Source organism: Mesocricetus auratus, unplaced genomic scaffold (genome assembly GCF_017639785.1).
Source record: "Mesocricetus auratus isolate SY011 unplaced genomic scaffold, BCM_Maur_2.0 Super-Scaffold_100013, whole genome shotgun sequence".
Lineage (NCBI taxonomy): Eukaryota > Metazoa > Chordata > Mammalia > Rodentia > Cricetidae > Mesocricetus > Mesocricetus auratus.
This window is the reverse complement of record NW_024429196.1, coordinates 32,162,403-32,306,581: the sequence shown is the minus strand read 5'-3', so window position 1 is coordinate 32,306,581 and position 144,179 is coordinate 32,162,403. Positions and strand designations below refer to the sequence as shown.

At 43.7% G+C, this 144,179-nt stretch overlaps 2 protein-coding genes across 4 annotated transcripts; one reads left to right on the top strand and one right to left on the bottom strand.

The window, feature by feature from the left end:
* Positions 1 to 32,930: 32,930 nt before the first annotated feature.
* LOC101840180 (phosphofructokinase, platelet) lies at positions 32,931 to 96,985 on the top strand. Of its 2 annotated transcripts, none has more exons than XM_040755570.1 (22): positions 32,931 to 33,130; positions 46,050 to 46,123; positions 58,127 to 58,204; positions 60,470 to 60,659; positions 62,231 to 62,396; positions 63,698 to 63,742; positions 63,977 to 64,085; positions 68,825 to 68,920; positions 70,491 to 70,583; positions 71,045 to 71,170; positions 72,828 to 72,892; positions 73,179 to 73,248; positions 73,458 to 73,604; positions 74,858 to 74,928; positions 77,414 to 77,501; positions 82,811 to 82,963; positions 87,434 to 87,598; positions 88,998 to 89,059; positions 89,548 to 89,659; positions 92,324 to 92,423; positions 95,606 to 95,708; positions 96,545 to 96,985. In XM_040755570.1, exons 1-22 carry the CDS (start codon positions 33,019 to 33,021, stop codon positions 96,699 to 96,701), a joined length of 2,382 nt encoding a protein of 793 aa, XP_040611504.1. In that variant the 5' UTR covers positions 32,931 to 33,018; the 3' UTR covers positions 96,702 to 96,985. The 2 variants fall into 2 exon arrangements, with proteins under 2 accessions (XP_040611504.1, XP_040611503.1); XM_040755569.1 differs by lacking the exon at positions 82,811 to 82,963 and adding an exon at positions 78,379 to 78,531 and having other exon boundaries at positions 32,932 to 33,130.
* Positions 96,986 to 98,514: 1,529 nt separating this feature from the next.
* Positions 98,515 to 130,481, bottom strand: Pitrm1 (pitrilysin metallopeptidase 1). 2 transcript variants are annotated; one of them, XM_005071761.4, is made up of 27 exons: positions 130,380 to 130,481; positions 128,816 to 128,918; positions 125,527 to 125,633; positions 124,906 to 125,057; positions 123,801 to 123,915; positions 123,617 to 123,713; positions 122,510 to 122,670; positions 121,268 to 121,394; positions 120,933 to 121,021; positions 119,485 to 119,613; positions 118,756 to 118,869; positions 118,386 to 118,482; positions 116,993 to 117,127; positions 115,624 to 115,762; positions 114,098 to 114,214; positions 110,849 to 110,981; positions 109,142 to 109,262; positions 108,952 to 109,028; positions 108,559 to 108,724; positions 107,190 to 107,290; positions 104,942 to 105,062; positions 103,923 to 103,994; positions 103,176 to 103,288; positions 100,946 to 101,071; positions 99,923 to 100,068; positions 99,015 to 99,117; positions 98,515 to 98,888 (listed from the first exon to the last, which is right to left on the bottom strand). In XM_005071761.4, exons 1-27 carry the CDS (start codon positions 130,433 to 130,435, stop codon positions 98,795 to 98,797), a joined length of 3,111 nt encoding a protein of 1,036 aa, XP_005071818.1. In that variant the 5' UTR covers positions 130,436 to 130,481; the 3' UTR covers positions 98,515 to 98,794. The 2 variants fall into 2 exon arrangements, with proteins under 2 accessions (XP_005071818.1, XP_012970095.1); XM_013114641.3 differs by having other exon boundaries at positions 128,816 to 128,915.
* Positions 130,482 to 144,179: the final 13,698 nt, after the last annotated feature.

Genomic DNA, 144,179 nt, shown 5'->3' with positions numbered 1-144,179 from the left:
GCATGAATCAAATGCTAGACTGGAAATTGAACCCAATATCAAGAAGCTGTTAGAAGCTAACGTCCTTACCCCATGCCAGTCAGCTTGGAATCTGACTTTCCTGCCTGTACATAAACCAGGGACCTCAAATTATCAGCCAATCCAGGATCTGCAGAAGGCGTGTAAATGGACTCAAATCATCCATCCTACTGATCCAAATCGGTGTACTTTGCTCAGTTTCCTCACACCAGACCACCAGGTCTATACAGTCCTGGACCTGGAGGATGCTTTCTTCTCTATTTCCCTGGTCCCAGTGAGCCAGCCCGTACTTGACTTTTAATGGACTGATCCCATATCTAATGAGGCTATCTGGCTAACCTGGACATGGTTACCCCAAGGATTCAAAATTTCTCATACACTCTTTGGGAAAGCATTACAAAAAGATTTAACAGGACTCAATGTGTCATTCAACTCTGCTCCAGTAGATGACCTTCTGCTGGCAGCAGCCAACACCACCTCCTGTTTGAGAGACACAAAAGACTTACTCCAACTGCTCTAGACATTGGGATATTGTATATCCATGAAAAATACTCAGTTCTGACAAACAGAGGTCTCCTCTCTGGGATACAAACTTGCTCAAGGTAGAGAACTTTCAGTGCTGCCAGGAGAAAGTCATCCCCAGTATCTACACTCCACAAACCATGAAGCAGGCAGGAGTACTCCTGGGGGCAGCAGGATATTGCAGGCTCTGGATTCCTGGGTTTGGAGAAATAGGCCAGTCCTTTTATTCTGCCACCGTGTGATACTAGTCTTTGAAGTGGACTGAAACAGGCTTTCTGAGAACTAAATCAGACTGTAACCCAAGCTGCAGTTTCAGCTACCAGATGTCACTAAACCATTCCACTTTTTCATCCATGAGGCCAGGGCATTGCAAAGAATATTTTGACTCAGACCCTGGAAACCTAACAAAACTCTGTAGCATGTCTGTCCAAGTGGCTGATCCTGGTAGCCTCCCATTGGCTATGCTGAATTCATGCCATAGCTATAACTGCTATATTGGCAAATAAAGCTGACAAGCTCTCCTTGGGCCAGAACCTGATTTTAACAGCTCCATGTGGAAATCGTAAGAGGGGCAAATGGCTGGTAGATGCCTTCATCACTCAGGATCAGAGTTGGTTGCTTGATCAGTTCTGTCTCTCTTTTGCTGCTGTTCAGTGTCTCAACCCTGTGACACTGATGCCTGATGACAACCCTGAAGTACTTCTCCACGATTGTGAGGCCTCACTGGACATTTCTCAGACAAGTCATCCAACCTCCAGGACACTCCCCTGTCTGAGGCAAAGGCCTCAGTGATGGAAATAGCCTGATCATCAATAGAGTCAAGAGAGCCAAAGCAGCAGTAACTACCCAATGAGCCAACATACAGACACAAGCCTTGGCACAGGGCACATTGGCTCAAAGGGCAGAGCTGATTGCTCTCATTCAATCCCTACATGGGGAAAGAACAAATGAGTTAACATTTATACAGAGCAAGTATGGTTTTGCTACCCTTCATGTCCATGCCATGATTTATAAAGAGGGATTCCTATTAACAGCTGGAGAAAAAAACTACTAAAACAAAGAGAAAAGTCTTGTTCTTGATGTGGTCTGTCTCACCAAGGAGATGGCTGTTATTCATTGCAAGGGGTATTAAACAGCCAACAGACCCGAGCCTGAGGAAATCAGACGGCATGTAAGACAACCTGACAAGCAACGGTGGTGCCTGTGAAGCCCCTTTCTGTCTTGCCCATTGCTTTTCCTGATTCACAACTTCCTCTCCAAGCCACCTGCTCCCAGGAAAAAGAGAACGAGGCAAGTTCCAAGGATGTAAAATAGAATCCAGCTGGACGGTGGATCTCGACAGACTCAAGAATTATCCTCCCTGTGGCCCTTACAAGGCTTTTGGTGCATCAGCTGCACCCAACTACCCACTTCAGTGCTACCAGGCTGACTGAGTTATCTTCCGGATCTCAGATTTTGCATCTCTAAGAGATGGCAACCCAGGAAGCCTCTCAGTGTCTCTCCTGCACACAGGTCAACCCAAGGCAAGGGGCAAAAGGAGTTCCCACTGGTTGTCTGAGGGGGGCTATCCTCTGGTGAGAAATAGGAAGTCAACTTCACAAAAATTAAGTGTCCTTACACTGGGTATATATATTAATGTTTGTGGACACCTGGACTGGCTGGGTTTGTGTCAACTTTACACAAGTTAGAGTCATCAGAAAGGAAGGAGCCTCAGTTGAAGAAATGCCTCATTGAGATCCAGCTGTAAGGCATTTTCTCAATTAGTGATCATTGAGGGAGTACCCAGCCCATGGTGTGTGGTGCCATCCCTGAGCTGATGGTCCTGGGTTCCATAAGAAAGCAGGCTGAACAAGCTAGTAAGTAGCACCCCTCCATGGTCTCCCATCAGCTTCTGCCTCTAAGATCCTGCCGTTTGAATTTCTGTCCTGACTTTCTTCAGTGATAAACAGAAATGTAGAAGTATAAGCCAAATAAATCCTTTTCTCCCTAACTTCCTTTTTGGTTGTGGTGTTTCACCACAGCAATAGAAACCCTAAGACACCTCCGCAGGATGAGTAGAAGCCTTTGCTACCTGGAGGGAGACTTCTCTGCTCTGCTCTGACAGTGGTCAAGACTCTTCTACAAGGAACTGTCCCAAGGTTTGGGCTGCCCCTGTCAGTTGGTCAGATATTAGACCTGCCTTTACATTGTTCATATCTCAAATAGCCAGTCAGGTCTTTATTGAATGTAACTTAGAAGTTCTGCTGCACCTACTGACCTCAGAGCTCTGAGAGATCAAGCTTTTAAATCCACTCTATAAATTAATTTTGGAAACTGTTGAAAATTGGTCCAGTCTTTTACTCCTGGCCCTTCTTAAGGAAAGATGTACCCCTTACAAAGCAGGATTCACCACTATGAGGATATGTTTAAATGGCCATCCCCCTTGTTGTCCCCTTTGAGAGACCCTATTGTTGAGGTTAGTAATCAGTATCTCAAAGCATCCCCAGTGCAGTGGTTTGAATGTAATTGGCCCCATAAACTCATAGGGAGTGGCATTATTAGGAGGTGTGGCTTTGTTGGAGTAAGTATGGCCTTGTTGGAGGAAGTGTGTCATGTGGAGACATGCTTTAGTGTCTCATATATGCTCAAGCCATGCCCAGTGTCTCAGACCATTTCCTGTTGCCTCCGGGTCAAAATGTAGGACTCCTAGCTTCTTCTCTAGCACCATGTCTGCCTGCATGCCACCATGTCACACCATGATGATAATGGACTAGATCTCTGAAACTGTAAGTCACCCCAACCAAATGTTTTTCCTTTACTAGAGTTGCTGTGATCATGGTGTCTATTTACAGCAATAGAAACTCTAAGACACCTCAGCCTCTCCAATAGATTCAAACTGCAGTCTATTATACAGTTAAAGAAGCCCATCAAGTTCTCTCCTCGGCATGTCTTCATTCAGTCTGACCTGGGAACCAAGGAACATCAAGACATTTCAGAAAGGCTGACACCTGCCTGGAAAGTACCTAATTGTCCCGCGCTACCGTCTCGCCAGCAAGAACGACGCAGAACACTCGGATCCTTCTGCAGTAAAGCTTTAATGCATCTTGAGAGATAGATGATCAGCTTCTTAGAGGGAGACCCCAAGCTAAGAAACCCAGCCCCTTATATAAGCCTAGGAGCTCCGAGTGAGATGTGTAGAGCCGGGATTGGTGGTTTGCACATCACCCCAGATGACGTCACGGGAGAGGCACAGTTTAAACGGTTAACTCCAACTGACAGCGACAGTTAACTCTAACTGACAGCGACAGTTAACTCCAACTGACAGCGACAGTTAACTCCAACTGACAGCGACAGTTAACTCCAACTGACAGCGACAGTTAACTCCAACTGACAGCGACAGTTAACTCCAACTGACAGTGGATGTCAGCGCCATCTTCTAACGGCAATAGCGATAGCGAGGGCGGCTCCTCACATCTCCCCCTATTCATTTATTTTTGAAGCAATAGGACACCCACAACTTTGGAGTGGAGATAGAGGTCAAATCCCCATGTGCAAATTCGGAACATGTACAAAGCTCCTCTCCAGGGTCTTATCCCCAGAGGAAGTCCTGACCAGTCCGATGTCTTTTTTCTGGGGGAAGGAGATCATGACATAGAACCTTCATGCAAGATGACTTATCTCCCAGGAGAAAGTCGTTATACCGCAGACCTCTCCTGTGCAGTGCTTAGCCTTGCAACTCCTTGGGCTGCTGAAGCCTACCCACTCTATCCCGTGCAATGAGACTAGCCTCGTGGGGTGCAAGAGCTGGGAGGCCAGCGACCTATTGCTTTAACATGGTTAACCAAATGTCAGGGGATGCTCCGTGTTCTAAGGCAGCAAGTGCTTGTGCCACCACCACTTTCTCCTTTTGTTTGGGCTCTGAGCGTACACACCATCCAAAGCATCAACACTATTCCACAGCAGAGAACTAGGCTAAATGATCCTACCCCCACCCATTCCTTAAAATAAGAAAATGCAGATGAAATCCAGGGGAGAGGTCTTCCATCAGAGAAAGATCCAGATGCGTCGAATTCACTTGCAGGATCGCCATTCTCAACTCACGGAGTGTCTGCTCAAACTCAAAAGTCCAATTCTGTAATAAATGTTGAGACAGAGCTTTTGACAGGTTAGCTGCTCTTGTAAAATTCTCATATTGTACTAAGTGACACAAAGGCCAGGCAACTTTGTTCACATCCCAATTTGGCCATCTGCCACAATATATCCAATTGTTCCTGAACCAAATTAATCTGTTGGTTTACCAACATCAGGCCTCCTTGTATCTGAGAATTGGCAGTGGCCTGTTTATCTAGGACCATGGTCACAGTGGCCTATAGTTCATTAATGGTTTGAGTTGTCTGCACAGTGGCAGAAAGTGCAAGGGCCGAGGCGGTAACCGAAGCAGTAACCGCGGCGGTGGCTATCAGGCCCACAATAATAGCAGAGATCCCAAAAATCTCGCTTTTCCCTAAACAAACTCAAATTACTTGGCGCCTCAACAGGAGCTGGAATAAATCGAGGCATGCGCATTACCAAAGCAAAAGGGTGCTTAATAGCATCCCAGCATAATGCATAAAAACAATTCTAAGCAGAACAATTTATTTCTTTCTGATTCTTACCTAAGGTATCATTACTCACAACCCAAATAAAGGGCAGCTGAATAATTAGTTCTCTTAAAAGGGGTATACTTAACATTGGAGGAGGACCAATCAGATGATCCAGAGCTCTGTCCCTCACTCAGACTGTTGCCTAATGCCCCTTTCCAATCAAAAGTAATCTGTCCCTTCTCACTATCATAGGAGAAAGATCAGTACAGCTTCCATTAATTCAAAAGGATTAGCATTAGATCTTTCTGGATCCATATGAATAAAATTATCCTTTAATGAAGAAATCACAGTAAAGCACAAGCTTCCTACTAATGACAAGGTTCTCTCATCCTGAAAACTCTGTATCTGAGGATCTAAAGGCAAAAAGGCAAGCCCCAACTCTCTATTATTTGTGAAAAATCTAGGGAACACCTGGGCATTCTGCATCACTGGCATCGGTAGGGGGAAGGTAGACATGATGGCCCACCGTAACTCTCCCATCATACTAGGAACCATCATCCCGAGTAGGAGAGTCTTCATCACCCACTTGGCCTCCATCCTTCTTATTCTGGAGTTGTGAAGGAGCTCTTCGAGTGAGTCTTTCAGGGATCCACAGGGGGTTTTCTTCCTCCTGTGGAAAAACACACACAGCTCCCCTGGATCTTATAAGAATAGGATCCGGGCCTTTCCAGAGATCAGTCAAGACATCTTTCCATTTTACCATTTCTTTTGGCCTATCAGGCTCTAAACTGTGGCGATCAGCCGCAGTGTGGCCTTGGGCATCACAGTTCAAGAAATTAAGGGTAAAAAGTGCCATGGATACAGCAACTCTTGGTACCGAGGGTAGAACATCCTCAATACTCCCCTTTTGTTTAATCAGATATGATTTGAGTGTACGATGGGCACGTTCCACAATGCCCTGTCCTTGAGGGTTATAAGGTAGGCCAGTTAGATGGGTAACATCCATTTGCCGACAAAACTGTCGGAATTTTTGAGAGGTATATGCTGGTCCATTGTCTGTTTTTAAAATTCTGGGTTTTCCCCAAGCACTCCAGGCCTCAAGGCAATGTTGAATCACATATGAGGCCTTTTCCCCTGTTAGGGGTGTGGCAAACATTACGCCAGAACAGGTGTCAACAGAAACATGAACATATTGAAGCCTTCCAAAAGAGGGAATATGAGTAACATCCATCTGCCACATCTGCAATGGTCTAATGCCACGTGGGTTTATTCCCATGTGGGGAGTAGGTAAGAATTCGCAGCAATTCTGGCATTGAGTAACAATTTCCCTAGCCTCTTTCCTGGATAGAGCAAAACGACGGCGCAAGGTCTCAGCCGTCACATGAAAGCGCTTATGGAATTCTTTTGCTGCTTGTGCATGGGTAGACAAGGCAGCGGCCACCAGCTTTGTAGCCTTGTCCGCTAAGTCATTCCCTAAGGACATGGGACCTGGGAGTCCAGAATGTGCTCGGACATGGGTAATGAAAACAGGAAATCTCCTATTTAACAAGGCAGCTTGTATCTTTTGAAAGATGTTAGCAACTCTGCTGGAGGATCTTATTATTCCAGCTATCTCAAGGAGATTAACTGCATTAACCACATAAGAGGAATCTGATACAATATTGAGGGGTCCTGGAAAAGCCTCAAGAACCTCCAGTACTATCAGACATTCTACAACTTGAGGTGAAGTTTCATTATATTGTTTAGATATAACCCTATCCTTGACCACATAAGCTCCCATACCAGTTTTTGATCCATCAGTGTACACCACAGTCCCATCTGGGAGTGGGTCTTTAGCTGTCACTTGTGGAAACACTATAGCCTGGTTTAGGGCAAACTGTAAAATTGGATGCTTTGGAAAATGATTATCAATTTGTCCTGAAAAGGAAGTAACTAAAACTGCCCAATCACTAGATGTGGCTGCCAAGGTCTGAACTTGTGCAGCAGTATAAGGCACAATCAAGGAATCAGGATCCCTGCCAAAATGTGTAACAGCTGCTTTTATTCCGCGAAGCGCGAGCTGTGCAACAGCATCAGGGTACCAGTCAATAATCTTAGCAGGGGAAGCATTTGGATGAATCCAAAGTAATGGTCCATGTTGCCACAGGACTGCAGTTGGCAATTGAGCTGTCTTAAAAACACACAGATTAAAAGGTCAGCAGATGGAATTTTTAAAAAGGGCCTCAACCAATTTATATCTCCCAGAAGTTTCTGAAAATCATTTAATGTTTGTAAGTGGTCTTTGCGAATTTCTATTTTCTGAGGAACTATATTTTTGGGAGTAATCTTTGAGCCCAAAAAGAGGCCTGTATCTGCAATTTGAACCTTTTCTGAGGCAATCTCTAATCCCCACTGTTTTAATTCAGCCACCAGCATGGGAAAAGCCTTTTGTAAAACATCTAACTCTTTGTGACAAATAAGAATATCGTCCATATAATGGATAACGATTAAAGATGTAAATTGCTTCCTAATTGGCTCCAAAGCCTCCTGCACATATAGCTGACATATTATTGGGCTATTGGCCATGCCTTGCGGCAGTACCTTCCACTGAAATCTCTTGTCTGGTTCCATATGATTAAGAGAAGGGATAGTGAAGGCAAACCTTGGTCTATCCCGTGGGTAAAGTGGAATAGAGAAGAAACAATCCTTAATATCTATAATAATAAGCTTCCAATCTTGAGGAAGTGCAGAAAGCAAAGGAAGGCCTCTTTGAACAGGGCCAAAAAGATGCATCTGATTGTTAATGGCCCGCAGGTCATGGAGTAATCTCCACTTCCCAGATTTCTTCTTAATAACAAAAATTGGTGTATTCCATGGGGAGGTAGAAGGCTCTAGATGCCCCAGCCGTTCCTGTTCTTGCACTAATCTTGTGACAGCCTCTAATTTTTCAGAGGATAGAGGCCATTGAGAGACCCATAACGGCTCCTCTGTTTTCCATGGTATGGGTCGTGAAGCCTCAACGGCCCCTAAATAAAACCCAGTCCTTTTCTACCCCGATTTCCGTGTTGTGTAATGGGTTTTATTCTGCCTTGTTCTTGCCTACCCAAGCCTCTACCATTTGTATACCCCATCTTTGCCATAATGGCTGATGCCTGGGGGAGTATTCATTAGTTAGGGTCATGCCCATGGCTTGTAACACATCTCGTCCCCATAAATTTACAGGGAGTGGCAACACATAGGGGGTAAAACATCCCTGTTTGCCTTCAGCATCCCGCCAGGTTAAGGCTGAGGCACTGATGGCAGGAGAGGACTGGTATCCAAGACCTTGTAGAGAATGAGATGAAACAACAGTGGGCCAAGACTTCGGCCACCAATGGAGTGAAATAATGCTTTTGTCTGCTCCCGAATCCATTATCCCTTCAAATTCTTTTCCATTAATTAACAATTTTATTGTAGGTCTCTCATTTAGGGGTATAGCCAGATAGGCTGAATCACTTCCAGAAGATCCCATAGCCCTTTTTTGTAAAGTGTAGGTTTCTCCATCCCCGAGGGAGGGCAGCAACACCAGTTGTGCAATTCTATCTCCCTGCTTTATAGAAAATACACCCCGAGGGCTAGAACAGAGAACTTGAATCTCCTCTTTATGATATGGGTCAACAATCCCAGGATATATAATGAGTCCCTGTAAAGTTAAGGAGCCACGGCCCAGAATAAGCCCAATGGTGGCAGGGGGCAAAGGTCCAGGGGAATGGACTGGGACCGGTTGAACATTCATTTGGGGCATGAGTAAGAAGTCGGAGGCGGCACGCAAGTCCATTCCGGAGGTTCCTCGGAAACCTCTACTTCCTCTTGATTGCTTTTCTGAAATTGGTTCCCATATTTCTGAGGGCCCTGGGACCATGGGCCCCGTGACCCGTTTTTTGATTGGGGTACCTTGGATTCTTCAATAGGGGGCAGAAGCCTCCCTTTTACATCCCGGACTGACCTGCATTCGCTAGCCCTATGATAACCTTTACCACAACGATAGCAAAGCTTCGATTCTCTTGTTCTTTCAGGGGCTTGACAATCTTTCTTAAGGTGCCCCATTCTCCCACAATTAAAACAAGCTTTTCGATTAGATAAATCTCTATACCTGTGCGTTTGTAAAATGGCGGCAGCTAGTCCTGCATTGGTTAGGGTCCCCCAGCTCCCTGCACACTCTGAGCCAATCTTGTAAACCTTTGCTTTTGCGAGGGGCGATAGCCGCCGACATTCCTGGGTTGCTTGTTCATAGACAAGTTGCTCAATCAGGGGCATAGCTTGTTCTGAATCACCAAAGATGCGACTGGCGGCCTCTGTCATTCTGGCCACAAAGTCTGAAAATGGCTCTTGGGGTCCTTGGACAATCTTTGTAAGGTGTCCACTGGACTCTCCCCTTTTGTGAGGGCCTTCCATGCTTTAATAGCGGCGGCCGACACCTGACCATAGACGCCCCAGATGTAGTTGGTTTGATTAAGGGCATGTTGACCCTGACCTGTCAGCATTTCAAATGTCCACTGCCTCTGATTCTCATCTTCAGCCGTGGCATTAACTCTAGCTTGTGCCTGGGCTGCATCATACCAGAGAGCCTTCCATTCCATGTATTGTCCCATGTTGGGAAGCACTGCTTTCACTGTCGTTTGCCAGTCAGTGGGAGTCATGGCAAAATTAGCAAGCCTTTCCACCTGTAATGTGGTAAAGTTAGCATTGACCCCATAATTACGAACGGATTCGGCCAATTCTTTAATTTGATTGTAATCTACGGGGGTATGTACTCTTCCGCCTTCCACATTCTCGAATACTGGAAAAGCCATTTGTATTTTTCTCCGTTCCTCTAAAGGTAAAAAGGAGTCAGTACCAGTATTCAGCCGAAGCTCATATGGCGGAGGCGCTGAGGGGCGTGAGCCCGCCGGATTTATAGGCGGTGGCCTCACATTCATTTTTGTTTTCAGTGGCCGGTGTCTATCAGGGTGATATCTTTTTTCCTCATACCGTGCCACCTCCTCCTCTAGACCACCTTCTTCGCTAGAATCCAGAGTGTCAGAATCAGAATTATCTAGCTCCAAGGCTTCTAGCTCTACTGCAGGGTATAGACTAGATTCTGGCTTTTTCTTTTTCTTAGATTTGTTAAGGGGTGAATGATAACTCCCTTCTTTCTCTCCCCTTTCTTAACTTCCTGGGAGGGCCTTTTTTCTTAGACATGTCTTTTCTTTTGCGAGCTCCCATTCTCTCACTCCGTTCAGTTTCTGACATGCTATCCTGAACTTCCTCTAAGGTTCCCTGACTTTCTATTATAGCAGGGTGACAGGCCTCATCCTCCAAGCAGTTTTTAACTAGCTTCCAAATGGCTTTGGTACCTAAGCAGAGATCTCCTTCTGCATGCTTCCTGTCTAGTTCTTTACCTAGCTTGTTCCATGAGGCCACAGTGAGGGACCCGGAACAAGCATACCATGGTGCCACTCTATCTACCTCCTTCACAAAATTTTGAAGTGTTCGTGGTGCAATTTTAAGATCTCTTTGTTTTAGCACAGTCTGTAAGGCTGTAACCACTGACTGTGACGACCCCATCGCGCTGACAGCTTATCTAAAAACGCGCTCAACTCCGTTACCAGACTGACAGCACCAGACTGACAGCACCAGACTGACAGCACCAGACTGACAGCGCCAGACTGACAGCACCAGACTGACAGCGCCAGATGGACAGCGCCAGACGGACAGCGCCAGACGGACAGCGCCGTTCTGTCAGCACCAGCCACGATGAAGGAGAAGGACAAACAGGACTAGCACCAAAGCCTCCACTGACCCGTCCCACGGTGATGACAAACTAAGGCCAAAGTCGAGAAAAGGGTTGTTCAGGATAAAGCATACCTCTCTGAACCTACGTCCCTGCAGTTCTGAATCCGCCCCGTCTTCCGAGGGGTCTCCCGCGGCGCCGGCGATGTTGAAGAGTTCCCGGGTTTCGGCACCAGATGTCCCGCGCTACCGTCTCGCCAGCAAGAACGACGCAGAACACTCGGATCCTTCTGCAGTAAAGCTTTAATGCATCTTGAGAGATAGATGATCAGCTTCTTAGAGGGAGACCCCAAGCTAAGAAACCCAGCCCCTTATATAAGCCTAGGAGCTCCGAGTGAGATGTGTAGAGCCGGGATTGGTGGTTTGCACATCACCCCAGATGACGTCACGGGAGAGGCACAGTTTAAACGGTTAACTCCAACTGACAGCGACAGTTAACTCCAACTGACAGTGGATGTCAGCGCCATCTTCTAACGGCAATAGCGATAGCGAGGGCGGCTCCTCACACCTAATGCTATCATGCTAACAATGCAGACTGCAGTCAAGACTGCCAGGATCCCCACTTGAATCCATCATTCCTGTGTCAAGCCTGTTCCAGACCAGGATGGGAAATGGGCCATCTCACCTGGGCCAGATCTACTCAAGCTAGGACTCTGTCACAAATATGGCTCTTGTCTAGTTATATATCCTCACTTAAAATGGCTAGATTCCTTCTGAGCTGTTAAAAAAAAAAATCCTGGCAGAGACTAACTGAACTAAAGGACAAAATAAACCCATATTTAAAATTGATCTCATGAAACTTAAAGCTTCCAACTTCCCACTATCACCAACGGAAGTTAATTTCTGGCAGGAGTGCGGGGATGCTTTCTAGCATCCTATAGGACTATGGAAGCATTAAACGGATAGGCTTTTATATATGTTCCATTAACCAGAAAGATGATTTTTTTAAAAAGTCCCCAGATAAAAGGTTACAATGTAACAAAGAGGAGAAATAATGCTTCTGTACCAAATGGATATGTGTAGACATTGCCACCTATTCAGGGAGCCCAAATGACACCACCCTTCAGTCTGTATGGAGGGAAAGTATGAGGGATTGCTCCAACCCTGCTCCTGTATCTAGTAATCCTGTGTGCCTACAAGTAAACAATTCCCTATGCTTTGCTTGGGTTGTTGGATCCACCTGGGGAATAAAATTGTATTTAACTGGATGTTGTCTGTGTGCATGCGTGTGGTAGTGGTAGTTGTGGTTGTGGTGGTGAGAGGTGTGTTTAACTTCCAAAGCAGATTGCCTTAACCACCCCCCCACACCCTATAAGCCAGATAGCCCAGTTGGATAAACCTCTGATTGCCTGAAGCTCCAGAGGCTATCAGCAGGTATTTATCATGGGGGGGGGGCGGTATGTTAATTGACTCCACTCCTAAGGAATCCCTGTCTCCCCCGACCTTTTTATTGTGCTTCTGGGAATACACCTCCTAAATTACACCTAGCCTAAGCTAGGACAAGACTGCTGGACCTGTTTTAAAGTCAGGCTTTCAAAACCACTATTACCTTGGGAGACAGTGACTAGAAATGCCTCCTGTCCTATCACTGAAAATTGCTCCCTTGCTAAGCCCCTTTACTGCCTCTTGTAACACTCGTCTCATGGTTACTCTCAACTCAGAAGCTAATTTCACTCCTACAGAAACTTGGTTTGCCTATATCACCAGTCTCATCTGCTATATGACTCCAGAACATCTGTATAATAATCTGGTGTTGTGTATAGTAGTACATACACTTCCCCAAGTGTATTTTTATTCAGAATCAAAAGGGACCCACCTCTTACTCCCCTTAGGGCTGGCTGCCCCATTGGTGATAAAGGAGAGCTGTGCCTCTCCTCCTTCCAATGATGGTTGGAAGGGGGAGGCAGGGACTACTGCCTTGAGTACTATAGTCCTAATCAGAAGAGAATGGGCCCACAGCAGATAAGTCATCAGACAGATGCAGATATTAGACACTTCCATTCTCAAGTAGACCCCCTAAGAACAGCCAGTCTTAGACTCAATTTTCACATCCCAGGGAAGACATGTGACGCTGGGAGAGGCCTGTTTTGTTTTGTTCATTGCAAAGACAGGAGGAGAAAGACCACCCACCCAAATCATCATGGTCAAATTAATTAAAGCAAGCAATTAATTAATGCAAACTTTTTTTGTTCGTGTACACAGGCTGCCTCCACTTAAGGCAGAGTTTGAGAGGTCAACATTAGAGGTGAGGAAGACAGGGATTTTATAGAGTTCAGGGGTAGGGGATTACCAAATGAGGGAAAATAGAGATACAGGAGCAGAACATAATAGGAAGTCAAACCAAGATGATCACAACAGGTATTCATAACAAGGTATTTAGTCATGGGTGGTCATATAACCTTTTGAAACAAGGGTAATATTGCAAAGACGGTTCTAAACAACTTTTTGAAGCAAAGACAGGATTGGTATTCCTGGAACATGCAGTACACAATAACTTGTAGTGAAGCTTACAGATGAGCCTAGCCAACTTCTTGAGAAACAGAAATTTAATCACAAACAGGAATGGACCTAGTTTGTCTTTACTATAAGGTGACTTGTATCTGGGTGGTGATGGTGCAAACCTTTAATCCCAACACTCAGGAGGCAGAGGCAGGCAGATTTCTGTGAGTTCCAGGCCAGCCTTGTCTACAGAGCAATTTCCAAAACAGAGAAACCCTGTCTCAAAACACCAAAACCAAACCAAAACAAAAAAACAATGAACAACTTAACAAAGAGACCCGAAAGTCAGAGGAGTGAAGCGATTTTTTTCTCTTGTGGGGGAGGCTACCAAGGTGGAGGGCAGACATGAAAGGACTGGGAAATTAGTGGCATTGGAGTGCATGAGGTGAAATTCCCAAACAATCAATAAAAAAATATTTTTTTTTTCTTTAAAAGATGGCTTTTAAGCCTAAAATGGGGGTAGGCTGCTTCTAGGGTTTTAACCAGCATGGTTGTCGGTAACTGTCTTGTACAGGAGGATTCCATTTATAGAGGTGTTTCATTGAAAACCTCTCTGCTATGAAAACTCTAAGACTGACCAGTTAGCAAAAATCTTCCATCTGATGGAACCGCCTCTGGATGATGCCTGACATGGAGGGACATCTCTGCCTCAGAGGGACTCTACAGCACCGGAGTCAGAGGAGCCTGGGACACAGACAGCTGCAGCTGCAAAGGCTGACTTTTAACCCACAAAAGGGAATCTGCTTTCCACGCCCTGAAGAGTCCATCTGCGTGAGGAAGTTGAGATGGAGTGAGCCCCTGAGAGGCTACGATCCACCATCCACCTTCCTGTCACTTGAGAAGAAAGGACACCAATGAAAAGGTGGCTGTGCCTTCTTCCAAAGCTTTGGACACTCCTCCAGATTTTTACATAGAACGTTTTACACACTAAATAACATCTCACCCCTCCTTCTGAGGCTCAGCCTCTTGCCCCTCCTGTTTCTCCATGTTAGGGTGTGTGTAGTTGAGCATGGTGGCACACATCTTTAATCCCATCACTTGGGAGGCAGAAGCAAGTGGATATCTAAGTTCGAGGTCAGCATGCTCTGCAAAGAAAGTTCCAGGACAGCCAAGGCTACAAAGAGAAACCCTGTCTCCTAAAACAGGGGGGAGGGAGTGTCTTGTCTTCTTGTCTTCTTCCCTCCCTACTTTCTTGTACAGGAAAACAAAATGTGACACAGAAAAAAGGAAAAACCCAGGTGCTTGTACTCTCGGTGCTGGACAGGCAGGGGCAGGTGAAACCTTGAGGCTGATTGGCTAGGAGCCTCACTGAATTAGAAAGTTGTAAGCCAGTGAGAGACACTATCTCAAAGAGAAAGGTGAACAGCTCCTGAAGAACAAACCCTGAGGTTGTCCTCTGGCCTCTATGTGCACAAATCCCCACACATATATGTATACCTACGTATATATGAACACATACACATGAATCACTAATGTGTGTGAGGCCCTGAGTTCAATCCCCAGAACTTCAACAATGATAATAATAAAAGATAATAATAGTCACACATAGAAATGAATTTGATTTCATGCACACATAAGTAAGTTTCACTTGGCAGTAACTGTGCTATATTCAGATATGTGGTATTCTGCTTCATTTTTGTTTTGCTTTGTTTTTTTACTTAGGCAGAAAACATTGCTCATTACTGTGAAACAGTGTGCACAGCCCACTAACAAGGGTATGCTTCCAGCCAGCACTAACTCCTCCAAGGCCCCATGGAGCTTCTAGCTTTAGCTCATTTTTGCAAGAAAGGGAAAACAGCCTGGGCTATTTTGGGAGCCCTTCTCCCTTCCTCCCCAGCCTGTCTGCTCTTTGGAATCTGCCCAAAACAACCCAGACAGATACTGCAGGAGGCCCAGGGTCAGGCCATCCAGCACCACCAGCTCTTCTTGTCTGACCATACAAGGAAGTCTAGGCAGCACCAGGGTGACTAAGCTACTGACTGCTCCAGGCAAAGGGAGGTCCCATGGCAGAAACTGGCCTATTCCTGCCAGCCATCATACCAAGATGGCTCTGATAGTGTTCTGTTAAGAACCAAGATCTCCACTAATGTCTAAGCTCCCTGAAAAAAGGGAAGCTAACTTTTGAGGTTGGAAGAGCAAAAGTAGACATGTATGATGACAGCATCTACAGACAGCATTTAATTGAAGAATTAGAGTAGGAGGTCTGCCCTAACCTTCACGGGGCCACAGCAGGCAGATTCTGATTTGACCTTGCAAGTTACTACTGACTTAGATAAGCCCAGGCTCCCCCAGGACCAGAGCATTGCCATCTTTGATTTCAAACTTGAGTCTGTGTTGTCCTAACTAGAAATTCGCAGGTGCTTTCTGATGGGGAACCTGTCAGACAGTCTGCTTTCTCTCTGCCTGCTCCCTCTACCTGTTCTCTCTCCACCTCTTCCCTCTACCTGCTAAATACCAGTTCTCTCTCTCCCCCCCCTCTCTGTCTCCTCTCCCCCTCTCCTCCCTGTTTCTCTCTCCTTGTTCCTCCATACCTATCCAGGATGATTCCTGGTACAACATAACTGGACCTTCTTTCCCCCACATATTCTGCTTTCTTAAAGCTTCCAAAAATAAGATTCTCATTTTGAACTCTTTCTGTTTGTTGGGTTGGTTTTTTTTTTTTTTCGTTATTTTAATTTGTTTTTCAAGACAGGGTTTCACTGTGTAGCTCTGACTGTCCTGGAACTGACTCTGTAGATCAGGCTTGCCTGCAACTCACAGAGTTCCACCTGTCCCTGCCTCCTGAGTATTGGGATTAAAGATGTTCTCCATCACTGTCTGGCTCATCTCTCAGGAAACCGGCTTAGTCCCCAGGGGCCCAGTTGAACAGTCTACTACATGTCCATATAACCTGGTCACCTCTGCTATCTGTCACTGCTCCTTCATGCTAGGAACATTTAAGCTTGAATTGACTCTAAAGACACTGCATATAAACATGCTGTATCGAAGATACAATAGGTTCTTCCAAGAGAGAAGGTCAAAACTCTGACAACAGTTTGGAATCTTAAAATCATCCCTGTTTTCTAGAAAATATAGGCTAGTGCATGGCTGGGAGGCGGAAGTCACCAATAGGAAATGCAAGCTAATAATGTCAAATAGCTCACACTCCATGTTGATGACCTGTTCCTGAAAGCAAGAGATACAAGTAAGTTTACTTAAGCTCCTAATGTGGTGTGTGCACACAGACACACATACTTATTTCAGGTATTCATAACACCCAAGTGACATTTAAAAGGCAGTACAGGTTCCAGACACAGGTAAATTTCAAGACCTACGAAGAATAGCTAGAAATCAGCAAGTAAACCTAGTGAAGACTAATTACTTTTGATTGAGAATCTCAAAAATTCCTAAACACTCTCTGGAGCTAGGCTCCTCAGGAAGAATTCCAGAAGCAGGTTTTATAGAAGGAGATTTGAGGGCCCAGCACTCAGAAAATTGAAATCATTCCCAGAATGACACCGGGATTTGGCTTTGAATGCAGGAAAAACAAGCTGTCCTGTAAACTTTACTTTTCAAAGTGGAGAGTAAGGAATAGACCAGGCAGGGGAACATCTGATTCTACAAAGCAAGCAGCCTTAGATGAGCAGTGGTGGCACACTGCCTTTAATCCCAGCCCTTAGGGGGCAGAGGTAGGAGGATCTATATGAGTTCAAGGCCAGCCTGGTCTCCAGAACAAGTTCCAGGACAGCCACGGCTACATAGAGAAACCCTGTCTCGACAAACAAACAAAACCCAGAAAAGAAAACAAAAAATAGTGGGGCCTTGGTGACTCACGCCTTTAGTCCCAGCAGATGCAGGCGGATCTCTATGAATTTGAGACCAGCCTGGTCTGCAGAGTGAAGTTCCAGGATAGGTTCCAAAGCTACACAGAGAAACCTGTCTTGAAACCAGAAAAACAAAATAAAACAAACAAACAAACAAAACAAAACCCACAAAGAGCCAGTGCTCCAGGAACTTCTAAGGAATGGTTTCTGCCCTCCAGACAATTGTCTCCAGTCCCTCTGAATTCTTCCTCCTAATCCCTCGGCCCCTCGGCCTCCCATCCTCCTCTCTTCTGCCTGGCCTGTCCTTTCTCTCCTTTCTTCTGCTTTTCCCTCTCTGTCTGCTACGACGCCCATACACTTTGGCAGGAAAAATCTCCTATCCTCACCCAGTGTCCTTGCACTGAGTCCACACATTCCAGCCCGCCTTGGCATGGGCGCACATTTGGTTGTAATATTTATATGTCAAGCCCCATTGCTATGAAGAGACACTATTTTATTCTTTCTGTAAATTCAATCCTCAAAAGAAAATAAAACTATAAAATCCTTCAACCAAAAGTGTAATGTTAAGTTTTATTATCCCATCCCCCACCCTTTCCTTCCTCTCTCCCTCCCTCCCATCTTTTCCTTTAGGACTGGGCTTCTGGAAGCTCAAACATAAACGGGATGCCTACAGATACTTCTGTGTGAGCAAATGTGCATATTCTGTTCTGTCCTCTAACCTTTCCACTTGCCTCTGATTATATATATATATATATATATATATATATATATATATATATATAATTTTTGTGGGAGAGTTGTCTAATTCAAAAAAAACTTTTAAGTTTAAAAGAATGTTCTCCCAATTGAGGCAAAATGTTGAAGCCAAAGCAGAAGCAGCCTTAGAGAGGAGGAGTGATGAGCAAAGGGGTCAAGACTGGGCTGGTAAAACCCACAGAAACAGCTGACCTGAACAAGGGGGAACTCTTGGACCCCAGACTGATGGCTGAGAGGTCAGCATGGGACTGATCCAGACCCCCTGAATGTTGGTGTCAGTGAGGAGAACTAGGCAATCTATTGGGCCTTGGGTAGTAGATGAGTATTTATCTCTGGCATATAAATGGACTTTGTGTGTTCATGCCACAAAGAGGGATGCTCTCTCAGCCTGGACTCTTGTGGAAGGGCCTAGGCCCTGCCTCTGATGATGTGACAGAATCTGGAGATTCCCCAGGGAGGGTGAGCCAGAGTTGGGATTGGGTGGGGGGGCTGGAAAGGGGTGCAGGGGAGGAGGGGAGGGAGAGGGAGCTAGGATTAACATATGAAGCAAGCTTGTTTCTAATTTAAATAATTTTAAAAAACCCACTTCCACAACAAGGCAACACCCACTCCAATAAGGCCACACCTTCCAATAGTGTGACTCCCTTTGGGGGTCACTTTCCTTCAAACCACCAAATTTCCTCACAAGTGTGCCCATAGGCTTGTTTCATAGGTGACTGAAGGTCCTATGAAGATGATTATTATTACCCCAATGGTTTAAGTTTCTTTAACATTTATAGCCGCTTTGTTAGAACCCTGCCTTGTTCACCCTGTCAGCAAATTTAACCTTGTTCATATACCTTACCTTGCAAAACTACACAGCTTCTCTATCTTTTTGCCTTGAATTCTCACTATAAATCTTATTAAGCACAATGAGCAATAACCATGTTACAGGCTAACCAAATGTTCTGTCATAAATACTGTACAGTTTTAGGTTGTATGTATAGGGTCCATTTTGAGTTAAGTTCTGCATGTACTGTCAGTTATACACTGAAATTCATTTTTTATGTGGCTTTTATTGTATTTTGATATAGTTACCTTTTTATGAATATGAGAGTTTGCTCACATTCATGCAAGGGTACCACTTGCATATCTGGTTCCAATGGAGGCTGGAAGAGGATATCAGATCCCCTGGAAATGGAATTATAGGTGGCTTTATGAGCTGCCACATGGATGCTAGGAACTGAACCTGGGTCTTAATCACTGGCCATTTCTCCAACTCCTATTATGTGGATTTAGAATAATTTCAGCATCATTTGTTGGCAACTCTGTGTCTTCTACTGGACTTCCTTTGTATCTTTGTTAAAGCTGAGTGTTGTGGTTTGAAGGAGGATGGACCCATAATCTCTTTTATTTGAACACTTAGTCATCAGGGAGGGGCACTATTTGAGAAGGATTGTGAGGTGGGGCTTTGTTGGAGTGGGTGTGGCCTTGTTGGAGGAGGTGTGTCTCTGGGGTGGGCTTTGAGGTTGCCGAAGCCCAGTCATTATCTGTCTCAGCTTGTGGGTCAGGATGCAGCTCTCAGCTACTGCTCCAGTGTCACATGTGCTGCCATGCTCCCTGTCATGACGATAATGGCCTTAATCTCTAAAACTGTAAGCCAGCCCCTTAGTAAATACTTTCTTTTATCAGAATTGCCTTTATTGTGGTGTGTCCTCACAGCAATAGAACAATAATTAAGACAGTGAAAAAAAAGAAAGAAAGCAGAAGCAGCCTCAGTCAGGATGCCAAGCCTTGGCAGCCCTCAGCCAAAGACAGCAGGCTAATCGAACAAGGCCTTCTCAGAGCAGCACCTCAGCCCTTGAAGAATGAATGTGGTGTCTGAGCCAGATTCAGAGGCCATGTGAGAAAATAACACAAAAGGAGAGGCTGCTCTTGCCTGGCTCAGGAAGTAGTGTGAGGCCCTAGGAAAGGAGTGAGGACTAGATGTCAGAGATTCTTATCATAGGAGGATGTGACAGCCAGGTGACAGTCAATGGACATCCATGCCAGAGCTATCCAAGGACATCTCTGCCAAGACCAGTACCACTGTGAATGGAACTCCCTTGCCTATTCTGTCTGGCTGTTGCTGGCATATAAAAGTTATTGATTGCTTTGAATATTGGCATTTACTGGATTTCATTAAGCCAAATAGTGGTCCAGATTACCTTAGTGTTCCCAAGAAACTAATCAAATTGTTTCGAGAATTGTTATGTTATCCAGGTTAATTGTTACACTTCTTCCTTCTGTTTCCTGCCCATCTTATTGGGTGTGAGTGGATCTCTGTGAATGCTAGAGGTGAGAAAAGATGCCAGTGGAGATGCACACACTCTCACACATTATCTCAAGCACACACATTCACACAAACCCCACCATATGCACACATGTGTGTATGCACTGACTAATGCACACATGTGCATATGGAAACACAAGCTTACACACATACCTGCAAACTAGCACACACACACAAATGAAGGCATGTTTGTGTACATGTGTGCACACATACACACAAAGGCAAAGGAATATACATGCAAACACATACAAATATCTATAATACATACACATGGTCTGTGTACACACATATGCAGACACATGGGAATGTTAAAATTTACACACACAAAGGTATACACATTTGCACAAACTCAACTAGATGAGCACATACATATACAGAAACATATTCACACACACATACACACTAAACTACAGGGAGGGAGACTGTTTACAGAAACCACTCCTACCCCAGCCTTAGGCTGTCCTTGAGCTCAGCTTTCTCCAAGTCCCTTTTTCAGCTGGAACCCTGCTGGAACCTTCCAAACCTTTCCAGTGACATCAGGCTGCAGTAGCACGTGCGGTTTCATACTGTGTCTCATACTACTTGTTTCTCCTTATGCATGGATCTACTGGAAAAACTGTAAATCATACAGCACACACATTTAATCTTTGCTGTGTAGTCATTTGTGTGTTTCCCTCCCCTTAAGTTCATGCCAAAGCCCAAACCCTGGTGTTATTGTTTAGGGGCTGAGACTGTAAGGAGGTAATTAAGTTTGTATCCTGAACTGACTTGTGTCTTATTAAGATCTCTCTCTCTCTCTCTGTCTCTCTCTCTGTCTCTCTGTCTCTGTCTCTGTCTCTGTCTCTCTATCTCTGTCTCTCTCTCTCTCTCTCTCACACACACACACACACAGAGAGAGAGAGAGAGAGAGGAGACAATCATATACAATCTAGGAAGAAAGTGAGATCCTGAGTTCACAGGCCATCCCTGAGGCCATGATAAATCACTGTCTGCTATATAACACCTGCGCACAATGCAGACCCTGTGGAGCCTGACCTCTATGGATACATCTATACCACAGCTCCTTCATCTTCAGGGCAGGGGACATCAAGAAAGTAGGGGGAGCAGGGTGTATTTTAAGAGCCAGAATACCAGGAACTCCACTGTGGAAAAATCTCTTCTAGAAATAGGTGCATAGCCGGACGTTGGTGGCACACACCTTTAATCCCAGCACTCAGGAGGCAGAGGCAGGGGGATCTCTGTGAGACCAGCCTGGTCTACAAGAGCTAGTTCCAAGACAGCCTCCAAAGCCACAGAGAAACCCTGCCTCGAAAAACCAAAATAAAAGAAAAAAAAGAAAGAAGAAAAGGAAATAGGTGCATAAATGAGGCTGGAACAATGACAACATCAGTGGACATGTATCCTAGTTACCGTTTCTATTGCCGTAATGAAACACCAGCACCAAATGCATTGAAGGAAATCAAGCTAGGAACACAAACAGACAGGATCCTGGAAGCAGGAGCTGATGCAGAGGCCATGGAAGGGTGCTGCTTACTGGCTTGCTCCTCATGCCTTGCTCAGTCTGCTTTCTTATAGAGCCCACGACTGCCACCCGAGGTGGCGTCATTCACAGTCACTAAGTAAGAAAAACAGATTTGCCTACAGCCCAGTCTCATGGAGACTTTTCCCAATCAAGGTTTAGCTTGTGTCAAGTTGACATTACTAGCCAGCACAATAAATATGTCAATGTGGAAGAAGGACTATTTCACAGCCCCACACCCTAGACAAAGACCTGCAGGCAGCTAATGACTATGGGCAATGAATTAGCCTCTCCCAAGATGAGCTCCCTTATTGGTGGTCAAATGCAGTTGTGCAATGCAGAGTGGTCAACTTTGGAATCACATGCACACCACCAACAAAAACGGGCTCAGTAGGTTGTATAGGGTGTGTGTGTGTGTGTGTGTGTGTGTGCATCAGGAGAACATCAGAGGGGTTTGAGAGAGGATAGCTAGAAAGGGGCTGGATGGGGGGATGGGAACAGGGGCAGTGACATAATTCTATTTCAATGAAAACTACACTTTAAATTGTTTAAAAAAAAACAACTATCTGCTCTTTAAGACACTGGCCTGTGTTATTTTGTTATAGCTGTCTGAGCTGACTAACATCATCCTGCTTTCCCAAGGTCTGGAGAACAGGCTTTAACCTCCCATATAAGGAAGGAATAAGTTGACCTTTGTGTCTTGATCCAGGCAGCCCTCAGACAATGAGGCTGAAACCTCACCTAATACCAAAGCCCTAGGCCTTTTCTATTCACTCATATTTTTTATAACATAAAAAAAGACTTCTAACTAGGTGGGGGGTGGGGGTAGGGTGGAGGGTGGTAATATACCTGCAATCGCAGCACCTGGACAGGAGGGAGGTAAACTCTAGGGTAGCCCCTGGCTGCATAAAATTACCCTGTCTCAAAACAAAACAAAACCAGAAACAAAATAGGCAGGCACTGGCATTGCATACTTGGAATTCCTTCGCAGAGGAGGCAAAGAGGATCCCTGGGGCTTGCTGACCATCCTGTTCAGCTGAAGTGAGAGAAGTTCAGTGAGAGACCCTGCCTCAAAGAATAGGGTGGAGAGTGGTAGAAAAAGACAATGCTAACCTCTGGTCTTCACACTTGTGTGTGTACACACATGCAAACGAGTGTGTATACATACATGGACCCACAAAAATAATAAAGAAGGAAGGAAATATACAAGAGCAGTATGGGAAGGAGGAAAGCCTTGTGTACAGGCAAAAGAGAATATTGAAACAATGTCAGGATTCTGCCCACTCCACACCTAGCAGTGTCATCTTCATGCCTCCACCCACCCCTTACAGGAAGCCAGGCCAACAGGCAGATGCAGACCCCACCTCTGCAGAGGTGGCTTCCACTTCATAGTGTGTTTGCCAAGAAGATATGCAAATTCTGAGTCACAGAGAAGAGCAGCTGGCAGTAGCTCATCGTGGCTCAGATACTGGGCAGGGGAGAGTATTGCATAAGGATACTATCCAGAAAGCCCCCTTGCCACAGAAAGGCATCCAGGAACAACAGCTCTGTGTGGACAAAAGACATATTCCACAGCAGTGAAGAGAAAAACATTAGAATGACAGGGTCCTAGGACATTGGAAGAGGATTTGTTCAAAACCATTTCTGAGTAAAGAGAAGGGAGAACCCACCAGTAGACTCCAGGTGGTGGTGATTTTGGTGATGGTGAAGAATTAAAGTAAAAATTATTAAAAACCCAAATTTTGTAGAAGAAAAAGCTCTGATATATCTTTTTTGTTGTTGCTAAAAGCAGATACTGGTCCTATCAAGCTGAAGTTACTGACAAAATCTGGCACAAGATAATATTAGTAGCACAGGGAACTCTGGTGTTCTTGCATGCTTAAGGCAGGATAGGGAGACAGTATAAGGACTCAAGGAATCTTCCAATTCTGTTGCTCAGCAGCTGAAGAACCATCCATCAATTAGTCCTTCATGTGGTCTACGTGAAGTAGGATGAGTTTACCGCAGTCTAGGACACTGGGCCTTAAGAAGCAGCTTCAGCAGGGCTGAATCTGTGATGACAACTGTGTTAGTGATGAACAGGAAGCAGGTGCCAGGGATTTGCAGGAGGGAGATACTACATCTCAGAAGCCTTTGGTTGGAGGGGGACAAAAGTCTCATTTGAGAATAGCTCAAGGTGGTTTCTGTTCAGATTCCTTTCTCCAGACGTCAGTAGTAGCACCTAGAAGCAGACAGTGGTGGGATTCTGTGATCAATTCCAAGTGACCACAGGGATCTTGTGTGAAAAGTGTGAAATAAAAAAAAGAACAAGTGTTGAGGATCTACAGGACCAGGAGAAAATAAGCTACAACATTGAAGCACTCTGTTTTGTTGTGTTTTGTTTTGAGATGGGATCTCATGCAGCTCAGGCTAGCTTTGAACTTATGTAGCTAAGAATGACCTGAGCTTTTGGCCTTACTGCCTTCATCTTCTATACCTTCCGTGTGTCAGTTTACAGGTGAGCACATTACTCGCAGTTTTTTGTCAGTGCTGATGATCAAACCCAGAGCTTCCTGCATGCAAGCCAAGCTCACTACTCCAGGGCTCTCATTCTATGATCTTAAAACTGACCTCTTACCCACTGTGAGGCTGACTGGCTGCAATACTTCAGTGAGGGTCCATATTCTGAAAGCCTTCCCAGGATACTGCACTGGGTCTCCAGTGGGCAGGTTATGGGAAAGACCCTATGTAGGATGCCTACTAAATCCTGAAATTCAGGAGGCTGCTGCTACTGGTTCTGTGTGTTTCCCAAATGGGTTTCTCTCCAGAAAGCTCTACAAGGGTGGGAAGTGGGAATTAGTAATAAAAATAGAACACATCAAGCAATTTGGTTTCATTTATCAAGGGGCAGGGAGAGGGAGAGGAAGTGAGTTCTAAGAGGAGAGTATTGAGAAAGCATCATACAATACTGAAAACCTGAGGAAGCAGTAGAAGCAGATAGATTTTTTACATTTTTAGTTGTTTAGAAAATCTACTTAAAGCCTGTCAGGGAAACATTTCAGAGAAGTTGAGTTTAGAAGGTGGATTTCCAGATGTTTGAGTGAGACTATATGGAAGGAAGAAGAATTAATGACTTCAAAATATTTCTATTATTAGAAACACAAAAATAGAATGGGAAGTTGAGGGGGAAGCAAATTCTAGGAATGCTGTGTATTTGCTTACTCTGTCTTTCTTCCTATATTCCTGCTCCCCTTTCTTCTCCTTCCCTCTCTCTCCCCGTCTTTTCTTTGGCTACACTATGCAAATTTTCTCTGATAGTCAAATAAATGAAGGAACTGTCTTTCCCACCAGCTCTTAAGTGTGACTGGCAATAAGCCAATACACAATGTTGTATGCAGTGCCCATCCATGGCCAAAACAAGGGATGACTCACTTCCCAAATTGGCCAGGTTGGCCAGATCCTCTCATTGTGACCTTAGGCTATGGGAGAAAAGTCGTTTCCAGAAAGGTCATGTGTTCTATGGCACGTAGACAGATGGAAGACAAATCAGAGGGACCCCAAAATACATTAAGTGACAAAAGTGATCTGCATTTAATCCATAGTAGCAGTAGCTCAGCATTGCTGGTGTTATAGCCCTGAAGGAATGGCTCATTGTTGTAGAAAGCTTAAGAGATAGAGACAGACAGGGGGAGGGGGAGGGAGGTGTGTCTCTGTGTAGGGATCAAGATGCTAATCTGAAGCCAAGCAGTAGTGGCACATGCTTTTAATCCGGGAGTTCAGGAGGCAGAGACAGATAGATCTCCGTGAGTTCAAGACCAATGTGGTCTACTGATCCAGTTCTAGGACAGTCAGGGCTATTACACAGAGAAACCCTGTCTCAAAACAAAACAAAACAAAAAAGACAATAATCTGCTCCCAAGGGGAGTTCAAGTGACAACTGCTGAAGCCATAGAAACAGCTAGAGCTGTGATGTAACCACTTGTTAAATAATGCAACTCAAGGAAAGACAAAGGGATGAAATCAGAGTGAGCCTCCAGGTTTGGCCCCCACATTCAGAACCAAAAACCCCTGTTTGTTAACCTGTTGGACAGCCTGCTTTGTCTCTGGACCCACAACTCACCATGACTTGGCTCATAGTCCACCAGCTCTGAGACTACCAGGGCATCCTGGCCACGGACAGAGAACTGGGATGTCCTCCCCTGACCTCATTCTGCCCTCACCCATGGCTGGGCTTTTGCTCTGTCCATTCTTCTCCTTTCTCATTTGCCAGCCTCTCTAACAGCAGTGGACAAGTGAATAGGGCTTTGGGGCAGAGGAAGAGGTCTGTGGCTTCTCAAAGAATCTCTGAAAGCTTAGACTCAAACATGTTAAAAACGCCAGCTGGACCCAGGTTTACTGGCATGTACCACCAGCAGGAACATGGCTCCAGGTATATACATGCCTACAGATTGAAAAGGTCTTTTATTATAGCTTTAGTTTCCCTTAATTTTCCATGAACAATGCTAGTTTTATTAATAAGATAGTTTTAAACTATTTTTGAAAATGCTTTGCATAACAAAAGTTTCATTAGAAATTTTGCTGGTAGATACGTACATAAAATGTATTTGATATTAAAAGTGAAAATTTTAATGTAAGGATTCACAGCTTCTGTTTTGAATGCGAATTCTCATATTATATGAGTTCATAAATTGTATAGACTGAGTCTGGTTAATTTTGCTGTATAATGTTTTTATGTACTAGTAAGTTTTTAGTAATGAATATTATAAATAAAATAGCTAGTTTAAAAAAAGAATTTCAAATGGGACAGAATCAACCAAAACAAACTATGTATGAAAATGTCATAAGGAAACAAGATACTTTGTAAGCTTAAAACATAGGTTTACTTTAACTGACAAATCAAGGTGTGTTTTGTGATGTGCTGTACAAGGTTTGCTGTGTAGACATTATAAAACAATTGAACCGAGTGATATGCATACCCATTGTCTCCCTTGAGTCCTGCTCTATGGTGAGAACTGTTAAGACCTCTCCCAATGATCCCCAGGCATATGACACATTAATGGATTAGTCACCTTTCTGTTGCTGTGACAAAGTATTAGTCAGTTGCAGTGTAAGGAAGGAAGGGTTTGTTTTGGTTCAGTCCATCATGGCAGGGAGGCTCTGCCTGTCAGAGCAGCTTCATGGTGGCAGATTTATAGGGTGCAACAGGATGCAGAGAACTCAACCAAAACAGAACCATTCATTATCTTTAAGGGCCTGCCCCTAGGGATCTGCTTCTGCCAGCCAGACTCCATCTCCTAAGAGTTCTACAACCTTCAAACTGAACCCACAAGTTGGGGACTGAATGCTCAAACACAAGCCTGTGGGGACACTCCAGATTCAGCCTTATCAGTAACCACTGTATTGTACAGGAAGTAGGTGTGTCTCTGAATCTTAATCCTGCTGCTTCAATGAATCTTTTAAACCTTTGACCTGCATCTCTCCAGTCCCTCCCAGCCTCCAGCACCATCATTCTATTCTCTGCTCCCATTAGTTTGGAGTGTGGGTGATTTGTTGTTTGTTTTTTGTTTGTATAAATGAGATTACCTAATGTTTGGTCTTGTCCTTATTTCACTTAGCAGTTTCACTAAGTTGCCATAATTGACAGAATTTTCTCCTATTTTTAGTGCTGACTAGCAGTCCACTGTATGTATGTATTTGTGTATAAGTGTGTGTCTGTCTGTTTTTCTGACATTTTCTCTATCCACTCATCTATTGAAGAAGACCTAGGCTGCCCTGTTTTGTCTGCTGTGACAATTGTTGCAATGAACAAGAGGTGAAGATGTCTCTTTAACATATTGATCTCATTTCCTTTTGAAGTGAACTCAGTAATGAGATTGCTGGATCGCATGGGAGTTTTATTTTATTATTCAGGGAACCTCCAGACTGTTTTCCATAATGACTGTACTAATTTCCATTCCCATTCAACACTGTACAACTGTTCTCCCTTTAAGGGAGTTGAAAGAGCTAGTAGTTAGAAGCTCACACTTGTAACAACAAATACCACAGGTTTGTGTTTACACATACAAAGATGCACACATTTGCAGCATTTCATAACTGAGGAGGGGACAGATTTACTCTGACTGCAACACTGTCAAAATTGCATCTTTCTTTTCTCTTTTTAATGTGTTTATTGTACAAAATGATGGGTGTCATTGTGACTTTCTCATGCATACACGTAATGTACTTTGATTTTATGAATGTATTTTCTTAAATGTGTGTGTGTGTGTGTGAGTGTGTGTGCACACATGTTCTCACACATACCAAAGTCAGATCACAACTGTCAGGAGTCTGTCCTCTCATCCCACCTTGTTAAAACATGGTATCTTTTTCCTGCTGCTATGTTGTGTACTCCAGGCTAGCTGACCCTCAAGTGTTAGGTGGTTTTTCTCAACTCTGTCTCCCTTCTTACTGTATGTGTTCTAGGATTACAGATGCATGTCACATTATCAGCTTTTTATGTGAACCCTGAGTCCAACCTTAGCTTGTCAAGCTTGTGCAGCTAGGACTTTACCCACCAATCCACCTCCCCAGCTCATCACTCTCACCCACCTCTAGACAGGTCTTATGAAGGCCAAACTGACCTCAAACTTACTATGTAGACGGGGATCTCCTGACTTCCCCTCCTGCAACATCATTCCCTTTTTTTCAGGTAGGGGGATGGAACTCAGGTCTTGAGGCATGCTAGGCATGCACTCTGTTGTCCAAACTGCATACCTACCCTCATGCAATACTCACCTTCTCCTCATGCAATACTCACCTTCTCCTCATGCAATACTCACTTTATCCTCATGCAATACTCACCAACTCCTGCCCCACCCCACCCACCTGCTACTGGCTCCTCTTCCTGTTCCCAAATAGTCTCCCCTGTGTTTTCAAATTCTAAGTTAAAGTCCCAAAGGAGCTCTTTTGCTACCAGGGAAATAAATGTAGCTTATTTTCCAATAAATTATCACTCTACACTTTCTAAGTGCCACTAGTTATTAGCAAAACACCCTGAAGGGGCAAGTCCATTCTTTCCACTTTGACACCATGCTTGCTGCTGCTTACTTGTTTCACTGGGTGCTGGAAGAAAAGGTGGTCTTTGTTGATTGACCTAAGTACTAAGGAAAAGAAAAAAACATTCTTCAGAAGAGCCTTTAGTACAGAGAAATTAAAATTAATAATGATTGGGAGCTTTACAAAATAATGTGACATCTTAATTTCCTTTCATCCCAGTTTCTAGATACTGTTTCAGTACATCATAGATCTGCTTCAAACTCTCAAAAAGCATCCAAACACACAACTTAGTTTGGCAACTAAATAAGGTCCAGGGGTCTGAAAGGGAGTGGGCAGGGAAGGCATGGGTTGAAGGAAAAAATTTGTAGGCTAGCACATGGTTTCCTTTCTTCCTAAACTTTCCCAAATCTGAAGGAAAAGGACAAGGACATGAGGAGGAGGGAAAGGCATGATGCCTGGGAGGGTGCCTGTATGACTTTGCCTACAGAGGAGTCTAAAGTCCACCAGATGGTTGGAAGAAGAGGAACCAGGCCAGCAGGGTGGAGGCGCAATTTGGTTCCTAGGAAGTCTGGCCCACTGGTGGGAGGGCAGAGCTGGGAGCCAAGGGGGCTCTCCTTAGCAACCGCAGCTTTGGTAATGCTTGTGTTGATGTAACTGAGCCTAGGCACACAGGGTAACTCAAGTGAGGAGGAGGAGGATGGTGGGGAAGAGGAGGAGGCTTTGGAGTTCTACTCCATCCTGCTCTTGTCTTCATTCCATCCCACGTCGATTCTTTTAACTCGAGATGATTCCTAAGTAATAGAATATGGTTCTGTAAGAACACAAGTGGAAGATCCCAGGACTGGGAAATGATGTAAAAAGAAAGCCAGAAGTATCCCTAAATGTGTGAAATATCTTTAATAGTCCATGAAGAGCCGCTGCCTATGAAATGTGGTTGTCAGAGGCACAAAGAAAGCCACATGTTGAGAGAATACATCTGTTTCTGCCAAGTATATGCCAATCTCTTTCCTCAGCCATGGCAATTGTGACATTTATAGGTGGAGCACCATTTCTCCTTCTATCTGTAAGAGATAAATGTGCCCATCTGTTCATCCATTTCATTCATTTCACTCATTCATTCAGTCAACATGTGCTCCTGGATTATCTGGACCCTGTTGGAGGATCCAGGGCAGCAGTTATAAATGACAAAGTCCACTGTGCTCATAGCACCTGAAGCCCAGTGGAAAAAAAACCTGCCAAAAATCCAAAGTAAGCAGGTGAAGTGAACACGAGGTATATGTGACTGGCTAACTGGTCCTTTGGAGGGAAACAGAGAGGGATCTGTGTTGAAGTCACAGTTTCCAAAAGGTGACCATGATTAAGGCCCCAAGGCTAGGAGGCAGGGTGTGGATAAGGAGAGCTTCTGTGACAGAAAAGAGCAGGCACAGAGGCTGGGAGGCTGGATGGGCCTCAAGGACTGGGGGTCTTGGAAGAGTAACCAGGCCAGCCAAAGGGGACAGACTACAGGGAAGCTGGATGCTTTCCCAATGGGAGCGAAAGCTTTGGCTCTGAGTGAACAGGTATCACTGGTGCAGGGACAAGGCCCTGCATTTATATCAGCAAACAAAACAAAGCAAACTTTCGCATGTGTATGTGTGTGCATTTTCATATTATGTGCAGGCTCCTGTGTGTGAAGGTTACCTCTGTTGTGTCATTCCCTAGGATGTTCTCCACTTTGTTTTGAGACAGCCTCTCTGGCTTAAAGCTCACCTATTTGGCTAGGCTGACTGGCCAGAACCCCTCCAGGGATGTGTCTATTTCAGTCTCCCAGAGCTGGTATTATAAGCTTGTGCCACTATGCCCACCCATTTTACACTTTGCTGGGGATAGAACTCATGTCCTCATGTTTGCATAGCATTTAACCCCTAAATTACATTTCAATGGATGCATGCTGACATCTGTGTTGAAGATACACAGCAGGAAGGTAGAGGAAAGGCAGAATATAGGGACCAGAAAGGGAACTGTTACTGAGACTGGGACACTAACACTTGTACAGTTCAAGTGGTAGCAAGGTGATGAGCAAACCAGAACATTCTAGGATGTCCTCCTGGTCTTAGATGTCAGGACTTTACAATTACCCCCAAGACTTTAGTCTGTACACCTGGGATAATAGAGATACCAGGAGGGAGACAAGGAAGCCCAAAGAAAGGTGTATGCACTGGGTCTGAAGAAATATGAGCTTAGGCATGGTTGTCACAGGTGTGAGCAGCCATTACCCAAAACAGGCAGAGAGGACTGTAGCGAGAGATACAGCCAGCAGCCATGGGCACCCTTTGAGAGTCAAATGTCTCTTTCACAGGGGTCACATATCAGAGATACTGCAAATGAGACATTTACATCATGATTCATAACCGTAGCAGAGTTACAGTTGTGAAGTAGCAACGAAAGTAATTTTATGGATGGGAGTTACCACATGAGGAACTGTTTTAAATGGTTTCACCATTAGGAAAGCTGGGAGCTACTGACTTAGAGTTTTGTCTGCTCCTGAAAGGCATATTTTGAAGATTCATGGAGCTTTCCCTTGGGCCTTGAGCTGCAGAGACCTCTGTGGGCAGAGGTGCTTGGACTCTGACACCCCCTCAAAAAAAAAAAAAAACCAAACCAACCAAACAAACAACCCAAAACCAAACGATACACACTGCCTTTGGAAGGTCAAGGACATCCCACTCCACTTTCAAGGCACCCACTAGTATTCTCCTCTTCTCTTTTAAAATGATACTCAGGAACAATCCATTATCAAGCCATTAGATTCATTGCTGGTTGAATTTAGCAGTCACCAGAATAATCTAGAGAACTTGTTAAAATATGTATTTCCTGGCTGCTTTCCCAGAAGTTGGAAGGTGGGGGGAGGGACCTAATGATGGTCAACTTCTGTTGATGAGTTAGGAATTGTTCAGTGGGTTCTGGAAGGCTTCATCCATCCTCGTGTACAGTCACTTGTTTTTCCTCTAAATGTTTGATGCTTAGAGAGTGAGTTGGAAGATACAAATGTGTGCCTCCATCTTTTTTTCTAGTGTGGTTCTAAAAGAGACTGATTTCTGTTACTTGTATTGCCTTTGCTTAGTTTTGTTAGTTTGTTTCCCATTTTTCTATGTATCCAACATGTATCATTTGCACAGAAAGGAGGCTTCGGTGCTGCCTCCCCTTCTGAGGGCTATCCAGTTTGGCTGCTTCTGAGTTCTTGTTCTTGGGGTGACTGCTGAAGGGACCTGCATGCCTTTGGAGATGAAACTCCACGACAGCATAGGATTTAGCAGGAACTGGACCGCCAAAACAACTAATAGTCAACTACAAGTTGGTATACCCATATTTTAACATTTGTAGTTTCTAGTAGAACCTTCAGGCAAAGCAAGCGCAGGCCTTCCATTGGATGGGAAATGTCTGTGTTATCACACCGGCCAAACCTTTCTTGTTGCACCTTTTTTTGGGTTTATTTGGGATTATCCAGAACCCAGGCCTGCTTGCTGAGGGTGTGCCTAAAAATGGCCTTCCAACATTCTTCCAGACCCAATCCCTTCTCTACAGTCAGTGACACGATTTGATCTATTCACACATCTTTCCTTCCTGATTTCGGAATGGAGGTGAAACCTGGGCGATCCTGTGGATTCCGGAGCCTGAACAAAAAAGGCTGAAGCGCCCTGATCTTCCAATTGTCAGGCCAGGGAAAAATCCGGCTGAAAGCACGGCGCGTGCCTCTGCTGCTGCACAAACTTCTTCAACTGCCACCTTAACAGCTAGCGCAGGTTGGGTAATGGGCTAGCCACGAGCCTAGGCGCCCACGTGGTGTGCCAGCCGGCTCCGTGCCCACCTGGCGAAAGAATCCCCACAGCTGCGTTGCCGTCCACCGGCCTCTACACCGGTCAATGATCCCTGCACCCCCTGTTTAGAGATGGCACCACACATCCGATTCCACCTCTCAGGGCCAGCGGTGCCACATCCCTATCACTACGCGGTTCCATCCAACCCTCCCTGCCCTTAGTGCAGCTTGCCTGAGTCCTAGACCCGACAGGCCCCGCCCATGCGAGAGTCCCGCCCTCCTCCACCGCCCATTGGCGCTCGGGCGGAGCGTGGGCGGCTCCTTCGGGTGCAGGCGGGGCAGCGGTTCCAAGGCTGGTGCGCGTGGGCCAGGTTTTCACTGCTTACTGAGCACCGTAGCGGGAGCTGTCGGCATCTCTAGACCTCGCCATGGGCGACGAGGACTCCTCGGGCTCCAGTGCCTCCTTACCGAAGTACCTGGAGCACCTCTCTGGGGATGGCAAGGCCATCGGTGTCCTGACCAGCGGCGGGGATGCTCAAGGTGTGCTCCTACTGGCTCTCTAGATTGCCTCCTGTGCCGGGTGGGAGGGGAGGGTAATTGGAGAAGGCTGCAGAAGAGGTTAATCGGGATGGGAAGAGAGGGAGAGCTGGGGAGTAAAGTTGGGTGATGTGGATTTGGGAGGAAAGAAGAGGAAAGGGTTAAAATGACGGATGAGAACTGAGGCGAACCGGTGACCCAGAGCAGGAAGAGCCAGCCCTAAACTAGGAACAGCTAGGGTGCCTGAGGAGCGATCACAGATGATGGAGCCTCATTGCCGGGTGAAGTGCAGAGGATGTGGTCTATGGTTGTAGGATCCTTCTTTCGCAACATGAATAATTTTTCCATCCACAGGTTCTTTTTTTTTTCAATTGAGCTAGCCAATGGGGTCGTCCAGTGTCTGAGTCGTATGATAGAGCCAGGCCTTCTTTTCTGAAATTAGGTACAGGTCGACTACTCAGTTGCCACAGCACTCGCCCCACCCCAATCTTTGGGAATCGTAGAAAAACAGCGGGGTCCCTGCAGCGCCTCCTGTCAAGTCCCGCCTCCCACGCGGCGTCCCTGCTGCTGCATTGCGGGAAGCACGGTTGGGGGCACGCACTGGGCTCACTGGGTGTGGCGTTGACCGTCCCGTAGTTTTCACTAGGGTGATCCTTTAAAAGGTTTTCTGTCGCCTTCCTGCTCGAGACAAAACTGAAAACTAAAATAGGTCACTAGTCCCTCCCCGCCAGCCTCTCTAGGATGGGAAAGACCAGGAAGCGGGGACTCCAGGACGTCATCGGCATTCACTCGAGCACCGGCTCCAGTCTTCCCTTTTCTCCCAGTGGCGAGGTTGATTTCAGAGCTAAAGAGACCAGATTCCAGAACGTGTGGACTTGAAAAACTAAGAACATTTAAGATGTAAATGCGATGGGGGTGCCACATCAAACCCCGGCCTCTAGCCCTTCGTACACGTGGTGGAGACTGGGTTTCCCAGACAGTGAAGGTTTCAATGCTAATTCCTAGATGGGGACACCCTCTAAAAGTTAGACCTACATTTCCATAGCGTAGATGCTTTCCAAGCCTTGAGGTTAGCGCGGACAGCAGACAGTTCCCTGAACTGGGTTTTGCTTTTGATTTTCCGTTCTTCCCTCTGCCCTAGATGAGTCCAAATGTCACATTTTATTTTTCTGGTTCTAAGCCAGCACAAAATGGGAGGCTTAGGTTGGAGCCGGTTGTCCTTGCCTTCCGCCCAACCTACGGATGACCTTCTCTTCGCCCTTGAGAGGGGCGGGGCCGGCGCCAGTGCGGCAGGTTGGGGCTTAGGGCACCGCCCCGCCCGGCATGGGAGCCTACGTGATGCTGGGCCCGTCGCCTCCGGTGTGCTTCGGTCTCCCACACCGGCTCACATTAGTGTAGCTTCCGAGGTGTCTAGTATCAAGCTCACTGGAAGCTGGGTCTGCCCAGCTAGGGGTCCCCAGTGCTCGCTCTCCCATTATCTTAAAGGGCAACCAACATCTTGTCACCCTAGGCACTGCACCAATCCTTCCAGAAAGCAGGATTGCAGCAGTATTAGTATTTTAGTAAGGAGATGCCACGTGCAAACACTTCTTCATGGAGGGCTGGTTTCTTAGAGATAGTGTTGTGATACACCGGAGTCTGGAAAAAACGGCAAATTGAGATGTGAGATAACATTACCAGAGCTACCCAGATTTAAATGCCTGAAGACATCCTATGGGGCAGCCTGGAGTCTGCACCGGGACACCCAGTGATTCCCCACCAAAATGGAAGGGCTTCAAAGGTACTTTCATCCTTAACACAGAGCCACACTAAGGCAAAACAGGAAGTACTTTGGATCTTACCCTGGGCAGCCAGAGAAGAAACTGCCACTACAGGAAGAGGCTTATGGTCCCTAGGGCTGCAAGCTGAGGTGGTAAAAGGTTTTATTTTAGAATTAACATCCTGGATCAGTTAGAAAACTAAGATTAATGGCTTATCTCTTTGAAATAACTGTCCGAAAAAACGTGTTTCCTGAAATATTTAGCCTGTGTATAGCTGTGTTAGATTCTAGGGTATTTGGCAGAAATTCCATTTTCTTTTCTGCTTATCTTGACTCTACCACAGGTGAGAAGTGGGGAATCTGGTTTTTAAAGTCATTTGCTGTTTCTTCAGTGGAAAAAACATAGGTTCAGAACCAAATTAAACATCCCTGGGTAGCCAGGTGTTGGTGGCCCATGCCTTTAATCCCAGCACTTGGGAGGCAAAGGCAGGTGGATCTCTGTGAGTTTGAGGCCAGCCTGGTCTACAGAGAGAGTTCCAGGACAACCTCTAAAGCAATACATAGAAACCTTGTCTCAAAACAAAACAAAACAAAACAAAAAGACAAAACAAAACAAAAAGACAAAACAAAACAAAAAAAAACCCAAAACAACAAAAAAAAACAAAAACAAAAAACAAAAAACATCCCTGTATTAGTAAGGTGTCAGGTCCATGGAACATGACTGATCTCTGCTAACTAGGGGGTTTCCACTATGTCTTGTCACACCTCAGCTGAGTGGTCTGAGCCAGTTGAATGAGTACTCTGCCTGGTTTTTCTTAGAACTTGTATAAACAGCCATGTTTTATTGTGATACTATATTGGACCTGTTTGAGGAGTTGCATGCTTTTTTTTTTTTCCTGGAAAATTCTCCCAAGATGCCCAGAGGACTTAGCATTGTTGCTACTCCTGGAAGAGATGGAATTTATTGTTCCCTTATTCTTTCACAATTTCATCTTGACTTCATCAGTTCCTGATTTTTCCTGAGAGAGGGTTTGTTCATAGCCAGAGGTCAGGGGGCAAATTTAAATTTTACACCGACAGAATGATAGTATGATTTTATGCTTAAGTGGCTATATTTTGCACAGTGCATATGGTATACATCTTATATGCCAAAGTCTTGCAGTTCTCAGCTCTGTGCCTTAAGACTCCAAGATACTGAGTTCTTCATTTTGAAGGTGGAAAAAGACACAACTTTAGTAACTTAGGCAAGGCCATGGGGCTCATACCCAGTGGTAGCAGGATTTAAATGATGTGTATGAAATCTCATCCTTAAATTCTCTTTACTGAATCATGTCTTCATAGGATCTCAGTAAGACTGGCTGAGTTATTGCTCAAAAGTGAATAGAGTCCAGTTTTCTCAAAAGTATACAGAATCTCTTTGGGCAACTTTGATAGCAGAACAGGTTAATTCCTTTATTTTTTACACTAATAGTAACAGTAAGGTATCCTAAACCATGTTGCATAACATTCAATACAAAAGCAGCAGAAGGCTTTCTTTTTCTAAAGGAATTTATATTTTATCATTATAAAATGAAATTGCAAATTCACCATTAATTTCACAGCAGCCTAGATAGGTAAGTTTACTATGACCAAGTGCCCACCTTTAGGCAGTATTACTTCCTGGATAAAAGTGATTAATGATTTTAGATACACTATGGAAGGTTACTGAGATGGCCCAGTGGGTAAATGTGCCTGTTGCCAAGCTCCTGGTGAGTTCAGTCCCTGAGTCCCACATAGTGGAAGGAGGAAACCGACATCTGTAAATTGTCTCCCGACTTCCACATGTGCACCATGGCACGTTCACACCCCCATCCCCGAACACACATATACACAAATAAATAAATTAATGTAATAAGTAAAAAAATTAAATTGTGGCCTCTCTAGGGCTGGTGTATGGTGGCATTGAAATTAGTCAGAATCCATGATATATATTTAGGGTAGGCTCAGTTGTTTTATTGTCTACAGAGAAATCAACATTAATACAATATTTACAAAACACCTACTTAGATTCTATATGAATCTAAGGCTTCTCCAGGCTCTGTGGAAATAACTAGCCCTTAAAGACTGCTTGCTGTGTGGTAGGCTGAAGTACTCTGGGTGCCAAATTACCCCCATCTGAGGCATGAGCCAGTGAAGTTTAAGATGAACTAGTTTCCTGAAGCTCATAGAGTGTCAGCACCAAAACTTGTGGCTGTAGATAGGATACAGGTCCAGTTTTTGGCTGCAAAGCAGCCTTTTATCCAGGGAATGAGGCTGTTTAAGATTTGGTCTATAGATTTGCCACCAGAAGCCATCAGAATTAGAAATAAGGTCACCATGTGTTGAAAACAGATGTCAGAATACAACACCACATTCGTTCACTGCCACGGTCACCACATGATTACGTTCAGTCGAGAGCACAGGGATGGAGAGCAGGTGGCTGGCTGGATTCGGCAAATAGCTGAGTCACTTTTTGAGTACACCCTTCCAACAAGCTTTGACTGGTCTTATATTTTTGCTTGTTACCAAGTCCCTCTGTGGAGGCTGGATTCTTCCTCACAACTGGGCTTTGCCACCTGGTATTTTCTTTGGAATTATAGTAATTGTGCCCGTCTTGATGAATGAAGTTTTAACACGGTAGAACAGTCTCCCTAGACTCAGACTTATCCATAGGCCGTCTTCTGTCTACTTGCAAGGTGAAGCAGTCAGAATATCCCATCTCTGCCTTTCTCAGTTTCCTTTTCCCACTCCTATCCTGTATCCCACCCCCACCTCCACCCTAGCCCCTTGTCTCCTAACATCCTTAGGCAGAAAAGGGACACACAACCAAAGAGGAAGGGCTGGACCATTCTGGGCTTCTAATAGCACTGCTCTAGCCCATCCTCAGTGTGCTTATAGCCACCTGAAAAATGCTGTGAAGATGCCCATGCTGATAGAGTAGGTCTGCGAAAGGCTGGGAATGTTCCCTAATATTCCCTCCATCCCTAGGTGCGTTATGGGCCACACAAGATTCAGGAATCAATGTGGTTATTGTTTGTAAACCCAGGCTCCCAGGAGGCTCCCCTAATACATCAACCCAGTGGTCCTATGTTACTGTTTTCTCAGCTTGATCAGCATTTGACTGAAAGTATTTCATAACCTAGGGTCAATTATCTAAAAAACGTGACTAGAAATAATTGAAAGGGGTGGGCATGTAGTTACCTGAAGCAGTCATTCTGTCTGGTGTTTTTCAAATCTAGATTACTTTTATTCAGATTATTTATGCTCTTATATGATCATTCCACCCAAGGACAGATTGTGGATATGAGAAGCCTTAGGTAGAATCATGGAGTCCTTTATATCACTGTTATGACGTGAACCAATGGTCTGTATCTCAGAGGCAGCTAAGGGCTAAGAAGGATCCTGTACCAGGATGGGGGAGGGGAGTGAGCAATTTTTTTACAAAGGCCTGCAGAATCTTGAAATGCCTGGAAGGAGCCAGCAGGAAGTAGCCCAAAGCCAGAGAGTCAGAGCCCTCATGGGGGATGGGAAGAAGTGGTCTTAGGTAGGTACTAGTCAGCACAGGCCATGTGTAGATTTTAGATTTACCTTGTGTGAACTGGGAAGCCAAGCTGAGGTTATTGGCTGCCTCTGATAAAGGTCGCTTTGTGGACTGGGGAGGCAGAGAGTTTAGTGACTCAGAAGAGACAGGAGCAAGTCACAGATGGAGGCTTGAGGGGGCGGGGCGGGGCATGTGACTGATGGGATGCTACTGTGGCCACACAGCCTAGGAAGGAACAGACTGGCTTTTGAGTAGGTGTGGGCACAGGTAGGAACAGGAAGGCTTGTGAGAATACATTCCTTTCAATGGTGCTTATAACAACAACCAATAAAGTAGAAGAAAAAAAAGTCAGTGGTATCCATGGGAAGTAGGTCCAGTCAGCTCCTGGAATAGACCGCTCACCAGAGTTTAGTAAGGACCTAGTTATGTAGCAGGCTGTGTACAGTACTTACGCATTAATGAGAAGATTTCAAGAGCACCTCTGTCCATTAAGAATTAAGTTTGCTTTGGTAGCCTGTACTTTATAGGTAATTATAGTAGCCACATTAATGAAAGTAACAGAAAGAGGCAAGATAATTGCATGTGTAATTAATTTGGTATTTTGCAGCATAACTATTGCATTAGTTATTGATGTTTTCTTTTCTGAATTAAGACTGGAAGCTGTTTGTACCGCTGTTATAGAGCACATTTAAATTTGGGCAAGAGAATGTGACCAGAAGCTACCCTGGTAGACAAGGTGGTCAGAGAGTCACAATGGTGTGCCATCTCCTTCATTTAAAAGATTCTACCTAAAATGGGGGGCATCTGTTCCTCAGGGAAAAGGAGAGACTGTGAAAACTGGAGATGGTAGGGGTGCTGCAAACTGCTCTGGCAGTCATGATGTGCTATTGCACATCTGCTGACAGTGACAATGACAACGTCCAACTGCACAAGACCTGCACAAGAGTGGGTGCATCAACATTCCATCGTCCATGGGAGTACAGCTCATAAGGCCCCCAGAGGAGCCACGGGCGATGACAGTGTGTGTATGTGGGGGGATCATATTCCTCAGTGTTATAGCTACTTTGACCTTACTCAAGCAAATACCCACCCATCCATGTTCTTGCAGAGATCTCTAATTAAATTTATCACACTATCTACAATGACAGGAAAAGTAGGAAAGGGGACTTGGGAAGAAGGGATTTGGTGGGAGAGGTAAGATGATAAGAGACCATAACGGGTGAGTATAATTCCTTTGATCAAAGGCACACATACACACACACATGAAATTGGTGAAGAATTTAGTTTTAAAAATAACTACATGCAAGCCGGGCGGTGGTGGCGCACGCCTTTAATCCCAGCACTCGGGAGGCAGAGGCAGGCGGATCTCTGTGAGTTTGAGGCTGGGGTGGACCGATAGCCTCCAAAACAATACAGAGAAACCCTGTCTCGAAAAATCAAAAAAAAAAAAAAACTACATGCTTGTATGGAAGCTATGAGTATAAGCAGGGATCAGGTGACAGTGGTCTCAGTGTTTGCTATGAGCACTGGGACAGCTCACACTCTCTGAACCCTCTAGCTTCTGGGCCTGTAGTATTTTCCAGCTGCCTGGCTAACTTCTTCCACTTCGGTTTCTTTCCCAAAGCTCATGGTTAACCACTATAGTGCTTCCTGAACCTACCACGCTCCCAGTCTCCTGCACCACTCCTGCTTAACAGTTTCCTCATTATAACAGTAGCTCATTAGAGTGTTTATTTGTTACTAATTTATTCAGTGTGTGTGTGTGTTTGTCTATGCATTCATGTGTGGGTGCTCTTGCTTCTGTGGAAAACTGTGGAGGACACAGAAATACATCAGAGACCTTATCCATCACTTCGCTCTGTTTTATAAGACACTCTTACCTGTACCTGGAGCTCACTGATTCAGCTAGACTGGCTGACCCTCATGCTACCCGCCCCTCCACCTGTTCTCATGGGCTCTTCCGCCCAGCACTGGGTTTTCATATGTTTGCTGTTGTGTCCATCCTTTATCCAGAGAACCATCTTATCAGCCCCTCATTCACTCCCACGGCAGGCCAAATTCAGGGTCTTCAGATTGTCCTCTCCCACTGAGCTGAATTCCGACATATTGTAATACTGTAGGTTAACACTATTGGTGCTTAGATTACTGCTCTTTGTCCCCTCCTGACTGCACTGAGCTCCAGAGGGCCAGGATCCCCTGCTGTTACATCAGCAAAGTCTCCTAAGAGCCCCTAGCAAAGAGTGAACAATCAATCCACAGGTATGGAGTGTATGTGATGGCCAAACAGATGACATCCTTACAGATTTATCTGAACTCTTCTGAGGTTGACTCTTGGACCTGAGGCCAGAGTAGCTCCCAGCTTGATAACTGAGGGAGCCAGGCTTTTCCTGGGTTCTGTCCCTGCATACACACCCCTTCCCTATCAACATCATTTAGAGACAGAACTTAATGAGTAACTACAGTAACAAGAACAATGTAGGGCATGCTTTGTATTACTCTTTTAAAAAGACCTTTCTGTTTTATTTTGGTATATGTGTGTGTCTATGTGAATGAATGCCACATGTGTGTGTGGGGGGGGGGTTCCTACAGAGGCCGGAAAAGGGTGTAGAATCCCTGGAACTAGAGTTACATGGGTGCCAGGAACCAAACTCAGGTCGTCTGGAAAAGTGGTACTGTTTCTTGACTACTGTGCTGTCTCTCCAGCCCCTCACATTTTTTTGACAAACTAGTAGCCCCTTTGAGCCACTTGACCTTCTTTTTCCCAAAGGAATTTAGCAGTGGAAATTAATAAGAGGATGACTGTAAGTCCTGTGGACTAGAAATGTGCTGTCAAAGGGTTAAGCTAGGAGATTGGTGCACTCCTCAGATCTCAAAGACCATGAAAGAATGAGCCCAAATAACAGGATTTTATTAGATTGCTTTTCTTGGTCTTGATTCATTTTACCAGTAGGTAGTTAGTATTTGTGCTACTTTATGATACATCGATTTGTTATTGGGTACCAGAAGATCATGGGCAATGGTTATTTGAGATAAAAGGCAGTTAGCTCTTTTATCTCAAATAGTATTTTTAATATGACTCACAGTTTTAGTAGTCAGCGTTTCAATGCCAGCCTTTGCAACCAGGGAGGTTGGCCTCATGGAAGCAGGTGAATAAAAATTTACCTAGTGTTTCCTTGCATGGCCTTTGAATGAGAGGTTCTGGCCTCAAGAAGAAGTGAGCTTGCTGCTATTGCTACTTAGCCTCCACTGCCCTTTAGTGAGAAGCTGCTTATGACATGTCTGTCTTTTCCATTGCACCTCTGTTCAGTCACACACATTTCCCACCTAATAGCACCATCGTTGTCTTGATGTTAAATTAGTTTCGGTTCTATTAGAACATTGTCCCTGTTACTGGAGTTGGTAGGGCCAGTACCTGGCAAACTAAGCTCTGTCACCAGTCCTCAATATGTCAATTAAACACACAAAAACATAGTGAAAAGCAGAAAAAGGAGATTCACTCAGAGTGACCACTCCCGAGAAGAGAAACAAAGAAGTCCATAGACTGCCCCACCTTACCCTAAGTCCGGGTCCTGAACACTTCCAGGTTTAGGTGAATTTGAAGACAAGGGGTTTGCATAATTAAGCAGTCCTAGTCTATCATGACCATCAGTGACTTACTCACCACTGTCAAGGTTGCAGTCTGTCTGGCAAGGTGTTTTATTTTATTTTAAAGTTTTTCAAGACAGAGTTTCTCTGTTAGTCCTGGCTGTCCTGCAACTTGTTTTGTAGACCTGGCTGGCCTTGGACTCAAAAAGATCCATCTGTTTCTGCTTCCCAAAATGGGATTTTAAGGTGTGCGCCACCAAGCCCAGCTGTGTGCAAGGTGTTACTGACAATTTAGCAGAACTATATGCATCTTCTTTTGAGAGAAAGCTCCACTCTGGCTGGCACCAAGCTCCAGTCTTTGTCTTTTCCCAGCGTGAGATTCCTGGGAAAACTGCAGTTCCTAGGGATCCATTGTTTCAATAGTCAAATAGACACAGGGAGGGACACCAATGTCTCCTTAGATTATCTTTATCCCACCCTGTTCCAAGCCTTCTGGGGAGGATTGGGCTGGGATTTAGATTTCTTTCCAAACACTGAGATTATTGCCTGGTAGGAAGATGACATTTCCCTGGTGGAAACACTCAAGGTTGTTTTGAGTCCAGGTCAGACCATAAAACCTAAACAAATGAATGAATGAACTCTATGCTGTAGCTGTTCTAGGAAAAACAGTAGGCTGAGTGTGTGAGTGGAAACTCTTGAATCTGCTCTTTGTCCCAAATGACCAGGTGGCTGAGGACAAGGACAGCCCTAAGCAAAATGACGAAACACAGATGTTCACCCAGGAGACTATAAATCCCCAAATTGTAAGGATAATGTCTACATATTAATGTTTCCTCCTTGATCACTGTTCACCTCTTCCAGAACCTTCCTGGGGTTCATCTCTGACTGCATTCCTTCAAAAGCAGAGCCTAAAACCTCTGTAGCAGTTAGCTGGGCATCTGGCCCCTGTAGGCAATCTTCTGAAACTTTTTGCCTTCTTAAAGCACAGGGAAGCTTAAATCGAAGCTTGTCATTTAATTAGTTTTGTTACCCTTTGCTGGGCCTTCAGAGCCACAGCTTTCTCGTGCCACCTGAGAGTTATCAGGACCTCAGCAGGCTTCCCTAGGAGGTTTCAGTCCATGCTGGAGTACTTTCCCTGTTCTGGGAGTGAAGTGCTGCCTTTGAGGCAGTTAAGGCAATCCCGCCCAAAGGACTGGGGTGGATCCCTGGTGTTTAACGTCTTACGACTAGTTTGCCAGTGAATGAAAGCCTCCAGGATGCAGGGCTAGCCTTCTGAGGCTAGCGAGAGCATGGGAGGAATGTACACTCTCATCCTGTACCCAAAGCTCCTGAGGCAGCTGACAGCCTATTTCAGCAGACTGCCTTGGGTCTGGGGTCAACTGCTGGAGTGCATTCACACCTCTTTCCTGGGAAGTTAGAGGCCATCATGATAATCTCTGCAGAGCCAAGTGGTGTCACGTTTCTTTTCATTCCTGGAGTCTAGCCAGATCCTGTCACTCTCTCTAAGGCACTCAGCTCTCTCCTTTCCTCATCACCCTCAGCTTTCAGCAATCTCATTCCTTTGGCCTCTTCCACACACACATTTTTCAAACAAGGTAGGTTGTTCATGAGATCATGTTTCTGTGAAATAAATAAATAAATAAAACCACTTGTGGAAATGAAATCTTCAGAGAGGAGATGAGCAAAAGGGTCCAGGGCATCATTCCTTGGGGTGCTGCATCAATCCATTTTTCCAGGGTTTGCACAGTTCAGGTACTTAGTGGTCTGTTGATTACAACTGTAGCACAAAGCCCCAGAACCATAGGCATTCTGCAGGAAGCAAGAAGTGCTGCTTTTATCCATGCAGCTAAAAAGGAAGGGTCAACACACAGCTCATCCTTCCCAGGGAGAGATGCGGGCATCGTTAATTCATTAACACATAGCTGAGACTACAGAGGAGCAGGCAGCTGTGTCTGGCAGTGGAAATGGGAGACCGGAGAAGCAGAACTAGGAAGCTAATTAAAGAGGGCTGCAGGGGGAAGAGGATGAGTGGGGATGATGGTGAAGTTCAAGCAGATGTCACAGGATGTCTCACTGTCACCAACTAGCAGGAGAGTCCTCAGGGTATGGGCATGTGTCTTCTCCCCCATGTCAGTTTGGCTATAATTCCCATGCCTTTCAGAGGGGGAGCTTGGCATATGTGTGTGTGTGTACATCTTAGCAAAAACAGTCATTCTCTTGGCAGAAAACTCTTCAAACATTATTGAGTCCAAGAACAAGGGTGAGACTCTGTAGGACAGCAGTTACGTGCCTTACCAAGTATTCTAAGGGGTGGGGGTGGGGTCTTACTTAAGAGCTAAAGTCAATGGTACAGGATTCTTTAGCTGTTTTGCCAAAGGGAACGACCCAAATTAAGTCTTTAGCTTCTAAAATAGGACTTCACTGGAAAGCAAAATTGAGATTATGGGTTTACATGGCAAAGGCATGTGTATGTTTCTAAGAGATTTGCAGAAGTGAAAATGAGAGAAATGTGTGTGCATATTTGTGTAGGCATGCACCCATTTCTGTGGAAGCCAGAGGTTGAGTGCCTTCTTTAATTTTTCTCCACCTTAGTTTTGAGACAGGGCCTTTTACTGAATCTGGAGCTCGTTGACTTGGACAGGATAGTTAGCCCCCAAGTTACAGTAATCCTCCTGCCTTCACCTCTTCAGTAGTACAAGCCTACTGCCTCAGTTGACTTTTTACACAGGTGCCAGGGATCAGAACTCACATCCTCATGCTGTGCAGCAAACACTATGGATGGAGCCACTGCCCGGTTCCCATTTTATTTTTATACTTATTTAAGGATGTCACTTGTCATCCTTCTGCATTGCAGCATGCCTACTTTTGATGTTTTTGCCCACAGTTTCAAACACAAGATGGTGGATTTGGAGAGAATGGTAGCCTGGGAGGAACTTGGCTGAAAGCCTGGTTGGTCTTCATTCTGAGGCTGAGGACTATGTCCTTTCTTGGCATGGTCCTTCCTTCTTGGTCTCTCTCCTGCTGGGCCTTAAACCCTAAACTAAAATGGGACAAGGTTCTCCAAGTGTTATGCCACTGGCAGACTATGAAAACAAGCTTTCGGCTTCTAGAACTGTTACCTCAGTGGAAAGTAAACTTGAGCTTCTGGTCTTGTATTCTAAAACATTGCACACTGCTGCTTTCCCTTTAAGTGTGGAAAATGTTCCCGGCCTATCTTGAGGATGTATAGTGATTTCTAGTATGATGGTTTCTTTTACCTTCTCTTCTAATGGAAATGTCATGATTTGTTTTGTGGTTAAGACAAAAATTGCCCATTATTTATTTGTTTGTTATGGTTTTTCAAGACAGGGTTACTCTGTGTAGCTCTGTAGTTTTGGAGCCTGTCCTGGAATTAGCTCTGTAGATCAGACTGACCTCAAACTCAGAGATCCACCTGCCTGTGCCTCCCAAGTGCTGGGATTGAAGGCGCGCATCACCACTGCCTGGCCCATTGCCTATTTTTTTAATCATACCGATCAGTATGGATGAAATAACTATTCAGCTTCTCCTCAAGCCACAGACCCGTTGTCCCCTTCACAATTAATTTCTTTGAATTTGGCTCTCAACACCTTCCTTCTATTTTCTTCAGTGATGTCTGGAGTTGCCTAAAATTTTGAGCAGCAGAGCACACATCTACCATCCCAGCACTCAAGGAGACTAAGGAGTTTGGAGCTCTACTCAGCCTCAAGCTAGACTCAAAGAGAGGAAAATCTATAATCTATAGCAAGTTGAGCAGTGGTATTCTGAACTGAAAATATCCTTGAAGCTTTAATAGTGGGAACCCACCTTTAGAGGAACCTCATTTTTCCGGGTACTCTCATTTCCAATCGTTGTTTGCATTCACTATAGTAATCCTTGAGGTATGGGTCATACCCATGTCTCAGGAGGAAACAGAAGCACAGGCAGTTGTGCAGTCCACCCAGGGCTTGGTGAACTAGACTCCAGCTCTCTACTGACACCTACTCCCATTCCTTCCACAGGTATGAACGCTGCTGTCCGTGCTGTGGTGCGCATGGGAATATACGTGGGGTCCAAAGTGTACTTTATATATGAGGTCAGTGCTTGCTTCCCGTCTGTGCTTTCTCTGACTCAGGAAATTGGACCGCCCACTGGCTAGAGCCCTGAGCTCACAGGTCTCTTGCTCCTGCTGCTGGCCCTGGCTGAGCACCAGAAGTGAGGGGGAGAATGAGATTAGACAGCACAAAAGTCATGCCGATATCAACTTCCTGGTCTTGATTACTGGGTTAATGATCCTGAATGTGTTAACTGTGCTCTGATGTCAAAGAATAGTATGAGAAATGGAAAGACAGCCACTTTGAGCTGTCCGTCATTAATGTGAAGCTGGGGCCACTCCCTGGTGTCTGCTCATGTCTTAGCTTCACATCGAAAAGTCTGTGGGATAAATGGAATTTTATTAGTGCACAAATAAAAATGATGTCATGAGTTTGCCTGGAAATGGATGCAACTGGAATCAATCACGTTAGACAAAATAAACTAGACTCAGAAAGACAAACATGTTTGCTGTCCTGTCCATCTTAGATTTTAACGTGTGTGTGTGTGTGTGTGTGTGTGTGTGTGTGTGTGTGTGTGTGTGATATGAAACTAGGAAGGAGACTGGCAGGAAGAAAACATCTAAAGGGGTAGGAGAAGGAGGGAAAAGGTGATAAAATGCCTATGACTTGAGGACAGAGGAGAGATGATGGGAGGTTGATAGGATAGCAGGAGGGGTTAAGAGGATAGGAGGGAGAGGAAGAGAATGAATGAGAAGAAATATGTATGAAGATGCCATAATGAAATCCATTATGTCCTGTGTTAACTTCTACTGAAACTAAGTCTCTTGTGTTCAGGTCCTGTTAACTTAGGAAATATGTAGTTATGTGAAGAGGAACCAATATACAATATATACTGAGTCACTTTATTTTCAGAAGCATGAGGAAAAGCATTTTGTTGTTGTTGTTCTTTTCTTTCTTTTTTCTTTTTTCTTTTCGTTTTTTGAGACAGGATTTCTCTGGAGCTTTGAAGACTGTTCTGGAACTTGCTTTGTAGATCAGGCTGGCCTGGAACTCACAGAGATCTGCCTGTTTCTGTCTCCCAAGTGCTGGGATTAAAGGTGTGCACCACCACCACCCAATCCTATTTCTTAAAAGCTACTTCCAGATCTACATTGCTATTTAAAATTCTGCATTTTGGATCAATACTGTGGCCTGTAGATAATGGCATCAATCAGTTAAAAGCCATGACCATTGTGATGGATACCTCTGACCGAAGAAGCATTTTCTGAAAGCATTCCAACAATAATTCTTTTCATTATTTTATCTTTGTTTATTTAAATTATAAACAAGCTTGTTTTACTTGTCAACCCAGTTTCCTCTCCCTCCCTTCCTCCCCTGCTCCCTATTGACCCCCATCTCATCCCCTTTCTGCTTCCCAGGGAGGTGAGGCCTTCCATGCGGGGGATCTTCAAAGTCTGTCATCATTTGCCTAGGCCCTCCCCTGCCAACACTAATTCTTAACCCAAACATTCCAGAGATGGTCACATCAGATCCCTACAGACAGGGGTCTGAATGCTGTTTGCTGGTTGTCTTAGGGTTTCTGTTGCTGTGAAGAGACACTATGACCATGGCAACTCTTATAGAAGAAAACATTTAATTATGGTAGCTTACATTTTCAGTCTATTATCATAATGGTGGAGAAAATGGTAGACATGGTGCTGGCTATATCTTGGTATGCAGGCAACAGGAAGTAGACTGTGACACTGGGCATTATTTTGAGCACTCAAAGCTCATCCCCACAGGGACACACTTCCTTCAATAAGGCCACACCTACGTCAACTAAACCACACCTCCTAATAATGCCACTCTTCTCTGAGGTTACCAGGGCCAATTACATTCAAACTACCACATTGGTGTTTACCTCAACATCTCCCCATTTGTGAAACGTTACACCTATATTCCTTTGCCCATGTGTTTAGCCTTTGTTTTTTAATTTGCTCTTCAAAATCTGTGGCTGTGATATTTGTTTATTACATTTGGACAGGTTGAAAACAATGGCTCTAACCCTTGGTCCATTTAGACTGTTTAACATTTACTGTTTGGAGCATGTGAAGGTCAAATTCTCCCTGTGAATTTCCATGCCTGGGCTCCAATCCTGATCCTGCCATCTCTTGCTCTGCTCCGTGGGGTGTCAGTGCAGATTAGGATCCATGCTACACAGAACACGAGCCCTCCTTCTCCTTCTTCTCCTCCTCCTCCTTGCCTTAGAGTTTGCATTTGTGTGTCAGGGTCTCTGGAAGAAGGCCATTGATTTATCCATTGGGCCACTTAGGCTTTAAGTGTCACCACCTTATTTTCCCTGGACCTCTGTGTTGTTCTTTTTGTTCTGTTTGAGAGCTTGCATGTGAACACAGAGGTAGGTTTTCTCCCCCTTTCCCCACCCTCTCTGCTGCTCTCTCCTGCCTTGTGCATTCTGGCTCGAGAGCAGTTCCTAATTAGCACATGTGGTTTTAATTCGCTCTTTGGGGTTGGAGCAGTGCCAGATGAGGTTTCCTGTTAAAATTAGCAGCAGTTTCAAATTTGCTAGCGACTACGAGTCTACAGAATGCTCTACAGAATGCTCCCCCAGGAGCCCATGTGATTTGCACACAGGCCACAGCAAGTGTCCTCTGCTCTAGCTGCATGCAGCTAAGCACCTAAGAAAGGAGAAAGTTCCTCCATGAGTCACTGCTTTGATCTTGCTGGTGGCTCTGGAGGGTGTATGAGGTTAGGGCGGAAGTTACTTCTGTTACTTCATAGTCAAACTGAATCCTCCACCAAACGGTTAGTGTTCTCTGTGTCCTCTGCAGGGCCAGAAAGATCTCAGCCCTGCAACCCCCAAGCCTAGTTGTGAGTGACTTAGACCCAAGGTCATTTATTTGCCTTTGCTTGAAGACATTTTTGATGATCTCATTGTTAAAGGTAGGATTCTTCCTGGCATCCAACGGGTAGCAGCAGGATTCTGCCTAACACATTTTAAACCCAACATGGCAACCCTCAGCCTTGAAAAATCAGTTGGCCACATGTGTCAGGTCAAACAATGTTGAGAAGCCCACTGTTCCTGAAGATCCATGTAAATGGAGGTCTCTCTCGCACTCTCCAGTTCCCGAATAAACATTCAGAGCCTTAATACTAATGAACTTGCTTGGCCCACGACTCAGGCACATTACTGACTAGCTCTCACAATGAAATTAACCCATTTTTACTTCTCTGTGTATCACCATGTCACTGTGGCTTACTGGTAATGTTCTGGCATCTTATCCCTTTGGCAGCTACATAGCCTCTCCTTGACTCTACCTTCTTTCTGTCTGTATCTCTGTTTGGATTTTCTGCCTAGTTATATTCTGCTCTGTCATAGGCCAAAACAGCTTTATTCATCAACCAATAAAAGCAACACAATTGGCAGCACACAGAAGGACATCTTACATCAGAGCTAACTCTGTCTTGAGTGTTATTAGTTGGGGAGGGGACTAGCAGTTATCTGGACAAGACACGTTGGCTGTGTGAGGTTTTAACCTGTGCCAGAGACTGAGAAAGCCGTTGTGCTTTCTCAGATGCTCCCTGGGTGCAGTTGTTTTGCCTTGTGTGTTTGTACTTTGTTCTTCTTCATCCTGTCTTGTGACTGTCTGAGTTCTGCTGATATCTAGCTATCTCCAGACCTGTGTCTACCAGACTCCACACATTTACAAATTAAAGAACTGTTAGGGAGAACATCTTATGGTCCTACAATGAAATACTTTTGATCTTTTGAAGTTAATCAGATTCATTCTCTACACTATTGTCGTTAGAGTTCTCTAGAGAAACAGAACCAACTATATGTAATTATAAGACAGGGCTTATTAGATTGGTGCATAACTCATAGGCTCCCTGTGGCTGGTGAGTAGATGTCCAGTCTAAATGAGCTGGAAGCCTCAGTATGAGAGAGAGGTCAATGATCCTGTAGGACTTGGCACAAGTGTAAGATTCTCTCTTTAATAGCAATAAGTATTCACTGGAGATATATCAGTTGGGAGTGTCATCATCTCTAGAGATGTAAAACTTCTGCGTCTGTAATTTTAAAGTCCAAAGAGAATTGGAAAATGTAAGCTTTTACCTCACTTGCTTTACAGCAAAGCCTTGATGCCCTGGAATGAGGCTGAGTATAATCCTGGCTCGGACTAGACTGTACCTTTCTCTACAGAAACCAACACCTACAGGGATGGCCTCCACTGAGCTCCTAATCACCTCAGGCCACATTTGTAGTCATACCCACATTGCTTTTGAAAATGCAAGACTTTAGAATCCTAGCATAACTCTTCCAGGGGTTAGGTAAGGGACTGTGCATCTCCAGCAGGCAGCCAGTGCCTGGGAATGAATGAATAATCCTTTGATCCTTTGTCCTCATTTGAGCCATGGGGGTGATGATTGTGCTGGGTATGATGGAGGCAGGAAAGCTTCAGGAGTTCGGAGTCGTCATTGATTATCTAGTGAGTTCCAGGCCAGCCTGGGCTACATAAGATCTTGCCTCAAAAACCCCTAAGAGAAAAAAGAATGGGGGGGGGCATGGGGGAGACAAGGGGAAAAAAGAAAAGGAAGAAAACAGAAATCTTCTGTTTCCCTCACTGGTAGAAAATGCGTGGAAGGGCTTTGAGTACTAGCCCCAAAGGGGCTATTTGCTGGCTGGTTGCAGGACAAGAAGACGTGCTTGCCTTTGACTCCATTGGTTTGTGGCCAGGCCCAGAACTGAGGCATGTGACTCAAGTGATGTACTCCTGGACATTTTGAGAATCATGAGTTGTCTAATATTCAGGCTTCTTGATTAACCTCATTCAGTACTTTATGGTTGGGATGGGTTATCAGGCTTGGTGAATGAGAGTCCTGTACATTATAGGACTCTACCCACTGCATGCCAGAGGCGCCTCCTCTCCTTGATCATGGCATTAAAGATTGTCTCCAGGTAGTACTGTTCCCTGGAGGCACAGTCCCTCTTGGTAGGGACTGCTATTCTCAATGTTTTTAAGCCTCATTTAGTGATTCATACCAACACGTTTGTTCATGTATACTCTAGTTTCTCAGTTTGCCTAGTATGTTCAATGTTATCAGCAGATTAGAACAGTTAAAAGGATTAGTACTAATTAAAAAGCGGGTTCTCCTTCTCCCTCCCTCTTCTGTTCCTCCTCCTTTCTGCTACTCCCCTCCTCATCTTCATCCTCATCCATATGTTCCTTTTCCCCCATTTCTTCCGAATGTGTGTGAATAATGTATGAACCTGATTACTCTGATGTTTCTGGCCAAAGCCTGATGCCTGCTTTGGCTGAGCTGTTTGGTCTGGCTGCTACTTGCAGCTTGTAGATCTGGGTCAGGCCTACGTGTGATGCATGTGGAGCCCTTGGGCGCTATTCCAGAAGAGATGGGAAGGGTTGGTGGGTTACCCCAGTTTTTTTCTATGAGCTGATTTGTTCATTACTTTCTCTCTCAATTGCTCTTAACCTGGGCTCTTTCCTTAAAAGCCCACCAAAGGCTATAGCTACTCAGTAGTGACAGAGAAGATTATGTCCAGAGCAGGCAACCCTGGATTAGGTGTGTTACACCCAGGGTAGGAAAAAAGTGAAATTAAACTTGTCCCTCCCATCGTGGCTGAAGAAGACAGGCTTCTTGTTATTCTTAGTTTAATATGTGGGTTTACTATCCTATTGCTGAAGGTCTTCTGAGGATTTCAAAAGAACCATTTCTAGAGATCTTTGCAAAAAAGGTAACCTAAAAGTCTTTTGTCTTTAAATGAAGGATTTAGCAGCTTGATATTGTACATGGGCAGCCATTTATAAATGCTGTCCAAGCTCGTCTCTCAGTCTGCACTGTGAATAAAGTCCAGAATTCTTACCTTTTTAACATCTAATCTTTTTGCTATTCTAAATTTTAATTCCAAATTGGACATGTGTTAGATGTAAAGAATCAAGGTAGAGGAGAACTGTTACTACCTTGTCCTCACAGATCTACCCAAATGCTACCTTTGTCACTTCCCCTGTGGCTCCAGAGGCCTGGGGGGGTCTCTGCTGTCCTTCTCACTTCCAGTTGACATGTCTATTTCTGTTTTCCACCAGACTGGCTTTTCGTCTTGAACTTGAATGATTAGCCTGTCGTTTTGGCTTCGCCTGTTTCAGGCCCTGAGCACTATGGCCTGACTTTATATCCTCATAAGGCAGTTTGGGGTTGGAATGGGGCACAGTTGGTACAGTGCATGAGGCTTTGCCTTTGATACCCAACACAGCAAACTTGAGATGCCAGCATTCAGGAGGTGGAGGCAGGAACAACAAAAGCTAAGGGCAGCCTCCAAGGTTTAGGCTGTTCTGGGCTGCAGGAGACTGTCTCCAAAAGAAAACATAAAATAGGAATATTCAAGCCCAAGAAACTAAAGGAAAGAAGGTTCTATGCTGACTAGTGGATTGGCACCATTTTCTTCCCCTTCCTGATAAATATTCCTCCACACTCCTCCCTTTGCTACAGGAATGATGACTCTTGTTCCCAAAAAGAATGCACGCCCAAAGCCTGGTGTTTAAAGTGAGAAATGCTAAGCTGTGACAGAAAAATCCATGAAAGCCTTGTCTAGCCTCTGCTTTTTTAATTCTGAAGTGTGAGTTTTTGTCCCGTGCTGTGATCTGGGTAATAATTATGCTCTTGAGATGCATGGACATTGTCAGCTTCTAAGATTCCTTGACTTGAAAACAGGCACTGTATCAGTGCTGACTTTTAATTTAAATTAGAAACAAGCTTGCTTCACATGTCAATCCTCGCTCTCTCCCTCTCTCCCCTCCTCCCCCGTCCCCCTTCAACCCCCCAACCCTCTACCCAATCCTTACTCCACTCTCCAGGGAGGGCAAGACCCTTCATGGGGGATCTCCAAAGTCTGTCATATCATCCGGGGCAGGGCCTTCCCCCATATGTCCAGGCTAAGAGAGCATCCCTCCATGTGGAATAGGCTCCCAAAGTCCATCTGGATGCCAAGGATAAATACTGATCTATTGTCCGAGGCCCCAAAGAATGCCGAGGCCTCCTCACTGACACCCACATTCAGGAGGTCTAGATCAGTCCCATGCTGGACTCTCAGTTATCAGTCTGGGATCCATGAGCTCACCCTTGTTCAGGTCCAGTGCTGACTTTTGAACATCTCTTTGCTGTTCATTGTTGTATCAAATGCTATTCTTTCTCTTCTGATGCTGGCTTTCACTTCCCCCATCAAAGTTTCAAAATTCAAGCAAAATGCTACTCACATCTCATTTAAGCACATCACTGGATTTTTAACCTAACTGTATGCATTTGAACTTCCTGAGTACCCACACTAATTAACCACTGATTATTCTGCCTAAAACTAAAAGCAATGGCATTTGAGGGTGGAGCTGTATTGATTACCACATGCGACTCCTGTAGGCATTAGTACACTCTGCCAGGCCCAGCCCTTGTATTAACATGCATGACTCTTAACTATACTGGTTAATCTATATTGATTTATAAAAGGCCAATTCATATGATCAGTGCCTGCCCCTTTGATTGGAACACTGTTTACACTATGTCTTGGGTCATGATAATAGCAGCAGGTATGAGTACTGTTTTTTATTAAATGCTAAATCTATGCTGTATCTTACATTAAATATATTTTTCACTTTTTATTATATATTTAAATTAGAAGCAAGCTTGCTTCCCATGTCAGTCCCAGCTCCCTCTCCCTCCCCTCCACCCCCACTCCCCCCCCAGTCCTCCCAGCCCCCCACCCAATCCCCACTCCATTCTCCAGGGGATTGGGGGATCTCTAGAGTCTGTCATTTTGTTCCGGGGAGAGCTCAGGCCCTCCCCTACACTAAATTTATATGCCATTTCTGGTCAGATAATTCCTACAGCCATCAATGTCAAATGTCATGACCATAGTGTAAACTCACAACATTGTTAAGTTGCAAAAGAAGATGGACTCTCTCCACACACTATTACCGTCTCTATTGTCACCATGGTCACTGTGATAGTCATAGTGAGGCTGAGTAAGTTTCCATAGAGGACATTGGTGTCATAATCACCCATGTAGAATTGACTGTTATCCTGGAGGAAGGCTGACCTGCCTCCTTCTTGCTGTAGCTGTTAGGTTTATAGTGTTCTTGGAATTGTGCACTGTGAGCTTTGGCTTAAAGAAATCTAATAATGCCAAAGGATCAAATAAATCAAGTCAGTGTATTATGGGTTTGCTCATGCTCCAAGTACAGGACTATAGGATGGCTTGCCATGTCCTAACTTTAGAGCTGACCCATCCTTAGCAAGAACAAGCTGTATGGCTTCTTTCTCTATCGGAATTTTCCATGAAGTAATCAAGACACTGAGAACATTTTTAAAATGGGATGACTGTGAAGTTCTTTACTTGAGTTCAGAGTTTTGGGAGAGAGGTGATCAGAGCCCTCTAGGTCAGGGAAGGAAACACTCTACACTCTCAGGTTCTGCATGAGTCTTTCCCACGGACAAAATCAAGCCACAGTCCTGAATTTGAAAAAAAATCACTGGTAATCCTGGCCTAGTGATTCATGCCTGTAATTCCATTGTCAGGAAGCTGATATAGGAGGATTCCCAGGAATTGGAGGTCAATTTAGCCTCCAGACAAGTCTGGGCTACAGAGAGAGATCTTGTCTCGGAAAAAAATGGGGTTGGGACTAGAGAGATGGCCCAGTACTTGCTTGTATGTACATGATTTCAAGGCTGACTGGTATTGGATAACCAGTTTGGGGGCTCTTCCCTAGGGAAGACTATTTCTCCTACTCTCAGAACTCCTTAGTTGCCTATAGTTCTTTGTGTAGGGTTGAGACCTTATTAGATTTCTCTTTTGTGTTAGCATGCCTATTGAAATCATATACACACTAGTAATAAAGAGCCTGAGCAGTTTATATTTATATATTTAGGAATATATATATTCATAGAGATATACACACATACAAATATATAGAAAGAGCAATAGGAGGGGTGCATGGGAAGGGTTGGAGGGAGGAAGAGGAAAGAAAAATGAAGAAACTATAATTTTATGTTTAAATAAAAAAAATCCCACATGGTTCTTGTTACTCTATTCTTACAGAGGGCTGCAGTTCAGTTCCTAGCACCTTCCCCAATAGGTTCACAACTGCTTTTAACTCCAGATGCATGAGATCTGATGCCGTCTTCTGGCTTATAAGAGTACCTGTACACATATGATACACACGCACACGCGCGCACACACACACATACACACACACACACACACACACACACACACACACGCACGCATGCAGCACGCACGCACACATAAATGGAACAAAATCTTAAAAATAAAGAAAATGTTGGGCAGGAGGCAGGTTTATCTCTGTGAGTTCAAAGCTAGTGCTTGGTTTACAGAGCTAGTTCCATGACAGCCAGGGCTACACAGAAAAACCCTGCCTCAAGCCAAGGGAAAAAAAAAAAAAAGAAAGAAAAGAAAAAGAAAGAAAGCAATGGACATAGAGGACTTTTTCTGAGTCTCTTTTTTTGTGAGCAGCTAGTTTTGATAAATGATTGTTTTACTAATATAAATATTCATAGAATGTGAAACTAGAGAGCCATCCGGAGCCTCTCTACATGCCTGCCTGAAAGCATTTTTTTTTGTAGCAGAGAAATTCAGGAATTCACATTGAGACAGCACCCTGCAGATGAGAAGAAACTCACCATAGATCTATCCTACAAGACTAAGAAAAAAAAAAGACTCAATTTAATATGAGTTGGTAATTTTCCATATGACCCTTTAATTTTGGAAAAAAATGAGGTCACTTTCAAAACTACCTGTGAGTGGGCTGGGTCTTACTTTGTTTATGGAAGAGGCACACATAGCTAAACAAAGTGACCACAAGGTCCCCTAAATATAGCAATGAATTCCTTCATAATCAGGATACCCAGTCAGGTAATGTTCAGCATAGAGCCTGTGACCTGTGTTTTCATGGGAGTGAATGACCTGATCAGGGGTCTCTTAGGATTATCCTCTAAAGAAGAGTAAACAAAGCCAGTAACTTTTCTTTGGTTACGAACTTAGTATGATTCTAAAAGACTCAATGGCTTGCTTTACTTAGGTGAGTCATAAAACTAGTTTTGAAGGCAGAGTACAAAATGGAATCTTAGAAAATGCTTTGGCTACATTAAAATAAGTATTTAGCCTTCTGTTTCAATAGGGAAAAATGATCTAACTTTCTACATGATACTAAATTAGGGTAAAATTAGTTCTAACTTGGTAATCTTTTCTTTTTAGTAAAAGCAGCTTAAAGCTGCAGGTGGCAGCTACTATTCTGCTGTGATGTGAGCACAATGACTTTGCAAACTACAGAGTGAGTCATTTCCTAGCAAGTTACCACGAGTACAGTGGAGTGGAAGCTTCAAATGCAATAGTAATCGAGTCATTCTCGTCTCATTTTTTAAAATTGCTTCCTTCACCATACATATCTAGATTATGCAAAATATTTAAATTATTGCCAATCACCATTCAATGAGGTAAGGCTTTTTGAGCATTCTCCTTGTTTTCTAAGTTGCAAAATTCTTAGAAAAAACAAACAAACAAACAAAACTTAAGGTATCACATCATTATTTAGGGCTGAGCTAGCACATAGGAAGCCCTGAATTCAATCCCCAGCATCAAGTAAAACTGGGTGTGCCAGTACAGTGTACACCTCTAAGGCAGAAGCATCAGACACTCAAGGTCATCGTCAGCTGCACAGAAAATTCAAGGCCAATCTGGACTGTATTAGCCTTTGTATCAACGAGCAAACGAAATGTAATGTTTAAATTAAAACAGTAAGAGGAAGAGAGCATTTCTGTTCACTGTTTGGCATAATTAATAAAATACCCTGTAGCAGCTGGGTAGGGAGCAGTTCTCTGAGTGTGGATGCTGCATGAATACATGGACAATGATGCTACAAAAGGTTTGCCTAAATCAAGCTCTGCGACAATCTCAGGATGCCTCTGACCTCCCGATATTCCAGGAGAAACATTGTCAAATTCATTTTATGAGGCCAGAGTTATTCTGTTCCCAAACCACAAAAAGATGCAACAAAGAATTATAGATCATTTCCCCTAGATGCAAAAATTCTTGCAAACGAAATCCAAGAGTACATCAAAAAGATTATCCACCATGATCAAGTAGGCTTTATTCCATGGATGCAGGGATGGCCCAACATATGAAAATCAGTCAGTGTAGTTCACCATATAAACAGACTGAAATAAAAAACACACACACACACATGCTGGCGTGCATGATTATCTCATTAGATGCTGAAAAAGCCTTTGACAAAATCCAACATCCCTTCATGATAAAACTCTTGGAGAGATCAGGGATACAAGGGACATAACCTAAACATAATAAAGGCAATTTATAACAAGCCTACAGCCAACATCAAATTAAATGGAGAAACTGAAAGCAATTCCACTAAAATTAGGAAAAAGACAAGGCTGTCCACTCAGCTGGTCCTCTTGTTCAGTGTGTAAGCTGTGGCCACCTTCTCTCCTTGGGCATCTTATTTTACCCTACCATTGAATGCCAGACCTTCCTTGTTGGAATGGTTTGGGAGCTTGGCCAGTCCTCATGTTAGCATTGTGTCCAAGCCCTTCAGTCTGGTCCTTTGGGAGTGCTCCTGAGTTATGACTGTGGCTCTGGCTGCACCTTTCCCTGTTTTCTTTCTGCCTGAGAAGCTTGTGAATTTGGATAAAGACACTGGCACTCTAGGTAGGATCCATTTCATCATGGTCGGAGTTAGAATCTGACACATGGGCCGAGCATGCATCCAGGCCGCTGTTCTATTTCTTGTTTCCTTCCCTTCCAGGCTTTGTAGAAATGAAGAAAGCTTTTGTTATTTAACCATGGTTTACTACTTTTAGCCAACATTTGCATTGCACTGTCTTCTAATGGTCACTTTGAAAACTAGGCTCATTGTCACTTGTATTCCTGTTCTATGTAACTTGTGAGTCTATTAATGTATAATAAAGTCCGGTGTCTTTTTAATAGATGTTCATTTTTTTTTCTCATCCAGGGTTACCAAGGCATGGTGGATGGAGGCTCCAATATTGTGGAAGCCAAGTGGGAGAGTGTCTCCAGCATTCTGCAAATCGTAGGTGTCATGCTGCTCTTTGTTTCTCTTTATTAAGGTTAACATTTTAATTTGAAACATTTCATGCTTAAGCTTCAGTAAGTTCTAAAGCATCTTCCCTTCCCAGCTAGCTAATTATAAATTATAATTAGTTCATTGTTTTAAACTACCTATAAAGACAGAAAACACTCACTGCTTACTGTGTACCATATTTTTCTTGTCTCTGTGACAAATACTTGACTGAAGGAACCTGAGGGAGAATTCATTTGGTTCACGGATCTGAGGATACAGTAGCTGAGAGACTGAGTAGTTCAGTTCATGGAGGCAGGGGGCTTGTGGCCAAGCTTGTAACAGGGAAATTCTTGAATGGCTTCTCACATCTTGGCAGATTAGAAGCAGAGAGCTGGGGTTAGAAGCCAAGGTGGTCATCACCTTCGAAGATCACTCCGGCAACCCACTTGGACTTCAGCCAATCTCAAAACAGTCACAATTCTCCTCAGACAATACTGCTTGAGAACCAGGGGTTTAAACACAACTGCCTGTGGGGTATCAATCTACAATATGGGTGGTTTAATTATTTTTTATTTCATGTGTGTATGTGTGTGCCTGTGTGAGTTTATGTGCATGTGTTTACACCTGTGCACAGGAAAGTCAGAAAATGATGCTGAATCTCTTGGAGCTGGAGTTTTAGCCATTTGTGCAATACCTGGCTTGTTCCATGGGAGCTTGTTACATGAGGAGCAGAGTCCTCATGACTATACAGCAAATAGTTTTAACCACTGAGTCATCTTCCAGGCCCTTTCATCTAAGTCTTAAAAACATCAACATGACCTTAACTCATGTATCCTTGCAATACAGACTTGTATGCCTCAGACTCAGCTACTGTTCATTGTGTTACTTGTGGTGATTTTTTTTTAAAGAGTAGAGGAATGTAGAGGTTATTTGGGTTTGCTGGTGCGATGTGTTCATTGGCAAATCTCTGTGCCCTTGGCACTGAGTGAAAGCTGGGGGAAGATTGTGCCTGGCAGCCCCTAGGGCTGTGGATTTAACAGGGACACTTCATCCCTGCTCTAGCTTGAAGCAGACACAGCTAATTCTGCCTTGTGCACAAGGAAGAAGTAATTGCTACTTCAGGCAGCACAGTTGCTTGCTTTGAATTTAAAAGAGATCTGTCCAAGGAACTTACACCTCATGCATTCCTGGAACATTTTGGCTTAAGAAAGGGTCCAAATTAGTTGAAAAATAAAGGGATAATGTAGGAAGGAAAGACTATAAAAAGCTCTTTTTTTGTGGCTTGAGCTTCTAAAACCTAAGGATTAATCTCTGACTCATCTTGTCCTTTGATTTATACTTTTTCTTTTTCTTTTTTTCCTGAGACAGGGTTTCTCTGTGTAGCCCTGACTGGAACCCATTCTGTAGATCAGTGTGGCCTCTAACTCAGAGATCTGCCTCTGTCTCCTGTGTGCTAGGATTAAAGGCATGTGTCACCACTGCCCATACTTGAATACTTTTTAATATAAATAAAATTGGCAAATTCACTCTGAAGGTGCTAAGGGGGTGTATACTTTAATAAATGTCAAAGACTCTGAGATTGCACTTGGAAGTTCTTAGCTTTGCTAACATACCTGGGAAGACAGTGAAGGACATTTTGGCCCATCCATAATTGAGCAGAGTAATGCTTTCAAGACTTCAGCTCATTCTCAACACAGAACAAAGTCATCCTGCTGTTGTGATAGAGATAGCAAATTAGAAAATGCACTTGTGGTTGTGAGTGGCAGGGTTACTGAGAAGGCATAGGTTGTCTCTCACCCTTGGATAGAGTCCTGGCCTTCCATGGGTCACTCCAGGACTATAGCTTTAAATGAAATCATGGAAACTGTACTCCTTTCATATTCCTTTGGTTCATTGATTTGACTCATAGGACAGCCAGGTTACCGTCAGGAGGCAGAACAGGTTTGCAATGGCTGATGTCCAATGAAGTGCTAATGCATCCCTCTGTGTGTACCTGGTCCAGTTCATCCCCTGTTGGGACAGCTCTGACCCAAACAAGCTGGGAGGCTGCGGTGACCCTGTAGACACTAACGCTGTCCCTTTCAGCTGAAGGTTGGCATCCATTAGTCTTTCATGGGCATCAGGCTAGAGTGTTTCTTATCGATTTCCAGGGTGGAACTAAAATGGGGAACTCAGGCTTTGACAGCAGACTGATGGCAGAGATGAAAATGAGGAAAACACGTGTGCTGATCCATCTGGCTTCCTGTCAGTGAGCGTGATTTATGTCCTCTCCAGGGTGGGACGATCATCGGGAGTGCCCGTTGCCAAGCCTTTCGCAGCCGGGAAGGGCGTCTGAAAGCTGCCTGTAACTTGGTGCGTTTGGGCATCACCAACCTGTGCGTGATCGGCGGGGACGGAAGTCTCACGGGAGCCAACATCTTCCGGAAGGAGTGGAACGGACTTCTGGAAGAGCTTGCTGAGAATGGTACGGTTTCCATTTCTGTTTCCGCTCCTGTTACTGCCTTTCCCTGAGCTGCCTGCTTCACATTTCCCTGTCGGCGCTTTTCAGGAGCTTGCAAAGTCAAACGTGTGCCTTCTTTAAAGGAATACAAAAGGAGTTATTTATAATTGGCACGAGCATACATACTTTCGAGTCAACTCTTTATTTTTAATTTGATTTTAGTTTTTGGGACTTTGTCTCACTAGACCAGACTGGCCTTGAACTCACAAGTGTACGGGCCTCCTGGATGCTGGGGTTTAAAGGCGTGCACCACTACACCCAGTGCCATTTCATTTTCAGCTGTGGCCAAGTTGTGGCTGTGGTTTTATTTCAGGATTTGGCAGCACAAGATTTGAATCTGTACCTCAGATGGGAGCAGTAGTAACAACAAACCCCTCATGTGCTCAGCCTATGGACCCCTTATGGCAGCAGTCATATACACCCCCGTTTTCTAAGTGGGGAGACTCAGAGGAAGCCAAGCAGCTGTGACCATGGTCTGGGTGCATACCAACCCTTGGGTGCCAACACCCACAGTTCCAGCTATCATACTGCATTCCTCCTGCTATGCTGGACATTTCCAGACCTACAGTTACAAGAGTTTAGTTAGAAGATGCTGATCTGGTTTCACTCATTTTTTTATTTTAAAACGCTTTTGTGTTGCTTAGGAATGAATGTCTGAGAACTCCATATGAATTGTTGTCTCTATTTCTTTAATGCTGTTAATATATAATTCCAGTTCTGTGTCAAGTATAGCCAGCAAGAATTTGTCGCTCAAACAACAACTCGTGAAAATTGGAAGCTTTAGATAAAGCTTCATTAAATTTCATTAAAACAAACAAACAAACCTTCCAAATCTATCTCTGTGAATTGGTAGCCAGTTTGGTATACAGAGGGAGTTCTAGGACAGCCAAAGCCACACAGGGAAACTTGTCTTGAAAAAGAAACAAACAAATCTACTTAGGAAATCGAGCAGAAAGACCTTACTCCATGTTTTCATTCGCCAGCCCACTGGTGATCATGGATGAAGGCCTAGGGACACTTCCCTACCCCACCCCCGCCCTACCCCCACACTCTTCTAATTTCATCTGTGTAGAACTACCACACAGGGTGTATTTATCCTGTGAGGTATGCTAGCTGCAAACATACTAACCAGTGTCATAAACATCTTTAAGAAATCTATATGAAGGTGACCATACATTTCTAAAGTACTTAATTAGGAAATTATGATGTGCCCTTATTGAAAATCATTATCTTCCAAAGTCACTGCTAAGAAACTTAAGTATTTATCTTAAATTGAAAACTTTGGATTTTTAAATTTTATAATTCAGTGTCCCGTGCCAATTTACATTTTGTGTAATTCCTTCTGTCTTCTCCTAGTTTCTCTTTCCTTCAGGGTGCTGATTCAGAGTGTGTATAGTTCTGGGGAAATTAATAAAAAACCAAACTTAACAGGCTTGATGTCTATACCACAGCCATTGCTTTTTACATCTGGTGGAGCACAAGGAGGCGTGGAGGCTTTTCCTGGGTGTGACGTGCATTTCTTGTCTCCAATGCAGGCGAGATCGATGAAGATGCAGTTCAGAAGCATTCCCACCTCAACGTGGTAGGCATGGTGGGCTCCATTGACAATGACTTCTGTGGCACAGACATGACCATTGGTACAGATTCGGCTCTGCACCGAATTATTGAAGTTGTTGATGCCATCATGACCACTGCCCAGAGGTAAAAGGACTCACAGAAACTATTAGGATATAACTGCTGACTTCTGCCCATTCCCTAGATAACATATTAGTAGTAGTCTCCGTGTGCTTATGGGAGAGGAACTAGAAAACAGAAAGAAATAATAATAAACAATGCCAGAAGCCCCGCCCCCTTCTACCAAGGGTCATTTCATAGAATAATAACAAAAGAGAACGATTTCGTGAGTTTGTCACAATTGTTAGTGGAGTGAGACATTATAGAGTCACTTAGGATTCTCAGCTACAGACAACTGGAGTGTGAGTAGGACATTAACAGTTCATCTGCAGTGATATAGACTGACAAGGAGGCATTACAGAGTCCTGGAAGCCTTTGCAGGAAAAGCATGTGAAATATTAAGTCGGACAGGTCCTTTTGTATTGTGAGTTGGTAGCTTGACACTTGGAACGCTGGAACAAGCATTATTGAGGGAGGCTGGGGCTTCATGGGTTCCTTTGCATATGTGTCTGGACCTTACCTGTTCTCTGTCCACTGAACTCTGTGACACTGGAAAATCACATCACCTCTCTAGGACAGGAAGGATGATTTAGGGCAATTGGGATTTTCCATTGCAAGGAAAGGTAGTCATGTGTTGATGGAGCTGGTTTGTAGCATTCATGCTCATGTGTTTACACGGATACAGGCAGCCTTTGGCTTCACTTTTCCTCTGTAGAACAGAACTCCCAACTTCATGGCCTCTCCAGCTCTGAGATTACAGATGAGTCTGGCCAACCCATGGCTTTAAGAAGAATCCAGCGTAGTTAAAGGGTGATACTTTTTAGAAAAAGGCACAGGAAAGCACCTTCCAAGTATAAAGAAGTCTTGGGGAACAAGGGATGGATGTACACTATGTGACTAGCGGCAGTACCAAGGATGTGATTTAGTTCACATAGTACTTGCCTAGCATTCAGGAAGCCCTAGGTTTGTTTTCCAGTATCACGCAGCTAGAGGTGATGGTGCATGCCTGTAGTCCCAGCATCTTGAATGTGGAGACAGAAGGGTCAGAACTCTCTATGTACCTACCCTTGGCTACACAGAGTTCAAGGTCAGAGTGGGATATAGGAGAGCACATTTTAAAAAACAAAACGCCCCCAGTGCAGTTATTGAAGCATCATTACCCCTTAGGTCTAAAACACTTGCAGCAGAGCTTGCTTTTTATAGAAAATGAGTCAGCTTTTGGAAGCTTGGTGCCAGGCATAGTTGAGAAAGCAGGCTTTCTGTCTCTCTTGGCTGTAAGAACACTTTCTTGCTGTGAGTGGTAACATGACCCTTTATCATTTTTCTAGCCACCAGAGAACCTTCGTCCTAGAGGTGATGGGGAGACATTGTGGGTAGGTATTTGCAGGTATCTGGTAGGTACAATCCTAGTGGCATCTGTGTGGGTGTCCCACATTGTGCTGTGCACCATGCATTGTAACAGAGGGCAGTCACACAGGACAAAAAAACCTCCTGCAGGATATCAAGGGCCAGAGCTGCACAAGGTTGTCTCTGAGCATGGGTAGCACACTAGTCTTGCAAGCAGGGTCCTTCCTCTCTGTGTGTTAATGACTCTTTTTCCCACACAGTTACTTGGCCTTGGTGAGCGCCTTGGCTTGTGGTGCCGACTGGGTGTTCCTTCCAGAGTCTCCACCAGAGGAAGGTTGGGAGGAAAGCATGTGCTTGAAACTCTCTGAGGTAATTGGGAGTCTGGATATGCTGCTCGAGTAAGGATCCACAAGACCTTTTGGGGTGGCCAACTTGGATGGCTTTGTTTAAACACTTAAAAACTTGCTGCTCATAAAACAAGGTCAAGCCTGTTGCTGAGGACCCACCTACGTAGGCTGTTCCTGTATGGTTCTCTGTCTGGTGTTGCCATGGAGAAACAGCTGGAACTGTTGACTGTCTTTCATTCAAAGCAGTAGTCCTGTTTCTAGGTGACTCTCACACCATGAGATGAGATCATGGTGGTTAAATGAAGTCAGGATTACAGAGAAAACTCTTGTTTGCTATTCGAGACTTCCTCATCACTGAACTCAGATGTGCAGTGGACTCTTTGGTTTTAAATATTGCTCCTCCTTCCTTGCAGTATAGTGTGAGGTTTTGTGACATTTCTTTCCACAGTGTGTGGGGATTTTTAGGGTCTTTTTTTTCCTATCCATGGTCCTCTCTTCTCCTGTCAGGAGTATGTCGTACATTGTCTTTCCCAGTACAGTTGCTTATTAGGGTGGGGTGGATAGCCCCCTATGAAGACCTAATATAAACAGTGTGGGAGAGCTTCTTTAAGAGCATGTGTAGCTTTCAGGGCAGAGATATTCATAAGGACGTTACTCTTCTCGCCCTTAGTTTCGAAGCAACCTTCTCACTATTCTACAAGAAAATTATGTAAGCATTATATCACAGACCAATTTTATTTATAGCCAGCAAGCACAGAAGCCTGTCTAGGAAAGGCTGTGTGTGTATAGGGGGATAGAGGGTGGGCAATAAAATGTTGCTTTTGAGTAACGGTGTCAAAGGAAGCTAATAATGGAAATTGTGAACCAGATAGGTTTTGCTGAAATAAAATCCTATGTGGAATGATATTGATTGAAGTTATAGGGAGAAAAATGAGATTCAGCATCCTTAACTTGAAATAAGCCACATATAGTAGCCAACGTGCAGCTATTGCCACTGAGAGGGAGTTTCATCTGCTTTGGTCCTGCCTGATCTGGGGGACATTAGCAACATCCTTAGATGCCTGGCCCCATGAGATGAGATGAGAGGTGGCATTCCCATATACTGGTTCTTTTGTATGACCCAAAGACTGGATTACCACCACACAGGACAACTCTACATCCTTAGAAGTCGTATCTGGTCCCCTCATGTCTTCTTCCTGACTTCCCTGAAGCCTGATTACACAGTGAATTGTCACAGGTCACAGATCCATAGGCAATGAGTCAGATCCGGAAGACTGTAGGAGCTTGGCTGGCAGGAAGTACGGAGTCCGTCTATGTGGCCAGAATGGTCATTCAGTTTGTAGATATTCACTTTAGATTTAAGACTGTTTCTTCATGTCATCTCATCTGTAAGCCTCCTTAGACTCTAGACTTCATACACTGTGCTCTTAAGTAGGACAAGACCAGGATACAGAGCTTTCCATTCCTGCAAGTTTTGGCTGAGTTAGGGCAGAAATGTTTGATATCTTTGTACCTGTCATTTGCTTTTATGGGTTAACAATAAAATACTGCAAGAAGTTTACTCAACATTTTAGAAGATTACCTAGCCTGAGAAACAATCTCCACAATATGTAAAATTATCAGAGCTTTACAAGGCTACAGATTGGCTGGATATTGGCTGTACCACTAATTGGATAACATTGATCAAATAACCTCACCTTTCTTTATCCAGATGTGCTCTTCTCTTACATGGAAAATCATAATCCTTAGTTATTTTGTGAAGGTCAGTGGATCAATTCAGTCTAGATAACAAACATGGCGGCACTCACTAAGTTGTTGTGGCATGGCGCCTATCTTCCTACTTAAATATACTGAGGGGTCCATTGTTGGTGTGTGTATTTCCCATATATGTATGTTCATGTGTGTGCAGGTACATATGTGTATAGAGATATTGTAGTTTGTTTCTCTTTTGCTGAAACACTAGACCAAAATGAACTTTGGAAGAGAAGGGTTTACTTTCACGTACAATCTGTCATCTAGAGGAGCTAGGGCAGAAGCTCAAGGCAGAAACCTGGAGTCAGGAACTGACGCAGAAATCATGGAAGAATGCTGTTTGCTGGCGTGCTTCCTATGGACCATATTCAACTAATTTTCTTACTCAGGTCAGGCCCACTTGCTCAGGTATATAAGGGATGTTATGGCCCACAGTGGGAATAGCCCTCCTACCTCAACTAGCAATCAAGAAAATGCCTTTGGGTCTTGTTCAGACACTGCCTACCTTTTTTCTCTTTTGAAGAAAATTTCTAATTGGCAAATCTCAGGGATCTATCTACCTTCTGTCTTCATTTCTCCAGTTCTAGAGTTATAAGTTACATTATTTCTCTCCATCCTTTTTTTTTTTTTTTCTTTTGTTTAACGTGCTCTGGGAATCAAATTCAGGTCCTTGTGCTTGTAAAGGCAGGTATTTTACCAAAAGAGCTGTTTCTGCAGGCTACAGATTCCAGTGTCTTTTAATCACTTCAAAATATTGTGTTTTATGGCTGACGCATTTCCATTTACCCGTCCCATATTTATGGACATTGTCCTTTCAAGTAATGCTAAGGTAATCACCCTGTTCTCATATCTTTATACTTTAAAAAAGGGGTTTCTTATCAGCACATTGTTCAAAGCATGGCACATTTCACAGCAATCACAAACAAGAACAAAATCTTTATTTGTCACTTTGATGTCACACACCTCTGATCCGTATCAGCATGTTACTTGCTGCCCTACCTTCAGGCATGGTCAGGGCCCCACACACTTATCACTGACCTTGTCTAAGGGAGCATATTTTGTTTGGGACTTTATAGAAAGCAAATCCATTGAGAATGAGATAACCCACGCCATGATATAGTTGCCATGCACACTTAGTCTTATCTTAGCCTTGCATGACCTTTTGAACTAATGTAAGACAGTGTATGAGAGGATGAGTTCATAAGACAGTGTACCAGAGTGTGAGTACACAAGACAGGGTTCCAGAGTGTGAGTAAACACAATAGGCACTAGAGTATAAAATGGAAAATAAGGGTAATTGTTTTAGAGCCTTTATATGGACTCTGTGTCTGTTAGATTTCTGTTACTGTAGTAAACATCTGAGCTAAATCAACTGTAAGGGAAGTCATTTACTTTGTCTCCTGATCTTGGAGGTACTGGCCCAGGGTTGGTTGAACCTGTGCTGCTATCATGAATCATGTCAGGGTTACAGGACAAAAGAGGCTGTTTAACTCATGGTGGCCAGAAAGAAAAGAAAAAGGAAAAGGAGGAGAAGTGTCTTAGTTAAGGTTTCTATTGGTGTGAAGAGATGCATACCATGACCTCAGCAACTCTTTGACAGGGAATGTCTTCTGTGTATACGTTTGTCTTATTGGTTGATGAATAAAGCACTGTTGGCCAATAGAGAGACAAGATGAATGAGACTAGGAGAGGAGGAGGATTCTGGGAAATGTAGGCAGAGTCAGTCACTATGTAGGATACGAGAGGAGTTAACAAGTAAGATAAGACCACGTGGAAATACTTAGATTAATAGAACTGGGTTAATAATTTAGACAGAGCTAGCCATAAGAAGCCCAAGCCAACTACCAACAGGTTCATAATTAATGTAAGTCTTGTGTGTTCATTTGGGGCTGATGCGGCAGTGGGCCCAGGCTGGTGGGAAGAGTTATTGTAACAACTCTTATAAAGGAAAACATTTAATTTGGTTGGCTTACAGTTTCAGAGGTTTAGTCCACTGTCATAATGGTAAGACATGGTGGTATGGAGGCAGACATGGTGCTGGAGCTGAGAGTCCTACATTTTGATCTGCAGGCAAAAGGAATTGAACTGAACTCTAGACTAAGTCTGAGCATAGGAGACCTCAAAGTCTGCCCCCACAGTGACATGCTTCTTCCAACAAGGCCACCCCTTCTAATAGTGCCACTCCCTTTGAGCTAATGGGGCCAATTATATTCAAACTGCCACAAGTAGGGATGGGGTCATAATAACAACCCCCCCCCCAAACACACCCAAAACATTCTGCCGATTATCTAGTCTTCTCCCACTAGGTTCCATCTCTTATATTCTATTTTTTTTTTTTTTTTTTGGTTTTACGAGACAGGGTTTCTCTGTATTGTTTTGGAGGCTGTCGGTCCAGCCTGGCCTCGAACTCACAGGGATCCGCCTGCCTCTGCCTCCCCAGTGCTGGCCACCACTGTCCGGCCCATCTCTTATATTCTTACCCATTTGTTCCATGGGCTGGGGACAATTCATGGGCCTTGTGACATTCCAGTATCCTTTCCTGATTTCTTATTTGTGACCCAGCTGTCAGCTGCCATGCCTGTGTACAGTGTTATCTAATATTATAGGGAAGAATTGTCGGCTTAACAAGACTAAGTTTAAGGAGGTCCATGGGGAGATGAGAAAAAGCTCAACATAAAGGGAACAGAAAACATGGTTTGGGGCAGGGAAACTGGGAAAGTCCTGCCTGTGTTTGCTCACTGTCAATCTACATGTCTATGCACCCCACCTTAGCCCAGGGCTAACTGGGGCCAAGTTCTCAGGTGTACTTGTAATGTCCCTAGACTGCTAATGCCCTCAGCCCTTACAAAGGTACCTTTCACCTACTTTGGGGGTTACTGAGAAACACTCCAATTAGGCAATGCTTTCTACCTGGAAAGAAGCCATTTCCATTTAGGATACATTTCTCTGTGTTTGTTGTTATTAAAAACATTATACATTTTAGGAGTTTGAATTTTCTATTTTCCTTAGAACCGTGCCAGGAAAAAGAGGCTGAATATTATCATTGTGTCTGAAGGAGCAATCGATAGCCAAAATAAGCCAATCAGCTCTGAAAAAGTCAAGGAGGTAAGCATGTGTGACGCCTCACCTTTGCTCTGCTGCCCGTCTGGGCATCACAGTTCTCAGCATGATCGATAGGACTTAGATTTAGAATATTAACTCAACTTTCATAACATGGAGAACATGAAGCTTAAGAGCTCTGGACAGCCAGCATTTCTTGTCTCTAGTAGTCCTAATGGCTCCATGAATAACAATAGAGAAGACAGTTGAGTGGGTAAGCATGTTCTTGAGTTAGAAAGGACCGGCCCTTAAGCAGACTTTGTACTGAAGGTAAGGAGTCTTGACGGCTTGGCAGCCAGCACAGTCTGGGGGACTTCTCTGTTTGGAATGATAGAAAAGGACATGTCAGATTTCCCCTCTAATTTCCTTCTAACCTGGAGCATCAGCTGATCACATTCCCATCAATAAAACTGCCTAGTTGGCTGTGAGTCACTGATTCCTTGTGGCCCTGAGGAAGGGCGGGGTCTGGCGGGCGCTGCTCTGCAACTCCTTCAGGCTGGTGCTTACCAGTCTCTACAGGACTTTGACACACTAAGATCTCAGAATCACTGAGCAACACAAGCTAGGCTGTCTTGTTACAGCACTGAGTCAGGGCCCACAGGTATTACTAATCTGTTTCTACAAGTCTTCTTTTTCCCTTCCTTCCTTCCTTCCTTCCTTCCTTCCTTCCTTCCTTCCTTCCTTCCTTCCTTCCTTCCTTCCTTCTGCTCCTGCCTCCCTCCCGCCTCTCTCTTTCTTACTTTTTAAAAAATTCTTGCTAATTAGCCTTTGTTGGACTCAAACTGGCCATCCTCCTGCCTCCCCCTCCCAAATGTTAGAATTGCAGGCATGAACAGCATACCATGTCTTACTCATTGTCTTTTGCATGTAGTGCTTATGACTAGTACGCATGAGCTCATGTTTCTGGCAAGTGCTTTACCATTGAGCCACACCCCACCCCCCAGCCCTTATAAGTTGTTTTTTTTTAATCATTGTTAAGTTATGGTTATTTAATGAGCCAAGCTCATTTTTTATTGACTCCAGTATCAGATCAGCACCTCAGCATTAAATCATCAGTAGGTGTCAGTAAGAGATATTCAGCAGTATTGCTGATCGCTCTCTGTAAAAGCAGGACAAGGGTTTTTTTCTCACTGAAATAAAATTAAGATGAGCTCCAGCAATACCAGATCAAGAAGTGTGAACAGATGGATGTAGGTGGCTCTATTATATATACAGGGGATATTTTACTAGTCTGAGTGTGGCGATTCTTGTCCATAACCCCCAAACCCAGGATACTGAGGCAGGAGGATTGTTAAGTTCAAGGCCAACCTTGACTGTGTATTCTGCTTCAAGGAATCAAAACAAACAGCAGCAACATGAAAAAGATTTTACTTGACAGTGAAACCATTATTTGAAAAAATAAATTTTAGAATTGTTGCAAGGAGAAATGAAGCAAGCATCAGTTTTAACATTGACATCTGAAGACCAAGTAGAGGTCCCTTTCTCAGTGTCAGTACCCTATGACCACACCTAGCTGCTAAAGCCACAGTGAGGTCTGTTTGGTTCTTTGTTTTCTGATGGACATCTTTCTCCACAGCTTGTGGTGAAGCAGCTGGGCTTTGACACCCGGGTGACCATTCTTGGACATGTGCAACGAGGAGGGACACCTTCTGCATTTGACAGGATTTTGGTAAATGGGGATGGAAAGTACTGGGCATTTTCATGGAGGCTTCCTAGAAAGATACTCAGGCTGACCAGCAGCTTCATCTCCCGAGACAATAGTGGCCCATGTTCTTATTTAAAGGTCCTTTGGGACTTATTGACATAGGATGATTTCCTGGGCTGAGGACACAGCTGACGTGGGATGTCAGTATGTCTACTGATAGGGAAGGCATGGGTGCCAGGAGAGTCCAAACCCTAAGTTCTCAGTATTACCTGGTAGTTGTTACTGGAGTTAAAATTTTATTGTTACAAAGATGAGCAGAGATAAGCAAAATAGAAGCAGGTACAACCCCTACTGAATTACTGTTTCACAGCATAGAAAGCAGGCAGAGAGTGAACCCTGGGGTGGTCTCTGGCTATGCATACAGTGCTTCTGGAGCATAGGATGAAGGTCTCACTATCTTTAGTGTTTGTGATTATCATTTGCAGGCCAGCCGCATGGGGGTGGAAGCTGTCGTTGCCTTGCTGGAGGCTACCCCTGAGACCCCAGCTTGTGTGGTGTCGTTGAGAGGAAACCAAGCTGTGCGCCTGCCTCTGATGGAGTGTGTGCAGATGGTGAGCTTGGTTCTGGGTGGGCATGGGCATTGGATAGGCTACCTACAGGAACAAGCGGGTGCTTCTAACTGTGTGGTCTGCTTCGGACTCAGTGGAGTGCTGGGTCAAGTGGCCTTTTGGAAGGCAGAATGATATGCCCCACGGATGATGGCAGCAGGCCTCCTGCATCACTGTCTAGTGTGTAAAAACATCTCCTTCTTTTGCTTCTTTTCTTTTGCCACCCATGAGTCATTTCTAGTGGTCATCTCTCCTAGCGACGAGTCTTCTCCACTAAGAACTGGTAATGAGTTGGTGACTGTTTCCTCCTACAGTCACAGATGGTTCAAGTAGCCTCTATGCACCAAGAACACCAAGAGTGAGTGTAGGGCCGGGCAGTGGTGGCACGCGCCTTTAATCCCAGCTCTCGGGAGGCAGAGGCAGGTGGATCTCTGTGAGTTCGAGGCTGGGCTGAAACAATACAGAGAAACCCTGTCTCATAAAAACCAAAAAAACCAAAAAAAAAAAAAAAAAAAAAAAAAAAGAATGAGTGTAGGAAAATGGTCCTGCCAGTAGCTGGTGCTGTAGGTGTGACATGCCCAAGACCCTCCAGTTTTGTTTTCTGTACTTTGTTCCTGAGGACATTCTGATCAGTGATAGGACCTTGACATAGATCCCAGTAATGTTGAGATAGCCCCACTCTTTCAGGTGTGTCTACTGATAGACGAAAGAAAAATGGATTCTGCTTTTCAATTCAGTTTCTCAGATGCAGTGCCAGTGGTGCTTGTTGCATTAGAAACTGCTATTTTCATTTTTCCAATTTTTTTTTCATGAAATGGTGCAATGTTTAGGCTTTTGGATGATCCTGACATGTGTATCTTTTATAATACACACACACACTCACACTCACACACACACACACACACACACACACACACACAGTGTGAGTGTCAAGGTACTTGTTGAAAGTAACCTTATCTTAATTCCCAAATAGGGATGAAGACAGTATGTATACATATGTGTGGTGATCTGTGTGTATGTGTGTTCCTGTTTATTCTTGGGAATGGAAGGACAAAAGAAGTCTCTAAAACTGTATGAGAGGTGATAGGTTTAAAAGGCTAAAGCCCTGATCTATGTAGGTTTCTTTGGAGCTAATGGCTTCTCCCTGTGCCTGTGTTCACTGTGGACCTTGGATTACTTGTATCTTGCCTGATATTCAAATAATCACTAGAGGTTTCATAATAAACAACTGCAGAGAGCCACTTGTGTAGAGCCAGCAGTTAACTGAGGCATCTGGGATGTTCATCCCTGAGCTCTGTCTTGACGCTGCCTTTGTCCCTCTGTTGCCCTCGGGCACCTGTGAGGCACACTGGAATCCTCAGCAAGTCAGTGAGCTAGCTGTGTTTCCTTTTTCCTTAACTGAACTGAATTGAGCATTAATCAGATCCTCTCCTAGAAGACCCATTTCCATGAACCTGGCTTTTGTGGAAATCAATCTTTTAGATCTTGAGGCCATGAGCAGCAAGAGTCCTCTTTTCTTTGAGGCTCTACCTTCACAGATGGGTACTGCCATGTCAGCTGTTAATTCGGGGGCCAGCAACAATCCAATGGGATCAGACTGTGAAGGTTCAGTCTTAGAGCATCTGAGGCTTGATTCATTCTTTATTCCTTTTTTTTAAAGACCCAGGATGTACAAAAGGCAATGGATGAGAGGAGATTTACAGAAGCCGTAAAACTCCGAGGGAGGTGAGTTATTGCGAGTAAAACTCTACTAGAAATTCAGGTCCTTGTTTGATGATTGAGACTGTACTTGGTCGCAATATAAAAATTTAAGAGTTTGGGCTGAGGAGATGATGTTTCAGCAGTTTAGGGAACAACCTAAGATCAGTTACCAGAACCCATGTGTCTTAGTTCTTAATTGGGGTAACTCCAGCTCCAGGGAAATTTGATGCCCTATTCTGGCCTCCACAGGCACTGAACTCCTGTGTACAAACCCATATTAAATTAAAACTAAATTGCCGTTTTTCTTTAGGAGTTTTGAGGGAAACCTGAAGACCTACAAACGTCTTGCCATAAAGTTGCCTGATGACAAGATCCCCAAGGTAGGTAGCCAGCTTCCATTAATGACCCAGTCTTCTGAGTGGCCCAGGAACCTTTTAGCCTCGTACCCCATTCAATGAGGATCCATGAAAACCCATCTTCACCTTTCCATTGTGGCCTTAATGGTCACTTCCTGCTTCTTCTAAGTGTGTAACAAAAATGGGAGCTTGCACTCATCTGATGACTTGATACTGCCCTGTTCTGTTTTCAGAGCAATTGCAATGTGGCTGTCATCAATGTGGGGGCACCTGCTGCTGGAATGAATGCAGCTGTGCGCTCTGCTGTTCGAGTCGGGATTGCAGATGGTCACAAGATGTTTGCCATCTATGATGGCTTTGATGGCTTCGCCAAAGGCCAAGTGAGTCTCCCAGGAGTCCCTCGGGAAGTGAGAATATTATTGTACATGCGGAGGCTAGACTCCTCCCCCCCCCCCCAGCACCTAATTATGGTGGTGGTGTGAGCAGACCAATAACGGAGTTGAGGGGTTATCTTCTGCTTAGGAATCCTGCCTTAAGTCAGGTTGTAAGCCTTTACAGAAAGCTCAGGGTATCACTTATTTTCAGATTTCCTCAAAAGACACCAAGGCATGGGGTGATCTGTTGATGCTCACCACACAGGCTGTTAAGTTTGGATGGAATGGATAAAGCACATGGTGTATACCACACATTAGAACACTCTAAAGCCTTAATAAAAACAATTCTAGGCTGGGATGTACCTCAGCAGTGGAATACTGAGTGCATGTAAGGCTGTGGGTTCCATCCCCAGCACAGGCACAACAACAGCAATCAGCAAAGGTCTGGAGCATTCACTGATTTCCTTTTGCTGCATGTGATTTGCGTACATTATCCCTTAGGACTTTATGCAACGTCTAAATTCCTAGTACCATTTTCTTATGAAAGAAGCAAAGAACAGAAACATTGACTGACTTCGATTACTTCTCATGATGTAGCGTTTGAAAGAGGATGGTGAGGCATGTCTGTTCTCTCAACCCAGAGCTGCTGTAGTTGGTAGCATGTCAGCAGGTTGGAGATACCAAGTTGGGGGATGTCTGTAACTTACTTAAAGACCTCACCAGGATGCATTAATAGTAAGAGATTCAACAAAAATCACATGGCTGTAAGCTGTGAGACCTGGAGTTGGGCCCACTGTGTACTGTTCTGTGACTAACTCATGCCTTACCTAATATGGGAATCGCCCCCTGTTACCTATACTTTACCTGCTTAGCCAAATGGTGTTTATGTTTCTCCCTTTACTCTCTTCTTTGCCTTTAGTGCTAAAGTATTTTAACCTTTACCACTTTAAAAATGATTATTCATTTTTTTTTACTAGTGACAGATTCTGGTCATCTAAGGCGTCCACCCAGGACACATGCTTAGGGTTAGGGTGTGAATTTCCCCTACAGGCAGGGAAGGAATAGTTTTGCTGAGGCTCTGAGTTGTGTTTAGCCTTAGAAGGACACGCCATGTCTTGACTGAGTCAGCACCTCAGAAGGAAACAGATCCACAGCCTTACCCATCTCTGTGGGACCCAGCCTCTGAGAGAGTTTCAGAACCTTCCATTCCTGCCCTTTCTTCCTCATTTCAACTCTTTTGCTCTCTTTTGGAAATTTAGGTGAAAGAAATCACCTGGGGAGATGTCGGAGGTTGGACTGGACAAGGAGGGTCCATTCTCGGAACAAAACGGTAATTTCTAAATTTTAGCCCTTGAACAAGTTATTTTATTTTCATCTTATGTGTGTGAATGTTTTGCCTGTATGTATGTCTGTGCACCATGTGAGAGGGCATTAGATGACCTAGAATGGGAATTAAAGATGGTTGTGAGCTGCCGTGTGGGTTCTGGGCACCAAAACTCAGTGCTCTGCAAGAGCAGCAAGTGTTCTTACCTGTTGAACAATCCAACAATCCTTAACAAAGAAGGGAAAAGCAACTCCTGGAGTCTGTGGCTAAATAAATGTAGAGTGTATAGAAGCCTCTTATATGTTTCCTGCAATGAATACCTAATGAACACCTGTCTGCCATTGCCCCAGGAACTCATTCAAGTCTTAGGTAGATCAGTGCTAGGAAAGGGAGGCAGATTTGGCACGGATATGTGCCACACTGGTTTGAGTGTTTGCCTACCACGCATAAGGCCTTAAGTTCAATCCCCAGTACTCTAAAATGAGAAGTCAAGTTCCTGGTGGACTTTTCCATTAGTTCCATATTTCCATTTATTTGAAGAGCAAAAACAATACATGAAAAGCTTATGTCCCATTCTGGTCTTGAGAATGAGTGATTATGAAGCTGCTATTAACTGTGCTATTATGTGAGCAAACGCTTATCTCAGCATTGCAAGAGAAGTGTGGTGTGTCTGGGTATAACAGAACTGAGCCACACTGTGACTCCAAGCTAAATTGCACAGCTAAAGAAATTACCTGAGTATTTTTAAAGTAAAATCATGTTTTTCTGACTTACAAAATCCTTCAGTTATATACATAGCTAGGATTAAGGCATTCTAACAAAGTGTGTTATTTTGGGTCCAACCCTGTTTTATCTTTAATTATTTTCATGATGCAAGTATTAAGTTCAGCCATTATTTGTAACTTACTTTTTTATTTATTTATTTATTTATTTTGTGAGGAAGGAAAGTAGTTCTTAGGTATTGGGCTCTATATCACTGTGGCATTCTAGCCTGAGGAGACTTAAGCCAACTTTTTTTTGCTCACTTCAAAATCAAGGTTCTGGTGCCAGCTAGACAGGTGGGGATTCTACATGGTGGCTTCGCAGTCATCTGGATTGTTTTCCTGGGTGACATGGTATTGATGCTTTGGATGGCAAAGCCCCATTAGACTGATGGTGATGCAAATAGACTCTTAGGCAGAGAGACTGATGTACTTCTTGTAAAGGACCCTGAGCATCACTCTTGAGCAGTGTGGGAGTGAGCTGATAGCTTGAGACACTTGCTGCAGATACCAGGTTTGCCCCTTGGGTATATTCACATGTCTGTTACAGTTTTCCATATTCCATCCCAATATCTATTTCCATATTCCAATAGCTTCACCTTAAACTTACATGTCTACCAACAGTGTGAATACTTCATTTTCTCCTTTGAGCATGAAAGAAAGGTTAGGGGTGGTTGTCAGGTGAAAGATTAGAATGGGGTATAAATCAGTTTCCTCTGCTTAGTGGTATCCCTGCTGACTATGTCATTTGAAATAGGTGACATGATAGAAGAGGAATGTGAGGGATGTGGTTTTGAAAGAAATTAAGTTGATATAAATATACATACATGCATATATATAATATACATTAAAGGAAATGTATATATCAGTTAACATGTATATATTATATATTTATATGCACATATTTATTTAAAATATATACATATATATACACATACATGTATGTAATTTGGAAAATGGAAATTTCTATGGAAATGATTTCTGTTAATATTATAAGCTAGCTGGGCAGTTGTGGTGCACACAGTGCGTGCCTTTAGTCCCAGCACTTGGAAGGCAGAGGCAGGCAGATCTCTGTGAGTTTGAGGCCACCCTGGTCTACAGAGTGACTTCTAGGAGAGCCAAGGCTACACAGAGAAACTCTGTCTTGAAAAAATGGAACAAAATAAAACAAAATTGTAAGCTAATGTGTATTTTCTTTTTCCTTGTGAACCAGTGTAATTCTTTTTGGGTTTTATGAGTCAGGGTCTTATGTAGCTCAGTCTGTTTTGGAATTCACTATGTTGCCTGTAGCATAGGCTGGTCTTGAACTCAACAATCCTCCTGCCTCCACCTTGATTGTTGAGATTACAGGTATGCACTGGCACAGCTTGTTGAGGCAGCATAAGTCTCCTGGGGTAATGTTATTTCTGTTTGCCTGTCTGTCTCTTTGCCTTTTTATTTTTGGTGATAGGGATTGAATTTAGCACTTTATACATGTTAGGCAAATACTCTTATTGCTCTTTGGGGACATGATACCTTGCTGCTCCTGCCCTGAGTGATCATTCTCCAGGACTCTGCTGTTGTAGGTGTTGTCAACCGTGGAGGCATAGGAAAGTAGCCTAACTGCCCACTGTACCTTGCATGACGTAGGTGGGATATGGGAGATGAGACCCGATTGGGTGGGTAGATGATTTCCAAAAAGCTTGCCATCTATTGGGTGTCCTCTCAACTCTTGACCTGTTTGTCATCAGCACCCTACCTGGAAAGTACTTGGAAAAGATCGCCGAACACATTCGTTCCTACAGTATCAATGCGCTTCTGATCATTGGTGGATTTGAGGTATATTATTGTCTCTCTTGTTTCCCTACCTGTTGGCTTTGGAGTGTGATTGGTAGCCCCATGTTTGCTTCACATATTCCTGGTCTTATTGATCCTCAAGAACTACAATTTTAATACCCAACCCAGTCACCCTGTAATGTAGAATGTCAGGATAGTGACATATAGCACAAGACTGGCCCCTTTCTGATAAAGTAAATTAACCAGGCCAGCACAGGATGTTTTCTGATTTGTCATCAATCTGTAAATATAATTCCATACTTGGCATTTGATATACACTGATGATCTAGAAAGGAAGCTGGTTATATGGTTAGTTTCTCTCTTCAGATTTTTTAAGAAATCATTGTATTGGATTGTAGTTCTTAATTAAAAAAAAATTCAGTATTTTTGTCTGTATATATTCTTGCATGCCAGAAGAGGGCACCAGATCTCACTACAGATGGTTGTGAGCCACCATGTGGTTGCTGGGAATTGAAGTCAAAGAGCTACCAGTGCTCTTAACCTCTGAGCCATCTCTCCAGCCCAGTCCTTAATTACATCCCATTCAATGGGGATGAGTCTCACAGAAATCTTGATTTACTTGAAGACATGTAAGAACTTCACATTACATTCAAATTTTAAGAGAGTTATTTAGTCTTACTACTATATGCTAATACTACGTCTCCCCTTTGTGCCTAGGAAGTTGCTTGTCTTGTCTGCGTTCTTAACTCGCCTGTGTTGATTTTATTTTTTAATATTGCCTGGTCTCCTCACTGTACCCTGTGCACCCTGGTAACAGTGGCTCCCTGAGACTTTCCCATGCTTGTTCATTCCCAGTCACACAGTGTCCATGTCCCCCTCCCTCTCTCTGGCCCCACAATCACACACACTTGTCTGGCAGGCCTACCTGGGACTACTAGAGCTGGCAGCTGCCCGGGAAAAACATGAGGCGTTCTGTATCCCTATGGTTATGGTTCCTGCTACTGTCTCCAACAATGTGCCGGGTTCCGATTTCAGCATCGGGGCAGACACGGCTCTGAACACTATAACAGACGTAAGTGCGCGTGTGCCAGCAAAGCAGGTGCAGCTGATGTTAACCCAAGGCCTGGACCCTTTTATCTACCAGTGCACTAGAAGTAGCCTTTTACCAGCCACCAGCTGGTACCTAAGTATTTTTGTTTCAGGAAAGCATGCTTTAAAAGTTCTTTTGGACTCTGAAAGTCCTTGATCTAGTTTCCTCCTACCCCAGTTTGTTCCAAGGGCTCACCAAAGCAGCTGATAGCCTGGTTGGTGTCTCTTCATTACCAAGACCTGTGGAGTGACAGCCCATCCTAGCTCAAGCAGTGCTAGACCACTGTGTTTTCTGCTCTGATAATCAAGTAAATTTAGTGTTTTTAAGTTTTCAGCCTGTAGTCTCTTATTGCAGCTAAATCCTGTGTCCAACATTCTCTACTTGATGTTTAAGGGTAGAAATTGAATTAAGTATTTCATAATGTTATTTTCTGAACCATGTTGACACTTCACTGGATTTTTGGCTATGGTTGCTTCTGTTTTTCCCCCCTTTTATAAATTGGCAATCTTAAGTCAAAAATATTGATGCCTTCTTATTATTTTTCTTTTTGCAAAGAATAAGCAACGAAATACACATTTTCATGTTACAATTGTAAATTATACTTGTTAATTCCTATGGGAATTTAAGATCACTAAGTCAGAATTCCAAAAATTTTCACTAACTCTTAAGCTATTTTTCCTGGGAGACCTGATTCTTACACATATTTTTGTAGGGTTTTGATTTTTCTTAGGCTCTTGACATCAAACTCATTTCTAGTACTGGTCGATAAAAGCTCCAATGCTTTTCCAATAAATCACAGAGTGGTAAGTAACGCTTAGCACTCATTTCTTGCTTCTCTGAATGTCAGAAGCTTTCCTTGGCCTGTTTACTGCAGCCTGGTGTCTCCTGGAAGCAGCGTCTGTTTTATTTGTTTTCGATCACTAACTTCTCCCTTCTATGTTGCATGTGCTGCCTGGTGACTGTTGCTATTGCTATTGTTGGATTTGGACTCTAGATGGAGCCTCCTTTGTGACTGGGAAGAAGGGTGTTTATCACAAAACGCATTGGGACCTGGTGCTTTGTGCTTCTTAGATGCTGAATGCTAGTCTACAGTTTACATAGGAGGAATTCACAGGGGAAGCAATTATAGTGTCTTTTTCCAACCTCCTCGTCATCTAATTAAAAGCCCGCTTGCAAATGAATCTGACCAGTAGCCTGTGGATAGTGTGTGCCCTGGAGCAGTTGTGAAAGTGGCCTAGCCGAAAAGAATCATGAAGTCATTTGAAATACTATGTGAATTATTTTTGTCAATTATTTTTGGATACTCTTCCATGGTTCTTGAGCATGAACTTTGTAGATGACAACATCCTGTCAAAATGTTGAAAGATGGATGCTCCTGCATACTGTCATTTGCAGTTAGTGGGAGCCTCCGTACACACCAGTCAAGGTGGGTACTCATCTCCTTGTGGATATTCAGTATGCACTGCAGGCCTGAAGGAAAGATTCTCCCTTTTTATTAAAATATCTCCATACTGTACGATTCTTAGCTCCCATGCTAGTAATTGTTTTGTCCCAGACTTTAATATTTGATACATGCATAGTGCTGAGAATTTAAAACTCAAAATAGAGAGGAGAGAAAAAAGTTATCTACTCCCTCTTCCCTTTACTTCCTTTAGAGGGATTTGTGATGGTTTTTCTTTAATTTCTTCTTTTATTCATCTGAATTTCTCAAAGCCGCTAGTATGTGAGAAGGAAAACTGAATGGTTGGTAGGTAATCATTCCTGGGGACTTCAGGCCTGCTGATGTGTGGTAAGTAGGTGTGTGTGTGTGTGTGTTCTTTGTTGCCTATTGCTTCTGAGGTTCCGGGGAGCTGGGCCATCTTGGTTCTGTGATTTCAAGGTGGGTGGCTGGCTGAAGGTGGGCCATTAAAGATAACGTCAGTGAAGGCTACTATTGCTCTGGAGCTGATAGCTGAATGAGGATGAGAAAAAAAAAACTGGAGTCCCGTTGTGTACCCTGCAGGTGAAAGGACTAGAATGTGAAGAGGCCTGAAGGCAAAATGGAAGTTAATTTTACAAGTTGGAAGTTGGACCTGAATTAGACTAGGCTGGTCACAAAAACGAAAGGAGGTTGACACTGTGTCTAGGACAAGAGGACATGAGGAGACTCTACCTTAAGGTCCCATTGCCTCCTGCCGCTGCATATAGGAAGCTCTTGTGTAGAGCTGGTAGGGAGTTGAGAGCAGTTGCCTAACCTTACAGTGGAATTTAAGATAGGTGTCCTGAAGAACAGGTATCCACTAAGACACTTGTTTCTCTACACTCAGCTGTTTCTAGAGGATAATGGCCTCTTATGGACCCTGGATAACATCTAAACTTACTATCCATGGCTATCTCCAAGAACCAACTATTTCTTCAGTTTTGGAGAGTCAGGCAGGTCTCAGTTTTGAGTGATTATGCATCCAGTGGACAGTTGCATAGATGAAGGACATTTTGCATCATCAGAGGTAGAAAAGAGGAATTCCTAACATGTAGTGGGTGGAGGTCAGGAATGCTGTTCACTGCTTTATGGTGTTGGGGACAGTCCAGAATGTCTACTACCTAGAGGTGAGAAAACCCAGGCTTCTCCAGTTTGATTAAACAACATCATGGTTGAGTATTGATCATTGTTTTGACTAATTGCCCCCTCCATGCCAGCAATGATACTAACTAACCCTCTCCATTGGCACCTGCCCTCCTCATACACCCCTGACCCTACCCCGCCCACAGGGAAGACTGGTCTGCCAGGCATGTTGCCTATATCACTCTTTGACTCCAGTGGGAGGCTTCTCAATGACACAGCTTCTTTCTGTATATTTTGTTCCCAATAAATACCTAGCTAAAATTGTCCTCAACAAATGAAAACTCTTTCTTAGAAAGTTCTGAGGAGCCTAGCAAATGTGTGGGGGCATGGGCCCAGTTGACTTTGACATAAGATATGGTTTTGAATGCAATTAATTGTAACAGCCACAACCTTAACAAGGAATGGTTGAGCACATGGAGAGTAATGAAAACACTCAAAGTCAACAGGGGAGGAGGGGAAGGGTAGGTTGAGGGCTGGTTGTGTTGGAAACAAGGGAAACCCCTCCACTGGCCAGTGTTGGAGACCCTGTCTGACCTTTAGACTGATCACTCTAAGGACTAACTTACCACAGGTCCATGACCCACTGTCCAGAATCCTTGGAGCACACAGGATGATTTGCTTGCAGAAAGATGGTATAGAACATATATTCATTTCAGCTGCCTTGTGGGGAGGCAGAGTCCCATGCTACATTCTAACAATAATTCTGCGGCAATCTGTATTGATGATTATACTGAGAATGATAAATTAGATTTATGGGTCAGACATGCCACCCGCAGTGGTCTAAAAGTACCCTACCTTACTCTGGGAGCTGCCTGGATTTAAGGACTGTGGGTGAGTAGACCTGTATCCTACCACTAACCTGGCATTTAAACCTCTGTATATATATCAGCTTAGTAGACCTCTGTACAACAGACCAGACATTTCTAGTTGTCCTTCCGGAGTGGTGGCTGAGGTTCCAAATGATTTATCTTGCCAGCAAGGATGTCCCCTCTGTGAGGGAGACAGGAGTTTCTAATGGGGAGCAGAGGGACACACAGACACTAGCGTGGGTTCTGTGATAGACCTGCAGGTAATGTAAAGTGCATGTTTCTTTTCCTGTCAGCATTTGGCGGTGGTGCAGTGACCCCACTCAGCATCGGTGATACCAGTCATTTGATGTCATCCTTGCAGCCACAAGCTCCTCCCCACACTCCACCCTGAACTAAAGAAGTGTTGGGACTGGCTTTGTGCTTAAACAGCCCAACTTCATTTTCTTTCCCCACCTCCGCTGTAATGCCAAGAAAGGAGCAGGTGTCCCATCTAATGACTAACCCATGATGCACCTCTGCCCCCCTCTCCCCCCCTCCCCCCCCAGCGTGATGCCTGCTTTGCTGCCTGCTTTGCACCACCTTGACTCTGCCATTTGTATCTTCTTCCTGTGGGACAATAAGGACAAGGCTGAGGGATGCACCTAGTAACACATGAATAGTTGTGGCATGCCCTGCGCCTGCTCAGATGCCAACCCAGGCCTCTCATGGGCTCTGCTGACCCATGTAGACCAGCTCCCTTCCAGTTGCTTGGTTCCCACCCTGTCACATCCCTGGAGTTGCCATCTGTGCTCATTGACTTGGCAAGTGAAGTCCTGGCACCCCTCTAACTGCCATGGCCCTGCTGCTTCAGGCTTTCCATGGTGCGGCCATGCTGGCTGATGCTCGAAACAGCCACGAGGAGTTTTGCATCCCAGTATGTGTCTTGCCTGCCACTGTTAGTAACAGTGTCCCTGGTACGGAAGTATCTATCGGTACTGACACTGGCCTGAATGTGGTTGTCCAGGTAAGAGACTGCTTCCACTCACATTTTGCTTTGTTTGTCTTAATGATGTTTTTCTTCTGCCTGTCAGCTCCAGCTCTCAACTTGTGGCCTTTAACTTTTGCCTGTCTGGCCTTAATTAGAAGTTGAAAGAGAAACCCTCTCATGTTTTTCAGAAAGAATAAGCCAAAATATATCTTTACCTTTTGGCTACATTTTTGCTAATAGGATAGTGTTTCCTTGTTTCTCATGGTGAGCACCTTGTCTTTATTAACTCAAGATAAAATGCTCTATGCCGGCCTCTCCATAGTGTATCTGTGCCATCTGAATAGGAGAGCTGCGGACATCAATTCTGGTAAGGTCAGCTGCATCTGTCCAGTGCCCCCTTGTTAGAGTTGTGATGTCGAGGAGGGTTAGGGAACAAGTTGCAGGAGGAGCACAAAGAATCGGATCTAGACGTCCTGTAAGTAAGAATAAGAAGTCTCAGATTAAGCACTGTCAATATATCTGCTCAAACAAAGTGAGCCCCAGGCCATTGCTTGGAAAGATGAGAGGCTCTGCAGGCAACAGTCACTCTCTGAGAGCAACGTGGCTTTACTTACCACACACTGTGTGGGGAGATGGAGCAGCGGTACTGCTGGTGTGATGCTGGTATCTACGTTGTAACACAGGTAATGAACTGACTCACTAGGTGCTGCTGAGACAGGAGGCTGTCTGCTAGCTCCAAAGTCCTTTGCTGAAGGTAGTGGTTACAGCAGGAAGGATGGTGGTCAAACATGTGGGCTTAACTTCTCACCATGCCTAACTCCTCTTACCCCAACCCAAAGCCAGCAAGCTAGCTTCTTACCTAAGGTACTCACATCCAAGCTGCCTCTAGAGTTCTCAATCTGTGGGTCATGGACCCCAAAGGAGTCACATATCAGATATCCTACATATCAGACATTTATATTATGATTCATAACAGCAAAAACATACTCATGAAGTAGCAATCAGATAATTTTATGGTTGGTGGTCACTACAACATGAAGAACTATATTGGGGCTGCAGCATTAGGAAGGTTGAGAACAACTGCTCTAGAGTATGCAATGAGTTCTAACTGGTGGAGACATTCCTTAGATCTCAAGTTCTTTCTCCTAAGTTAAATTCCATAGCAGGAAAAGGGGGAGGTGCCCAATTGGGTCAAGCATCTGAATTCACCACTAAGATGTTAGAATGGGGCTCTAACAGGTTGCCATACCCTTGGGATCTCCCTTGAAACCTGTCTCTTGGTATAGCTTGAGTAACATGGAAGCTCCCCTGGCTCACACTCACCCTCCCTGGAGTTAATTTTCTTTGTGTGTTAAATAGAATCACAAACACGCCTCTAAATTGAACCCTACTCACTGAATGCCTTGGAGCTCAGGCACAGTCTGAGATTTCCTTTCTAAACACCTCTGTGAACAGGTAATATCACAGGCAGACGTCCTAGATCATCCAACATGCTTCAGCTTTCTGCCTTGGGCACTGGCTTCACTGACCAGGAAATGAGTACCAATCATTTCTCTGCCAGTTCATAGTAGGAAAGTACTCCTCCTACCCATTGCCAAGCTCCTTCCCTATCTGGCTACCTGGGTTCTTCAGTGAGTATTCTGAAGAAATACCAGTTATGGGGTCAGGGGCAAAGTAGGGAGGGAGCCTCTTAACATGTAAGACAGGATTACTCCCACACTAAATCCTATAAAATCTATTGATTTCTCTTGAAAAGAATTAGCTCTGTGGTAGGCTCAGCCTTATTGTCTTACCTTTCTTACATTTGGAAAAGACAGTGTGTATAGCAGAGCAACCACGATATATGAACAGTAACTTGACATTCTTCCTCCAGAAGGACTCCTTCCAGAGGAATCACCACTTTGTGCCTTGGAGCTCTGCGAACTTGGCTATGAAGCATTTATTCTATCATAAGAGGCATTATCTAACATAACCCTAAATGGTTCCTGCTCTCAGCAGAAGTCAGGGAGGCCCGTTAGCACATGGCAGATGGCATTGGTAGGCTGGCCCTTTCCATGTCAGTACTGCTTTTCGTAATTGAGTGAGACGTGACTAGGATGGCTTACTATTTTTAGAAGAAGCTAAGTGAAGTCTTCAGATGCAATCTGGGTAATGAGAGTATAGGAGGAGTGTATGTAAGCTCCAGGCAGAGGCAGACCATTCCAAACCCCTACTGTTGGTTTTCCAGCCAGTGGCAAACAGAAAGCCTGGGCTTTTCTTCCATGTCAGGTATAGTCTAATCAGTTTATTTTTGCTCCATCAACAATCTGTTTGGATCAGAGCTCAGACTTCTATATAAATGGGCCTTGTGTCCAAAGGCTTCTTCCTTAGTAATATTCTTGTATTGTCAAGTGACTACAGTATAGTTCTTTGAATTAGTAACCATTAGAAAGGGCATATGGGAAAGATTAAATTGGAAGAATAATCCATGTGGTTTTGCTCCCCTTGGGACTGGCCACCTGCCTCAGCACAGGCATTTGAATCTGCAGCTTTCCTTAACCTTGTAGGATGGCTCTGTAACAAAAACCACACAGGGAGTCTCTCAGCATCTGAATGTCCTAGAAAGAGGTTCAGTACAAGATTGATCCCTCTTCTGTGGTTACATCTCTCTTGCTAGGGAATTCGGGGCTTAAATACTTTTGGGCAGGATGACCTACAAGAGAAATTGCAGATTGGAATGCTTTTCATAAAACCTGTGTTTGTTCTTAAGCACGATCTGTTAAATATAACTCAAAGTAATCATGCAAAAATATCCAAAGACTCACTTTCTGCTCTTGCTAAAGACGTGTGACTGCTACAATCCAAGAGTCCCTTCTCCCATCATGATGTCACTGTCCTCTTAGCTCTGGACTGTTGACTGGTAGGGTGAGTAGCATGTGCACTTTTGTTTAGGATTAAGCCTCTACTGTGTTGCAGGCACAGCTGTCTGTGGAGGATAGTGAAGTGGCATTAGCCCAGTCCAGGGTTCCTGCCCTTAAGGAATGGCATCAGAGAGGAGGAAATACCCAAATCTAATAAGCACACATGGCAGGAGGACTGGGTGAAGAGAGGACACAGTCATGAGAGTCCCTACCAGAGGGACTATCCAGTCCTAGAGGTCACACAATGTCTTCCTGAGGAAATGACGTTTTAACTGGGACACAGGTCACAGATAAGAGGACAGGAAAGAGCCTGAGTGAGTTTCCTGTGGTTGTTGTACTAAACGGCTGCACACATGTTGACACAATACCCATTTTCTCACAGCTGTCAGGGGCAGAAATCAGGGAACTGAAGTCAAGCTGTGAGCTCCAGGAGAGAGGCTGTAGTGGCGTCTACTTTACTGACCTGCATCCCTGGCAGGCCATGACCCCTGACCTCTCTTCAGCCAGCATGAAGTTTTTCACTCCTTTGTATAGTGGTCTGTTTCTGTACCCTTCCTGGCTTCCTTTGCCCCCTTCACAATGACACACAATGGCATTCAAGGTTCTCTCAGATAATCCAGAATAATCCCATCTCTAGACCTTTTACTTAATTGTGTAAGAGAATATTCATGGTGTTCCAGCAAATGTGAATGGGATACCTTTGATGACTTCTGTGTCTAGTTTTCTTAGCTGTGCCTGGAGTCTACTGTGTCTGAAGGTCCCATAGAAACTCAGACAGTAGCATATCCTGCGTTAGGACAGCAAATAGAACCGAGACTGGGCAGGGTGCTGGGCATTGGCAGGGCTGCACGTTCCATAGGAAGGCGCTGATGCATACTTAAAAATTCAGGACTGAAGGGTTTGGAAGAGGGCAAGAACACACTCTGGTTGGATTGCATATTTGGACCTCAGTTTCGTGGGCACAGAACAGATACTGGGAATGAAGGGAGAGGCTTTCGCTGACTTCTGAGGAAATGAATGGCATCTACACTGGCACTGTGGGTGTGAGGCAGTGAGTAATTTTTCAGTGTGAAACCCGATGCGAGTGCCTGGATGATGTGTCTGGATGCCTTTGTCCATGAAGCTGTTCTCTGTGGACAGAGATACCCTTATGAAACACCCAAGGATATACCTAAGACAAAGTCTCTGTTATCACAAAGAGCTTTGTACTACAAAACAGTGTCAGAAAAGTTAAGATGGCATCTAGGACACCAGGTAATCAACATTCCCATGGGAATATAAATACCAGGTAAATATTGACTTGCAAAAATCCTTCCAGTGAGGACATATTCAGACAGCAAAGCAAGTGAGCTGACTGGGGTAACTACTCTGCAGGGTAATGGCCCAGCCAGGCCCCCACCACAGGTGATCACAGAGATTCCAACTCCCAGGCTGCATCTAAGTACTTTTATCTACTGCTCCTCTCTGCGCCCAATGCTTGCTACTGCACGCTCAGGCTTGGTGGAGGGAAACACAGCTTGTGGGGAGAGCAGGCCCCGGGCTAGTGCACATGTGGCACTAGCCAAGGTTCTGGATTCAAATGACAGCTCTCCTTGTGTGTGGCCAGACATGCGACCGAATCAAACAGTCGGCCAGTGGGACCAAGCGCCGGGTGTTCATCATTGAAACGATGGGAGGATACTGTGGCTACCTGGCCAACATGGGTGCTCTTGCTTCGGGAGCCGATGCTGCCTACATCTTTGAAGAACCATTTGATATCAGAGATTTACAGGTACGCCAATGCGTGCATGACTCCGAGAGCACTTCATTTAGCAGTGCTGATTAAAGACACCATATTTACAAACTCCCTATTGGGTTTTTGAAGGCTGGAGATGGTGTTATTAATCATTGCAAGCCGTTTGTTCGTTCAGCTGTCATCTCCAAATCCAGATATTTGTACTTGAGTCTTAGGAGCTTTTTGGATGGGTGACCATTACTAGATAATGTTGAGGATCCTTCTTGTGTGTGATGTTATTTTATACACATGAGTATGTATGTGCACACCTCATGGGCCAGAAGAGGGTTTCAGATTCCCTGGAATGGTTGTTAACCCCCATGTGAGTGCTGAGAATAGAAGCTGGATCCTCTCCAAGAACGGAAAGTGCTCGTAAGGGGTCTTAACCCCCTTTATCTCTGTGTTTATGTATGTATACGTATTTTATTTTATTTTATTTTTTATATTTTTTGGTTTATCAAGACAGGGTTTCTCTGTATTGCTTTGGAGCCTGTTCTGGAATTCACTTTGTAGACCAGGCTAGCTTTGAGCTCAGAGATCGACCTGCCTCTGCCTCCCAAGTGCTGGGACTAAAGGCGTGTGCCACCAACACCCGGCTTGTATAAGTATTTTTTAATGATCATCCTTATACCAATGTTTGGTATAAGTCACTTAAAGGTATGTGTTTAATGGGACCTGCTGTTTTAAATAGCATCCCGCAGGTCTTTTGAAGCACTGTCATTGTGCTGGTTTTGTTTCTCACTGTTATGATAAAATATCCAGGCGAAAGTAACTTCAGGGACAAAGTGTTTATTTCACTTGTAATTCCAGGTTATGGTCCATCATTACAGGGAAGTCAAAGCAGCTGGAACTGGAAGCTGCACATTCAAGAGCACAGAGAACAAATGCAGGCGTTGCTAGCCATCAACTTTCTCTTGTATATAGTTCAGAATCACCTTCCTAGGGAAGGTGTGAATCCTCCCTCCTAGGTTAACATCAAGATAAGTCCTCATAGACATACCCACAGACTCAAGCCTGATACATAGTCAGAGACGCTTAGGTAGCTGTTGATCGTGACGGGTTGACAATGAAAACTAACCATCATACTCATGAACATTAGGCAAATGTATAGAGTAAATATTTTAAGAGGGAAAACTAGTTGGGGATGGGACAGTATTCATTTACTAATACATATGCCCAGTAGCATAGCCCCAGTTATTACACATTCCATATTTGTCTGGTTTACTATCAATACCATCATGTTTTGCCATTACCCACTATATTCCCGTACTGTAATACCCCCCAAAACATTTAAGCTATAAAGCTGCTGACCGTATTCCATTCTAGTGTAAATGTTTTTACAGAAGGTGCCCAAAAAGTGTATTGTCTAATTGAGTAATAAAACATTCTTTTCTAGTCCAACGTGGAACACTTGAGAGACAAAATGAAGACCAGTATTCAGAGGGGCCTTGTACTCAGGTAATGAAAAGCATTTGCATTCTTCCATTTTAGAACTGGTTTCTTGGGCAGAAGCTGTCATGTGATCTAAACACCAGCAATATCTTTGCTTTGCCACTGATTCCATGAATCCTAAAGAAACACAGGTACAGACCTAAGTTGTTAAAAAACAAAACAAAATAAGACAAAACAAAACAACAACACCACCACCACAGGTTTTCCTTGAAATGAAGGGCAGTCCTTTATTTAAGACTTATTTTTGCTCTATAGTCTGTAAGCTGTTATTTTCAAGATATTTGCCACTCATTTACTTAAGCCCTCCTGGTCTTCAGGAAGAAAGGGAAATATCCACAGAGTCAGAGTTAGGGGCAGAGGTGAGGAGGCTGGTGTGGCAAGTGCCTGGGCATCCTGAGCCTGGAGCAGCCTGGCTAGGAGGAACTGTTCTCTAAAAAGCCCTCAGCCCTTCTCTACAGCCTGGAGTAAACTTGACTCCTTCACATTCATTTCAGAAACGAAAGCTGCAATGTAAACTACACCACTGACTTCATTTACCAGCTCTACTCAGAGGAAGGCAAAGGAGTGTTTGACTGCAGGAAAAACGTGCTGGGCCACATGCAGCAGGTAGGCTGTGGTCCTCTGTGGCCCCTGAGCCTCCAGGGGTCCCCTTTCGAATGGTGCCATTCTGTGGGAAGTGAGCATAAGTAAATTCTGAGATTATTGTAAGAATCCAACATTTTGAGTCATATAAAATGCCATCATCTTTAGGATGCTCTGTCTTCTATGATAGCTGGGGTTTATGGGAAATGCTTAGCTGTTTTTCTCATGGCCATGATCAAATAGCTGACAAAAAGCAACTTAGCAGCTAACAGAAAGCTTGGGAATCAATTGTCCCCCTTTTCTTTATTTGCTGAACTGTGTGTGATGTATGGAACTTTTGTCTTCATCCGTGTGTGTGTGTGTGTGTGTGTGTGTGTGTGTGTGTGTGTGTGTGTATTTGAGTTTGTTACTCATGTATGTAGAAGCACTGTGGTGTTTTGAGTAGATATGGCCCCCATAGACACATGTGTGTTTGAATGCTTGGCCTATAGAAAGTGACACTTAGGAAGTGGCCTTGTTGGAGGAAGAGGGCCACTGTGGAGGTGGGCCTTGAGGTCTCGTATATTAATCTCATTTCTATTATTGTAGGAAGGATTTATGTTGGCCAGTAGTTTAAGGAGAAAGACATGGGGCAGGAGTATGAAGCAGCTGGTCTTTTGGAATCCACAGTCTGGGGGCAGAGGGCCATCAGAAGTGGGGCTGGGTTAAGAGACATCAATTGAGCTTCCTCTGTGACCTACTTCCTCCATTTAGTCTATCTTAAGCTCCCCTCCCTCCAATAGAAGACCAAATGTTCTAAGACATGATGAGCATTTTGGGGAGATTCCACACTTAAGCCACAGCAGGATTTTTAAGGAAAAAACTACCAGATTCCATGTAGACAAAGAACACTGGTCAATGGAAATATTCTGGTTACTTTGTTGAAGTATCAGCATTTACTGAGCTTTAAGATGGAATATGACATCAGAAATATTTATTTGACACTTTCACCAAGTCAAAATCATTTGGAAATATAGAAGTATTTCTCAGAATAATGGCATTTTTTTATTGTCTTCTTTTTTTATACTCTCTAATTATGACGAATAATTGTGTCTAGGTGACAAGGTTGGATATCAGCTTCGGAGTCAGTGGTCCCCTTGTTCTTTATTTGCTGGCCTGTGTGCAATGTAGGGAAATTTTTGTCTTCAGCCATTTGTGTGTGTGTGTGTGTGTGTGTGTGTGTGTGTGTGTGTGTATTGCTCATGTATGTAGATGTACTATGTTAGTTTGAGTAGATATGACCCTCATAGACTCATGTGTATTTCAATGCTTGTTCTATAGAAAGTGGAACTATTAGGAAGTGTGGCCTTGTTGGAAGAAGTGTGTTACTGTGGAGGTGGGCTTTGAGGTCTCATACGCTGGAGCATACCCAGTGAGACAGTTCACTTCCTGTTATTTGTGGATTAAGATGTAGAAGTTTCGGCCGGGCGTTGGTGGCGCACACCTTTAATCCCAGCACTCGGGAGGCAGAGGCAGGCGGATCTCTGTGAGTTCGAGGCCAGCCTGATCTACAAGAGCTGGTTCCAGGACAGCCTCCAAAGCCACAGAGAAACCCTGTCTCGAAAAACCAAAAAAAAAAAAAAAAAAAAAAAAAGATGTAGAAGTTTCAACTCCTTCTCTATAGCAAATTGCCTGCCTGCATGCCACTCTCCATGATGATAATGAACTAAACCTCTGAACTGTAAGCTGGCCCCCAATTAAATGTTTTCATTTGTAAGAATTGCTGTGGTAGTGATGACCCTTCACAGCAATAGAACACTGACTAAGACATGTGCCCTTTTCCCTTTTTGGTATGTATGTACATGTGTGTCCACTGTGTGTGGAGGCTTAATGTTGACAGCAGGAATCAGCCATGATTGCTCACCCACATTATTCATTGAGGAAGAGTCTCAATCAAATTCAGAGACTACTGATATTGTTATTTTGCTAGTCAGTGAAGGTACCCACTTGAGGGAACTAGGAGCCACTAACTTATTTCAAAAGAGTTCATGAATTCCTGAAGTTGAGTAGGAATGTGTATAGTCTCATTTTTATCAGTCAGATTTTTATCAGTAAAGGATCTGTGATTCACCCCACGTATTAGAACAGGGCTAGGAAGATGGCTCTTTGGGTAACAGTCCTTGTTCTGTAAGAATGAGGACCAGAATGTGAATCTCCAGCACCCACATAATAAGTGAGGCATGTCTGCACCTGCCTGTAACACCAACACTGGGATATAAGATAGACAGATTGAGAAAATAAATAAATGGGAGCTTCCAGTTATTGGTGGAAAGCCATAGAGTAGACACTTGGTGTCTTGCACTGCTCACTGCATGTGCACATGTAGATGAGCACACCTGCATTTTCGCATGTCTGCACCACACAGACAGAGAGACACAAAGAGAGACAGAGACAGGAAGAGTGATAGCTGACTTGTTTAGTTGAGAACACCACAAGGTTGTGTAGGAGGCCGAGTTGAGGTTCGGTTCCAAGACTTGCAAAACTGTTTCCTTCTTGTCCTGTATATTCAAAACCAAACCATATTTGCAGATTTGCAGTTCTAAATGACTCATGGATCTTGTTAAGTTATGGTATTTTTTGATTAATTTTTAAAAAAATCTGGAGAAATTACTGTAACTGACTTACATTTCATTATCTTGCTCACCACAGGGGGGATCACCTTCTCCATTCGACAGAAACTTTGGGACAAAAATCTCTGCCAGAGCTATGGAGTGGATCACGGAGAAACTGAAGGGGTCCCAAGGCACAGGTAGGAGTCAGTGGGGAGAATAGGCACACAGTGTGAGATACCTCAGTTCCCTCACTGGGAACCCTGTGTTATAAAAGCTATGATGTCTTTTCTCCTTTAAATCTGCCGTCAAGATGCCCAATATACCATCTTATCCTTCCTTGCCTGTGAGTACTGAATACCATTTGTGACTTCCCAAGGTTATAAATAAACATCATTAATAAAAATGAATGCTTTATTTCTGCTGTTAGCAAATGGGTGACAAGCAGTTTTTTAGCATTCTTGTTAGCCAGAAGACTGTTGGGCACGCATTGCTCGCCATTCGCAAGACCGTAAAAGGTAGCCTTTATTTATCTCTGTGGCGTCATGAAACACATTCAGGGTCCTTTCACTTAGGTTATGTAACAGTTGTTCATTGATTTGGTTCACAGACAACTTTGACATCGGGTGAGAAAGATGCACAACTGCCTGGGAGGTCTCTGTCCGATTTTCCTCCTTCAAACCCTAAATATTGTTTTTTTTTTTTAATTCTCTCATACAGTACTTCCTGATGACAATTTCCCCTCCCTTTCCCCTCTTCCCTCCCCTCCAGATTCATTCCTCTTCCATTTCCCATCAGAAAAGTGCCGGCCTCCCAGGGATATCAACTGAACATGACATACAGAGCAAGATACAATAAACTAGGCACAAATCTTTCTATCAGGTCTGGGTGAGGCAACCCAGTAAGAGGAAAAGGTTCCCAAGAGCAGGCAACAGAGTCACAGACACCTCCCACTTTTAGGAGTCCCACAAAAGCACCCAAACTAACAACCAAAACATATATGCAGAGGACCTAGCACAGACTCAGTGTATGCTGCTTCAGTCTCTGTGAGCCCTGCTTAGTTGATTCTGTGGGCCTTGTTCTTCTGGTGTCTTCAATTCCTCTGGCTTCTACAATTCTTTCTCCCCCTCTTCTGCAGGATTCCCCATGTTCTAAGGGGAGGAACTTGATGTAGCTTTCCCATTTGGGCTCTCTCTCTACCTAATGTTTGGCTGTGGTCTGAGATACTGTCTTTCTTCAATATTTTATTCTCTTTTCCAGAGCTAACCATAGGATTTTATGATAACCATTCTTTTGATTTCTTCTAGATTCTAGAATGTTACTATGAAGTGAATACATCTTTCAGGTGCAATTCAGCTCTGCTTTCTAGATTGTATGGAGGAAGGTTGTGTTTCTGTACTTTTGTGATGGTCTTGTTCACACACTGATGAACACACACGATGGAACTGCTAACTGCTAAGACCTGCTAAACTTTGGTGTCTCCAAGTTTCTTGACTCAATATGTTGTAGAGTCTGGGGTCTCTCCCTCCCCCATGCCTACCCCAGATGTATGCTTAACATAGGCTCTAAGGTAGTCTCAGCCTCTGGTTACTCACAGGCACACTGGTTTCCTTTATGCCCACCTGGCCCATGACTGACACCCAGACATTCCAATTCGTTGGGATAGGACACTTATTTTTGTGATGGAAAATATCCACCAGCTGTTTCCCAACTGGTATTTTTCACAGAGTCTTCTGAAAATGAAGGGGGCAGGGGGTTTCTTCCCTCATAGTCCGTGTAATGTGGGAGTTTAGCTTTCCTGTGTTTGGTAGACTCTTCCTGTGAAACCATCTGCCAAAACCTCCGGCTTCCTTTGTGGAAAGATTTGAGTGCTAAATGGATTTCATTCATGCTCAATGAAAGTACACACTTCTTTTCTTCTTGGATAACTTTTTAAAATTTTTTAAATTTTAAATAGCTTGTTTTACATGTCAATCCTAGTTCTCTCTCCCTCCCCTCCTCCTGCACCCCTCCCCCCCAGCCTCCCACCCTATTGCCAATTCCTTCCACATAGGGGATATCTAGAGTCTGTCATTTCACTAAGGTTAGGGTTCAGGCACTCCCCTAAGAGTTCTTGGATAATTTTTGTAACTTATGTTTTCTAGGATAGTTTAAAATATTTACATTGTCAAAAATTTGCATGAAGCCGGGTGTTGGTGGTGCATGCCTTTAATCCCAGCACTTGGGAGGCAGAGGCAGGCGGATCTCTGTGAGTTCGAGGACAGCCTGATCTACAGAGCGAGTTCTAAGGCAGCCTCCAAAACAATACAGAGAAACCCTGTCTCAAAAAAAAAAAAAGAAAAAAAATTTGCATGAAACTTTTCACGCTATCCCCTTTTGAAGCCTGCAGTTTTAGATCCTGTTCCCTTTTCATAGAGATTTTGCACTAGGGTTTTTGGCACCGCGTTCCTACCTCAGGCTTTATCAGTCATACTAGGTGTGCTTTCATTAGAATAGACCTATACAGTGACCAACATGGGGCTCACAAAAGTGGCACTCGACAAAAAGGATATAATTCCAACTGACTTAGTATTTTCAAAATCCTGACTCTGGCGTTTTTTCTCTTGATAGTTTTTCTATATCACTTTATACTCTTGTATTCTTTCTTTCTGCCTCACTTTCTTTTCCCAGTTTGTCCTTGAACATTTATTATTAAAGGGACATCTTCTTGCAATTTGAGCACATTTTCTTATACCATTTAGTGAAATACCTGACACTCTATGAAATTCTCCTTTGCCAGACTAGAGAGATAGCTCAGAGGTTAAGAGCACTTAAGAGCACTGACTGCTCTTCTAGAAATCCTGAGTTCAATCCTCAGCAACTACATGATGGCTCACAACCATCTATAATAAGACCTTGTGCCCTCTTCTGACATGCAGACCTACATGCAGGTGGAACACTGTATATATAATAAAATGCTCCTTTCCAGAAACCTGTCCCACTGGTGGCCAATATACAGCCAGTGTACTGTATGTAGGAAGCAGGTAAAGGGCTCTTTTTTGGGTGTATGACATAAAGAAGGCCCCAGCACAATCTAGGCCTCTTTGTGCCCCATCCTGGAGGAACCCTGAAGGTACCTAAGAAGACAGAGCTCAAGTCTGGGGAAGGAAACTGTTCCTAGAGTTCCCCTCAAGAGACTGGACTGTTTCTCAGGAGTACTCCACACCCCCATTGGGCTTGGCACTGAGCTGCTGCTCTTCAGAAGGCCTCTGAAGAGCTGCCGTTCTTCCCTCCATACAGATATGCTCTCTGGTGGTTTCTCACCCTTCACGGTCTTGTTTTTCAGATGCTGTTAAGTGTGCTCACTCAATATGCTGAGTATTTCATATTTTAACTTTCACAGGGAAAAAATTTGTTAGTGATGATTCCGTTTGTCTCCTGGGAATAAGAAAAAGAGACCTCCTGTTTCAACCAGTGGTGCAACTGAAGAAAGAAAGTGATTTTGAGTAAGTCCATGAACTATTCCTTATCTAAATCTATTCATGAGAATGGATGAGAACTAGCAGCTCCGAGGGCAGATCACCAGTGCTACTCTGGTTACCATATGGAACTCACTTAGTGAACTGTTTTAGGTAATATCTGAGCTTTTCTGAAGCTAGTTAGGTGTGTGTCTGTGTGTGCGTGCGTGCGTGTGTGTGCGTGCGTGTGTGTGTGTGTGTGTGTGTGTTTGTGTGTGTGTGTGTCTGTGCGTGTAACACTAGGGTAGATGTTTTAGATAAAAATAGAAGTAATGGTTTCAGCTGACCTGTGGAAATTGCTCTATGCAGTGGGGTGTGGTGGAACAGGCCTGCAATTCCAGCACTGAGGCTGATTTAGGGTAATCCTAAATTCAAGGTCAGATGGGACAACAGGGTGAGACTTTGCTCCAAAACAGTAACTATATAAAGGGATGAGGACATTGCTGGTTGTAGAGCACTTACCTCGTTGTTTGGGTCCTAGGTTCAATCTCCAGTGACATACATGCATATATACATACAGACACACATGCACACACATACAGACATGTGTATACACACACACACACAGGGCGTGGTAGTGATACTTGTCATCCTAGCATTCACTTACAAACTAAAGGATTTCATGTTTACAGTCACCCTGGGCTACGTAGTAAGACCTTGTCTTGAAATTAAATATAGTTGCCATAACACCCCAAATTTCTTGAGGTGACCACAAAGTTCATCTTCTCTGGGGAGGCCATTCAAACAGTTCCCCAGCAGCCTGTAGCAGTCGGAAGTTGTCTTCCAGTACACACATAATACTTGATGGCTTATCTTTCTGCCAGGCACCGGATCCCCAAGCAGCATTGGTGGCTGAAACTGCGGCCTCTCATGAAGATCTTGGCCAAGTACAAGGCGAGCTATGACGTATCTGATTCAGGCAAGCTGGAGCCCTTGCAACACAATCAGGGCACCTCATTTGGAGAACCGGCAGCCATCTGATCAAGCATGCTATCACCTGACCTGCACACTTGTCTAAGGAAGCCTGTAACGTTCCCCGGGGACCATGCTTTTTGTAACATAGTTATTTATCAGCACTTTATGCAAGTATTGTTGACCAAGTATTGCCAGCAGTGATAATCAGAGAGCACCACTTGCCATAACCACTGAGAAATGAAATCCAGCCTCATGCCCTTGATCAGGTGTCAGTTTTCTACTGTACTGGGTACTGTCATGTGCATCACCATGTATGTATCTTGTGGAATTAAATATTTGGTTACAACTCCCATGGTACCCCCTTTATTTTAAGTAGGAGTCTGAAATCTCAATGATGCTTTTTCCTTGCCTCCAAGGGTTTCCTCAGAAGTTTTATGGACACAGGCTAGCAACGTCTCCTTAGATCGGGGGCAGGTGTAGATAGGGACTATGCAAATAGTCATGAAAGGAGGGGAGAGAAGAATGCTATGATAAACACCAGCTGTGTGCGTTAAGTGACCACGGAACTCCTCTGTGGCTCTACTGAAAGGGAGGGGTCAGAGGACCCGAGTTTGATGGCCACAACCCATTAAATAAGGAAGGTGTGGTGTATGCACTAGCAGAGACTGGCAGATCTCCAGGGTGCTGGCCAGTCCTAGCCTGCTTAGTGAGAGACCCTGTGTCGAAATACAAAGCAAAACAAATCAAAACATGGAGGATGCTCAATGAAGGACACCACAGGAAGTCTGCTGACTTCTGACCTCCACATGCTTACGTAAATGCAGATTATCATCTTTCTCACATGCTCTATCACCCATCCCGTCGTCTCTGACATACAGTGCTGAGCTTACCTGGCTCTGACACTGATGATCATACAGGTGGAGAACAGTATTAACTCCCGGGTTATGATTTCAGTTATTTAAATGTACATCACTACTCTTAGCTAGTTGTTCTTGTAAAATAAGGATTTTAAAATGACAAGGATGAACCAGTGATATATATACCTTCTAGTCTCAGTTTCAGCCTTAGTTGTACACATAAAGTCACCAAGGGGGTTTTCAAGGACAATATGACATCAGCTTCTCCAAAAGCAGTGGTTCTAAGTGGAACTTGGGCTTTCCCCCTCTGAAAGTCTGATAACTCACTGTAAGGATTAATGATGGGGTTCCAGGCAATAGGGCCTCCCACTCTACCCCCTATACCCTCAACTGATGAGTCATCTGCAAGGCAAAGCACCCCTGCCTCTCGCCCCTAGTCAAGGTGTTCTTACTTCTACTTAAGGCATCCTCTAGATACCTACACAGCAGTAATATGGACAATTTTACAGAGGAAGGGGGTGATTTAAGAGTCAACTGTGTTTGGGGATAAAATAATAAAAGAAACAAGACACTCACTGAAGACAAAGGGAAAATCTTGGGTTAACATTACCACAACTAACTCTTGAGGTGGATGCTCACTGGAGAGCCCTGTGGGACTCAAATCTGCACTTCCCTTCCTGTCTATGATGTGATCACACTCGCACCATGCAGACTTCTACGTTTGTTCATGTGTTCCTTCTAAAAAATGATTTATTCTATAAGTATGAATGTTTGACTGCATGTATGCCCGAGCACTGAATGTATGCAGGGTTTGCCCTTAGGATCCAGAAGAGGACATCAGCTCCCCAGAAACAAGTTACAGATGGTAGTGAGATGCTAATGGGTTCCGGGAACTTAACCCTGGTCTCCTGCAAGAGCAGCAAGTGCTCTTAGCTGCTGAGCTGTTTCTCCAAATGAATATTCATTCTTCTTTTTTTTTTAAAGAACGACTTTTATTTTTAAAATAAATGTTCTAGGCTTAGTAACATTTCAGAATTTTAATTTGTTCACCTTTGTCACTGAATGTATGATAATTTTAATGAATTTCTTCATACTCGCAGTATTTCCTTAAGAGTTTCTGCTCAACTCGTGAGTCAATAACATCTTTGGTCAGATTTTTAATATGATATGACTATGATTTTTGGAACAACAACACACAAACTGTAACACTTGTGACCACTCATAATAAATTCAGCTCAGAGGCTTAGTTTTTAAGAGCCTCTGATTTCTTATATATATTCAGAAATATGCAAGACTCATTCATTATCTTATGATCCAGGATGGGTCTTTGGCAATTTTTGAGTTCTCTGGTCCGAGTATAGCCAGGCCGTGTGTGCTCTTCCCGATGCCAAGGTACCTACAAGGGAGATGGGACATTGGACTGTTTTCTAGTTGAAGCATTTTTAGTGGTCAACAGGGGCCTTTACCTTTCTGAGTTTCCCTCCCTCCTGCTAACACAGGAAGCCAGGGCACACATACTCACTTATGGCTCACAGAGGTCAGTCTGTCATGGCTGACAGCAAAGAGCTGTTCCCGGTAGGCCTGCTTCATTTCATCAGAGAGGCCATACAAGAAGTGGTCCATTCCTAAAAGTGAAACCACAGGGATGGTCAGACAGATGGCTTGCACAGGGACCTCTGTGCTCAAATTGTAGTGGGCACACTCATGTCACTTTATGGTATGTTCTTCAATCAAAAAGTTTACATGGGCAAGAGAGATCAAATTTGACATCCATCTCTACAAAACGGCACCAAACCCGTTATAAACTCCCCCTTTCAAAAAGAGTATGGATGAATGATCAGCACAGGTCATGGGTAGGACTGAAGAATGAGGTGGTCAGTCTTGCGCTGTGTTAAAATGTCTTCCTTTGCCCAAAATAGCTCTCAGATCCCCTGGGAGCCAAGTTCCAAGTGCGTGTGAACTGCCAGAGTCAAACCCAGATCCTTTGCAAGAGCAATAATCAACCGCTCTTAATTGCTGAGCCTTGCATCGCCCCACCCACCTTGGTTTCTGAGGGAGATCCTTCTTCACCAGACTGGAGCTCACCATGTAGTGTATACTGGCAGTATGACTGGTGAGCCTCAAGGATCTACCTGTCCTCAGCTGCCCAGTGTTGACATTATGAAGTACCTACTGCTATGCCTGGCTTCTTACATGGATTCAACGCAGGTCTGATTCACTGTTTAACACGTACTTTACTGATGAAGCTGTTTTTAAGGTCAGTGTTCAGGTGGTCAAATGTGAACACACAGGACAGGGATAGGAGAAACTGCAAGAACACAGTTCCTACTGTGTTTCATCCATGTGAGTCAGAGACACACGACTCAGAAAACTGTCTGGAATTCTGCCCCGGGGGAAACCACACACCCAGGTTACTAGGATTTAAAATACCTTTATCTGATGGAGCAACAGGAGAATCCACAGCAGAGAAAACAGAAAGCTTGGCTTCATCGATGTCCTGCTGCGTGAACTTTCCAGATTTAGCCCAGTCTATGGCCTTCCCAAAAGATTGGAGTGTTTCTATGGAGTTTGGATCCCTGGGAACCCAAAGAGCCAACACTGAATACTGGGGGGTGGGGGGGGTCCATGATAAACACGTGAGTTTAACAGCTCTAATTTTTTTCTGATAGTCAATGTCTCTGGAGAAATGCCAATCTGACCCAGGAAGACTCATGACACACTCACTCCCTCTATATTTATTATCACAGTCACCTGCTTCCTCACTGCTCGACTGTGACTTCATCTAGAGGGGAAGTCACAGGATGATGGGGGGTCAGGAATACTAAGGCATTACTGAAGAGCCATGGAGATGATGCACATTAAACTAGCCCTTACTTCCCCGGAACAGACTCAGAATAAGCCAGAAGTGAGCTAGACTTGGGGGGAAATTTCTGGAGTACTTTCTTATGCCTAAAGCTCCTCTTAGATTTTTAGGTTCACTATCAAGGACCTGAGATTTGTCAGTGGAACTCTCCCTGTCCAAAGTACAGTTCTGTGAGACAGAGGCAGGGACAAGGAGAATGACATCAGTGGCAAGGCCTAGTTCTTCATACGTTGGCATACAAGGCTTCAGGAAATAGTACCTGAGAGACTAAACACTTACAGAAAATAGCAACAGTCTCACACCTGTGAAAACCCAGCAGAACCATATCCTGATTAGGTTCCCACAACAGAAGTAAGTTCAGAACCTACTCTGACTGCATTCTACCAAAACATGCTGGTTATGAAGCGAGAGTTTTGTCTAATGTACACAATACAACAACGCAACCCTTATACCATTGTGTCTGCACCTTGCCACAAAAAAAAAAAAAAAGATATAGTCCAGTGGTTAGATGATCACAATGAGGACCAAATAAACAGCTGTCACCTTCACTGCACTAATGTTCACAGACTGGTGACAACCCAGAAACTCACCTGTAAGAGTAAAGCGTAAAAATCCCACTGTGGCTGAGTTTAGCACCTCCACCATAAGCCCCTCCCTTTTCTCGAATTTCTGTATGCAAGAATTTAGCTGTCATTAGACGGGCAAGGATCTTAAGGCTGAAATGAGGGGAGAAGAAAAACAAGTTAGAGTATGCCTCATAGGAAACATAGCATAAAAACCAATGTCAGAAATGGGGTGGACAACTGGAAAGGAAATTAAATCTGGTTAGGTTATAAGGGCAGATACAATGGGCCCTCTTCCAAGGCACTCTGCCTCCTCTATCAGCGAGGGCCTTTCTAAGCTTCCTCAAAGGAATCTGGAACTGCCCCTTGCTTTCAAACCCCCTTGCTTTCAGACCCCCTTGCTTTCAGACCCCCTTGCTTTCAGAGATGGATCAGTCTAGGCTGCTGTCACTTCAGGGCTTCAGGACACTCTGCCATTCTCCTCAGGGATCTGTCTCTCTTCAGGACTCCTAGAGTACACAATCCATGTACCACTATCTGCCACTTTCAAAATTCCCTGCAACTCTTCCACGCTGCACACCATGCCATCTAGATGGCTAATATCGACTGCCAAACTGAGGGGACACATATGCGGAGGAGTGTCCAGACTGAGTTTGGCACCATGGGAGAACCTGAATGAGGGCAGCACCGTCCCATGGGCTGGGGGCCCAGACTGTATAAAGGGAGAGTGTGAACTGAGCGCCAGCGTCCCCTGCCCTCTGCTTCCTGGCTGAGGACACAACATGAGCTGCTTCAGGGTCCTGCTGCCATGGCTTCCTCATCCTGACAGAAGGCAGCTTCCAACCTTGAACCATAATAAACCCTCCCTTCCGTGGTGACTAAAACACTATCCTGCCTTTTCTTCCTGGTGGCTTTATGGCCTTGTTAACATCCTTGCTGATATTCTACAGGGTGACCTGTGTGTGTGTGTGTGTGTGTGTGTGTGTGTGTGTGTGTGTGTGTGTGTGTGTGTGTGTCTCAAATGCAAGCACATGGGTTCATTCTACATTTATCAGACAGTTCTAACACTTAATAACTGTTAAATAGAGATGAGCACAGTAAGTTGACCACTTTGAAGGGCATTTGCATTTAGGGGCATAAGTATGCTGCTACATACAGGACAGCTTAGGGACAGAAACAGTTCACAACAATAACTGCACACAATACTGGGCATTTTATTCATAAAGGTGCTGTTTATCGGCCACTGGTGGGGTGTGCTTTGTTCTGTATGAACTCTTGCTGACTGGTACAGTCAGAGCATGCAGGTAACAGACTAATACAGTGTAACACAGGATCCCATGTGTGGAGCTAGTACAAACTTTGTGAGTACAAAGCATCACTTATCGCTATTCCACTCACCTGTGGACGTGTGAGTGAGTGTGTGTGTGTGTGTACGTGTAGGCCAGAAATCAATGGTGAGTATCTCCCTCTATTGCTCACTCAGTCTCTGTATTATAAATCACATCAGTAAACTGTCATGTGCTGCTTGCATTTGCTGAGAGCTGACTGGGCACAGGGCAGGTTCCCTTCTCTTAGACTTGAGAGCATTTATCTCAAGTGTCCTCTAAGATCTAGTGTCCTGGGGCACTGGCCCCTGCCTCCCCGCTCTGGCCCTGTGACAAGGGGAAAAGAGAACAGTCCAATGAGCATTAAACACACTGTGCCCTGAGAACAGCTAAGCCGGATGCTCACACAAGGGGTAAGACTGCCAGCACTTAGAATCTAAACTCTAGTGGACAGCTTCAGCAGTGCTTATCCAGTCACTTCTGCAGCATATGTGAGTGCAGGATTTGACACTCTGCTATCAACTGCTTGCTATTTGTTCTTTTACTTCTAATTGCTATATGCTATTTATGAAACTTCATTCATTTGTAACTGAGAGTTCAGCAATCATGGCCATTCTTCTGACAGAATGTTCTTTACTGTTGGAAGTAGAAGTAGGGTTTCTCGCTGAGCCTGGAGTACACTGATCTGGCTAGACTGACTGGTCAATGAGCTCTGGAAGTCTGCCCATCTCTGCCTCTGTGGCACTGGAGATATAGATGCTACCACATCTGGCTTTTCCGTGGGTACCGGGAATCTTAGCTCAGGTCCTTGGACTCTACCAACAAAGTCATCTCCCCAGGCAGTCCCCTTTCTACCTTCTAACATGTTGGATGAACAATTTTATTGACGTCTAGATGTGAGAGAGGGGACACACTTCTACGCCTCCTCCTACCTGGCGTGATCAGGATCAGCATAGGGGACAGTTCGGACACACTCGCCAACGTAATTCACAGGGAAGGGCAGCACGAAATGTGTCTTCATCTGGCACGGTTTGAAGGTGGGGTCCTAAGGAGCAGAGACAGGCCTGTGGGTCAGACTAGGCTGCACAGCCAAATGTGGCCCACAGGTAGGAAAGCCAGTAGGCTCTTCCCCAGCATCTCCTCCATGGGCGTCACTAGCAAGGTTCTGCTAAGGCCGGCACAGCAGAAATTCACGTAGCAGTACACTTCGGAACTAACAAGAAACCTCCCATTTGGTAAGCTGCAGTAAAATGCAATCACTATTAAACTGAAAGCATTCCAGCTTGCAGCTGAGTTTCCAGGAACACATTAAACTGCTCTACTCTACAAAGACCCAGACCAAGCAGCATCGTTGTGGAGACCAATGAGTATAAAGGGACCAATGCCACTGCCTAACTGAGGCGGCTGCTGTGACTTCAGCCGCGTAGACTACATTAAAATGAGGGTGAACTGAGAAGTGATGAGACCACGTGGCAGAATAAGCGGAGGCTTATTAAGGAACACGACGCACATTCTGAGCTTTCCCAGGAGAAAAGGCTCAGGGCCGCAATGGCAAAGGACAGTGAGTCCTCACGTCTGAGGTTGCGGTTCAGTCCCAGAAAGGCCCCACTAGAAGAATGCTGATAATCACAGTGTGCTTGGGCACACAGCAAGGAGCCCGACAGCCTGTGGTCACTTACTGTTATTAGCTTTCTTATCATCTGGGAGCCGTTAACATGGGCACCGCCATTGGGACCATTGTGTGTAGGTTTCTGTAAAGCATGAAGAGAAACTTCCTTAAATTGTTACAAAGATATAAACATTGTAAAGTTCACAGAGTTCCTTCCATGGGTTAGCTAAGGCAGACAGGCTTCATGTAACCAAGTGAAATTTTCAGTACATTTTTCCAATAGTCAATGAAGAAAGCTACTTTATAGTCATAAACCTGTCCTTCAGAGCCAGTGAGGTGACTCATTGGACCCGGACCTGCAAAGCAGAAAGATGCAACCAACTCCTACAAGTTGTCTTCTGATTTTCCTTCGCATGCACACTGTGGCACACCCATGCTCACACACATACACACACAGTGTAACAGCAATAACAACAAAAAACAATGACCAAAATATCTCTGTAGTGTTCAAGCATGAGGTTAGGGTGACATGGCAGAGGGCCAAAGGAGCAGTGGGCCACCTCCGTGTGGTCTCTCTTCACAGGGTGATGAAGACAAAGACACAGGGAGACCAAGTGAATGGAAGAAGGGACACGTGAACCACAGTGGAGAAGACACTAAAATAATTCCTGCAAGTTTTGCAAAGTGTCAGCCTTCTGAAGTGACAAGTAAGGTTTCTAGGGATTCGGACTCAAAAACAAACCTTTGCAAATCAATTGAACTGATAAGATTATCATTGACAAGTACCTAAGAATAAAATCACAGTGTCCAACTTGTGTCTGATTCCAAGCCTAACAAAATGCAGGGAACAAGTGAACCAGATCAAGGTTTTTGGCTCTTTTTTGGTACTATATTTTAGGCCAAAGTCTGTTCTTCCCTATTAGTAGAAAGCTCACCTCTTAGCACAAACAAAAATATATGGTGTAGGGTCCAAGACCAGACCATGGGTCTGAATTCACTTAATTCTGCCACGGACCTCTCTCTCCAAATATAGCTATAAGGATATCAATATCTCATGCTATTGAGAATAGGTGACGTGGTTTCTGATACCTCGACAATATGTGGGCGGACAGGTTTCCGTTCCTTTTTGCTGCGGCCAACATTTCTAAGGAAATTTTCCACCTCTTTCTCTGCCTGAGGCATCTGCTGAGGGGTGGCATTCACTGAGCATCTGCAGAGAGGAATCATGTACATATAAAATCATCTAACTAAAAAAAACTTTACTAACTTGTCACATTTTTGTATAAATGACAAAGAAATGTGAAATGATTAGCATTGTTTTTGTCATAAAATACAATAAAAAAACAGCATCCAGATGTGGTGCTCAGCAGCTGTCTCATTCTCTAGAGTACATGTCACTGCCTCACAGCTGTTAATGCAAACACTCTGAAGAGCATGAACACTAACAGCTTCCACAAATGCCTTCAGCTTTATAGAAAAGAGCAGAAAACTTAAAAAAAAAAGGACTATCCACAAAAGAATTCTATAGTCTTGAACTGCAAACTTGCTGCTAAAGTAGAGAATCAAGACAAAAATTATGTATATATATCATACATGTACTATGTGTAGGCACATGTGTAAAGGTGACCATAGAGGCCAGAAGACATTGGATTCTCTGGAGCTGGAGTTACACGCAGTTGTGAGCTGCTCAGTGTAGGTGCTGGGAACTGAACTCCAGTCTTCTGTGACAGCAGAAAATGCTCTTAACTGCTGAGCCATCTCTCCGGCCCCATAAATCAGAAATTAAAGGTGCCAAAAACGTTGTAAAACATCCTTTTACAAAACTCCAAACTCAAGAGAATTACAAAGATTATGCATGCCTATTCCATTTAGTGTTAAATGCACAGCAGCCACTCTTGAATTAATACTATGTATGGGCTCTATACTCACTGCTTGTATATATTATCGATTTTATTGCATGTAAGAAACTCGCAAAGATGGTTTTATGGAGAAGGAAGCAGACACTCTAAGTGGTGAAGTTCCCCAGGCTGTTCTTGGGTGTTATGGTGAATGCTGGCTAAGCTAGTCTAGGGTGTCAGGGTGAGCACAGGAGGAAGCCAGCCTAGGGCATAGTTGAGTGCTAGGGTGTAAAATGAATCCTGCAGAAAGTCAGCCTGGGATGTAAGAATGAATACCAGGCCAGGCTGGCCTGGGGCATCATGGTGAATGATGGACTAACTGGAGCCTGGGGTGTAAGGGTTAGCACTGAGTTCATCTGGCCTGGGAGAAACGGAAGGAATGCAAGCGGAAAGCTGGACCACTGATGACAACTAGGCCCCTCTCCTGCCACCTAGTCTGCCATGTGGCATTTGTTAAGTGATTATCAAGAACTGACTGGAGAAAGGTACCGGAATCCATAAAAACAGTAGCTTTAATTACACATGTTCTCATTAATCATCAGTGAATACCAAATCAATATTAGTGGTAGCAAGACATTGCAAGTAAACTACTGATACTTCATTTTTATTCATGCTCAAGCCTGAGTGCATAAAACTGATTTTAATGTGCACAAACTGCTACAAGACACTGGTTGTCCTGGCTAGTTTTATAACAACTTGACACAAGCTAGAGTCAACCGAAATGAGAAAACCTCAATTGAGAAGAAGCCCTCCATAAGATCCAGCTGTGAGGCATTTTCCTAATTAGTGATTAATGGGGGAGGGCCAAGTCCATTGTGGGTGGTGCCATTCCTGGGCTGGTGGTCCTGGGTTCCGTAAGAAAGCAGGCTGAGCAAGTGTTGATTAGCAAGCCAGAAAGTTGTGCCCTCCATGGACTTATCAGTCCTTGCCTCCAGCTTCCTGCCCAGTTTGAATTCCTGTCTTGACTTCCTTCAGTGAACTGTGACTCTGGATATGTAAGCCAAATAAAGTCTTTCCTCCCCAGGTGGCTTTTGGTCATGGCGTTTCATCGCAGTAACAGAAACTCTAATAGGATGACAGTCTTGAGCAAGATGACCTTCTCCAGGTCTCACCGATTCCTTGTTTATGAAATACTTTTAGAAGCAAATAGTTTTTCACTTGGTACCCTAAGTCTACTTTGCAGTTCTAGACTTAAATTAGTTGCTTTCTTCTCCACTTCACCCAACTTTTATTAAATTAAAATGTTATTCTTTTCATTTCCGCGAAACATTATTTTGAGGTCTAGAAGCAATCCTGTAACTTGACACCCACACCAGCACACTTTCTGTTTTGAAGATAAAGTCGGGTAATTACATTTTCAAATCAAAAAGAGTGAAAAATGACGCCTCATGAGATGGTGTGAATCAAAAGATCTGTTTTGAAACAATCGGGGCACCCACCTCATGTTATCACAGTTTAGTAGGTATTTCTTGATCCGGGGGAGTTTTCTCAGGATGGGCTTGATGTCTGTCATCTCTGCAATTCTCTTCATCAGCCTCACCTGAACCAAAGGGGGCAGACACCGAGTCAGACCACACTGACAGCCAATACACTGCACAATTCAAACAAATTGGAGGTGATAGCTGTGGTGGCTAGGATGAGAAAAGTCCTCCATGGACAGATGTACTTAACACTTGGTCCCTGATGGTGGCGCTGTTTGGGGTGAATTTAGACCCCCTTGGAAGTGCAGCCTTACTGGAGAGGGTATGGTATGGTATGGTACTGGGGGTGGGCTTCCTATTGTCTCTGTCTCTCTGTCTCTCTGTCTCTCTCTCTGTCTCTCTCTCTATCCCCTTGCTGAATATGGAGGAAAATGTGGCCTCTGTTTCTGCCTCCTGTTGCCATGCCTTTCCCACCATCATGGACTCTATTCTTCTAGAACCACAAACTAAGATAGATCTCTTCTTCTTTAAATTGCCATTGGTTATGGTATTTTATCACAGTCGCAGGAAAATAACTAATACAAGAGTATTTGTGATTCTCTAGAATTTGGCAGTTACAGAAAGTATGTTTGCAGAGCACCGCAGCACAGCAATTTTTTGGCACCTTGTAGTGTCTATGTTAGTAGTAAGTTTTTTAGTTTCAAGTTGTCTGTTTCTTCTATGGACAGGTCTGAAATACAAACATCCCTAATGCAGGTCCTGACTGACCACTGGATGTGTTCTGGCTCTGTGTGCACATGCGTTTACTGCCAGCATAATTTGGGTGCTGCTGAGGGAGTGCACAGAACAATAGAGGAAAGTGAGTCCAAACAAACACTGTCCTCTGTGAAGGAGGACATTATTCCAGGCACTGGTGGTAAATATCTGAGTTCGAGGCCAGTCTGCTCTACAGAAGTGAGTTCCAGGACAGTCAGGGATACACAGAAATCCTGTCTGTGTATGCAAAACCAAAACCAAAACAAATCAGAATGAAGTTAGAAAGTTAGCCTTCTGGTTTAGGTGTGTATGTCTGTGCACATATATGTATTTTCATGCCATGCTGTACAAATATGCATATATGAAGGTCAGAGGATAACTTCAGCTGTCATTCCTCAGGATCCACCTGCCTTTTTTATGAGACACAGTCTCACTGGCCTGGGACTCCTGAAGTAGACTAGGCTGATTGGCCAGCAATCCTCAGGGATCCACCTGCCTCTGGCTTCTTGGCACTGGTTTTACAAGCGTAAGCCACCAAATCTGGCTTTTAGAAAGTTATTACCGGAGAGCATTGCCAATTCCAGGAAGCCTTACCCATCCTGAACAAGTGCCTGCCCTGGATGGTGCCCACCTGATCCATCCCACCGAAGGTCTCCTGCAAGTCTCCTGAAGGTGTGAGCGTCTTGCTCGCTCTGAGGGATGCGTAGAGATGCCCCGAGTCTGGAATGCCATTGGAGAGCTCCTGGGCAGTCATCTTCACCAACACTTTGAAGTGCTCTTCTTCTTCAAAGCATGGGCTGCAAAACACAGGGAAGTCTTGGAGACCACCCCAGATCCACTAACATACCGCAGCCAAGTTATTACAGAGTAACGCAGTAACTTCCAAAATTTTCTACGTGCTTAGGAATTAATAACAGGTAAAATCAGACTAGAATTGACAGGTGAAGAAAATCTCTCAGGAAAGCACTTCAGAATTAGATATGTCCAACTCCCACTTATTAATATATAGCACAAGTAGAGTTACTTGTTAAATATTTCACTCCACAGATGCATCATGTCCGGCAGGTTCCGTTCCAGGCAGAGAGATGAAAATAGCACACCCTATACCACCAGGGAAGAATACAAAAGATGAAATTAACTGTGGTACCACTAAAAAGAAGGGCACTGTAGAGACAAGCCTTTGACTATAGCCATGACGGAGAGTGGAAGGCTACCTGCTCATAGGTATCCAGCTGCGAGTCGTCAGGGAGCACATGTGGCGAAACGGTCATGCCTCCCGTCTTCAACTCAATCTGCTGGGCTTGCTCTCTGTAGTCAAGGATGCCACAACCCAGCCTGATGAGCAAAGAAATGCCTGAGTTACCAGAGCTGACAATAATTTTCAAAAACCTCACAGGTTATACATGCTAATTGATAATCACAACTGTCTGTATCTCCCGTATCCCTCATGGTTCCTGAATGCATGTTAGCATAAACATCTACACAGCTCATGTGCCCACTCACTGAAGCACGAATCCACTTCTCCATTTGGAATTCATGTCCAGCATCTAGGACGCTACACAAGAGCAGTTAGTGTCAGTTGCTAAAGATAACAGGATGAATTCGATTTTACAGCCTTAGCTCGTATAGTTTTCTTGAGTGTTCTCTTCCCCCTAAATATTTTCACACATACTTTATTTGCTCAAATATCTGGAGATGGAGTGGGAGGGACCTGAGAAATGTGTACAGAAATTCTTTGTATCGTGATGTCCAGAAGAAACATTATCATTCTGAGCACAGAGCACTACTGTGAGCAGTCTCTGGAAACTGATTTTAAAAGACAAACACTGGGAACTTTGTTTAAAATGGTTGAGAATTGAGAGAGAACTTCCTAAAAGTCAAAGATGCACTTTCCATGCAGTCCAACCCTCAGTCAGCTTATAGGCAGTATTTGGAACACTCAAGTGTACATTGGACAGAGGGGCGGGGCCCAGACACTGCACTGTGGTTTAGGTTTCCTCTACTTTTTCTTTCTCTTTCTTTTCTTTTTCTTTTTTTTGGTTTGTTTTTCGAGACAGGGTTTCTTTGTGGCTTTGGATGCTGTCCGGGAACTCGCTCTGTAGACCAGGCTGGCCTTGAACTCACAGAGATCTGCCTGCCTGTGCCTCTGGAGTGCTGGGATTAAAGGCATGTGCCACCAACGCTCAGCTCTACTTTTTCTTTTATTCTATTATTTTGTATGTATAAGTATTTGCCTTCATGGATGTCCTGGTACCTGTAGAGACCAGAGGAAGACATCAGAATCCCTGGGAACTGGATTTACAGCCAGTTTTGTGAACCACCATGTGGGTGCTGGGAATAGAACCCGGGGCCTCTAGAAAAGCAGCAACTGCTGCTGGGCCATCTCTCAAGCTTTAGTTTCCCTTTATTGTCCTATACTAGGAGAGGAAGTCTGCAGCAGTTACTCCTCATCCTGCAACTGTCAAGAAAAAAACCCACATACAATTTCTAATCTGTGCACACACTGGCCTGTGGGGGAAAAGAGTCAGTGCAGAGTCGGTGCAGGAGAAAAGGAGGAGGAGGACAGACAGCCCTCAAGCTACAGCTTTCCTTACACTGCAATGCTCTTAATTCCTAAATAAGTGGATTCCCTTTCTTCAAACTCTTCAGTGATTCCTCTGGACAGACGCCTTCAAAGGTATTACTCACCTCTCTAGATTCCTATTTTAATGTAATATATTTAAAATAAGAAAATATATCCACAAGAAAACAAATAGCATTGTACATACTGTGACAAACACTAAGTTTTAAAAACAAAATAGTTCCCTGGGCAGTGTCACCCATCAGGGCATGAACATAACACAAATACTCAAAGGACACACACACATGTAAAAAAAATGTCGAACAGCATGGATATGCATCTACTATGCTCTACAACTCACTTGGTGAGCACATTGCAGAAGAGAGGCACATAGGGCCTCAGTTCCTCTGGAAGGGTGTTTAAACTGGAAAAGGCTCGGAAATATACCACACCATTGGTGGGCTGGGGGCAGTACTGCACAGGGACGTCTCCGGCTGGAAAACAAAAGCAATCCTTTAGTTTACCTAATAAAATTTGAATGGATTTGTCGTTGTTTTTGAAGCAGGGCCTCATGTAGATAAGGCTGTCCTCAAACAAATGTTTACGGAAGGATGGCCTTGAACTCTTGGTTCCTCCTGCTGGAATTACAGGGAGGGGGCCCTCACGCCTGGTCTAAGTGGTGCTGGGGATGGAACCCAGGACTCTGTGCATGCTGGGGAGCTCTCTGCCAACTGAGCTACATCTCCAGCCCCTAATCAATTTTTAAGAAAGCACACTACAGCTTTTCAAGGATGAAGGTTTAAAACCCGTAAGAGCATAGGAGCATGGTGCTCATTTCCTACAGCTGATACTCATTTCCTCACTACACTTTCATTGCAGTACGGAATGGAAACACCGCAGTGGAAGGTAATCCCTGCTTGCTGAAGCACTGGGATGGAAAATGATCATGTTTTCCGGATTTCACGGCTAATTTCAGCAGCATTTCACTGTCAGTTTCACCTGTATCTGAGCCCTATACTGACAGCTTTCCCTCATTGATGGTCATTCCCACAACACCTGACTTTCTTGTTGCATGTCTATTATGCTGCTGGTCCCCGCTCCCACCCTTCAGGAGCAGAGTATAATGTCCTGTCCTCCATAAGCCCTCATCATGTCTTAGGACACCATGACTTTAGGGCATCTCCCCATCTCTGGGGTGGGTTTTCTGGATTCTGTTTTTTTTTTTGTTTGTTTGTTTGTTTGTTTTTGAGACAGGGTTTCTCTGTGGCTTTGGAGGCTGTCCTGGAACTCGCTCTAGTAGACCAGGCTGGTCTCAGAGATCCAATTGCCTCTGCCTCCAGGGTGCTGGGATTAAAGGTGTGCGCCACCACCTCCCGGCTATGGATTCTGTTTTATGTATCCCCACCCAGCAGAGTGCTCTACACTGAAAAAGGAACGAAAACATTTGCTGATGATTGAGTTATTGTCTCTTTCTTGAGATTCACTTATAAATAAAAATGTAAGAGGGGTTGGGGTGATCACTCAGTAGTTAAACTGTCTGCCTCACAAGCATGAGGACCAGAGTTTGGGTCCCCAGACATCCACGTAAAATGTCATACAGGCATAGCAGCCCACCTGTAATTTTAGCCTTGAAGGTTGGAGATGGAGTACCCTCGAAGAAGCTGTCTAGCAAAACTAGCCATACTGGTCAACTCTGGGTTTGACTGAGAGACCCTGCCTCAATAAAAAAGTTACAAGATCAATGGAGAATGATTCCCAGTATCAACCTCCACATGTCCATGCTCCCCACATGTGAGCTCAACCACATACGCGCACATCCAGAATCACATACATCTGTAACCACACATGAAAATGATTTCCAGAAATTCTCATTCCCTCCCTCTGCCCCCTCTCAGCTGAATACACAACCTATACAAATAAATCCCACGCTGCAAGCGAGATAATTACTATTAAAATCTGCAAGGCAGAGAGACTCTGGGAAACAGAACCTTCATCCAATGGCTCATGGAAACAGAGGCAGACTCCCACAGCTAAACACTGAGCTGAACTGAAGGAACCCAGGGACAGAGAGGGAGGACTGATGAGCAAAGGGGTTAAGACTGGGCTGGTTTAACCCCCAGAAACAGCTGACCTGACAAAGGTTAGCTCTTGAATCCCAGACTGATGCCTGGGAACCTAGCATGGGACTGATCAAGACCCCCTGAATGTGGGTGCCAGTGAGGAGGCCTAGGCAATCTATGGGGCCTTGGGTAGTAGATCAGTATTTATCCCTGGCATACAAATGGACTTTGGGTGCCCATCCCACAATGAGAGATGGGGGAGGGTCTAGGCCTTGCCCTGGATGAAATGACAGACTATGGACACCCTCATGGAGGGCCTCACCCTCCCTGGGGAAATGAGGAGATATTGGGGGGTTGGTGGGAGGGTGTGGGAGAAGGGGAGGGAAAGAGAGAGGGACCTGGGATTGATATGTGAAGCAACCTTGTTTCTAATTTAAATTTAAAAATAAAAAATTTAAAAAAATTATGCAAGGCAGGTTAGAGATGTCCCACAGGAAACTGTTTCTACCCTGGGGCTGTCATCCAGGGCTTACCAGCATACAGGAGGCTCTTGGTTCCAAAACTCAAATTCATCCCATAGTCCACAATGCATATGAAAGCCCACAAAAAACTGCCTATGCCACTCACAAGTTCATGTGGCAACATCTTCCAGGAAAATTCTATTCCAGAGACAACTGTCTCCATGCCACCGACCACAAGCAGAGAAAAAACTGACAACTCTGAGATCTCATAGCAGTGAGACAGAAGGCCAACAGCACCCCCAGACCCCGTCCTTTCTCTCCCGAGTACCTAACTTTGCAGGTGTTTATACCCCCCCATTCCTCTCCTACGATAACAGCCAAGCTAAAGAGCTAAAGCAAGGGAAGGCCTCAGAGAACTCCGACAGCCTTCACAAGCCATTCTGAATTGAACCACAGGGAAACGCTGTGGTTCCAGCAGCAGTGAATTCCCCTGACACCACCAAATCTACTTAAAGGAAGAAACAAAGCTGCTTACTGAATAAAGAAGTCTGTCTCATTGAAATCCAGATAATTGGCAAGGACTAGAGAAAAAGCTCAGCTGGTGAAAACAGGGCCTGAGTTTGAGCCTCACAATCCACTTAAAGCAAAAGAAGCCAGGAGTGGAGGCGCACACTGGTAATCCCCATGCTGGGAGATGGAGACAGCTCCCCAGCTCACCAACTCACCAGCCTAACTGAACTGCAAAATCTCAAGTCCCAGTGAGTGACACTGTGGTAACAGTGTCTTGAAAAATAGGTGGATCATACTTGAGCAGGTAGAAAGAAGACTGGCCTTTGGCCTACACAGATACACAAAGACACACACACACACACACACACACACACACACACACACACACACACACACACACACACACACACACACACGCCAAACAATAATACCCTGCAAGGCATATAAACAGCAGAGCTATATAAACAGGCTGCTCAATCAGATGTTTTCCAGAAAACATCTAAAACATGGTCCTGCCTGTTTGCAAACTGCTCCTTATACAAAGAACCCAGGCACCCATGAGAAGGACTTGATGGTGACCTGCGAGGGCGATGTCAACCTTGGTGAAAGGCATGATGGGCTCAATGTCAGAGACTTTTAACGCTGGGAGACAGGAGGCATCTTGAGGTTTACTTTGCTGAGTCCGTAATTCTAAACCTAAAGTGGAAAAAAAGAATGTAAAAATGAAAACCAAGCGACCTGACTTAAGGTTTTAGGGTGTTATGCTCTTGGTCTGCTATTCTTCACTAAATAAGATCCAAAGTGAGTCACTGAGGCCACAGATAGAGAGGATGTGATCATCAAAGTAGGTGCTTGCCACGCTGCGTCTAGGCCACCTGATGTCACTGCCCCACTCGGCAACTACCCCAGCACCCCAGCTGTCCTTGCTTGTATACACTCCCAGTCAACAACTGAAACACTCAGCTACTTTTCTTTTTCCTTTTCTCTAGCCAAAAGGTCCCTGTGGTAAGGACTTCAGTCTCTCATGGCAGTCAGACACCAAAAACACTGCTGTGAACTTAATAAACCTGTTCCCATTGCCAGGCATCTTCTGGCTGAACTTTAACCCAGTGGTTCCGAATACTGAAGCTTACACTTTAAAGCCCACCCCATGAAACAACCACTAAAGGCACCAGCACTGTGCCTTCTTTAAGCGAGCTCTGCAGATAATCTGCACAGAAACCCCCTCCCATAACATGAGCATCATCATTCATGGCTTGAGTTACTGCTACACGTTAACTTTCAACTTGACATAACCCAGAATCATCAGAGAGTTTCAATGAGGAATTTTTCTAGCCATGCTAGACTTGGTTATATCTGTGAAGGATTGTCTTAATAGAGCTAACTGAGCTAGGAAGATTCACCCTGAATGTAGGTGGCACTGCTTCGTGAGCTAGGCTCTGAACTGCCTAAGAATGAAGAAAGCTAGCTGTGCTCAAGCCAAGGAGGCGAGTGGGGGGGCACGCTGTATTCTCTGATCGTGACCACGGATGTGTTGTGATAGCTGTTTCACATCCCTGCCACCTTAATTCCCTCTGATGGATGCTCCCTAACCTGGAACTGGGAACTGAAACAAATAAATGAACTAGAGTGTCAACTTTCTGATATGGTCAAATGTCATGGTTGGAACCCTCATGACATATCTGAAGTCTGTAGCTGTCCATAAAATACCTTACCTCTAGTTATTTTGAGCAAGCATTAAGACAGGTACATGGCCTTTAAAACAAGCAAAACTGTCCTAAGGCCAAGTGTTGGTTCGCTTTTTAAGGGTGGATGGTTGGATGGGAAGACAATGGCCTTCACTTGAGAACTGCTACTGATGTAATTAACTACATTTCCAGGCCTGGAGGCACGGGCCTCTAATCCCAGCTACCAAAAGGCAGGAAAGTTGAAGGTCAGTGTTGAGCCCTTATCTCAGAATAAACAGTGAAGAGGCCAGAGACAGAGCTCAGTGGAATGCACTTGCCTAGTTCTCACAGCACCCTGAGTTCACGCCCCAGGAACATCACGTCAATCATATAAATCACATCAAATCAAGTAAGCCACATCACCCCAATGCCTCTGACCTTTCTGATAGATCTGCTGCTTGTCCGCCTGGGAGAGGGAATTCACCTTTTGCTCTAGTTTTTCTGTCTCCATTTGCGTTTGTTTCTCATAGTATCTTTCATCTGGCTTCATGGATAAAGTCAGCTTGTGCTGATTGTTCTGCAGGAACCATGGCAACAACAACCCAGATGAAAACAAGAATGAGTGACATTAAATCCAGCAAATTAAGACATCTGAGAGCAGTGTGCACTTGGGTTTATGGCTCCATTTACCCACCTCTCAGGCACTGAGAACTTCGTTAGGGCTGTTTGGCAGCTATGAACACACAGGCCATACGAATGATCTCATACCGGCTACACGCTCATTGCATGAGCCACAGGTGCTGTTACTATAATCGGGCCAACTGTAACCAGTCTTCCTCAAACCGTATAACTTCGTTGTGAAGGAAACCTGCTCTTTCTAATATTATGAATTATTTTAAGGATAAGAGAACTCAAAATTAATCTTTATCTAGTATGAATTTCCTTTTGTTTGTTTGTTTTGAGATAGGGTCTCAGGTAGCCCATGCTGGCCTCAAACTTACTATGTAGCCAGGAATGACCCTGGGCTCCTGGTCCTCATGCCACTGCTTCCCTAGTGCCAGGATTACAGGCATGTGTCATCATGTCCATTTCTGGAACAACACTTACAGTTCATAGGTTCATAAATTAAGCGAACGAAACAGATGTTGACCAAATATATAAGAAAATGGCAGATGTTCTTGGCACGTTTCTGCTATATACTTCAACAAGTAAGCATGTGCACACAATGTGCAACAAAGAGAGGATGTGGATTAGATTACAATAAGAACTCCCAACAGCTGGATGTGGTGAGGTTTGCCTGCTAACCCAACACCCAGGAGGTAGAAGCGGGAAGGCTGAGAAGCCACGTTGGGTATGTATGCCAGGACTCCAATAGAAGGGTGTATGAGGAGGGTATATATAGGACACAGTGAAATCATAGATCAAATGATCACATTCCTTGTCCCAAACAATGGCAATTCTTACCAGAAAACTATCTTACACAACAGGTAACAATGTAACCCTCAAAACTTAAATAGAGTACAAGAGAAAACACATAGCCAAGTACAGCTTGCTAGAAAGTGAGGTGAAACAGGCATCAATAATGCATGCTATACACTGTAATAATTCATATTACTGTACTAAACTAACCACTGAACTTGCATTATAAGCTCAAAAACAGAATTTAAGGTGTGTAAGCATATGTATTTCTTATTACACACACATACATAAGATCTGACTTACATAGATTGTGATCTTAACTTGACATTTTTCAATATTCTGAATCTAACTACCAAGTTATAGACAGAAGATTCCCCAATTTTCTTACCTTAAAATATTGCTCTACTTTTTCCTGTAAAAATTTTGGATTTTCCTTAAGGCACTGCCTAAATTTAGTCAGCTGATTTCCCATCTGCAGGAGCTCCACAGGGTCCCCATCGTGATTCCAGCAAGAGGCTATATACTACAACAAAGAAATTTAAATGCACAATGCAGTGTTATCACCTCAGAAAAGCTAGGCTACCCCAGTAAACATCAAGGGCATGACAGTCATTATGATGCCAGTGTCTGCTTAAACACACCATGGATGAGGGATAGAAATATAGTTTAGTTTGCACAGCACTTGTCTGGTATGTCCAAGGTCCTATGTTCAATCCCTATTATCTTCCACTCCCAAAACAGAACTGTTTATAACAGAGTTTGAGTCATTGTTTGATTGGATGAAGGCCTATTAGCTCTATTTTGCTTTTGATATATATTATCTATATAAATAAATCTATTTCATATGAAAACATAATATTCCCAAACAGCCAATTAAGGGGCTGGGGAGATAGCTTAGATGGTGAAACACTTATCCATCTGCACTTCATCTCCAGAACCCACTTCAAAAAGAAAGAAGCCAAGCATGGTGCTACATGGTGGGAAGATAGAGACAGGTGGGTCCCTGTGGCTCATTGTCTCACATGCTTGGTGAGAGGCCAGTGAGAGACAAGGAAAACATGGTGGACCGTAGCTGAGGAGCAACATCTGACATTGCCCCCCCTGGTTTGTACATAGACATCCAGATACACACACACACACCTTCATACACACATACACCTGCGCTCTTACACACATATATTCATAGATAAAACAAAACAAAACAGTCAACTAAACAAGCCAAGCAAAGAATAATAAAAAAGAACTGGCAAGATGCTCAGTGGTAAAGACAGCTACTGCTCCTGCAGAGGACCCAAGTTCAGTTTTCAGAGGATCCAATGCTGTCTTCTGGCCTGCAAAGGCTCCTGCATGCACACAGTTCACAAAAATTCTCATAGGCACTCACTCATACACGTACATGTAAAAAAATCTTTAAAAAGAAAGAAAAACTAAATCATGAGTACATTTGTGTTTCATTCAGGAAAGCAGAAGTTTCAAGGCTCAAATGAAAATCAGTTATCAATGTTAACCAATATATTTAGTGCTGTCAAGAACCACAGCTCTAGTGAGCAGCAGGTGTGCTCCTGTAACCCTCACATCCAGGAGGCTGAGACAGAACTGAGCTTGGGGCTACATGACAGGACCTTTGTTTCAAATAAGAATTTAAAAAATAAGTTACAAAAAGAAATCACAACACAATAATAAAAAAATAAACTCAGAAAGAACTAAAATCAAAACGAAAACTGGTTATAAAACTAAAATCAAAACAAAAGGTAAAGCAGGGTAGCAAGGAGATCACATACTGACGTCAGGGCCAGGCCAAAGCTGGTAGACTGATGCTTCATTTGGATTTCGATTTTATGAAGCAAAGCTTCAATCCGATCATCTTCAAAACCTTTCCTAAAATAACATAAATTAACAAGTGAGATGCTGTGAAGAAGGAGAGGTCTCAGAAGTACACAGTGACAGAGGTAACATTGAAACAAGTAAGTTACATATAAGGACAGACATATATATATATATATGAAGGAGGAACAATGGGTGGGAAATAAAGATGGGAGAAGAAAATAAGAGTATATATATATATATTCTTATTTATTCTTATTAGTCTTCTTCCCACAGAACATTCATGAAGGGAAGATGGAAGTGGGTCATCATGACCCTGGCACGTACTCAATAACCTCTTCAATTGTCCTGTCCACGAGCTCTCTGACTGTCTTGACATCTTTCTCTGCAATCCCTTGGAGGCCAACACTGAAGAAAGCCTCCCTCGTGTAGCCATTGTATCTAGAATGCAAAGGGCAACAATGCACCAGCAGCCAAGCACTTTCATTTACTGACATACCACACAAAAGACTTCTAACGCATGATCCCACTACGGAACATATTAAAGCAATGTGCTAAGGTAATGGTCTCAGACACTTGCTTCTCATAGCTACTTGAATGTACAATCGTAGCCTTTTAAATATTTCTAAAAGTCAATACTACTTAAGCTTCTCCATTACGGTAAAACAATCCTAGAAACAGTGAACTAACTGCTGAGTTTTACAACACCTTAGCATTTTAAGGAATACTTAATGACATGAATTTTAAAACACAAAGTAAGTGGTATTGATGTAAACTACCAATAACTCCAGGCCTTGGAACACAGATAGGCCTGTAGTGCCAGCTATCCCAGAGGCTGAGGCAGAGGGAGTGAAAATTCAAGGGCAACCCGGACAAATCTGTCAATCAATCAAACTGTCAGGCCAGTCAATCAGATTAACTAAATCAACCATGTCAATTTCCATCAAAGCAATCAATTCATCCTCCCATCAACTGCATCACATCCTATCCATATCAATAAGTCACACCCATGAACCAATCAAGTCAATCGAATCCAATAAAAGAAATTCATCTTACCCAACATCGGGAGAAAAGTCTGTGCCGAGTCCAGATTCAATCAAAGCTTTGTAAAACGGGGAATTGGGCCCAGCAATCAGGAGGGAAGACAGAAGGTTCAACGTGAAGGCTTCAAATGTGTCAGTGATACTTCATTGAGGGGTTGGAGGGGAGAATAAGTAAGGGTGGGTAAGAAGGGAACACAAAAGAAAATTGCTGGTGGCTATACACATTTTCTTTTTTAAAGATGTCTGCATAATCATGTTTATGCATGTTTGTAGTTACACACATAAACATGACAGCCAACTTCATTTGTCAATCCTTGGGTGCTATCCAGCTTGCTTTTGGAGACAGCCTTTCTTATTGTGACTAGAAGTTTCTGATGCTGTTAGGCTGGCTGAACAGTGAGCCCTGAGGATCTGTCTATCTTCATTCCCTGCCCCAAGCACTGAGAGTACAAGTTTATGTCACCATGCTCAGAATTGAAGTTTGGGATTGAACTCAGGTCCTCATGCCCAACATAATGAGCACTCTGCTGACGGAGCCATCTCTCTAACCCTAAGAGTTTTTAAAGTCATTCAAAACTCCTCTTAAATGAGCATCTGTATCTCCAAGAAAGTCTAAGTTCTAATAATTATACGGGATGGGAGGGCTCAGTACCAGAAAATTAATCTAGTTACACATCAAATGCTACCACAAGATGGTCTGCCATGTCTTTGGACAGAGTGTAGGTTCAGCAATAGGACCGTGTCAGTCCCGTAACAGACTGTGGAGCTGTGAGCACAGCCAGAGCTCGGTGAGGTAGAAGAGCCTGGTCCTTCCTTTCTGAAATGCTCTCGGGGCATGAGTGTGATGCTGCTCTTCAAGACTGTTTTGTTTGTGCCATATTCTCCTGAGGATAATGGTCACAGGACACTTACACCTGGAGAGGACCAGTGAACCTCCAAAGCTCAACAATTAAAAGCCCTCTCTGATTCATATTAATGGATCAATTAACACCACTGCATACTAAGTAGGGAAGGGAATGAGGGTCAGTTGGTAGAGGACTAGCCTCGTACACACGAAACCCTGGCTTCATTTCCCAGCACTGCATTAAAACCAGGAGCCACTGCCCATACTTATTATCACAGCATTTGAGAGGCGGAAGCAGGAAGAGCTGAAGTTCAAGGCCATCCTTAGCTACAAAGCCGGTTCCAAGGCAGACTGAATTGCAGAGACCCTGTGTGAATGTGTGTGCATATGTATATACAACAAGAAAATTATTTTTCCCTGATTGGCTGGCAGAATTGATTTCCCCACCCCATTTGTGATATTAAAAACTTGACATTTGTTCTCTATTCTTAAAACTTGCTTGACTCCTGGATCCTACTACCTGTTCATTAAATTACTCCTGATGGATGAATTTCTAGCCTTTTAATCTGCCTATTGTCTTACGGTCTGCCAGAATAAAGTTTACAGCACATACTTACTCTGGTAAGAGGAAGCTAACGCTCACAGTTGTTTGTTTCGAGGCATCCGTAGCTAATGAATCTGGGCCACATGTTATATGGAATTCTCTCTGCAAAATGACATGATACTTTAGGCAGGCACTGGGCATGAACCAACCATAGAGTATCTGAACATGTCAAATCCATTGCAGTAAGTTAACTGCTAACAAATAACCACTCTCTTGGTCTTGAAAAGCTCGGAAACACTGCACACCCCAGGACAACTTCTCAAAACAGTACTACACAGTTCAAGTCTTCGTTCTAATACACTTTACCGGCAGGATAACAACAGTGACAAAACTGGATGGGGCACTCACCGGCTTGTCCCAGTGCTGCTGGGCAGGCACTGCTGTACTCTGCTCCATTTTCTGAAATTTACTCAGGGCTTCTTCGTGGATTTGTTTCAGGTGCTGTTCCAGCTGAAAACTGCCGTAAGTGAAGAACCTAAGGATTCAGGGAACATAGCACCTCATTTGCTTGAAATGGACAGGAATCAACATGGAAGGATTTTGCATGGAAGGAGGGTATAGGGTGTATACCAGCTAATCTCCCCATGAACGTGAACTGTATACATGGATATTTTTTTGTTTGGAGGCAGTCTAACTACACACAGCAAACATGAAGACTTGGTTAAATGTAACAAAAATGATTTGATTTCATTTTGAACCTGCTGTAAAGGCACTGCAAAAACCAAATGAGTTCCCATGATACACAGTGTGTACCAGAATGTGTCAAAGACTGGCAGTCCAAAATAAGGAATTTCATAGAATTCAACTTTAGGCTACAATTCCAGACTGCATGTTTTTAACATAATGCACTTATGTAATCATCAGAGAAAAACCTACAAATGCCAGAGGCAATCTTTCTTTTCCTTTAGAAGCTACCATTTAAAGTTCAAGTATTAGCCTGGTATGGTGGTACATGCCTTTAACCCCAGCATTTAGTAGGCAGAAGCAGGTGGATAACTACTAGTGTGAGTCCACCTGATCTACATAGTGTATCTCAGGCCAATCAGAGCTACACAGTTCTCAAACAACAACAACAACAACAACAAAAACCCCAAAACACAATATAGACAAAAATATACACAACAACTAACCAACGGAGCAAAAGAACCTAAAAACAAAAAGTAAAGTTAGATTACTACAATTCACCATTTATTCACCATTTACAGACCTCTTCAGTTTTTCAAAGACGACAGAAGGCTTCATGAGTACGGTGAACATTAGTCCCAGAGTAGACACCACCATTCACAATCTATATGTAATAAGGCTATGGCATAAACCAGGATGGGGATTGGGACTCCAGCAGAGGTGACTTGAAAGGCAGTTTGTAACCACTAAACACCGCCAACTGAGAGTTATGGCTGTAGATGTTTAGAGTGATGCCCCAGGAGGATCCAGAGGTGAACTAAGGCCATGCAATCTTATGTGCTATGAATCTGTTCAGCAAACACATCTTCCTTTAAGGAGAAGCCATATAGCACTTAATGTAAGAACTGTAAGAATGCGAGCAAGTCAACTATTGGTCCACCCTCAAATCTCTGCACCCAACACTACCTGGCATTGCTTGGGTGATAGTGAGTAGCATGGAACTGTTTCAGCTGCTCCCACGTGAGCTCTGGGATGCACAGTGGGTCCCCTCCAGAGACCACGGAGTACGTGTGGTCAGGAAGAAGCTTGTTCTGGAGGTGCTGGGAGAAAATCCTCTCATTGTCTGTCTTAAATTGAAAAGAAGTACGTTAATGGAGATACTTGTAAATCAACTGCCACCCAAGAGCAGCAGGGGTGCAGTTTAATTTAGCACTCAAGCCATTCATAATCTGTGAACCCTAGAAATGGCTCTCTTAGAGGCACAGTCTGAGTCAAAGAGAAGGGCACAGTGAGGTACAGATGGGTGTGCAAGAATTCCTTGGTCCGCTAACTACACAGACACAAAGATGTTACAAACATGGAGACTCATGAATAAAATGATGCCAACTGGAAGATGAAAGATAATGAATTTGCTATTCAAGAGACCCTAAGAATCAGAGATTGTCCTGGCATATATAAAGCATGCCACGTGCTTCACAAGAGTATGCCAGGCTAGGGCCGGCCTTCACATGCCAGGTCATGTATAATGAAACCTGGCCCTCCCACCACCAAAGGCTTCTGCTCTCAGTACTGACTCCAGACAACTGAAGGAGCTAGGTGAGAATATTAAATAACCACAGGTCTCCTATATCCCAAGTGCATACCCATTTCAAAATTTTACAAAGGTGGGTTGGCGGAAAAGGCTCAGTGGTTAAAGAACTTAGTGCAAAAGTATGAGGATACGAGTTCAAATCCTGAGAACACACATATACGTGTTCAATTCCTGAGAACACACATAAAGCTGGACACGTTAGCAACCCTCTGTAAACACAGCACTCCCTTAGCAAGATGAGAGATGGAAAAAGGACAATGTGCAGAACTTTCTGGGCCAGACTGCCTGGTGTGAAAAGGAAGAGAACCCGCCTCAAACAAGATGGAAGACAAGCATCAACAACACCTTATGCTCTCCTCGGACCTCCATATGCACCTTGGCATACTAGAGCCTGCACTCACACATGAACATGCTACATACAAATACATACTTTTTCTTTACAAAGATGATTTTAATACACAGAAACGAGGAAGAACACTTACAAATGCCCCTTTCATCTCATTAAAGACAACTCCTTTAAAGATCAAGGGAGTCTGAGGGTCACTTGGATTCTCATGCTCTAGTCGCCATCCTTCCTGCCTACATAGACAACAAATGGATAAATAAAATTACAGTAGTGAGCCGACTACTAAAGCCTATTATATCAAATAACTGTTCATTGCATACCAGAAGTCCAGTTCCCTCAAGCATGGGAAGAAAGTTGCATCCAAATACACCGAGAGAAGGTTCTGAAAGTCTTTGGGATTTTGGGTGGAAAACGGATACATCGTATAATCGCTAGCTGGGGAGAAAAGAAGAGCAAAATTTAAAAATATACGAAATGCCTCCGGAACCTCAAGACTGAAGTCTCACTTCTTGACATCCTTCAGTATTTAACTCCTGTGGAACCGACAGGGATAGCCCCGCAAGTGGCATCCTGTCAGCTCATCACTCTGAGCCTTAACCTTTCCCAAACCCCACTGTCGTCTCTGAGCAGACACTAGCACCCGCCCTTCAGTGACCTTCCCTGAGCTTTGATTTGAGCGACCGTCTGACTTGCATGCTCCACTGGTGCAACTCGTAAGATTGACTGATTTAAGTCGAGCAATATAGACATCAATCACAACATTATACATGCTATAAGGACATCCCCAATTTTATTGTGAAATTTATCAGAAAAAACTCCCATACCATTGTCCCAAAACTCCAGTTTTCATTTACTTACTTGTTAATTGTGTGTGTACATATGTGCGTGTGTGTGTGTGTGTGTGTGTGTGTGTGTGCGTGCATGCGTGCACACATGTATTTGTGTGACTGTGGAGGCCAGAGGCTGATTCTGATACTTTTGCCATGCATTCTCCACCTTATATTTTGACACAGGGTCTTGCACTGAACCTGGAGCTCACCAAATCAGCTATACTGACTGGCTAGAAAAGATGAAAGATTCTCCTGCCTCTACTTCTCCTGAATCAGCATTGTGGATACACACCATTATACCTGGCTTTCATGTGGGTGCTGGAGTTCTGAACTTGGGTCCTTGTCCTCATGCTTAGTATCAAGCATAGTTATCAATTCAGTCATCTCCGCAGCCCCTTGTACTCCCATTTTTATAATCTAACCAAGATGTAGCTTCCCCAAAATAATGGAGTTTCTAACATCTTTCACCTAGTTCAGGGATAGATAAAAATGACTCTACTACATTAAGTCCTCTGTTGATCTTGGAAAATAACTTGATTCGCCCACTTATATCTGACAGAGCAAATGCGGATTTGATTCAGGATGTCAGTCCTACCTGTGAAGGCATTCATAAACGTGGACAGTGACCTATTGAGCATTTTGAAGAAGGGATCTCTGCATGGATACTTCTGAGAACCACAGAGGACGGTATGCTCAAGAACATGGGGGACTCCGGTGTTGTCCATCGGGGTCGTGCGGAACTGTACACTGAGGGAAAGAGATAATAACAGACAGGTGACAAGGGGTTAGCCAACATCCTCCAACAGAATTCCTACCCGTGGCCACCCTCTATCATTAAAAACAACCATTCTCATATAACCATCGTTTGAAAAAATGCTTTCTGACTATAATGTATACATCAGTGTGTCACACTGCAAAATTTCAATGCATCTAAATGATAGAATTCTTAGGTGAATTCATATACACTTCCTTTTGGGAAAAGGGAAAGAGGTAGAAACAGATTCCTGCTCTATAGCCCAGTCTGGCCTGGAACTCATTATGCATCTTGGCCCCACTTAGAACTTACCGTAATCCTCCTGCTTCGGCCTCCCTAGCACTATGTTTGCTGGCAAGCCACCATGGCCGGGATTGCACACTTTTTCCTATCATTTCAGCATGTACGGTAGATGTGTTAGACGGAGACATTCAAGAACATGCTCCTCAGGGGACCACACACCTGAATAAGTTGTTTTTGTCTTCCCTCGCCAGGTGCAGGTATCTGGCTCCTGTGTTGTCATGGCTGAGCTTTACCGCTGTCAGGAACAGTTCAGGGACAGGAGTGACCTGGGGAGAGAAGGACAGTGTGTGCACACTGACATAGCATGACTGCCTTCAACACAGGAGAGCCAGCTTCTGTTCTCATGGGTGTGTGTGGGGGGGCTCGTATTCATGCAGGAGTGTGTGGGGATCAGAGAACAGCCTCAGGAGTGTTCCTTAGGAGCAGTCCATCTTGTTTATTTGATACAAATTCTCACTGGCCTGCAACTTGCCAAGCATGCTAGGTTGACTGGACAGAGATACCCAGCATCCTCCTGTCTCTCCCTCTTCCGTTAGGGGACTGTAGCTGCAAGCCGCCGCCCCTGGTTTTGTTTTCACATAGATTCTGGGGCTCCAATTTAGGTCCTCCTGCAAGTATTTCACCAACTAAGTTACTTCCCCTGGCCAACAAGAGGCTGTTCTGTCTTAAACTAGATGCCAGGAAGACAGCATTTCAGAGCTGGTAGAGACAAACCATCTTATCCAAACCTGATCTCACAAACAAGGGAATTAAGAATCAGCTAAAGCCTGATGAGAATGCATGCTGTTTCTGGTCTTAATTACTTATTCTTTACCCATCATTTTCCAAGCATGTTACACACAACTACACATTGCTATCCATCCCCTCATTTACAGATGAAAGCAGCTGAGCCTCAGAGTTAATGACCACTGAGCCAAGATCCACCTGGCATCCGTGTTCTTTCTACTGAACTACTTCATAAATGCCTACAATAAAAATGAGTAACTCCCCACTGCTCAGGGAGAGCAGCAGCAGAGAGATGGGGGATGACCTCATACTTGAGTGAGTCTCTAGAGTCTTTGCAATAAACTAAAGTATTCTGGGGACTGGGGGGATAGGTAAGTCAGGAAAGTGCTTGCTCGGCAAGCATAAGGGCCCTACGTTTGACCCCCTGCATCCACAAAAAGCTAGATGCAACAGTGTATGTCTGTAATTCCAGCATCGAGAAGGCAGAGACAGGAAGATTTCTGAAGTTCCCTGGCGAGCCAGGCAGTCTAACAAAATCAGCAAACTCCAAGTTGAGTGAGAGATTCTGTCGCAAAGCTGTGGCTGCACTTCCATTGGCAGAGCATTTGCCATGTATGAAGCCCCGAGTTACATTCCTGGCACCCTACAGAACAGAGTAGTAGCACACACGTGCAATCCCAGCTCCTGGGAGATGGAGGCAGGAAGATAAGAGAAGTTGAAGGCTGTCCTTGGCTACATTGCACATTTGAGGTCAGCCGGGATTACATGAAAACCAGCCTTAAAAAAGTAAAGTATGACTGAGGAAGATACCCCTGAGGAAGACCTCTGGCATCCATGGGGACACACATGCATACACACAGTGTTCTGTCACACATTCATATCAGCTGATCCTCTCTCATTCAATCACAAACCATCCATTCCATGACAACAATACCATTATCCTTCTCTTTTCTCAGATGGCAAGCTGTCCACTTTTCTACAGGAAGGTCCTGGCAGAACTACAATTAGAACCAAGTCTCTTGAGTCTATCTTAGGGACCCTGATACACAAATGGCATGAATAAAGTAGGCTCCTGATACTCCTGGAGTTACAGCTGGCTTCATGTTCTTGAATTTACTCAGAGATGATCAATGTACTGAAAACCAAGAATTACCATTTCTTCCACATTTCTCTTTAGTTTGAAACATAAAGAAAAGAATGCACCATTCTGAACAAGGACTTCATTACCACCAACTTGTTCTACAAATCCAAATTCCTCTGCATGGCCTTTTAAGAGAGTTCGCAATGCTCTCACTCAGTTTTGTGACTCACTGTTGCGCCCGCACCACAAGCTAGGTCCGAGCCTCCAATTGTTGCACCCGCACCACAAGCTAGGTCCGAGGTATCAGGAAAAGAGAGACCAGACGTCCACTTGTTTGTACTAAGAGAATGCACGTGTTGCTCTTATTGCCAGGAGAATGTGTGTGTGTGTGTGTCTTCATTGCAAGTGCTAAGAGGTCTCCCTCTTGTAAGAGGGAGGAGCTTTATATACAGGTTTACAGCATAGTGGAAAAACCCCAGGTAGAAGAGAGCATGTTTTCCTCCTGCTAGATGTTGATATCAGAGGGTCAAGGCCAGGGCAGTAAGCCAGGACTAGAAAACAGAAAGCACTTGGACTGGAAAACAAGTTGCACTTGTAGGCTGACCAGCAACTCACAGAGACGCTGTGGGGCTGGGGCCCAACAACTCACCACCCTAAGTCCTATCCCAGAACTAAAGCTCCAGTTTCCCTGGCCTTGACTATTTGTACAAGCTTACCAAATGCTGCCTTTGTTGCAGCCGCATGAGGCTTTCCAGCTTACAGTTGCTGCCTTCTTAAATTTGTTAAATACCAGCATAGTACAAAGTCTGTGACCAAAATTTTCTTTCATATATGTACACACACACACAGACACACAGACACATACACACACCGTTTCATATGAGACAAAAGTATTCCAGGCTGGTCGTGAACTTACTAAATATCCAAAAATGACCTCGAACTCCTGATCCTCCTGCCTGCACCTTTCATTTATAGGCACAGACTACCAGACAAGGTTTCATATGGTGCTAGGGATCAAACCCAGGGCTTCTGGATCCTAGACAGGCATTCTACTAACTGAGCTACATCCCCAGCCCAAATTTTTCAATAATTACATCACATAAAAAAAGTAATATGGAGGTTTTAACCTAAAAGTAAAAAATAAAGACAAAGAAAAGAAACCTATTTTTCACGTAAATCAAGTAGATACTGGTGTACCACCTCTTCTTTGTAATTCTAAGACCAAATAGCTAAAAAGGTTCTATGTAAGTCTAGAGGCAATTATGCTTGATGACAGAATGTGAAGGAGGAGACACAGGGAACAGCAAACAGCATCTGTACTGATCACAGTGAAGGGAAGGATCAGGCTTTGTTGCAGAAATGTCAGTGTGTTTGACTACAAAGGCCCTACTTTGATGATGGGGTGGTTATTTTCTAATATCTGAAATGATTGAGGCTTTGAAGGGTACAATTAAGGCCCGGCCATCATTTCATGTGTAAGACACCTGGAGTACCTGTCCTGAGTCAGAAAGCTCGCCAGGTCCTGGAAAGGCAAGGACAAAAACTGTAATCTCTACTCTGAGAGAACTTATCCGTTGGTAGAAGCTGAATGTAGACCAACCTTGATTCATAAGGAACAAGGCAAGATAGGTGGGTGGGTACCTGCTTTACAGTGAATCCGTGGATCTTTTCGCCCACTTTGTACTGTAGAGCTCGCTCGCAGGCTTGATCACTCTTCTCCCTCCATACTTTGTGGTGTACCCTGCTGAGTTTAAAGAAAGTTCTCAAAGTTAGTGAGTTTCCTGGAAAGCTGTTTGGTTAAGCACCTTAGTGACATATGTAAATAATCCCATAGGATAAAGATAACTAAGTAAAGGGAACTTGTTACCCTGCATCTTCTAAGATCTTGGACATTTCAAAAGACTAGTTTCTAGTTATGTCTTTCTGTTTTAACCTTGAGCAGAAACAAAAGCACAAGGACTTCTAAAAAGACAGTGCAAGAGTATCATGTGACCAGGTAAACTTACTGTAGGAATGCACATAAATAATAAAAAGAAAAAAGCAAAAACATTTTAAGTCTAAGGGGGATGACTACCCCAAATAGTCAAAAGTTACAATCTCAATGCAATCTTGTCAAGTAATGATGACATCATTTAAAATAGTTATTTTCTCAAACTGTATGCTTTAGGAAGTTTTCTATATTAAGATCTCAGAAATATCTCCTTTAAAGGTTACATGGACAAAAGGAAAAGAAAATAACAACAACAAACAAACCCAAACCCCCACCAATTTAGTCATTGGCAGTATCAGGGAGATATGCTAACATGGTTTTCTTTTCTGACAGAAAATTCTAGATTATGGGTAGAACCTTAAGAAACTGTTGATCATCAGAACAAGATCTGCAAGACAGAAGACAGCAGTGAGAGACAAAAGGCCGGGGTGAGCCACCCACTTTATATTTTGGTAACTACATACACGAATAAAATTGCTGCTATCAAGTTGAAAAGCTTTTAAAGCCCACACCCTCCCCGAAACCTATTCCCCCCCCCACATTTCCTCAGCAGTTTGGCTGACTATAAAATAAGGGTTTGGATTAATATGAAAGCCAAACACTTCTGAAAAGCATCTTTACTTTCCCATCAATCGAGTCACTACAAAATGTTCAACTCCAGGAGGCGATGACTACGAAAACAGCAGCATGTCACGGAGCCCTAAAGGACTCTACCTCCTAACAAAAATGAGATGGGTGCAAATCTATTAATGAGAGCCATAAACTGCCTCTTTTATTGCACAGTTAAAATCCACATCAAAGCCCATGTTTACTTCAAACAGCCTTGGTCACCCACATTCAGGACCACCCACTCGCTCTGGGATCACCAAAGGTCCAAGAAGGGAAGTGGGTCAGGACAGTGCCCTGGCCCTGGCTCCCCTTTGGAGCACCGGTGTCATCCCAACTCTGGCAGCTGGGACAGCAGCTTCTTGGGGCGAGCGTGCTGTGCCACCCGCCAGTGGACTAATGTAAGGCTCTGATGGAAGTAGGGAGTAGGGGTACTTGATTTGGGGAGCCCAGAAGAGGTTTTGGGGTACTTGAGGCACCCGTAAGAAGTTCTGGGGTGCAGGAACTCAAGAGAGGGCTGTCACCCGTGCCCAGGAACGGCAGGGACCCGAAATCTCTCGTACCGGTCCTGCCCCTTCCCACCCACTGTTACCACCCGCAGTGTCTCACCCGCAGCTCAGTCGCTGTAGAGCGCACAGTCCCCGATGACCACGGAAGCGCCACATGGCATGTGACCAGCTTGGGGCATGTGTGGGGACTGCCTTTAACCTGACGCACGGCGCGGGGCGGGGAGCGACCTGGAGACTCTCATTGGACAGGCGGAATGGAAACGTCGTCTCCAATAGGCTGGAGGGGAGAAAGGCGGTTCCTCCTGCCATGGGGCGGAGCGAGGTGCAGGGCGAGTGATGGGCGGTGATAAGTGATGGGCGGGCCGCAGAGGATAACGGATAGGAGGAGGGCGGGAAGGAAGCAAAGTTGGGGAGGGACCTGGCGGTGGCGGCAAGTGATAGGAGCTTTGCTGCAAGGGCCCAGTCCGCAGCAACAAGAAGGGGGGCATTTGCTCAAGAAGGGCCTGATGTGGGTGGGCATGGAACACAGCGTAGACAAGTAAGGGGAGGAGCATGCGCTAGCGAGGCGTACTAGGGCAGGTGGGCGCCTGACTTGGGGGGTAGGGAGGGAGACTTGTGCAGATGAGAGGGTGGAGCTTTGCTAATGAAGAACTGGTCCTAGGCAGATAGGTAAGGGGCGGGTTAGAGTGAAGGACCTAGCTTTTGCAGTCTCTGGACCAAGTAGATGAAGATAAGGGGTGGGGCATATGCTGGTGAGCAGTCCGGGCGAAGTGCTGCACGTTAACACATGAGGGGGCGGAGCATGGTGCCGGAATGTCTGGAGCCAGGGGGTGTGAACCCTGAAATCCTCTTTGGCCCATTCAAATGAAAATGTGAACCTGCTTTGCCCACCCGTAGTACTAGAATGACACGTGAAAATTGTCTAGATGAGTACCTCTATGGTGTCCCAGCCTCTTGCGGTGGTGACTTCAAGGTTGCTCCACAGGACTGTAGTCTGCTCCTAACTCCATTATGTTGCCAATAGGAATGGTCTCCTCACAGATAATCCCAGCACATCCTAGACAGCTCAGAGCTCCAGCAGTGGCATGTGGCTCATTGCATTGCTCTTCTTGTTTCTCTGCTCATTTTGAATTTAGAAAGAAGACACCGGTGTGTCTTAGGGTGTGCAGAGTCCCCACAGACCTTTCTCAGAACCAGAAGACCTAAGGAGGTCAGTACCTGAGTGGATAAGTCCACCCCTGTGAATTGGAAGGGACGTTTGGGATTTACTACACCTAGGAAGTGTTTGGATGGGACTAGGAGAATGTCAGGACACTTCGGACCTCAGTTTCATTTGTTTTAAATTTTATTTATTTAGCACACCAAATCCGGTTCCCTCTCCCTCCTCTCTTTCCACTCCCCTCATCTTTCCCTCCACCCCACCCCATCCACTCCTTAAAGAGGCTAAGGCCTCCCATGGGAAGTCAAGGAAGTCTGCCCCATCACTATGTTCAGGCAGGACTAAGCCGCCCCCACCTCTACCCCCCACTCCTAGCTGAGCAAGGTATCTCTCCCACAAAGTCAGTTCATGCACTAGGGTTGGATCCTGGTCCCACTGTCAGTGGCCCCATAAACTGCTCAAGCCACATTATTGTCACCTGCATTCAGGGGCCTAGTTCAGTTCTATGCAGGTTCCCTAGTTGTCAATCCACAGTCAAGGAGCTCTCATTAGGTCTGGTCAGCTGTTTCTGTGGGTTTCCCTCATATTATCACTGCTCCCTCTCTTCAACTGAACTCCAGGAGCTCAGTCCAGTGCTTAGTTGTGGATCTCCACATCTGCTTCCATCAGTTATTGGATGAAGGTTCTGTGATGACAATTAAGGTAGTCCTCAATCCGATTACAGGGGAAGGTCAGTTCAGGCACCCTCTCTACTAATGCTTAGGGTCTTAGTTGGGGTCATCCTTGTGTATTCCTGGGAATTTCCCTAGGGCCAGGTTTCTTCCTAACCCCCATAACATCTCCCTCTATCAAGATATTTCTTTCCTTGCTCTCTCTTTCTGCCAATTTACCCATCCCATTCCCTCCATGGTCTCCTCCTCACTCCCCTTCTTTCCTTCCCTCTCCCCTTCCCTCTTCCTCTACTCTGAATGTTCCCAATTTACTAAGGAGAACTTGTCTATTTTCCCTTCCAAGGGGGATCCATGTATGTCTCTCTTAGGGTCCTCTTTGTTACCTAGGTTCTCTGGGGTTGTGGCCTTCAGGCTGGCTGTTCTTTGATTTATATCTAATATCCAGTTATGAGTGAGAACACACTGTATTTGTCTTTCTGGGTCTGGGTTACATCACTCAGGATGCATTCTAGTTCCATCCATTTGCCTGCAAATTTCAAGATGTCATTGCTTTTTACGGCTGAGTAGTATTCCATTATCCATTCTTTGGCTAAGAGGTATCCAGATTGTTTCCAGTTCTGGCTATTACAAATAATGTTGTTATGACAATAGTTGAGCAAATGTCCTTGCAGTATGAGTGTGCATCCTTTGGGCATATGCCTAAAAGTCAGACCTCAGTTTCTTAAGCTTTGCTTCTTGCCTTCACTCCTCTGCTTGACTCTTGGCCCATTCATGCAAACAGTCTCTGCTAAAGACAACTCCTAATAAATAGGTAGAATCTGTTTAGACATGTAAAGGCTCCAACTTAAACATGGAAGGCGATATACTGTATTCAGCAGCCACAGGGCACCTGCCCCAATCTCTCCACAGTGCAGCCCAGACTGGACCTTCTTGTCGACGAACCAAATTGAACCTTGACAAAGGTGAGAGTAGGAAGGTACAGGTGCCTACAAACACACTATATTCCTTTCTTCTAAGCAGGATTGGAGTGATGCATCGTAATGAGGCTTCACATCAACTCTATGATCTTGATGGAGACAGCTGGGTATTATTAACCCTGTTGTGAATGCTTGGGAATCAGAGACTCCGAGGTATTATAGTGTTTTCCTCTCTCTAAGGGATAGATACTATATAAATCCAGTAATTACCACTTACTACTATGTTCCCACAGGATACAACCTCACTGAGGATAACCTAGATACACACCAAGCCAAAATTTATAAATGCTTATCCGGAGTAGCATTTGATCTAATATTAAGACTTGTGTGTAAGGTGAACTATTATTAATAAAACAATTACAGTGTAGAAATAGAAACCATGAACTACAATTTTCTATATTATAAAATGCAGGTTCTATATCATAGTGCAAATAGTTATTTTAGTAAGGTTAACAAGTGAGTTATTTTAGTATTATAGGTTATAATACAGGGGGATAATCAAGTGAGTATTGAGGTTCTAGAGGTTTGTTTGTGATGCCACCAGAAGGTATAGGAATCTGCACCCCAAGTACATCCCTGGGAGAGAAGGCTTCTGAGAGGTAACCAATCCCCAAAAGAAAGCATTAGAGGTAGGGTGTACTCCTTTCTGATGTGTGTCTGTGACACACACACACACACACACACACACACACACACACACACACACGGAAGACACTCACAATAAAACATAATGTGAAGATAAAGACAACAATTAGAATGATACTTCTGTAAGCCAAGGAATGTCAAGAATTTCCAACAAGCTACCAGAAGTTAAGACAGACACAAGCACTCTGGCATAGCCTCAGAAGTAACACACTGCAGACACTTTCTCTTTAGACCCATCCTTTGTAGGGAATTTGGTGGTTAGAAATCATCATCTGGGGTATCCATAGCCTCTCTGATCAAGAGGACAGGTAGCTTACTGGAAATATAGGGCACTGGAGATGGGTCTCATTATACCTTGGGTCTGGCCTGAATTTGGAGACTAAATGCCAAAATATTGACTATCCTTTTAGCTCTCTCATGTCTTATATTTGATTTGTAAGCTATTGTTGGTGAACATTTGGAAGTTTTACTAGTTTTACAGAAAAAGTAATGGATTTTAGTTTATCTTTTGGGGGCAACATTTACATAGAATTTAAATAAAAGCCAAAGATTTTTGAATAAATCATGATTTTAGTAAGGCTCAGCTTCTTGTTTTGTTTTTGTTTTTTTCATGACAGGATGTCTCTCTGTAGCCTTGACTGTCCTGGAACTTGCTCCAAACCAGGCTGGCCTTGAACTCACAGTGAGCTGCCTCTGCCACCTGAGTGCTGGGATTAAAGGCAATACTACCACCACTGCGTGGCTGAGACTCAGTCTTTTATGTAGAAAAAATTTTAGCAAATATAGAAGAAAATGTACATAATTAGCTTGAAAAAACATGAAATCTTTGTTCTTTAGGTCTGTTGTTGTAAATATCACCACGAGCAGATAAATATCTTTAGGCAAACTTTATTGTTTTCAATAAAAGGCAGATTTTAGTTTTATGTTAGTGACCTGAATTTTGACCCGAGGAATTTTAATAACAATTACTCCTAACACATGAAAGACCTCTGAGTTTTATCTTTTTTTGTGACCTTTTTTTTTAATGTGCTTAAGCTTTCTGATTTTGCACTCCTCTTTTTCATTTTGAAAAATCCAGCAATTTTATCTCAGGTCAAAATTTATTTTGTTATATAATTTTTTAACCTGAAATATGTTTTCTTCCCTTTTTAACCTTCCTTACCAAAAACTGTGTCCTTGTATTTACATGTTTTTGACCCCCCTCATACTCACTGGTTTCCTTTTATTTTGCAATATCATGAGACTGAATGATATAATAAAAAATGTGTAATGTGGATTACAACACAGAGTTCAACTTCCAGTCTTATTTTTCAGTCCACTGAATATTGTGCATGAAGAAATCTAAATTAGGAACAGCACAACATAGCATCACACATCTATTGTCTCTTAACTTGATAGGTGAAGGCAGGAAGATCAGGATTTAAAGACAGCCTCAACTACATGGTGAGTTTGAGGTCATCCTGGACTACATGACCCCTTGTTGCTAAACCTCCTCCAAATTAAGTTAATTTGAACGGGGGTCAGTTATACAAACACACCCATGAAGTCCAGCACTCAAGAGGCAGAATATTATGAGTCTGAAGTCATGCCATCCTGAGACACTGAATGAGACCAAATAAAGGGAGAAAATAAAAGATAAACTCAAATTAGGCTGATTAGATTTTCTTCCTGCTTCTAAATATGTTAGTGATATCTGCTCTTTGTGTATAGTGTATGTATGTACATATTAGTGTGTGTGTGTGTGTTTGTGTGTGTGCATCTGTGAACTTGTTTGTGCAAGCTAGAGGTTGATGCTGTGTGTCTTCCTCACTTGTTACCTACTTTCAGTTTTGAGACAGAGTCTCTCACTGAACCTTAGCTCACTGGTTTGGCTAGACTAGAAGGCCACCAGTCCCTAGGCATCCTTCCGGCTCAGCCTTCACAGATCTCTGTGGCTCATTCTATTTAAGGGCCCAACATATCAAGGCTAATCTTATTTTAAGAATATCAGACCATCAGTCTTATTTCTATCTAAAACATCTCCATTCTCTCCCTCCACACCCCTCCCTATTCTCCTTTCCCTTCTTCTTCTCTCCATACTCCTCTCTCCAATACTGGGCATGAAACCCAGGACCTAGTACATGCTAAACAAGCACTGTACCACTGAACTATATTTCTAGCCACCACCATTACAATCTTAGCTTGCCCTTGCTATAGAATCATAGGTTATTGAGATTAAAATGCAGACATATTTGGGTACTATTGTGTCTACTGTAGTGCCTCAGGGATAAAACCCAATTTCTTTCTTGTGAAACACACGAGGATCCTTTAAAAGCAAAATATTAGAATATAGGCATGGTGTAGCGTGCCTGTAATTCTACCTCTCAGGAGGTGGAGGCTAGAGGTTTGTTAGTGTAACAAAAGTAATGTTTTGTTGATTTGTTGTTTCTTAAAAAAATGAAACAGATTCTTGGGGCAGTGGTACCACATGCCTTTAAACCCGGCACTTGGAAGGAAGAGGCAGGTGAATCTCAGTAGTTCGAGGCCAGTCTGATCTACAAAGTGAGTTCCAGGACAGCCAGTATTGTTACACAGAGGGTTTCCTGTCTTCAAACAAAACCCTCCCCCCAAAATCCAAAAAAAGGTAGTCTTTTGGGGAGTTAGAGAGATGGCTCAGCTGAGTTTGATCCCCATGACATAAAAGCCCCATAAAGTGGGGAGTATCTGTAATCCCATAACTCTTATGTTGAGGTGGTACACGGATACGAGAATAACCAGGAATCTGGTTGGTCAGCTATTTTGGAGTATATAGCATGGCGCAAACAAGAGACCCTTCCTCAAAAAGGTGGAGTGAGATAATCTGGAAAAAGTTGTCCTGTGACCTCCATTATCACACCTCGGAAGAAACATCCATGTCCCCACCATTACACACACACACACACACACACACACACACACACACACACACACACACACACACACACACTTTTTAAAAGGTAGTCCTTTGTTACCAGTTGATACTTTTTTTTTGCAGGTTTCCCTCCAAACTTCCTTGTCCAGCAAGTTACTTGCATTTTCAGAAGAAAAATCTGTAGTATTCTAGCTTATTTGTATGAAGGGGAAATTTTTATGTGCTAGACACAAAGAGAAAAATGGTTATGAAAATTTAATTATTAGACACTAATTTTTGGAGCTTTGAAATACAAAAATCTGTTTGTAATAAAGAGAAAAAAATTGTGTGTATGCAAGAGAATAGAGAAAGAAAAGGAATGTCTCTCATGGCAGTTATGCACTACCATATGCATTATCATTTGAGGGGTGAGACAGAATAATTTGTGCAAAGTCGTTCTAGTACAAACAAGCCACAGGCAACATCATCCTTATAGGATACAAAGCCCAATGGGAGAAAAGCTGGTTTTGTTACTTCTCAGAAGAGTCTTTTATTGACTCAGAGAACACATCATTGAAATAGATTCACACCAACATGTCTCCCAAGACTGTCATTTTTAAAATAATTGCTTTCTTGATAATATAGAAATCACCTGTTGAGGAAATACTAAGAATTATTAGCCCTATAATTCTGTGTCAAAGAATAAGGCCAGGGACACAGACTTCTCATCCCTCTAGTCTGAAGGAATAAGAGGAAGAATGATCCTTTGAGGTCTTCAAGGAGATGGAGTGTGGTGATGGTTGATTTAGAGGTAAGAAGGCCTAAAGTCAAACGTGAGATCATAGTTCAGAGGAGAAACAAGCCAAGCATTAACTTAAGTAGCTCCTGGGGGATTTCTACAAACTGCTTTTGTGTATTCATTCATCGACCCTCCTTCCATTCCAAAAGCAAGCATGCCAAACCCAGGGAGAGGACAAGGTTTTTAAACAGATGTCTGGAGTTCAGGATATTTTTACTCATGAGTGAATCTCTACATTTGTATCTTTTCAAATGGATTTTTAGAGAAATGCAATGCTTGTCCTTGTTTTAGAGGGGATACTTTGGATACTGAGTTCTTAGGAAGTTGAAGGAGATATATGTAAATGAATCTGGATGTACTTTCTTGGTTATTATTGTAATTGATTTGGATCAACTAATTGGTGATGTAATTAATTGCCTCATAAGGACAATTTTCTTCAAATGCATTCCAATGGAGTTAATTTACTTCATGTTAGATACTGAGCTGCTCGATAGGTATGCACTGGGATTAGAGATAAATGGACTTAATTTGAACACTGCATTCAATTGCTTGTTCACGATTCATCATTATGTGAGATGAAACTGGATTTCAAATTTTTTATTGCTCTTCTATCAATAGACCTGGCCTCTAATGATATGCAATATAAATATACAAACTTCAAGAAAGGAGCACTCTAAACTATCCAGGAAGCCTCACATGGATGAGATTGGGTTTGTGTCACTGTGCAGAGGTGGCCCAGATCTTTGCTGTGTAGATCTACAATAAAGAAATCTGAGAAAGAAATTAGAGTGCTAAGAGTAAGACTTTGTAAATTGAGTACTGAGTAGATCCGGCACAGAAGTAAATTTTGCAAAATTTAAAAACATACTGCATTTTAACAAAACTCTATTTTCTCTCTCTCTCTCTCTTTCTTTTTCATGTGTATGTGTGTTTGCTTGTATGTATGCACGTGTGCCATGTGCATGTAGTGTCCACAGAGGCCAGAAAAGGTGTCATAATACCTGGGATTAGAGTTATAGACAATTAATTGTGGGCTGCCATGCAGGTGCTGGGAACTGAAGTTGGATCCTCTGCAAGAACAGTAAGTGCTCTTAACCACTGAGCCATCTTTCCAGCTCCTGTCATTTTCTTTAAATCTAAGATAAAAGTGAAAGTTTTATACTAGAAATTACACTATTTTTTCTTTATTTTTGTAAATTTGAATTTATTTTATTTTTCTAGTAATTACTGTATTTTGAAAAAGCACCACCCCAGTAGGACAGAAATTAAAACAAGCAAGAGCAAAGCCACTTTGGCATATTCATTCACCAGCTCTTCATCCATCTCCCAAAGCAGGCATGTGGGTCTCAGGTGGAAGACTGGATTTCGTACTGAAGTTTGAAACAAATGCCTGAGTTTAGGGCAATTTGACTCATAAGCTGTACATCATGTCTTTCCAAATGTATTTCTAGAGAAATGAAATACTTATCCTGGTTTTGAGGAGGCATTTTACATACTTGAGTTATTAGGAAATGCTCACAGATATATTGGAAGTGTGTATTTTTAAACAGACTTCCCATGAAATAAGAGACAAGTTTTCAAATGGTTTCTCAGCCATCAGAAAAGTACTCTCACCCATCAAGTTCTCTTGGCTCTACTGAAAGACAAGGACTACATTTCTTCCACAAAGTGTGAACTGAGAGATGCAACAGGGATGATGAAAATACTGAGGTCTGAGAAGGACCCAAATGGATCCTAGATTTGGTGGCCATGTGTGCTTAATGCTCACATTTGAGACCAAACTCAGCAAACAGATATGGAAATAGAATTATTAAGTATGAGCACAGAGTGGCTGTGTGTTTGGTGATTGGCTCAGGGGGATAAGGAATCAGAAGCCCTGAAATGCAACATTTACAGTTTGATGTAAGATGTCCCATGTAAGATGTGAATAACATTCATGCCAATGAGAAGTTAGAGAAGGCAGTTACCAAAAAGTTGCTTTCAAGCCAAGAACTTCACAGAGCCAAAAGTCATAATACACACACACACACACACACACACACACACACACACACACACGTAGCATCTTCAGACAAAGAAGTTAAGAGAACAAGACCTAAAAGGTCTTTCAGCTTCCAAGAGCAGAAGCAAGACTTCTCTTTGGGCAAGGTGCATTATTTACTTCACATACTAAGTTTTATTATTTTTTAAACATTTTGAAATCATTTTTTATTTTGTTACTGTGTGTGTATGGTGATTTTTGCCTGCCTGTATGTCTGTAGTCTGGTATCTGCAGAGGTCTGAAGAAGGCATTGGATCCCATGGAACTAGAGTTATAGAGTTGTGAGACACACTATGTATGTTCTGGGAATTATATATGGGTCCTCTGAAAGAGCTCATCTTAACTTATGAGCCAGCTCTCCATTCCCTTATACAAATATTTTTACATTTCAAAGATATTTTGATAATACAGCTGCTCTACAGTTGCTCAGAGTAAAAGACTAAATAAACAACACTCTTGTGATTAATTAAGGTTAATTATAAATCTAACAGAATCTGGAGCTATTGGGGAAATGTGCTTCTGCTCATGTATGTGATTATGTTAGAAAACCCACCCACCAAGGGTGGCACCATTCCCTGATGATGCTCTTGGACTGTATAAGGTGAGCACTAGAAATGCATACATCCATTGCTTTCTTCTTCTGATTGTGGACATAATGAGGCCGGCAGCTTCTCAATGCTCATGCCTCGATTTCCCTACCAGGATATACTGGACCTCGAACTGTGAGCTAAAATAAACACTTCCTTCCTGAGTCCCTTTTGTCAGTTTATTTTATCACTTGAGTGAATTCTATTTAATAAAGTTTAATCTTGAATTTCTATAAAGGCTTCAAAATATATTCCCATAAATTATTGCACATGTCAGACAAACCAGTCACTGACTCTGCTGTATCCACAGCCTCTCCCCAGAATATAACTACCATTCATTCAGTCTCTACTGGGGAGGCCAGACTTAGTCAACAGCAATGTGTAAAACCTTGGACCACTTAGAGTCTGTTCCCAGACTTGTTTTGAATCTATAATTTGTCCCGGTACCATAGGCTCTGCATGAGTACTTCAAATGAACTTATTGGCTAAGCCAATCATAAGCCCACTCCAGTCATTTACAGTGGAATCAAAGGAAGACTAAACAAATGAAACGAACATGTGTGTGTCAGATTACAGAATAGGTGAGTTCCCTAAATAATGAAGCTGCAGGGTCTCTCTTTATGGCTCTTTGGATACTGAATACAGCTGCCCTCCATAAATGCTCACTTTCCTATGATTTTAATGTTCTGAGGTTCATTGCCTCACACACATGCTGGCAATGACCCTTTCCCGCTTGGTCTTGCTGAGCGACGAATGACCCTCCACTTACTGCAATCTACTCTGGAGATTGAACCAACCCTCAGGGTCAGTCCTGAATCATGGTTGACACCCAGAACTTACATCATACTCATTTTGAATGAGTAGTGTTGAAAGATTTTCCAAATAAAGATAGTTAATTCATCATTTCCTCTGTGAAACCTTGGCAATTAAAAATAACAAAATAGCCTAATGCTTTTTAAAGATATAAATGGTAGGTCTACTTTAATGTTAATCACAGGGTATATGATCTTTATGTTTGATTTGATTATTATTTTATTTTCCAGTGATCCTAAATAGGATACGTTATTTTTATCTCTTTTTGAAGTGACTTTTCCAATAGTTTAATAATGACTATTTTTGCATATTAAGTTGTTGATAAATAAATACCAAACTACATAATGTCAAGTATGGGATATTAGTGTTAATAAAACTGGAAATAATTTAATAAAATATTAATAAAGAAAAGTAAAAAAGGCTGGTCCATAAATAATATCCATCTCCCTTCTTGTTTCACAAATAAACTGTTCTTTCTCAGATTTTTGGCAGGCATTTTTGCTGGTGTCACTTGAACATCAATAAAGTGTTGTCATACAAGGCCATGAACAGAATTGCAACTCTAAATTATAGTTAGAAGGTAGCAGGAGAGTGTACTCCAGTAAGCACAGGTGAGGAGGTCAACTCCATGCTCTTCTACTGCTGAGCTAGGTAACTTCTCAAAGCTATGTAATTTCCCTGGGCTTTAGTTCACTTTACATGAAACCAAAGAGGCCCAGACAGACCTCTAAAATCTCCTTCCTTCCTAGAATTATGTTAGTCCATGAGTTAATTTTACTGTAATAGATGACTAATATTGTCAACTTGGCAGGACCTAGAATCACCTACTAGGCAAATCTCTAGGTACATCAGTGATGGGTGTTGAAGATTAGATTAAGGAGGGCATGCCTTAAATATGGGTGATGTCATCCCACAGCCTGGAGTTCTAGACTGAATAAACGGAAGACAGTGAGCTGAGAACCAGTGTGCATCTCTCATCTCTACTGCTTCTTAGATGCAGATGCAATGTGACCAGTCGCCTCACTCCAGTATCATGTTCTTCCTCCATTATTGATGTTGCTGCCAAACTGACTCAGAACAAGCCCTTCCTTCTTTAAGTTGCTCTTTTGTCAAATCAAGGAAAAGAGTAATTAATACAAGCACAAGCTCACCAACAAGCATTTCTTCTTTAAACACAGAATAAATCCTGTGTCCCATCCCCCCCACCCCATGTCCTCATCTTGCCCCCAGGCCTCTACTTTCTCCCATTATGCTGTAAATCAAGTTAACATACCAGGAAATGCTACACAGAACACGGGGGTGTGTTTCATGTATTTATGTTTGTAAACCTGAGAATGACAACTTTGCTATTGTAAACCACAGCCTTCTCCTCTTTGATCTGATATTCCCTTTCCATCTCTGTACCATTCCTGTGGCTTCACATACATTGGACATGGATTTCACCACTAGGATATACCCTCACTTCTCTCTTTTTTAATTAAAAACCTTAAAATTTCAAAAAATAACACAGGGTCTTACTATATTGCCCAGGCTTGTCTTCAACCCATTCTGTAGCCCAGGTTATCCTCAACTTGGTGATTCTCCTGTTTAATCTCCCACATACCCAGGATTATAGGTCTGTTCCTCAAGGCCTTACACTGATTATTCTCTTGTTTACCATTTTATTTATGATTTTTACATGTGCTAATAATGTTAATATATACATATTTCTTGTTTTACCTGATTTTAACTTTAAAAATGTATTATATGTAAGATAAATTTGGGGAACCTGATTCTCTAATTATTATTATATAGCTGATAGGTGTTCACATGGCTTGATGTTAAACTACTAATAGTATTATCAATGAGTTATATGAATGTGAATTAAATATTTATGTTTTTCAAGTTGTGAAAGACAATTACAGAAAAATCTTCATGGTACTAAGATAGAAGCCAGGTTTAGTGTAACACCATAATGACAGGAAATGAAAAGAGTTTTTGTGTGATTATTTCTTTGATGAATTTGCATATAGACTGCAAATTTTATTAACAAAGCAAACAATATATACTCTTGAGAGAGGAGCAGGTAGGGAGACATAGTTGCATGCAGCCCAAGCTAGCCACAAATTCACTATATAACCAGGAATAGATACAGACTCATCCTCCTGCCTCAAGCCTACTGAATACTGGGATTCCAGGCATGTGCTATCATGCCAAGCTTAACTTGTAGTCATTATTTCTTCTTTACTGGTAAAATAATCTCCCCTACATTGGTGTTTCTAAATTCTTCAGGTTTTCACATTGATATGAAACAATATAGCCACTAGATGGCCATCTTCTCCTTCTTACCATTTCCTTGGCAACGATTCTGCTTTTGAGTAAATACATCCTTTACAAGGCTTATTTATTTTTACTAAAATTGCTTTTATGACAGGGATTCAAACTTACAACCACTTCATACAGCTGGGTTGGCATTTTAAGAGGCATAAGCGAAGCGAGGCAAATGTCACTGTAAATAAATGGGAAGTGAAGGGGAGTTTTTAAACAATGAGTTTCTGCCATGTGGCATTACTTGATTTTGTGCATTATGTAAATAAATGCGCAGTGCTCATGTTTCTGGCAGGAAAGCCCTCGATGAAGAGTCTGGAGTGGACGTGAGTCGGTTTTGCCTGACGACATTCATTAGGACCTCTGCGCCATCTCCCTTTTTTCCTCTGCCATCCACACTCTCTAGTCTGTCATTTATCTGGAGTCAGATTTTATCCCCTTAGCTACAATCATTGGGTAAGCAAACAAACAAATCTCTCAGGCTACATCAGTAGAGACCCATTTCGAGAATGCTTTTTGGAGAGGAACCTATAGTAATTGAAATTCCTCATTTTTTCCCACCACCCAGAGACAAATACCTGGCCAATATTATACTTCCACATTTTCCAATATTACATTTATTTTTGATGGAGCAAAGTGTACTTTACACTGCATGGGTGTGTGTAGCTCACCAGAAAATGTGCAGAAATCAATTCTCTCCTTCCATCATGTGTGTTCCAGGGTTCAAAGCTCAGTCCACCAGGCTTAGAGGTGAACGCCTTTACCAGCTGAAACAGCGGACTGGCTCTTTCCCACATTTTTCTATGTGCATGTATGTAAAGATAGAGCAAAAATATCTTGATCAAAAATGCATTTTTCACATTATACTCTGCTAGGATTTCTATTATGCATACTCTTCCATATCATTATTTTGCCTTACTGTGAGCCAGGATCTCATGTACCCCTGGCTGGCCTTAAACACACTGTGTAGCTGAGGATGGCCTTGAGCACATGGCCCTCCTGCCTCTGGAATGACAGATGAGCACCAGCCTG

Coding starts and splice junctions, on each gene's coding strand:
- LOC101840180 (XM_040755570.1), top strand. CDS start 33,019: ATGGGCGACGAGGACTCCTCGGGCTCCAGTGCCTCCTTACCGAAGTAC. Junction 58,205..60,469: donor TCTCCAGCATTCTGCAAATC/GTAGGTGTCATG, acceptor TGTCCTCTCCAG/GGTGGGACGATCATCGGGAG. Junction 63,743..63,976: donor GTGATGGGGAGACATTGTGG/GTAGGTATTTGC, acceptor TTTCCCACACAG/TTACTTGGCCTTGGTGAGCG.
- Pitrm1 (XM_005071761.4), bottom strand. CDS start 130,435: ATGTGGCGCTTCCGTGGTCATCGGGGACTGTGCGCTCTACAGCGACTG. Junction 125,634..128,815: donor ACGGATTCACTGTAAAGCAG/GTACCCACCCAC, acceptor TTCTCTCCCCAG/GTCACTCCTGTCCCTGAACT. Junction 123,714..123,800: donor TTGAGGGAACTGGACTTCTG/GTATGCAATGAA, acceptor TTGTCTATGTAG/GCAGGAAGGATGGCGACTAG.